Consider the following 144,179-nt stretch of genomic DNA (forward strand, 5'->3'; position numbering starts at 1 on the left):
TGTTGCTTCATCCATCCATTCCTAGTCCTTTCGAAATAAGTATTTTGTAAAAAATAGAAAGATATTTCACGTAAAGACTCTAGAATTGAAATTAAACTCCTTGGAAAAGAAATATTTTATATATTTATATGCACTTACCAGTTGCAAAAATTGAGAAATTAGTCGAAAGTAATTAAAGAGCAAAAAAGATTAATTTATCAAACTGTAAAACCAAAGTTGGTCGTGGCCGCCACATGCCATAGCCATGCAAATATCACGTGACCACGTGTTAGTTAAAACGTGTGAACCCCACATGCTCCCGAACTTAGTAGCTTGTCTGGCTCCGCGTCGCAAGGTCACACGTCCTCACCCGTTATGGTGAGCCAAACCCGACCGTCTTTACCGGGTCGTACTCGGACCCGCCGCATCCCATCTGCTGCTTGGTGGTTGGAAAGGCCGCGACTTTTTTTATTTGGGTTTTTATATATAAATTTGAAGACCCCAAAATATTGTATGAACCTCACCACATTTTTATTTTGTCCTCGTCCAATAATACAGATCAAAACGAATACGACTAGTTACTTATTATATTGTGTCATATTCAACAGTTTTCATTATTATTTTTATATTCAAAATAAGATAATCGACCAATTTGATTTTTTTTTTTCTGATATGTGATACTAATTTATGTGAAATATCTTTTTGTGTTTCCAACTGAAAATAACTTGATTGTATTGACCTTTATGAATATCATTTACACAAAATCTTTCAACGAATTGATCATTTTAAAATTATTATAAAATTAAAATCAACGTGCGCTGTTGGCCTAGTAGTAAATTTTTCAGGTAGAAGTGTTGGGTTCCAGATACGTTGAAAAAGATCTTTTGTTTTAAAAAGATAAATTTAATCTGTTATGGGTCTCGCCTTTTAGAAATGTAAAGCCTTTGGACCTGAACTTTTAAATATTAAAAAAAATAATTATAAAAATGGAGCTAATCGAATCGGAGTAAAAGGGGAAACAAATCATTATAGTCTTTAACCAAAAAAAAGAAAATAAACAAATCGTTATAGTTGCATTTCATGCTTGAACAAAATTTACATTTTTATGTATTTGGTACATTGATGATACATCCATTTGTACGAATATAATGGAACAAATTCTTAAATGGGTGGAAAATCATATGTTTATAGCGTTTAATTGAATTCAAGTACGGCACGATTAGATCCAACACAAAGATAATATAAATTGCACAAAGATGGACAGTGAACCACTCTTAATGATTTGACATTTAAGTGATGACAATTGGGAAGTATGATAGTAACATCGAACGAGTGTTTTTATATCCAAAGAACTAATTAAGATATATATATAGAGAGAAACACATGAAGTTTAAGATCTAATTATATTTTGCATTAGTAAATATCTTTTTATCAGCATAGATTGAGTCATAAGACAAATGTGTTGGGCAGCTGTAATGGCGCAAGAGACTTGTGGAGGTAGTTAAAGCTCAATTTGTTTTTCCTTTCATTTTCTATATATTCAATCCTTTTCAACAAATCTCTTGCTTTTTTTTTTCTTTTTTATTTTGTCAACTAATCTAAGGAATTATTTTTTCATTATCAAGGACAAGAAAGTTAAGTATGACGTAACATAGAATATGGACAACAAGCTTAAATTAGTGATGGGTTGCAGAAACAGAGAAACTCTTTGTTTTGCATCCTTCCATATATTTAGGGCTTCTACTTTACAAAATATATGCATTAAATTTCGCAGTAAACAAGTATTTCTAGTGATAAATTTTATAATGTGTTGTTGATACCGAAAACTCATAGAAGTAGTAATATGTTTGTTGGTGGGATTCTTTAATAATTAAAAGAAATTTGATTTGTAGTGTGAAAATAATTGCAACACGGTTCCAAAGACATTGGATCGGGCCAACACTATATATATATAGATATATAGTATATTTATTTCGAGCTGTAATAACTCTAGATACTTTTCATTATTGTAAGAACAGAACATTAATACTCCCTTCTATTCTTTTTTGTTTGGTTGTTTAGAAAAAACATAAATATTAAGAAAACATATTAAATGTTTCTTTTAAATATATTATTCTTTGTGATTTACAATTTTCAATAACTCTAAACCAATGATATTTAATAATTTATATTGAAGTGTACAATTTATCAATTATAACTAATAAGTATTACATTGAAAACCTAAAAAATCAATCATTTTGAAACAAATTTTTTCTTCTAAACAATCAAACAAAAAGAAACAGAGGAAATATAAAGCATTCACAATTAATTTTATATATTCATTCACGAACAAATAAAAGTTTATAGATATTCGAATAGTTAGTATTTGGTTGAGTTTCAAACCGACGAGAAATTCTTTTCTTTATTTTTAATCTCTCGTAATGAAAATGTCAAAACAGATATTTGACACAAATAATTTATGCACTTATGTAAACAATTTTCTACAATTTTAGTTCGTTTGAGTCATAAATAATATCTGATGATAAAAGAAAAATAGTTAGTATTTGAATTATATATTACCATATAAATGTAATAATACTATTTTTTTCAAATACTAACTACTTTTTCAAAATGTAATACTAACTATTTTAATATAGTAACCAAAATAAAACTAAGTTAGTAAGGTGGATTGATAAGAATTTATAGTTATTAAACATTTTAGATTCACGTTTTAACTAATTTCTATTTATCAAAAGTTTAAATGTATATTTGTTAAAACGTGAATCTAAAATGGTTAATAACTATAAATTCTTATCAATCATCCTTACTAACTTAGTTTTATTTTGGTTACTATATTCATAATAATAAATTCTAAAAACCAAAAACAAATTGAACTGAGAACGTGATTAATTACTATTAACAACCTTCAACAATAACTTAGTATTTTCTAATGTATTTAATACTTCAAAAAAATTAAAATATTTCATGATAGCATAGGATCCAAGACCTACTTATACATTAAAAATCGGCTTCTTTACTAAATTCTATTAAACAAAATTTAAGTGGAAGCAATGTAAAGATTCATCTATTTTCGTATTAGTAAATTATTTTTTTTCTTATATATATTGGTTTGACTTATCACTTTTGTCAAGAGGCTCAAGCCCATAGGCTCCTAATTAACTAATGTATTAGAAAATGCGTTATTAGATCCCCTGACGCATTATAATGATCATTTTGATTATCTTATGCCCTTTTAGTTGAAATTCGTTAAGTATATTTTTTGGTTCAAGATGCTTTGATGTACATTTTAACATTTATGCTATAGTTCTATTGTATTGCTTACAACTTGAAATTAAGAGAAAACGATGGGTTTTTTTTCTTCTAATACTCAAAAATAAAACTTTGATTATCTAATTCCAAAAATTATAATATTTCTTACAAGTTAATATAGTAAGGAATAAATTTTATATAAATAAACATCTAAAATTAAATCAACCTCTCTGAACATATATATATATATTTTTTTAATATATAGAACATATAGTTCTAACTCTTTCATCTACTTATCGTTTGAATATATTTTGTCTTTAGTATAAACTTAAAATTAGTCATTGAAAACTATTAAATTTAAACCACTTCAAATCGTATATAATTTTAAAACCATAGAAACAATATGCTCCAACATTAAAAAAAAAGATTATCCTCATAACTTATCAAATTATAATTTGTCCCCTTATGTAAAATGTTATATTTATTTTCTTGTTTCTATGAAAATAGGAGGAAGAAAAAGAAGAAGGCACAGCTACGTTGCTATTCAAATGTAGACTCCACTACTCTTCGTAAGATATTTTAAAGAAATGATTGGCTTCACAAAAAGTCATCATTTTTTACATTTTTATGTTTACATAGTTAAAGCTATATGATATTTTTATCGCATGAGAAAAGTCTGGAAATGACGCAACAAAGTTCACCTCAGAAGGTTGATAGATAAAGAAGAAAAAGAACTGATTTAGTATTACTTTTTGGGTCAAAAGAAAAGATATGAATCAACTCCTCTTTTGTTCTGTCTACAGTTATATTTACCTTTTCGTTAAGATACATTTATATGTTTTACTACAAGATTATTGTAAAGCTTCTTTATCTAATTGATATCATGACTTACGCTACCATATTTATTGTGTATAATCAAAATGAACTCTCTTGACACAAAAGATTTTTAAACTCTCAATATCTGATTATTGTAAATGTAATAACAAGCGCACACACACACACATATATATATATATATGATATTCTTTTAGGCTTTTATCACAAAAAGAAATTGATAATATATATATGATGAGAAGATTCTATGTGAGAAGCATGAGACAAATCCGTGGTAATTAATAAATTGAATTAGTATTATTTCAATTTTAGTTCATGTAGAAAAGTCAATATTATATGATGTGGTTCGAGTGACGCTTGGAACAAAACTAATATTATATGTTGTGGTTTCGGGTTTAGAGGGATTACAGGCTTCGATCCAAAACCTCCTGGTATTAAAAAAAAAAAAATCAATGTTTCTTACCATTAAAATGTCTACAATGATTTACCTGAAATGAAAACTCACATTTACGATTTGCTTATACTGAAATTGTTTTTTTTGTTCAACAAAATGCTTTAACTGATCAACTTTATTTTTAGTTAAACCGCAAAAAACTAGTCCATTACAATATCATTACCGCCCATTTCAATATCTGCTTATCCAAAGTTTATTGAGGCCCACCGTATAATCAAAAGCTTTCTATGAGTACCGGCCCAAATTTTGTATCGCTGTTTTAACTTTTGATAAAGCCCGTATTGGGTCTAAAGACCATTTCGTTGAAACTTTCGTTTTGTTAATTCTTAAGGAACTTTTATCCAAATAAATCCTTAACATTCCAAAGCTTTGAGCGGTGGTGATAAAAGAAGAAATTTAGGGTTAAATTGTATAACCACTTTACATTAGCTACGACATATGTTAGATCCATTTATTTTGAAGACTTTCCATATGAAAAAAAAAAATCAGAAAGAGAATGAGACATAGGATATTAAAAGAACGTGGAATATAATAAGAGCACTTGACCATTGTAGTAGCGTAACTAAGTTCATAACACACCTTTAACTAATTAACGAACACACAAACTAGAAAACTAAAAAGCGAACGAGAGAGAAGTAAGAGGAAAGCTATGTTTCCATTTCACCCTAGTTGGTGACACCACACCCAGGGAGATAATGAAAACACAATTTCTCTTCTACGAAACCCTAAAAACCTTAACGCAATGAAGCGTTTCGTGAACCACCACCAAGTGCGCCGACTCGGTAACCAAGTTTTGTGAGAGTATAAGCCGTGAAGCCGTTGCTCGGGGGCGAGAGAACCACCGGGAGATAATCGTCGGTGTGGCAAGTAAACCTTGAGTTCCTGAAATGTCGAGTCAGCTCTTCTTTCCCCTATCACAAAAGTCAAACACAAAATTGTACAATTTAACAGAAGTTACTTAACCAAGAATAAAAGAGCTTCAGATATAGGCTCAAACACAAAATTGCACTATTTAACTCTAAGTCATATCAAATGAAGAAAAAAGAGTTCGACTCTAAATAAGCAACATCCATTACAAAACCAAGAACTACAACAAAAAGACCCAAAATTTAATAAATCGCACAATTTCACTATTCAAATATAAGCAACAACAGTTACTAAACCAAGAATAAAAGAGTCTTTAACAAACAAAACAAGAATATAGAGACTCAAACACAAAATTGCACTACTCAACTCTAAATCATATAAAAAGAAGGACAAAACAATTACAAACCAAGAATATAAAGAGTCATTAATAAGCAAAACAAGAAGAAAGAGATTCTCAAACACAAAATTGCACAATTTAACAACTCTAAATAAGCAATAACAGTTACTTATACAAGATTTAAAGAGAGATTTCAACAAAATAAAATAAAAAGAGAGACGAAAACAGAAATTGAGAAATTATACAAAGAAGAAGGAAAAAAACAAGATATTGAGAGTTCAAAACAAGAAAGAAAGAGACTCAAACACCAAATTGCACAATACAACCCTAAATGAGCAACAACAGATGATGAACCAAAGATAAAAGAGAGTCTTGTAACAAAATAGACCAGAAACAAAGATTGCACTAATTAACTCTAAATATGTCAAAACCAAGACTTTAACCCTAAATCAAATCAAAACCAAAAGATTAACTCTAAATAACAACAACAATGGCTAACCAAAGAATCAAAAGAACACAAACCTGATACTTAGCCACTGTAATTTCGCAAATCTTCTTCCTGAACCCGATATTGTCCCAAGAGAAGTTTTCAAATTCTCTCCGGAATCTCTCCGCTGCGAGAGAGCTCGTGAAGTTAACGAAGGCGTAACCCAAATTGGCTCGTTTCCTGTTACACATTAAATGTCCATCATCACCGCTATTGCAAGAAGCATTTAATTTCATCCCAAAATAGAGAAAAATAAGCATTAACTCACCCAAAATCCATAGGCAGATAAAGAAAGTCGTAGGAAGATTTTTCATTGTGTTTCCGACAATGATTGTCCAAAATCCTCAAGAGATCCATTCGTCTGCAAATTCTTACAAACTCTTATTTTAATTCATCCATCCCCAAAAACAAAATTATAAAAAAGTTGAGAAGAGATAAAATCTGACCCGAGACAGTTAGGTATATTCTTAACCATGACCGAGGTTCTTCCGGCGAGCTTATTTTCCGGTAAAGGCTTCTTCAAAAGCCTTGGTGGGAGACATCTCCGGTGACAAAACCCATAACGGACGAAAGGGTTTTTTTCCGGCTTAACATGAGCGCCGGTAATAGCTTTAAAAGGCTTGTTGTAACAAGGAAATGGCTTGTTAAAGTTAAACAAAGGAGGAGAACGAGAAGGAGGAGTAAACGCCGGTGCGTATGGGTTTAAAGATTTAGTGGGTTTTTTCGTTTCCATGGAAGCTAAAGAAACTAGGAAGAGAAAGAGAGAGAGAGGGATAAAGGAAGCTTGTGTTAGTGAAACCCTAGAGATGAGAGAGTGTGAGTGAAGGGTTTTGAGAAGATAAGCTTTGTTGTGTCGTGTCTTGTTGTGGAGAGATTTGTCGTTTAAGGTGATTGAAAACGTGTCAGTAGAAAAGAGAAAAGAAGAATCAGAGTAGAAGCTTTTTTCAGACAAGTTTTTAGGTTTTTTTTCTTTCTTATTTTGTTTTTAATGTTTTTGCATTTAATGTCTCTTGTCCCAATACTAAGAAATGGTAGGCTTTTTATGGTCTATTGAATATTTTTGATCTGGCGGCATGATTGAGAGAGGGAGAAGCAGAGTTTATCCACTGGGCTATCAATCGTATTGTCGACGAGACATCTTCTGATTTGTACTATCTAATTGGTCAAATTGCAATCGTAGGACAAATGTTTAGACACTTTTTCTCTGTTGGAATCTCGTTTGAATTTTTTCAAATTTGTGTAGTTACTTTTTTTCTATCATTCCCTTTGTTATGCTATTATTTATGAAAATATTGATTAATTTGGTTTAGATTCTTTTATTTTTTAGCTATATTAATAAAATCCAAATCGAAATAGAATAAAATCAAAAGAATATTAGGATAGTTAAGATGAAATGGTATGCTTATGAACATGCAATTGTTCCATGTTCATTTCTTTCCATGCAAACTACTGATCATATTTACGTTACAATATCCAACCTTTTTTTAAAACTGTATCAAACTAAAGATTGTAATTTTATAGTGTTAAAGAGTTGGTGAATCTATACTATTTTAAAACACTAGTTGTTCAGGTGAAACAGTGGAAGTGAATGTGTCCGTTTGGTGGTCAATCTATTGTTATGCCATAAATGTGTAGTCAGGAATATGTATTATGGATTAAGTAGTTTTAAATAAAGCAAATTATATTTGCGTAAAGAAAATTATCAATAGCGTTTAAAAGAAATTTAGACTGTCTCTTATAATGATCTTCTGTTCATCAGTTCGTGTGACGAATGATGGGGGTACTCGAGTTGAGAGGAGTTTAGAGGAAACTACAAGTGTTCATAGAGTTCTTTTTGTTTAAATTAAATTATGTTTTTGTTTTATAAAATAAATAATTTCAGTCAATGTAACAAGAGTGACAGAGTGAAATATACCAGTAAATTAAATTATGTTTTTGTTTTATAAAATAAATAATTCGAAGGACAATTACCAAAAAAGAAAAAATGGAAGGACCAAGTGTATATAAATAAGTAAATAACAAAGAAAAAAAAAGCAAAAGGATAACATCCAAGGAAAAATAAGAGTAGCATTTTCTAGAAGAAGACAAGAAAACAAAAGCAATTTGTTTCTCAGACGCAGAGATGTAGTATGTACCTTCTGTCTTGTCTCTTTAGGTTCTGTTTTGTCTTATTTTATGATAACTTTCTTTGTTTCATTGAAACTTGTCTTTGTGAGTCGCTTTACTCATGTGAAAGGTAAAAGAAAATTCGGAGGCAGAGAGATAGAGAGGCAGAGTCCCAAGAAAAAATTGATCAGAAAAGCTTTGATTTTAAAGCTAATTTTTGCTTCTATTTTGCCACTGGGGTTTGAATTCTTTTTTTGGAAGTTCTTAGCTAAGGTCAATTTCACATATTTGACTTCTCTTTTAAGTTCTGATCACTCGTATTGACGTAACTAAACAGTAATTGAGTCTTTCTTTTTGTTTATTTGAGTATATATTCTTATACCAAAATCTGACTCCTGATTTGATTATAAAACATACAACGTAAGCAAAAAAGTTATACTATATATTTGGTAAAACATAGCAATTTATGATAAGTCTTCAAATGATTCTTAATTAACTGAGTTTTAAACAAGTGGCATGAAATGAATCCATCATGAAACATAAAACGTGTCACAAAATACGTTAGTCGATCTTCTAAAATACGTAAGTTGTAATTATTAATATGAGTATCATCATGAAACATAAAACGTGTACTCAAATAGATATTAGGTGAATAAGTAAAAATAAATAAAAATTGAGTAGGCAAAAAGAGGTGATGATAACCTATGAAGACAAACGTGAGAAGTCTGAGTACAAGTATGGGTTTGATAGATTTGATAGAAGATTAGTGACGTGAAAAGTCTTCCCTTGGTTTGGGCATCATTACCTTTACATGCAGCTATTGGAAACACAAAATAATCATACAATGTTATTATTAATTTTGGTATTAAACCAAACGACAATGTAAGGCTTCTTTGCTCTGTTTCACATTTTAGATAACTATAAGAAAAATTGCATGACACTGGAGAAGTATAAGTTGCACCGATTGAAAAAAATTTGAAAGTGATTTTCTGAATACACTTTACTGGCGGTTGAATGATGATTTTACAGTAATTTTCAGAAAATTATTAAACGAGGTTTTCAAGAAAACGAGTAAGGTAAATATACAGTTTTTGTCTTATTCCCGCAGTGAATTTCATGTTCCCCAGGAAAAAAACACTTGTTTGTTCCTCATTATTATTAGTTGTATCATAATTAAAAATAATATCACCATGTATTTGTAGTACGTGACGACTACCTACAGATTAGGTGATATAAAATTGTGAATATTACAAAAAAATAACTTTCTTGTCAGTTGTTTATAATAGCTTAGGTATGATGAATGTATAATATACGTACAATTTGCTTAAGTTTTGTCATATTAATAAGAAGAGAGTTTGAGAATATTTTCAATAAACAGTTTGGACCCAAATCATTATTTCTAATTACAGAACTAGATAATTAGATGATCAACGCTTCCAATTCCTCTTCAACGAACCCTCAAGGAACATTAATGAGTCAAAACATACACAAAAAAGTTGCAACAAAGGACAATATCCACAGTATATATAAAGGCAGTTTGTTTATCTTAGTGTTAATGGTGCTAATTGCTAAATAACATCTGCGTTCACCAAAAGATGCTTCAAGAGTCTCTGGTTCATAGTTTTCTTCGGACCAGCCCTTTGAAAAAATCAAAACTGTAGTTGAACAGATACACAACATATTAGCTTAAAATATGAACTGTAACATTATCCATTTTATCGATTAAACTATCGATAACACATGCTCAAAATATCACCTATTGCCATCAGGATGAAGCTCATACATTACATTGTCATCTCCAATAGCTAGCAAATATCCCGAAGAAGTCAAACCCCGGAAATTTAAAGGAGAATGCAATGAGGATCAAAGCACGAGTTGATTTTATAATAACCAATCCATAAGAATCATCATCCTACCTGGATAGTCACAACATTTTGAACAACTTGGTCCTCGTTTTTTTCTTCAGCAATCACTCTTTGTCCACTGCGCAGGTGTAAGTAAATACATGTTAAAGATTGTAATTGTATCCCCAAACCTCAATGTGAATGTATTAAGAAAAGTTGCTAATGCCACTAGACAATAAAAGCTACATGTTTAGCAGTGTGTAGATGGTAAGTAACATTGTCGTCTTCTTAACTTTAAAAGATCTTAGTTTCTTGCAAGCAAATACTACAGTGTACATTAAATCATATAAATGAGAATAAAATGGTCATTTTAGCCTAGCAATTATTTTAGTACATAGTTCCCAATTGATGAAGTTTTGCCATTTAGTTCAGCTAGTGACTAATAGGATAAGCATAAAATCAAAACCAGTTCAGATTTGTACAGAAACCCTTCAATGACAAGCACACAGAAATTGCAATCGAAGAGAAAACCATTACCTGTGAAGCCATGTCCTATAGTAAAGCTCCTCAAGAGATTTAAAACCTGAAAAGTGCAGAGTGATGATGTCAAAGGTTGTATAGTCTTAAAACTAGATAATTAGATGATCATTTCCCTTACTCTCATCTCATTTAAATAAATGATCAAATAATACCGTTTGGAATATACTTAAAAAGTGATAAAGATGAAGATTACATTACCTTGTTCCATGAATAGATCAAAGAAATTTTCAAACTTCTTAAAGAAGGCACCAAGAATTTCTTCTCTTTTAAGTAGGTTTGATGGAGGGCAAACGTCTTTTAGTACCGCATTTAAGCACGTGGTCGGTTGCTCGTTGTCCACATTCAATCCCACACCTGCAAGAAGGAACACCAGCTTCAATAAGACTAAGAGCAGTGCTACTTCTAAAAGATACTTATTACAAACTTCTAAAGAGTAATGCTTATTACCAACACTGACAAGGAACTTCCTTGATCTATATGTAGAGGTACACAAAATGCCTCCAATCTTAAGGCCATTCAAGTATAGATCATTTGGCCACTTTATTTTAACATCATTATACGACAAACCCTGAAAACAAATGAACTTCAAATTTCTGATACAAGGGATCAAAACACACAACAAAAAGGTTATTTTCAAGAACATACCTTCTTGTCACAAACATCTTTCACTGCCTCAGTAACAGCAAGAGACACCACATACTGTATCAAAGGCACTACTCGACCATCTTCCATTTCTAATGTAAACGAATACATAAGACAACCTTTTGGAGATTCCCAAACATTCTTTGTTCTGCCTGCAACAACACACACGGTGTCCGGTTTTCAATTTCCAATTCTACATCTTAACTCTTATCTAATCCATCATTGGTAAGAAAAAACACTTACCTCGACCTTTAAGTTGTATATCAGAGACACAAACTGAACCAACTGGAATCTCAGAGAAGTTACTGAAAGAAACTAAAAAAGCTGATTTCAATACATAAAAGATAAGCAAACCTTAAAGAGGAAACCAAACAGATAGATGCTTACTGAGAAACAACATCGTGAGTGGAAGACAAGTATGGAGACCAAATGAGAAACCGACCAAACCGATGAGTCGAAATCGAGTTCATGAACAACGAAAGATTGAAGGAAGAATCATCATCTCTGACAAGATTCTTGATCTCAGATTGTAAAAAGATTGAAACTTTGGAATTATCTGGGAGTTTAAGAACGTTATTGTTCTTCAAACGTGTTGCTGTATCAGTTTCTACAGAGGATTTACCATATAAAACCAAGCTACACGAAGCATCAATATCCATGGCTAAATCAAAACAAAACACGAAAAAGTTTCAAAATTTAATCAAGCAATAAAATTCCCAATCTTTAACAAGAAGGGTTTATTAGAAATGGGCAAAGATTATTTAAAAAGCTTACCTTTTTCTCACCGAATCTCTGACTTGCCTGAAAGTGAAACAACGGCGACAAGTGAAAAGAGAGCATGACCACGAAACTGTTCAATAACGAATTGGTAAACTAAGTTTTTGTATGAAATCATCTATCATTTTCTGTTAGGAGGTATACAAGATAAAGAAAAAACTGAAGTAGATTCACGTCTAATGACTAATGAGACTTGGTGCAATTTTTTTTACTTTAACAGGTTTTCCCAAGAATAACTAGAACTAAGTCCCTGAAAATTCCAATTCACAAATAATCACAACCAAACACATATATACAGTCCCAATTCAGAGAGCTTAAGATTTGAATCAAATAAAGCAAAGGAAGTTTCAAGCTCTATTTTCAGCAATTGATCAAGCTCTGTTTTCAATATATAAAAAATACCAATTGAGTACTAACATAGCTTTGATGAATGATGATAGTACCTTAGACAAAGCGATCGATTGAACCAAAGAGTTGATCTTGGCTATTGTGGAAGAACAAGAGAGGCAGAGAGCAACAATGAACCCTAGAGAATCAAAACAACAGAGGAATAAAAGTACTGCAAATACAAACTGAAACATATCATACATCTCAAGGTAACACGAACACAGAACAATTATTTGGATTTAAAGCAAGTTAACCTAAAACCGCAGAGAGAACAATTACTCACAACAAGACTTAACATATAGAGCAAATAGATTTTTCCTACAATCTTTCCAAAGAGTTGGAACTGCGAAAAAGAGAAGGATTTGGATCACTTAGAAAAAGTACTTGATACCCAATCAACACACAATGGCAGCTCCTATTAAAGATTTTCAATCACCTGCATGCATTTATCACATTCAAGATTACTGATAATAGGTTTTTAATCAATTATCCTAAAACACCACTCACGTCGTTGTAGTATTTTAGGTTATCAATCCAAATGGGTGTGATGCTAATAATCAAGATGTGATCAGAAGTCACTAAGTCAAGCCAAACAATAACAGGTTTTGGTGTGTTCTAGCAGTCCTAAGTGAACATGCAGAAAATAGAAATTCAAGCAATAAAATACTCGACCAACATAGCTCTTTGCAGAGCACTGGGTGAGGTCGAGTGACAGGTCGAGTTACAGACAGGAATTACAACACAGATACTCGACTGCACAATCTGTTGCCAGACAACTGGGTGGTCGAGTATGAGGTCGAGTAACAAGAAAGAATTGCAGAAATTAAACAACAGATGACAAGATGCAGTAATCAGATAAAGAATTCCCGAGAATGGGGTAATTGAGTAGCTTCGTTTCCTCAGTTTACAGGTAATTGACATGCTCAATAAATTAACCCTAGACAACAAGTTCATTAACCAAATCTAAGTGCCACCGCAACAGAGACTCTCAAGTTAACCTAGTCCCAGACTCAATCACCATTGACGAGAGCTAGCCTAACAGGCATTACGAATCAACAAGTTAAAGCCAAAACGCTCTCTGCAACCAATACCTTGGTATAGAGTCACGAATCTCTGGAATTAGTGGTTCAGACATTTCATCGAACACCTTTTGGGCGCGGAAATGTCTAGGCTCAAATTCCAGTTGATCAGAAAGCAATAGACATTAAGAACAACTAATCCAGAAGGGATCTATCAATCAATACTCAATCACCTAGCATACTGAGAATTCTACACTACTCTAACCCATCCTCAGAAACCTATTCACTACTCAGACATCATAACAGAAAGCATAAACGTTGAACAAATTAAAAACATGATAACAACAGTGTAACAGCAGGATGATAACAGAATGAACAACAGTAAAAGAAATCAAGAACGAATGCTGAATACTGAATAGATAAAGAGAAATCCAGATTACAAAGGTCTAGAACACAGTGTCTGCGGAATAAAACTAGATATAAAACTTGTTTGCGAAAATGTGAAGTACATGCTACTTATAGCCAAATATTCCGAAACCCTAATACTTAAAACGACGCAGTATTGGGACGAATTAAGAATAGCTGGAGTCTTCTTTTCTTCCTTGTGCTCGAGTGTCTGGTTGAGTGCGGAATGAAGAAGGCTCTGAAGCTTGTCATCGAGTATGCAGTCGAGTGGTGGTGATGGTGATACTCGACTTCCAGGTAGAGTGATGAGGTCGAGTAGTGGTCTGGCAATGAAGGTGAAGACACTCGACCTCGGGGTCGAGTGATGTGATCGAGTGATGGTCAGGTGATGGGATGAAGACACTCGACCTCGGGGTCGAGTGATGTGGTGAAGTAATGATGTCCTCTACTCGACCAGGGGGTCGAGTCATCTGTTGAGATCTTGAAGCTCCTACTCGACCTCGGGGTCGAGTGGTTTGACATGATCAGGCCCGCTTCTTCCAGATAGCTCGTTAACAGCTCCAAATCACCTGAAATCAACGCAAATATGCAACATGCATGCAAATCTATCCTAAACATGTAAAGTGATGACAAATGATGAGAAATGGTATTAAACAGTGATGATATGATGCTAAAGTGATGACAAATGGATGCTCAAAACATGCAAAATACACACTTATCAACTCCCCCAAACTTAGTCTTTGCTTGCCCTCAAGCAAACAATCAAGAACAAGCTGGAGGTGAGGTTTGAAAGCAGGGACTCAGAGCCAAAGCACCAGATAAACCAGATGAAATCAATGTCCAAGTTGAAAGTTCTAAGCTGCAAGATCGAATTCTACTTAAAAACGTTAGCCATGCCTCATCATCAATCAATCCGACTCATATGCTCGACCTACACAAGTTTTCAAATCTACCAATCCCTTTAACATTCATTACTTCTGGAACGTGAATCAAGCAATGCATCATCAATGAACTCATTTGGCTAAGGTAAAAGGTCGTGAGACAAAGATGGTCCCTTACAGAATAGGCTTCAGTAACAGGGGATCTCTCAAAAAATGATTAAGCTTTAGTAGAATGCTAAAGGTAAGTCCCAAGCTATGCATATAGAGATAAGATCCCATCTACCCAGAGTACATCAAATGAAGCTCTAATGGCAATCCCATCTCCAATCCCAATATAAGAACTTAACTCTACCCTTTGCATTCATGAATCTTTTAAGCCCTTTTTCTAATCATTCTTTTCTTTTCTCTTAACTCTAGGAGAAGCTTTCTCAACACTTTGATACATCTAGCGGATTTGGATTTCTTTAACAACTAAGGTTCCCGTTTTTAACATTTTAAAACCAAGGGCTTTTGCCCATCTTCAATAGCTAACAAGAACTCTTTCTTTTCTTTACAAATCCCAAAACCTTTACTAGACTTTTTCTGCTTCTTTAGCTTACTTCACCTAGAGTCCTTTACCTTTTCTTATCAATGAATCGACCCTTTTTTTTTTTTTCTTTTAAACAGATCCCAACCCAAAGTATAAGCGCCCACCTAGTCCTATCTAGTCCGAAAAATGCGAACTAGAACTACATGAGACACTATCTCTGTCGTTACGAACCTAACACTTTCTACCAAGCTTAATCGGAATACGACCTCACAAACACTCACAAGTGATATAGGGTTTGAAAGAAAGTCTAGGTTTGGGTTTGGGTTAACTGCTCTAATAAGGAAAGTCAGCTACTTGGATTAACAAGAGTGATCAAAATGAATAAGAAAATTCAAGTATTTTAGGGTATCCATGAGTTCAAATTTGATGCAGATATGATAATTAAAGATCAGATTCAGGTTCAAATTGATAGTGAATGGTATCAGATCATGACAGTGTGGTCGAGTAGAGCAATTTAGGCATGGTTCAGTTTTATTTCAAATTCATTGACTACGCAACAGACAACTAGCAACGAGGGAACTGAGTTTATCCAGTGAACCAAAATGCTTACAAGGCTATCTCATCATTATCCCCTATGCATATGCAACAATCCTAAATGAAACACTCTAGACTCGATCCTAAATGTAATGCAACTACATGAACACTCTTTTTTTGTGAAATCATTTTCTGAAATTTTTCAATTTTTTTTTGGTTTTTCTATGCCTTAGATGAATGCAGACTCAAGAATATATACAATGCAACACACACTTCCTGAGCCCTCCCCCAAACTTAAATCAGACAGTCCACTGTGCGAATAAACTTGGAAGAGAGTGCTCAGGACAAATCCAATCACAGAAACAAAATGAAGAAACAAATCACAACGGATGATATAATACAATGGTGAAGTGAGGCGCTTACCTCAGTCGAAGAATGAACGTAGTTGCTCGTCAATGGCTGCCTGTGATTGCTCCCAGGCCATAGACGAACCACCTTGTTCTGTATCAGCTCCAGCAGGTGGGTACTCGACCTCATCAGCTCTTTGGCGGCCAGCACCGCTATGAGGATACTCGACCTCTCTCCTTCTGTTGCGGCCAGCACCGCGGTCGAGTGATCTCCTCGAGTGAATGAGGCGTGATCTGCTGCTAGATCGAGTGAGTGTAGCCTTCCTTCTTCGCTTGTGCTCCCGGGACTCGAATGACGAATGCCTAGACGGGACATGTGAGACTCTCTGCTCGCTAAGCTCAGGCCTGTGCGCAAGCTCATCAAATCTCCTCGATGGCATCTCCAGAGGAGTCTGTCCCTGTGGAATAGCAGTGGTGGAGGAGGAACAACTCAGCTTATCTGTCAGAAGCTTGATAGTCTTGAAACACTTGGCGAGCAGCTTGTCCTGCTTCTTGCACCACTTCTGCAATTTACTGTTGTTCTTATGAGCTTCAGTCAAGCTCTTGCTCTCCCTCGCTAGAGGTACATGTTCACCAAAGTGATACACGCTAGTGTCGAACTCCACTGCTCTGTCTTCATCCATCCCATCTGAAGCAGCTTCTTCTAGAAGATCATCCTCATCCAATGGCGGAGCGTTCTCATAGTAGAGGCATCCAACCTCAGGCCGAAAATCAATGTTATCTCCCTCTATTATCCGTGTAACCTCAGGGCTAGGGAGAAGGATGCTAGCTCTCTTGTCTGTAGAGTGCTCAAACCTGAACCTGTGGAAGTCGTCAACCATTGCAAACTCCAGGAATTCGCAGTGACGTAGGTGCTCGATATCCATTGCTCGCGGCTCAAGTCCAGCAGAAATGATTAGGACTCAACAAGCTATCAGAATCGGTGTCACAACACCACCTATGCACAGAGCGCCTCGTGCTCTCTTGTGGTTATTGCTGACAGCCCAGCTCTTGTATCCACACAGATGGATCAGAAGAAGTACAGAGAGAGGTGTGTCATTGATTTCACCTTGGAGAGACATGCCATTCTTAGTTTGGCGAAGAGTTCCCTTGAGAGCCATTGCGATCATCTCCATATCAGAGTTAGTAACAGTCCCTGTGATCTCTTAGGAGTAGAGTACATTGGCTATAGAACGCTGGAAGTAACTGATGACAGGGCTGCGTATCTGATTGCTCTTTGACCTGGAAGAATTCAGCGGTACAGAGCTGCCAATGGTGATCCACAAGTCTTTCAACTCTTCTCTGTCATCCTTGGGCTTAGTTCCCGTTCCACTGGGGAAGCCAAACAATCCTTCCAAGCGCTTAATTTATAGCCTATACTCATGACCATACACAGAGAATCACAAGAATCTCAATCCTTCACAATCCAACTCATCAGAGGTCATACCTTGGTAGAGCTCCACTTGTAGCGTGGAGAGGAACTGAATTGTCTCATCTTCATATGCTACATACGGATAAGCCATCAGAGTGTCCAGATGACAACTCTGGTACAGGTGCTGAACATCGTCCAACAATCCGAGTTGTGCAAGTGTGGTCGAGCAAGGATACCTCGTGCTACAGAACTCATTCAGCTTGAAGAGCCTAATATATTCCTCAGCAGGCAATGCGTCGGGCTTGTGTAGAAGTTTGGTAGCTCTGTGAGTATGCTCAGGCATGTACTCGTCTTCCAGATCTTTGTCTATAAGCTCATACCTCTCTGTCATCGCTCTCTTCCCTCGGGCTATCTCAGCTTTTCTTCTGAAGCTTTCATATTCTCTCTGTTCTCTCTCAGGCCTTGAAGATGACGACTCTGTCTCATCCATGTTGTAGTCAGGATCAATAGAAGAACTGCCACTGTAATTGCTCATGATTCCCTTGTAGAAATTTAGAACTCAAAGCTCAAATGTCAATAGGTTAGTCTCAAAGATAGTAATGAAACCAAACCCTATTGATCGAGAACAATTCTGTACTCGAGTAGATTGAGTTGTTCCTGAGTTCCCTTTAGACGATTTGGATCGAGTATTGTCTCTGAATTCGAGTGGGTATGCTTCAGGAGGTCGAGTGAATCGTGGAGTTTAAGTTCAGCCGGTGAAGCCTAGAGGTCGAGTAGATGGTTGCAGGAGGTCGAGTGAATACTCGTGGTTGAGTTCTTTTATTGTAATCGAGTAGACCCTGAGACTTCGACGGTGAGCGAGGTGGAGTATTCGATTGCGGCGGCGCAGAGGTCGAGTGTTTCTCCTAGGTCGAGTGAGATGCGAGACTGGGAAAAGAAGTCGAGTAACTTCTTTTGGAAGAGACGACGGTTGAGGTGGATGAATTTGGTCGAGTATTGCAACGGAATACTGAGTAGATAACCAAAACAAATAAAAAATAACAAAAATAGCATCCGTTTGACATGATCAGGCCCGCTTCTTCCAAATAGCTCGTCAACAGCTCCAAATCACCTGAAATCAACGCAAATATGCAACATGCATGCAAATCTATCCTAAACATGTAAAGTGATGACAAATGATGAGAAATTGTATAAAACAGTGATGATATGATGCTAAAATGATGACAAATGGATGCTAAAAACATGCAAAATACACACTTATCAATTACAAAAAAGCTATGGATCAAGATTTATTATTATTAAAGATGACAGAGTTCACAAACACAAAAACAAAAAGCAAAAACATGAAAGACACAAAACTCAACACACTAGACACTGCTTTTACTCGATTGAACATGCAAATTATCAAGCCAATCTAATAATGTATGGATGTAACTAAACATGCCTGCATAAATAGAATAAAAGGAAGGAGCAAAAGTTTCTTGCTAAGCTTACTAAACTTAATTGCTCCGCTTCAAGTTTCCCATCAAGAAAAAAGTCCACTGAGAATGATCCTAACAAATTATTGATTCTACAGTTCACACCTCATTTCTGTTTCATCATCATACAAATCCAATAATCCGGTGAGATGGGGTTAGGTCAAACATTGGTAAGCTAAATCTATCTATATGTATTTGGTTTTGTTAAGATCTGAAAGCCCTTTCTTTGATATTAACAACCTCATATAAACTATTCGCCTGTTCAATCTATCAAGCTGGAAGCAAAAGTTTGTAATATTCACAACAGAAGATATCTCTTATCTGCAAAGAACTCAAACCACATTACCACAAGAGAAAAGAAAAGAGTAGACAATGACCACCAAAACGAATCTGGAACCAAGAGTCACTGAACTAGAAGGTTTGAAACATTGACACATGACATAAGAATCATTTTTCGAGAGCGCAAAGGTTTTCACAACCAAATAAACCCTGAAGAAGTTACTACACACAAAAAAAACATTGACACATGAAACTACATAGACTAATCTCGGAGAACATCAAAGTATTCAAGGCTTTTAGAGCAATTAAGATCTTCACAGTCTTCACTATAAGAACTCGTTAATTGCCAAACAGAAGCCAATGCCATGAATCTTTAGCTAATCGACTCAGGAAGTAAAAACTTGAAAACCCATGAAACTATAAGAATCCAATAATCAAACCCATGAAAAATTATAGCCTATAAGCATCAAATACTCAATACAAAACCCATGAATCTTACCTTAAACTCACGCACGAGGGAATGAAATATTTGGAGAAGAAACAAGTTAGCGAAGAAGACATCCGACAAGAGATAGAGATCCGGCGGAGAGAAACGGCCAACGAAGTGGCGCACGAGAGAATGGGTTGGTGAAGTGAGCTGTGTTGTCTATGTCTTGAGTTGTCGGCGAAGAAGAGATAAACTGTCAAAAGAATGAAAAGAGAAGAAGATTCAGTTTTAGGAATGTAATCTTTAAATTAAAACGGGGTATTTATGACATTTTCTATTTTGAACTGAATCAGCTGGTCCGATCAGATTCAGTCTGATTTCGATTATTTTTCAAATGATTTTATTAAAAATTATTCAACTGATCTTTATGACTGCTCTGTTATATTGCACTAAACGGATATCATTATTCATCTCCATTCAGATAATTTATGTGAATGGAGAAACGAACAACACTTTAATTAAAAATCTAACCGGACGGTTTGAATAGTTTAAGTTTGGTTTAACATAAATAACCAGATGAGAAAACCTGCGAGACGATTAAGATTTACTCTATTGATCTGAAATAATTATTTGACATTTATTTATAGCCCATGTTGTTATGGGTCCAAGCCCAACATCAGAGGATTGTATAAATATTAATTATAAAAAGCTGTAGCCCTCTCCATCTGATGATACATGGCTTAAGCCTTAAATTTTTATCTTTTAAGTTTTTAAACAAGTAAATTTTAATTTTAATTTTAAACAAAAACAAAAAAATAATTTTACAAGAGAAGGTTTTTTCCTTTTCGATAGAAACCGCAACCTTCCGAGGATCTCAAAATCAATCTCCACTTCTCAACAATGGAACAAAAAGCTTTCATATCTCTCCAAATCAATTCTTTTCTGATCACTTCTTACCCTTTTTCCATGATTTTTGAGATAAAAACCGGATTTTTTTTTTAAGGTTTCTTTTAAAGAATTCATCTTCACTGAAATCTCTATTGTTTCTATCTCTCTCCCTATCTCTATTGAGCGAATAAATGGCAGGAATGCCATTTTCTCCGAAATAATGATCAGTAATGCTACCCCTTCCCTATAATTTTATTTATCTTTTCTTTTTTTAATCAAAACTGGTGGAAATGTCCAAATAACCTTTCAAAAATATAGAAACTACAAATTCAACCAAAATAATCCGACCCAAGCCCAATAAAATAAATAACCTGGCCCAAAATATAAATAACACTATAATTTAATACGTAAAATAACAGTTTTATCTAAATTTAAAAGCTGTATTCTTAATAAATAAAAACAGAATTCAAACTTTAGAAGAAAAAAAATTAAAATTAAATAAATTCGAAATCTAAGTAATAGATTCCAAAAAGAATTAGGCTATTGATAAATTCGAAAGATATGTATTATTCGAAATATGTTTTGGTTGTTGATAAATTTTTTAACTATTTTTGAAATAAATATAGTTTATCTATCTTTTATATTAAAGTTTAACAATTTAATATCTAAATATATTTTGAAGTTTATCACTTAATAAAATTTATTTATATATATTTATATATATTATTTTGGACAAAATTTTGTTTAAAATATTTAAGATAAGAATTATCATTTAAATTATAGTTAAATCAAATATTAATTTATGGAATTTTTCTGTTTAAGGTTTTAGTTATATTAAATTATAATGAGGTTATTTTATTAATTTTATATATTAAAAATAATTTTTTTAGAAAATATAGGATAGATTATTTTTTAAATAAAAACTCATAAAGAAGGTATTTTTCAAATTTACTTAATAAAACTAATGTTTTGGTACCATACGCCGGAAAAATAGATTGGAACTCATTCAGTTGAACCATTTGAACTATATCAGTTAAACTCGTCCGATTAAACCAGATGAACTAGATCAGTTGAACTATTTGTACTAGATCAGTTGAACCATTTGAACTAGATCAATTGAACCAATTTCAGTTGTACCATTTATTCTGCAACTATGGATTGATTTGGGGAGCAACACGATTCAATTACTACATTGTACTGACTACCATTGCAAATATCTAAACAACTATTTTCGTTTCGTTCACTTACTTTCTTCAATCGAGACCTAAAGATAGAGTGTAACAAACAAGGCACTTGTAAAAAAAAGAAGACGCTGCGACGGAGGAAAAGGCGACCGGTGAAATATATGAGTAGACCGGAGATGGTATCTCTAAAAAAGGAACGTTTCCAGAGAGGACGAAGTAAATATCGAGATATCGATTTAGATTTTGATCCAACAATATCGACGGAGGAAGACGCATCACCGGAGAATCGATGTCTGCCGAAATGGATGACCCGGCCAGAGATGGTTTTTCCAGAGTCGACAGAGCCAATTGAATTTATACACCAAAAAATGGTAAAAAAAAGAAACATGGTTTCCATCAACCAGAAAAAAGCGTCGCCAGAGGAAGAATAAGGCTATGTCTGGGATATCACTTGTAGAATTTGTTGCACATGAAAAAAATAATTTGTGTGTTTTGAATATGTATTTCTTGGATTTGTATGAACAATTCAACTAGTTTAACTTGGTTCAACTTATTGGATTAGATTAAAAACATGTATGTATTTGTTTCCGTGGTAATTTTTAATTTAATTAGTTGAACTAGTTCAAATGTCTTTTTTTTTTGTTTTCGTAGTAACATTTAATATAATTAATTCAACTAGTTCAACTAAGTAACGCTAAAATGTTAAAAAAATTTAAATTGATAATTTATTATACATGTAAAATTATATACGAATATCCCAAGCTATAAATAAATAATTTTAGATAAATGCAATAAAATTTAATATTTTCTAAAAAACAATGTTATTTTCATATAAAACACCCCTTCTAATATAAGGAACATTTAGTATATGATCACCTTATATGAAGTAAAATAGGTGAAAACCAAGTTTTTACCGATGTAATATTATGAAAACTTTGGAAATGCAAAATAATAGAGAAAAAGTGTGTGTTCAACTTATAATTAATTATTTACCGTCTAGTTCAACTGTAAATTATGAAAACTGTGGAAAGTTCAACTATGAATACGATGGTACAATGGTACAACTATGAGTATCTTCTGCCGCAAAAAGACAAAATACTTTTTAGTGGGGTCCACATGTTGAGTAAATACGAGCCACGTTCTATTCTGCCACCATTTTGGAAAAACTATTTTGGCGTACCATCTTTTATTCTGAGTACCACTCGACCATGTGCAATTACATCTCTCTCCTTAATGAATAACTGAAGGAGAATTTCAAAATAAAGAATAAATCATTGAGTAAAAAAAAAGAAAAACGGCCGTTACCAAAATCGCGATTTTCTCCGACTTCCGACGTGATTTTCTCCGACTTCGCCGCCGGCGACTTGAGCTCCGATTTTGCCGGCGATTTGAACTCTAATTTCACCGACGAGTTAGCTTCCGAGATCGCCGTAGCTTCCAAGCCGATAATCTGCTCCCAAAGTGAGCTTCCTCTTCAACGACAAAAGTAAATCCGATTTCGTTTTGATTTGTAGATTAATGTGAATTTCTTGTTGGAGTTAGTTGTTAATAACATAAAATTGTTGTATTGTTCATTCTGGGCTGTTGTATCGTTTTGAATTAGAGAGTTTAGTGAGTGTTCAATCGAAATTTACGATTTGTGAAAGCCAGAATTGACGAACTGGGACAAATGGTAAAACTGAGATATAATAGTATAAGCGGTACAAGTGTTTTATTGAGATACAATAGGACAGGTGGTACAAATGGTATTAGTGAGTTATAATATAGGTACAATTATGTCTAAATCTGAATGATTACGTAATTGTGTTTTTATAATTTATTTGTAATTACAGGAGACGATGAAGAACAAGCACACATTCATACAATTTGACAATGGGTATTACTCAGAAGAGCATGAGTGGATTTCAAACAATTCTTTAAGCGGTGTATTGTTGAGGACGTCAAAGGTAACATACTCTATGTTAGTAGAAAAGATATGCAAGAAGATTGGAATAGATGAAACCTCAAGGAAGGTGAAATTGAGTTATATTCTATGCACATCTCAGAGAGAGACATCTATTGTAGATGATGATGACTTTTTAGGTTATCTAACGGTAGTGAATGCTAAGGGAATTAGACCAGCTTTGAACGTGGAGGTAGTAAATAAAGAATCTGAGTGGGTGGAACAAATTTCAAGGGTAGAGAGAAGAAGTTCAGTTGGTGTTAATTATGAGGAGTTGAATGCATTTGATGTGGAGAATGGTGGAGTAGTGACGATTTTTAGAGGAGAAACTGCAGGAGGTAATTGTGTGAATGATGAACCGATTATTGAAGAGGCTAATAGTGTAGAAGAGGCTATTGAGAATGCGGATAGCCGGGTTTTTGAAGAGGCTATGGAGAATGTAGTTATTGAAGATAGGGAGCATGTGGATAGCCGGATGGATGTTGCTGAAGATAATGGTGTTGATGGTAGAATTGAGTATTATGAGCTTCCATGTGTTGGTGAAAGAAGTCAGAGTAGTGAGAAAAGTCAGAGTGTTACGGAATGGGAAGATGGAACGGGGATTGAATTGCACCAAGAATTTGTTTCTAAGGAGGCCGTGCAAGATTTGGTTAACAGAGCTGCAAATAAGTATTGTTTTGCGACCGCAACTATAGCGTCAGATCCACAGCGACTCATGTTACGATGTCGGCAATCTAAAACAACAGGTTGTCGATGGTATTTACGATGTGCAAAAGTAAAGAGTTCAGATTGTTTTAGTGTTAGAGTTCACAAGAAGATGCACACATGCAAGCGGTCTAATAAGAACTCAGGCAATTGTAAACATACCGACACACCACGATTAATCGCGTCTATTTTGCATGAGGATTATCCAGGTGAGTTTCAAACTCCACCATCTAAAAGCATAATGAGTATTGTTCGGGAAAGAATGGGTTTGCATTGCTCGTATGCTACCGCATGGAGAGGGAAAAGACAACACGTTAGTGATGTGCGTGGTAGTCCTGAAAAAAGCTACACCGACTTGTACTCTTATCTGCACGTATTAAAGGAGGTGAATCCCGGGACAATATCATATGTGGAAGTGGATGCACAACAAAAGTTCAAGTACTTATTCGTTGCTTTGGGTGCTTGCATTGAAGGGTTTAAAGTTATGAGGAAAGTTGTTATTGTGGATGCCACTTTTCTTAAGACCGTATACGGCGGTAAGCTAGTTTTCGCAACAGCCCAAGATCCTAATCATCACAATTATATCATTGCGTCTGCTGTAATTGATAGGGAGAACGATGCTACTTGGTCGTGGTTCTTTAACAAGCTGAAAACAGTTATACAAGATGAACCAGGTTTGGTTTTTGTGAGTGATAGACATCAGAACATCATCAAATCAACTATGCAAGTGTTTCCAAACGCGAGACATGGCCATTGTGTTTGACATTAGTCTCAAAACGTTAAAGTACGAGTGAAAACTGAGAAGGAAGAAGCGGCGGCTAACTTCATTGCATGCACACATGTTTATACTCAGTTTGAGTTCACAAGAGAGTATGCTCGATTTAGGAGAAGATTTCCTAATGTCGGTACGTATTTGGATCGATGGGCTCCTGTGGAAAATTGGGCTAGGTGCTATTTTGAAGGGGATAGGTATAACATAGACACGAGCAATGCGTGTGAATCATTGAACAGTACGTTTGAGCGTGCAAGGAAATACTTCCTTTTACCTTTGTTTGATGCGATAATTGAGAAAATTTCAGAATGGTTTAACAAACATAGGAAGGAGTCTGTTAAATATTCTGAAACAAGGGGTCTTGTGCCGGTTGTGGAGAACGAAATACACTCCTTATGCCCAATTGCGAAAACGATGCCGGTGACCGAGCTTAACAGCTTCGAACGTCAATACAGCGTCATTGGCGAAGGTGGTATGTCTTATTCTGTTGACTTGCTAAGGAAAACTTGTTCTTGCCGACGTTTTGATGTTGATAAGTACCCGTGTGTACATGCGATTGCCGCTGCCCGACACTTTGTGGGGACCGAATAGATATTAGATGGTCTCGAAATGGAAGACCTAACTTCGCATTATTACCATATGAATACGTAGATATTGGCATACTACAGAACCATTTATCCAGTCCCGCATTCATCAGTTTGGATTATTCCTGATGAGATAAGACAATTGATAGTCTTACCGCCAGATACCACAACTAAACCGGGGAGAAATCAAGAAACCTGGTTTCCATCAACAGGGGAACATCGTAGAAAGAGGACTAACAACAAGTTTCAGCCTGGGATTAATATCAACGCGTAGTTGCAGCCCGAGGAGTCCGACGCATAATTAAATGTGTATTTTGTGTTGTGTTGTTATGTCTGTACCGTGTACTTGTGCTGTCTGTACTATTGCTTCATGTATTATGTCTTCATTTTTAAGTACTTTGGAATTTTCTTAAGTATTGTGTTGTTATGTCTGTATCGTGTAATTGTGTCGTCTGAACTATTGCTTCATTTTTAAGTACTTTGGAATTTTGTTAAGTGTTATTATGTATGTACCTTGTACTTGTACCGTTGTACTAGTTCTTTCATGTTTATCTCTTACAATAAAACCCCTCCTATATATATAAGAAAGAAATATAATTTTAGTATTGTTTTTTTTTACTTAAATTTGCTTCAATTTAATTTAATTTAAATATTTTTATTATATCAAAAATATGAGTTTTTGTATGAAAAACTTATGGTTTTTGTATGAAAAATACACCTCTCTCTACTTTTAATTAAAACTATAATTATTTCTAATATATTAAATGAAAATTTTTAAGAAGCTGTATTTTTTATATATATTTTTACTATTTATGAGACAAATACAGTTTATTTATTTTATCTACTAAAATATGATATTATTAAAAAGGAGGTAATTTTTTAATTTTTCTCATAATTATAAAGAAAAAGTTTCATACTTGGAAATTTTTTTTATACATTATTCTAGAACATTTATTAATCACTTATACTAATTATCATACAATCTAAAAAACAATTGAACATATTATACTCATCAATTCAAAAAACACTTCTTACATTATATGGTATGCATTGTATCATGTTGGACCATCTTGATATAAACATGGCAAAACGCATATATTTGGAAAATTATATAACTAAAACATGATATCTTATTATTAAACATATTATATCATCTGTCCAACTAAAAGTTAATTCCCTTAATGAAGTCCAACTCTAAATACTAAAACTTTCACAAAGTACAAATAAATTGAGTACGGGACAACTGAATAACTTATGACATAACTATGGCTAATGCGCAGTATTTTGTCTGGGCCCGCATTCCACTTTTATTATCATAATAACTATTGTGTGTTCACACTATGCGTTCACACTATGTGTTCACACTATGTATTTCAATTTCAATTCAAAAAATCTTTCTCATCTCATTAAATTACAAACTTTTCTCTCTCTTTCTTTATTTCTTTCTTCTCCTTTCTTCTCTCGAAAAGTTTTCTTCTCTCCTTCTCTCTTCTCTGACGACGAACCTCCGCCGACGAACAACACAACGAACCTCCGCCGACGAACAACACGACGAACCTCCGCCGACGCCGAATCTTTCGCATCAGCCGCCTTGTCCAAGTTCATTGGTAAGTTTTGGGTTGGATAGAAAATAAATTAGGGTTTTGATTTTCCCCCAATTCCATTGAATTATGGGTTGCAAAGGAATTAGAGTTGCCGTTTATGATAATTTGATATCTAGGGGTTGGATTTTGGATTTTCTTAAAGATCTAGGGTTTGGATGTTAGGGTTTATATTTTGGAATTTATCCCCTTTTGATTTTCATGTGTTTGGCTATGTAGCAAATAATGCGGCTTAGTTATTGTCACCTTCTTCATCAGAGGAACGATCCGATGATCCTTCCAAGTACGATGGTGATTTTGGTGTTCCCCAAATCTGTTTTTGTGGTAAACAGCTTGAGCTTGTAGAACGTCTTATTGGCGATCAAAAGAAGACATTTCTCAAATGTCCGATGAGTGGTCAAGATGATAATTATCACGTAGACAAGGGTTGGGATGTTGTAGTTCACGAGCAGTGCTTTTGCATCGACAAACGATTTGGCGAGCACAGGGAATTGATCCAAACGCATTCAAATTTGGAGGTGATAGTAATCGTCTGCTGGTTTCCTCCTCAGTAAAGGATATCTCGGGACAATCAGTTTGACCCGTTTTTGGTTTCTTTGCGATCGGAGTGACAGTTCTTCTCTCATGCTGCTTTATCGCGCTAATAGAATCACGAAAAAGTTTTGAACCTCCCATAATCACTTTGACCATTTTCTTCGGCCCTTTAGGAATTACAAGGGCTGGGTCACGTTTCTGTTTCTTGCTCGGAGGTGAAGCTTCCTCTGATTCTAATGTTTCGTTCGCGGTCTGAGCCAATTCGATCGGTGTGATGTCAAATTCGGAAATTTCTCCTGACGCGTACTTCGCCGCTAACAATCTGCCCAAAGCTTTGCAGTCCTTGGTTGCATGACCATTCATCTTATGAATATCACAGTACGCATTCAGATCTTGGACCCATTTGTTACTCGGAAAAGCGCCGTTTTTGCCCTTAGGAGAGAAAGGTGGTTTGGACGGTGAAGCTTTAGGAGAGGACTTCGATGATTCTTTCTCAACGGAAAAAGTTCCTGCTGTAGGTTTTCAGGGCTCGGCGGGTTTTTTGGTGGTTACGGGTTGAGGCGCCTTTGGTGCAACATTTGAAGCACTGAACTTTTTGGCTAGAAAAGCTCGTTCTTCTTCTGCGTTTATCCAGTTCGTTGCTCAATGAAGTGCATCTTGAATCGTCTCAGGCCGGTTTACTGTCAAAGACTCGCGGAAGCGTGACTCATGCCAAAGACCATTTTTTAGCGCGAATTGAGCAGTTGAGTCAGATAAGCTAGGTATTTGAACCATGATCTCTTTGAACACAATAATATACGTCCGAAGTGGGTCATCTGCGGATTGAGAAAGATTCCAAAGATGGGCTTCAGTGATGTCACTCTTAATGAAGTATCCGTACTGCTTAATGAACGCAGTAGAGAGTTGCTTGAAATTGTCAATCGAGCCTTCTTCCAGTTGGGTAAACCAGGTGAGAGCGGGTCCTGACAAATTTTCCGAGAACAACTTGCAAAGCCCAGCATCTTCTTCGTATGGCTCTAGGGGGACCCGTCGAACGATGACTTGGAAGGAAGTCAAATGCTCATTCGGATCTCCTTTTCCATTATAAACGGGAAGCTTGAAATCTCGGAACTCACGGATACGCAACTTAGAGATCCTTGGGGTAAAAGGTGTTCTCCTCGTTGCCTCAATAACCTTTTCCACTTCGGGAGCCGAAGTAGTGGCCTGATGGACTTTTGCGTTCATGGCCCAGATTTGATCTTGAAGGCTTTGAAGCTCCGAATTGACTGCGCTTGGCTCTTGTCGAGGATCGGAGATTGGTAGTCTGATGGCAGGATCAAGTGGAACTAGCGTCCGAGCTATTGTCTCATTTGAAACTGCGGCAAATCCTGCTGGTGAAGACGAGGTGGTTGGATTCTGAGTCGATGTCGTCCCGACTTCAACCGAGGGCGGCGGAGTCTGCTGGTCAGAGGCTTCCTTTGAATTTTGGACACTCGGGCTGATGGTGCCCTGAAAATTGAGTCGCGTTCGAGCTCCAGTAGTCCGCGTGGTTCCTGCAGAAAGTGAATTGACTCGCTCCGCGTACGCGTTGTTGGCTGATCTGATTTTAGAATGGTTCGCCGCCAACCCTGCGAGCTGGCCGTTGCATTGCTCTTGGAAGGACACGAACTTGTCGGAGAGGGACGTCACGGCAAGCTGTTGTTGGTCAGTCTTATCGTGGTACCTTGTACAAGTGTAAACCAAGACAAGACTAGAACAGGAGCTGCATACCGTAGTACGGAAGGCTACGTACGTGTCACTTGGGGACAAGAAAGGCGGAACCAAGCCTAACGTACCCAAAGAGTTCACGCCGAGAGCAAGGTAGCAGATGGTCTTCACAGAAGAAGTCTCTGACAAGATCCAAATCCAAAGGGTCTTCGTCGGCAAGGTCTGAAACTTGACGGAAGAAGAGAAAGCAACATTGACGACACTATGAGGAGCAAACAAAATGATGGATACGAAGGAGAAAGATCTCAGGGGTGAATCTCCGATGAGCACATAATACGAGACGAGCAAGATCATTAGATATGGGTGACAAAAACAAAACAAAAATCTAGATCTAGCAACGCCGGCAAGAGCTGACCCCGTCGGAACATGACTCCTCGAAGGTTGTGCTAGAGAGAGAAATAGCTAGGGCGAACTTTTTTAAAAAAAATTGCGACTTTCAAATAGCTTTTCAAACATTTTAGATTAGATTTCTTTCGAATGAATATTGATTTCTTCATGATTAGTTTTAATGAAATTTTCTGTTTGGGCTTCTACAAATTTCTTCTTCGCTATTGTTTGATTTGGATCACAAATATACTTTCAACTATTTTAGATTAGATGAATATATATTTAATCACGATTGAATACTAATATCATGTGAACCAAAAACATCACGCTTATCTTCTTCCACCATGAAATAGATTGAATGCAGAAGGATTAAAATCGATAATAAATTTACATATATACATGAATAAACAAACGAGTTTTCTTCCTAGACCATATAGCTACATTTTTAACGACTAAGAACAGAATGCGATTTAATAAACAATGTAGCTAATGTGTTACAACCCGTAGCAAATTAGCTACATATTGCGAGACAAATTTTTCTGTAACAAATTTGTTACCAAATGTGTTTAAAATTTTGTTGCAAAGTTCCACAAAACAAAATTCGTCGCCGATTTTGTAAAAATAGTTGAATAGAATATCAATTAACGTTTTACGACTATTATCAACTAGTCAATTTGTAGCTATTAGCGACGATTGATGACAATAAAGGATATCAACAAAGTTGATTAGTATCAAAATTGTTGTTGTAATTTTTCACAAAAATAGGTTTCGCCACAAGCTTTTGTGACAAAATAAGATTATTACTATTGTTTAAACTTTGTAACAATTGTGTCGGTCGCAACTAGAAACGAAGTGGAGACTCACAATTTCTTTCGTAGCAATTATGACAACTTGTGACTGACCCTATCTCTGACCAAAGGCCACTCTTTCTGCGGTAGCAAATTGGTCACCAAAACCACTACTGTTGTGACAGTGTAATTGTAGCAAGTTGATTACAAGGCCACATCTTTTGTGGCAGTCTTATTCTAGCAAATTGATAGGTGTCTTGTCGATCTTCCACCAAGTTGTTGCTTAATTTTTGGCTTCCTTCTTTGCCTTCCACCTAAGCTGCGCAGGAAAAGCCCAAAGCCAATCCCAAAGCCAATCCCAGGGACAGTGAAGCTTCAGAGGGTCTTTCTGTCCAGGTGCTGGTAGTCCGCATCTTCACAGACATGTCTATTTCACCGAGCCTCTCTCCGAGACAGTGCCCAGATCGTTACGCTGCCTCATTCTTTCTTTGTTATATATTCATTCGAATCTTTGGCTTCGTTTTCTCTCTTCTTCATATCTAGCAAAAAATAAAAAATTCTTTCATATTCATTCTAAAATTTTGCATTTGAGTAAACCATCTCTTTTTTTCCTTTAATTCTATTCTATTATCTTCTTCTTTGTAACAAAAAATGTCTTCAAGCAATAATATATAAATCGTAAGAAAGTGGATATATAATCGTATTAATCCACGCACTAGACGTGTATCCGACGAATATGAAGCCGGGTTAAGTCAATTCATGGAATTTGCAAACTATCGATTATATGATGGGGGTCGAATATGGTGTCCATGTCGAAAATGTACAAATAGAGAACTTATTTCTATAGCTACCGTATCTAAACATTCGTATAATAGAGGGTTTCAACCCAACTTTTATGTTTGGACAGCTCACAATGAGGAGTTTGAGCATTGACACTATGGGTTCTGAAATTCACACTAGAGATTTGTAATAGAGATTACGAGAAAGGAGCGCTAGTTCTTCACAGAAACCTTGAGAGTTATATTGCTAAGAACGAATGGACTTTTTGTATTGATAATGACAAAGATTTTACAATGTGAAAGGAGATTACAAGTGTAAGAGTATGTGTGTGAATATAAACAGAATTGAATGAATCTTCCAAGTCGTCCTTGTTCCCTTATATAGGTCTACGCACGTGGTACCTCCGTCCGGGATCTGCGGAGATCGTCCTGGATATTCGGCAGGTCAGTTCCGAGATATCAGGTCCGCTCCGTGAATATCTCCTCATCAGTTCCTAGGTTGTTATTCGCTTATCTCCCTTCATCAGGTGACTGGGCTTATCTGGCCCAAGTACCCATTCGCGTATGTGAGCTCATTAGCTGCGTAGGTCCTCTACTTGGTGGGCTTGGTGGGCTTTTGTGGGTTGGCTTGGTATTTTTGCAGGTGGATTCCTGGAGGGAAATCCAGCTCCAACATTTGCCCCCCAGCCCATTGAGTGAGTAGGCGAACTCGATGAGCGGACATATAGGTCAGGTAAGATTGCGAAAATATTCTTGATGAGATGATAGATGTGATAAGATCAGTCGGTTTTGAGGATAAACTCAACAAAACGATTTGATTTCAGATTCCTTAACCGAAAGATTTCGAGGAGATACGCGAGATAAGTCGTTGCTGATGTGAACGACTGAGATGGAGCGTCTCTTCAGCGCACCGCATTTGACGGTCTAGATCAGGCGCGGAGAAGAGATCTCTGCAATCTCGAAAATCATGGTGATGACGGCTTTAAATAACTTCCCATCTCTCCACTTGACGTCACAACAACTCACACGACTGTCAAGGTAACTTCTCTCCTCCTTTATTATTTACTGTGTTTCGTTTTGTAAAGATAGAAAAATCTCGTCTTTTTTCTTTTGCTATCTCCTTCGTTTCTCTACTAGTACTCCCCTCTTTCTCGATCTGCCCTCTTTTGCTCTTTTCTTTCATCTCTCTCGTCCTTTTCTGTCGAAACCCAACGATGAGCGACTTCGAAGATTCCCAGAATAAAAGCAACCACAGTACAAAGACGTGTCATAACCCTAGGCGAAATGGGTCCAATTCGTCCGCCATCAACCAGAGCCGATTAGCCGAAGAAGAAAAAGGCTGCCAAGCAAGGAGGAGGCACGCCGATGACGAACAGCGACCTGGTCGACCTCCGGAGGAGATGCCAGGTTCCGGGGGGGCTAACTATGATACTCCCAAGGCCGCCGCTGCATCCTGAGAACGTGTCGGTCGGGTGGTGCTGCGCTTATGCTAATTTCTTCGATAAATGTGGCCTATTTTTCCCGATTCCGGCGTGTATCTTCGAGATGCTCTACTGTCTCGGCCTCGCCTTTCCCCAGATGTGCCCGAACTTCGTCCGCCATGTACTGGCGTTATTCACCTGGGCTCGGGATAATTCAGCTGCCATGACCTTCTTCAGCTCTGCCAGGTCAAGACCAATGCTAGGAGCGACCAGGGGACGTACTACATCAGTGGTCGTCCCGGATTCCTGGTCCTAGGTAGTTTGAAGGCTTGTCGAGACACCAATTGGCGATCCAAGTACTTCTTCTTCAGAGTAGATCGTCATTCAATCGACAGCTTTGATCCTGCGAGAATAACGAGGACCTGGTCTACCAACCTGGGTCAGATGGAGACCTGAGCCTCTTGAGTTTTTTTGTTGTTGTTTGTGTCGAATCCTTGATTGCTTTTGCTGAAAGTTAGTACTGAAACTAATGTTTTTTTTAATGGTTTGCAGCAAGGACCAAGGAAGTTACTCTCTCTAAGACGGAACTCGAGCTGTTAACCCTTCTCCGACGTGATTAGACTAACTGGGCCACTTTTAGCAGAGATCGCATCGTAGCTGCTCTTGCCGTAGTTCCAGCAGCTCCCGTAGCTCTAGCAGTTCATGCAATCGTCCTTCCTGCAGCACAGCTAGATCCGATCAAAGAGGTCCCGCGGATTGAACCGAGCCCCGAGGCTAATCTGCCCATAGGTACGAGTTCTGTTATTTTTTTTAAAATGTACGAGTTATCGAGACAGCTGCGCAATTCGAGCTGCTAACTAACACATGTTGTGCTTTGTCTGTTCAATTCCTCCTGACTCCAGCTCCACTTCAGAACTCCCGCTCATTAGAAGAATGAGGCGTCCAAGTCTTCGTGTTCAACGAGCCAACGTCGGGGCTCCTGCTCGTACTGGTGATCTGTCAGCCATGGTGTCCGCGGCTGAAACACTCTAGCCGTCTCCAACGCATCTGCCTCAGTGTCTCATCCCTCGTTTCTTAAGATCAATACCGGGACCTCTACTGCAGCAGGTCAGTCAGATAACAATCAGGTCGCTCATGTGTCTGGGCCATCTGCAGTTGTTCATTTTGATGGTGCACCGTCCTCTCCGAAGAGAGCTCGGACCCAGCCGGAGGTGCATCTGGCGGCTGAGTTTGTCGTGAGCGACCAGGGGGTCGCCTCCCTCAGAGAGGAGAAGATGGAACCTGCGGCTGCTATTCCGGAGGCAGATTCATCGCTTGGAGCAGAGGAGGGAGGAGCTCTCCAAAAAGGTGATGGACCTGACTTCGACTGCACAAGGTGCGAAGAAGGCGGTTCACGATGCTAAGGTTGAGCTGGCTACTGCGTATTCGAAGCTGCTGGCTGGGATCAAGGAGAAGTGGGTCGCCAAAAAGGAGTACACGGTGCTGGAGGGGCAAGCGGCCGAGGTGGAGTCGAACCTGGCTTTGATCGACCAGATCACAAAGGCTGCTATCGATCTGACCGTGGAGAAACCTCGGCTGCAAGCAGAGCTGGATGACCTAGAGGCGCGGTACAAATCGAAGGAGGTATCAGACTTTACTCTAAGCAAGTTGGATCTCCCGCAGGTTTTAGAGATTTCGGTGGTACGTCCGATGGACGTCGACGAGCAAGGGACGCCAATTGGCTTGGATGAGTTCGGGAGCAACAAAGACGCTTTTCCGGGAGGTCTCGCGGAGGGTTCTGGTACTGTCTTCGCTACGTCAGCCGGAGAATCGAGGGAGTGATCACTTTCGCTCCTTGTTTGTTTTAGGATTTTGTGTTTTGTTTCAGAATTAATGCCTGGAAGGCTTTTATCCTTTCGTTTTTTGCTTTTTGAACTTGGTGCCTGGGAAGGCTTTTATCCTTTGTTCGTTTAAGTACTTGGATGCCAAGGCTTTTATCCTTTTTAGCAAGTATTTTTTGGTTTTCCATTCGAGTGTTGACACTTCGTTAATTTTGGTGTATGATCACCTTGCTTTGTCCATGTTCCAGATAATAATTGGACTTGTTTCGAGTCCAAGTTATTTCGGATGTGATATGATATGTTCTTCGAAGGTTAAAGCTTTGAGTAAGTTTGAGTTGTTTTGTCTCGGGAACCTGTTGAAGTGAGGTCACACAAGGGACCTGCCAGATTTTGGGAGCTGGGCTTTTGGTATCGCCAAGTCGCGAATGAAACCTTCGTTTCTTCCTTGTTTACTATGTTATGTGTTGATAGCGAAAGAGTTAGATATGGTTGTAGTAGGTGAGCTCCGATGAAGCCAAAGTGATGTGTTTTTATAAGTCTAGTTCACTATCGACGTTTTAGAAGCGAGATCACAAAATGGATCCGCCAACATTCGGGTGTTGGGCTTTGGGTATCGTAAGATTACGAATGAGTTTTAAATCATAGTGTAAATGATTGTTTTGCGAAACATGATAATGAGTATCAAAATTTTCTTTTATTCTTCTCTCGAAATTGTTAAGTACAAAAAGAGGTAAAGCAAGCGACGATCTGGCGTTTGATCATCGAGCAGGTCCCTGCTCGATACCGAAGGGTGATTGAACTGTCAGGTGAGCAGCTGATCTTCGTTGATGGAAGATGTGATGTATGTTTTTCTTATTGAAGTTTCGTCTTTCAAATGGAAAGGTTGAGATGGTAATTGCGTTTGCGGAGGGAACTGCCTGCATACCTGGTTAGGGGATTAAGCCCTTTTGTAATTCGATTGAAGTGATGGCTGCGCTCTTGGGGGAGCTGCCTACGTACCCTGCCAAGGGATCAAGCCTTATCGTAGTTTGATTGTTTTTGAGTACCTATCCATGGTATTTCTTGAGATGCATGGCATTCCAAGGCCGTAACTCAGGTACTCCGTTGAAAACTTTTACGAGCTTATAGATGCCGTCACGTACCACCTCGGTGATTCGATAGGGACCTTCCCAGTTAGTTCCCAGTTTTCCAGCGTTTAGCTCTCTCGTGTTGCTGAACACTTTTCGTAAAACGAGCTCTCCTACTTCGAATCTCCGAATTTTGATATTGGAGTTATAGTAGCGGACGGCAGGTTGTTGATAGTTTTGAACTTGGATCATTGCGTGATCTCTGCGTTCATCGATGAAGTCTCTGTTGTCCTCTAACATTTGCGTGTTCCGGTGTTAGCAGGACTGGCGTCCTTCTCACGCTTGGTACTATGGTTTCGACAAGGATTACTGCTTCTAAACCATAGGCGAGAGAGAACGGTGTTTCTTGCGTTGATTTGCAAGGTGTAGTTCGGTAGGCCCAGAGAACTCTGTGGAGCATGTCGGATGACATTGATTTTTTGGAATCAAGTCTTTTCTTGATGTTGCTAAGTATAGCTTTGTTGGCGGCTTCTGCCTGTCCGTTACCTTGTGGGTAACAGGGGGGGTGGATGTGGTAAGGCGGATCTTCCACTTGTCGCAAAATGCTTTGATTTTTCCCGAGGTGAGGTTAGTCCGTTATCGGTGACGATCTCATAAGGTATGCCATGTCGGTATACGATATTTTCCAATAGGAAGACCTCGACTTGTTTCTCGGTTACCTGTTGGAAGGCTTTACCCTCAATCCATTTGGTAGAGTAGTCGGTGAGGACCAGCAGGTTTTTTAGTCTCTTCTTCCCACCGGAGGCTTCCATGGGACGTACGACATCCATGGACCACTTCATAAATGGGTAAGGAGAAGATATCGAGGACATTTCCTCGGGAGGTTGATGAAGAGTAGGTGCATGTCGTTGGCATTTATCGCACCTGAGTGAATGAGCTATGCAATCGGCTAGCATTATGCAGCGGAGGGTACGTCCACTATAGTGGCTACCACATTGCCCCTCGTGCATGCTTTTCATGAGGTCCTTTGTTTGTTGCCCGTAGGTACACACCATATAGGGACCTGCGACGCTGCGTTTCATAAGTCTCCCTTCCATGATGCAGTACCTTGCGCTCTGGGCTTTGAGTTTTCTGGTCTCCCACTTGTCGGGAGGTGTGATCCCTCGTTCGATGTAATCGATGATTGGGATTCTCCAGTCGTTGTACGGTTCAGGTTCGTACGAGGCAAGTTGTTCAGGGGTTCTGAGCTTGGCCTCTTCCTCCGCTGCACCTGCCTCTGCGGCTGCTGCGAGGGCTCTAGCCGCGGCGGTGGTGCTTCGGGTTACTCGCGTAAAGTTGCAAGTTGCCGAGGTTTCCATCCCAGCGTGTTTGACTGTTAGGTCGATGCTCGGGTGTTCTATTCCTTCGACCGGGATAATTCTTTTGACGAAAGGATCTAACGTGGAGGCGAGAGCTGCCAAGGCGTCTGTAGAGGTGTTTTCTCCTCTGGGGATCCTGGTCAGTTCGAATGATTCGAACTGTTGGGTCAAGGTTTTGACTAGTTCGAGGTACGCTTCCATGCGCTCGTCTTTAGCTTCATATTCCCCGTGGAACTGGCTGGTGACGAGTTGGGAGTCGCTATGGGCGTGTATATCGCGGATCCGCATTCCTTGAGCTAGCTTAATGCCATCAATGAGGGCTTCATACTCAGACTCGTTGTTTGATGCGTTGAATCCGAGTCGGAACGATTGTTCGATGACTTCCCCAGTGGGGGAGGTGAGTTGTATTCCTTCTCCAGATCCCTGTCGGTTGGAGGAGCCATCGACGTGGAGGAGCCATTTCTTATTGGAGTTGGTTCCATCCAGGTCCGCTAACGGGAGCTCAATTACAAAGTCGGCTAGGACTTGTGCTTTAAAGCTAGTTCTGGTGCGATATTCTATATCGTACTCACTTAGTTCTATGGCCCATTTTGCTAGTCGACTTGATTGAGTTGTACTGTGCAGAATAGTTCTGATTGGTTGAGACGTCATCACTACGATGGGATGTGATTGAAGATATTGTCTCAGTTTTCGAGCTGACATGACTACGGCCAGTGCTAGTTTTTCCATTGCTCGATAATGGGTTTCAGCGTCTATCAACGTTTTACTAACGTAATAGATCGGTTTCTGTCCTTCGTGATCTTCTCTCACCAGGATACCGCTTATCGCGGTTCAGGAGACTGCCGTGTACAGGTACAACGGTTCTCCTTCTTCGGGTTTTGCGAGAATGGGTGGTTCAGACAGGTATGCTTTCAATTGTTTGAAGGCTTGCTCGCAGTCCTCATTCCAATCGAACTTTTTATCCTTTCGGAGGAGCTGATAGAAAAAGACGCATTTATCGGTAGACCTGGAGGTGCGCGATAAATAACCTGTTGAGGGCGGCGATACGGCCGGTCCCGTGCCATTTTTGGCGATGGCATGTCGATGAAGGCTGCAATCTGCTTAGGATTGGCCTCGATGCCTCTTTGGGTTACTAGGTATCCGAGGAATTCTCCTGAGGGAACTCCGAAAGAGCATTTCTCTGGGTTTAGCTTCATCTCGAATTTGTTTAGGATTTTGAAGCATTCTCTTAATTGCGGGAGGTGGTCTTTTTCGTGAGCTGACTTGACCAGCATGTCGTCGATATAGAGCTCCATCGTTTTACCTAGTTGGTCAGCGAACATTCTGTTCACCAATCTTTGGTAAGTAGCTCCAGTGTTTTTTAAACCAAAGGGCATTACTTTATAACAGTCAGTAATAAAAGCTGTTTTTTCTTGGTCATCTGGGCGCATAAGTATTTGGTTGTACCCGGAGAATGCATCCATGAAGGACAATAGTTCGTGTCCCGCGGTGGCTTTGACCAGTCGGTCAATATGTGGTAGTGGGAAACTGTCTTTAGGACATGCCTTATTCAGGTCCATAAAGTCGATGCATACTCTCCACTTCCCGTTTTTGTTTTTAACGACGACCGGGTTGGCGAGCCAGTCAGGGTATTTTACTTCTCTTATCGATCCGATCTTGAGCAAACGATCGACCTCATCCTGCACAGCTTTAGCCCTTTCGGGACCTAGCTTGCGACGTTTCTGCTTTATAGGTCGGTAGGTCGGATCGACGTTGAGTTCGTGTGAGGTTACCTCGAGGCTTATTCCTTGGAGGTTCGCACTTGACCAGGCGAAGCTGTCTTTGTTTTCTTTGAGAAAGGTTATGAAATCCTCTCGTATCGCTGGGTCGAGGTCTTGACCTACCCCAACACATTGTTTGGGATCTGATTCGTCTATGTAGACCTGCGTTATCGATGATTTTTGAGGTCCGCATTGAGAAGGATCAGAGGATCTGACTGTTTTCATTTCCGCGAGTTTGTCTTCTATCATTAGTACTACGAGTTCAGCTTTTTTGATAAGCTCGTAGCTGCCCATATAGCATCTTCGGGAGCTGCGTTGGCTGCCGTATATGACTGCTATCCCCTTTTCCGAGGGGAATTTAATGCATTGGTGGTAGGTTGATGGGACGGCTTTCATGGCGTGTAGCCATGGTCTTCCCAGTATTGCGTTGAAAGGAGCTTTCTTGTCGACTACAAGAAAACCCGGTAAGTGGCGTTTTTCTGCCTTGCAGCTCGGAATCGAGGTGCCCCATTTTTTTGAAGGCGTCGTAAAAGAGTACGTCAACTGAGCTGCCTGTGTCGATCATTATACGAGAGAGTTTGTAGTTGCCTACATCGATTCGAATAACAATAGCGTCATCGTGAGGTTTATCGAGGTCGGTGGTTTCGCTTTCCCATAATGTGATCTTGTGGTCAGGTCCCATCATCAGGCTCTTGCCTTTTGTGTAGGAATCTGCCTTCCTCTGATGAGTTTTGATCGAATTGATTGAGTCGTTGCAGAGCTGAGACCCTCCCATGATGAAATCGATGCGTTTCGGGGAGAGGTGCTCAGTTGCGCTTCTGCAGAATTTTGAGAGGCGTAATGGAAACCTCATGTTTTTCTTATGCGGGGCGGAGGGAGGTGTGGTGACTGACCTTCCTGTCTTGCCACCTAGATCGAGTTCCGTAAAGACTAGGTCTATGCGTTCTCTCCTAGCGGGTGGGGGAGAGTCACCTCCCTCCAGTGTTCGTTCCCGTTTCTTTTGTTTGGGAGTTTGCTCCTCCTCCTGTTCGTCGGGAGGAGGGGTTTCAACTTTAGGGTTTGAACCTTTTTTAGTTTTGCCCCCAGCTGCGATTAATTTTTTTACGGCGCGACACTCCTCGGTGGAATGTCCTCTTTTGTTGTGGTACTTGCAATATTTTCCGAGGTCAAGTTCTGGACTCTCGTCCTCAGCTGCCTCTTCTATTGCGAATAAGGTATGCTGCCCTTGCGTTTGGTTTTCCTTTTTGAAGGGGGTTTTAATTGCAAGAGGAGCATTTTGCGTTTTAGATTCTTTGAACTTTAAGGCCAGCACAGCGAGCTCCTCTTCGCCTTTGGCGAAGTGGAGAGCTTTGTGAAGGGCATCGTCTAAAGAGATTGGTTGCCTAACAGTGAGTTCCTCACGGAATCTAGAGGAAAACCACAGACCGTTACGAAGGGCTGCTATGGCTACCTCCTCGTTTAGGTTCGCAATCTTCGATTTAATTGCTTTGAATTTTTCAACGTAAGATCGATGGGATTCGTTTTGAAGTAGAGTGAGACTCCAGAGATCGGCTTCAGACGTCCTTTGTTCGATAAGTACAGAATCCTGTTTTAAGAAAGCGACCTGCCAGTTGTTAGGAGGTGTGACGTCTATCGAGGCGAAGTCTAGACGAGTCTTTGGAGTAGGATCGGTCGGGGAGACGGTACCTGTCAAATCTATGGGAACTGGGCAGGAATCCTAGTTTCGCGGGGTGGGAACTTCCTTACCCGCGGTATCGCGCTCTACCTCATGTCCCAAGCGAGTGGAGTCGCATCTTTGCTGACCCACAATTGCGGCGAGGTTGCGATGCGCAATTTCTTGGTTTTTGGTTAAGTTGATCAAGTTCATGATCATTGCGCGGAGCTCAGCCAATTCGCTGGCAGGTCGCGGAGGGACCTGATTAGACGGGTTGACCGGGTTATCTCCATTTGGAGGTTGTATCGTGACGTTTTGTTCTCCGCCCCTTGTTTGCGGAGGGGGAGTGATTTGGTCAGATCCAGAAGAATTCGAGTTTTGGGAGATGTCCTCCGCATCAGCGTTATGGACAGCATCAACCCTGGTTCGGAGAGGGAGATCCGTTGGGAGGTGCCCGTCCGTAACGTCATCGTTTGGGATCTGAACTGGTAAGCCAGATCCCGATGAATTGGATGAATTGGGATCCATGATCGTTGGTCACAATTGATGTGTTAGTTACGGTGTTGGAATGATCTATTTCTGTCCCCACAGACGGCGCCAAATGTGGGTTCTGAAATCCACACTAGAGATTTGTAATTGAGATTATGAGAAAGGAGGGCTAGATCTTCACAGAAACCTTGAGAGTTATATTGCTAAGAACGAATGGACTTTTTGTATTGATAATGTGAAAGGAGATTACAAGTGTAAAAGTATGTGTGTGAATATAAGCAGAATTGAATGTGTCTTCCAAGTTGTCCTTGCTCCCTTATATAGGTCTACGCACGTGGTAGCTCCGTCCGGGATCTGCGGAGATCGTCCTGGATATTCGGCAGGTCAGTTCCGAGATATCAGGTCCGCTCCGCGAATATCTCCTCATCAGTTCCTAGGTTGTTATTCGCTTATCTCCCTTCATCAGGTGATTGGGTTTATCTGGCCCAAGTACCCATTCGCGTATGTGGGCTCATTAGTTGCGTAGGTCCTCTACTTGGTGGGCTTGGTGGGCTTTTGTGGGCTGGCTTGCTATTTTCGCAGGTGGATTCCTGGAGGGAAATCCAGCTCCAACAGACACCAATACTAAGATCAAGCCAAAGATAATACATTTCAAGCAGTTGAACCGGAATGAAATTTTCAAACTAGTTATATTAGAGATATTGTCTCAACGGGAGATATGTCAATACCACAATCAAGGTAAATTATTTATATATATATAATAAAATTGAATTTAAAATAATTAATTAAAAAGTCTTTCTATCAAAAAAATAAATATATATTGATATATCCCTATTTTTACTGATTTTATCTATGATTTAGGATTAGGATTTTGAGTCTTTATGTTATTTCTCGAGTCTTTTTAGTGTTATTTCAGGTATTCTATGCAGTGAGACAACAATGGAGATAAGAAGAAATTTTGGAGCAAAAGCTAAGGGAAATGAAGCTAAGGACGATTTTCAGTTCCAGATTCAGAGGAGTGTCGATCGACACACTCCTGGTGTCGATCGACACCAGTTTTGACCCAGCAAAGTCCATGACGCTTCCAAGTTTACAGAAGAGGAAATTTGCCCCTGAAGACTTCCCCATTTTCATTATTAGTCCGTGGACGTTTTATAGGGGTATTATATTATTTTTAGACCTAAATTTTCTTTTATCAAGTTCTTTGCAAAACCCTTTTTTTTTAGAGACATAAGCTATTCATCCCTTGTTCTTCAGAGATTCATTCAGTTTTAAAGACAGTGAAGAGATCTCTTTTTTCCTTTATCTTATTTGCTGTGTTTATGCTTTCTATATCAAATATGTTGTTTGTTTCATTCAATATGTCTGGGTAGTTTACTTATTAGGAATAGGTTTCTCATTAGGGATTCATATGGTTTCGTAGATCGCCCCCCTGTTAGGTTATCTGTATAATTCTTCATCTTTGATTATTCTTAATGCTAGATCTAATTAACTAGATCTTGAATACAGAAAAATAGATATGCCCACCATAGGTATTTGTAGTTGGATCTATTATTTGATGAGCCTGGTTTATAGGTGTGTAATAAAAATTGGCCTATCTACTAAGGTGAACAACTGAACTCGTTTAGAATGCATGTTTAGGTTAAAGATCTCTCGGCTTCTCCAGTTATTCTTAGCTATAGGCATAGGGAGTTTCGCGGAACACCATCGGTTATTGCATAATTAGAGTTTGAGTTTAAGAATTGTTCGATAACAACCTAGCTTTCATTAGATCTACTAACCAATAGTTTCCTAAGAATACCCTGTTCCTATCTCTTTATTTCATCGTTTACAACCAATCAATCTGCTGTCTTTTTACTTTGTATTCTTTTACTTTCAATTTTATCCTGCTAGCTTAATCTCGACATTGAATTCATTGTGTGAACAAAAGAACTTTGTGGAAATCGATCCTTAAATACTACAATTGATCTCTTATTTGAGGGAGTAGTTCTTAGGATAATTTGAACCGTATTATATATATATATATAGCTCTTACAATTTGGTTAATAGAAATATTATAAAGAAAAACTATATGTTATATTATATATTTTATATTCTCATACATTATAAATTTTGTTTATCTTAATCCATACGTACAAAACATAAAAGTCCATATATAAATAATAATAATACTTATTATTAATTCAATTTCATCATATATTAATAATTTTTTGTCAGCTAATAGACCTCATATATATACATGTGTGTAATTGAGTCATGAAATAGAAAATTTTAATTTTATTTGTTAATATATAAAATATATTAGTTATATGAAGAATGGAGATTGCTTGTTGAAAATGTTATAAAATTTAGATCTTTAATTAGTATTATATTAAAAAGTTTATTACTTTAAATACCTATTTAAAAATTATATTAAAATTATATATATACTAGTGATATTTGGTTAGCAATGGCTGAAAGAGTCATCCGAGCTGATGCAGAACGAGTTTTGAGAGATGAGGATGGGCAAGCCTACAATGAGGCTGGTCAGAAATTGGATGATCATACACTCATCCTACCTGAGGACGCCAATGAGGATCTGGCGCGCCTCAATGCGCAATTAGCTGCTAGAGACGCAGCAGGGCTCGGTGTCGAGCGACACCAACTAGGTGTCGATCGACACCTTCAGGAGCAGAATGCAGACGTGATCGGTGTAGATCGACACAACAGAGGGGTCGATCAACACCAACCACAGATTTCTGCAGCTATTCCTCCAGCTGTGGAACCACGTCGTATTCTTGGGGGTTTCAACAGGCCTCACCTGTTATATGCTAATCGATCAGCGATCGTATCCCCACCCTTCGAGAGGAACAATTACGAGCTGAAGCCTGGCTACTTTACTTTAGTAAGCCAGCATCCTTTCCATGGCTTGTCTCATGAGCAGCCAATGGACCATATCGAGCATTTTGAAGACTTTGTTCTGAGCATCAAAGTTAATGGAGTCTCAGAGGACTACCTACTGTGCAAGCTCTTCCCTTATTCACTTGCTGGAGATTCTGCTTCGTGGCTGAAACAACTCAAAATAGGTTCCCTCAAGAGTTTGAGAAGCATCAAGATAGCCTTTTTGAACAATTTCTATGATGATGCTAAGTCTGAGAAGCTGAGAAACAAGTTGTCTACCTTCACACAAGGTCCAGTTGAGGACTTCAAAGCCGCATGGGTTAGATTCAAGGAGTATCAACGGGACTGCCCACATCATGGCTTCAATGAGGTACAACTTCTTGGTACCTTTTTCAATGGAGTTGATTAGAGATACCAAATGGCTCTAGATGCAGCGAGCAATGGTAACTTCAACACGAGATATCCAGTTGATGCTACTGCTCTGATAGAGAACCTAGCTTGTAGTAAGAGCACCAAGAATGCTGACTTTGAGAGGAAAAAGATTGTTGGAACTGTTTCAGGTAATCAAATGGCAGAGGTACATGCTAAGCTGTATTCGGTTCACAACCTGCTTACAGGGAAGAAGCATGTCCACCTTGCAGCTGAGGATGAGACCATTGAGCCTGAGACTGAGTTAGAAAAGGGAGTCTTCTACATAGATGCTCAGGGCTACAAGAAGTTTGGACAGCCATAGGGCAACTTGAGTGGCAACAGGTTTACAAGGAACTAGAGTTCCTCAAACTACACTCCAAAGCCTGCTTTCTAGAAGACATTTCCTTAGAGCAACTTCCAGAGAACCTATGGTAATTCAGTTTACCAAGCCCCCCATCCACCCTCATCAGAGACCAGAATAGAATCCATGCTTGAGCAGATTCTTGAGAGCCAAACAAAGCTCGTTACGGAGTTTAATGGCAAGTTTGATGTTGTCTACATAGATCTTAATGGGAAGATCAACAATTGGATCTCTCACTTGAAGAAGCTAGATGTACAGGTAGCTCAACTGCACAATCCATTACGAGACAAGAGGGCTTTCTTCCTGGTAATCCTGATGCTAACCCAAGGAAGAGCTGTAATGCCATCTTGATCAGAGAAGGAGATGATGTTTGGGAAGAATTGGACACTGAAGACAAGTTGGAGCTCGCTGCTGCAGAGTTGGTTTCGACCGACACCAACCAGTGTCGATCGACACCGTATCGAACATTATTTTCAAAAACACTTCCTCACGAGGGTGTCGATCGATACACCTCTAGTGTCGATCGACACTGGGTCCGGACTGCACCATATGAGGCGCGAATCTCGATGAAGCCCGAGTCTTCTTACACTCTTCTTGTCCCTTATCCGAGGACACGTCGTTTTAAGGAGGAGATTCATGCTGCTAAGTGCACAACTGACTAGAATCACTCTTCTCTTCGCGGATCGTTCCAAACGAATCCCTGAAGGAATTCTTGAGGATATTCATGTTAAGGTTGATAACTCCCTAATCCCTGCTAATTTTGTGGTCCTGGACTATAAGAAGGAACCCAAGGATCCTCTTATTCTTGGAAGAGCATTCATAGCTACAGCTGGTGGTAGGATTGATGTGAAGGGAGGTAGGATCTCTCTTAAAGTTTGTGATTTGGAGACAGAGTTTGGCATGGATGGTTCAGAGTTTACTTAGACTATTAGTAGTATTGCCTCTAGCATAGACACACATCCTCAGACCCCTTAGAATCCCCAGACAGAGCCACACATAACGCTCCCACCAGCTCAGCTCGCCAATGAGAGTTGCAGAGCAACGATGTCGATCCATACCATCCCTCATGTCGATCGACACCCTCGGGATTCACAAAACAAAGGATTCTGCACATTGCCTTTAGCCCACACCTCTTGCGGCCCTCTGTGATAAGTTCTCTTCTATCTCTTCTCCTGCTTTACCTTCGATAATTCCTTAGATTCTTCGAAGTCTGCTTCACATGTTAACAAGCCTAAAGTTTCTCGAAAGCTTGTTTCCCCTGTTGTTCTTGCAGAAAACGAGGAGAGTGTCGATCGACACCACAATGAGTGTCGATCGACACCTGCAGCTGCCCGACCAGATCAGTTTTCACACTGCCTTGGAAGGCGAGGAGGCAGCAGAAATATTCCACCATCCTACCCACATCTTGAACTCCGCAAAGTCAAGCTATTGACTCAAAACAAGCGCTTAGTGGGAGGCAATCCACTGGTTTGATTTTTTCTTTCCTTTTCTTTTATTTTCTTTTATTTTTATTTCTTTTTCCCACCTTCTTCAGATTTGAATGCCACTGGGGATAGTGTCGTTTAAGTCTGGGGAAGGTTTTTACTAATATTGCTTTTATTTTTGATTCTTATTAGTTTTAGTTTTTGAGTTTATTGAGTCATTTTCTCTTATTATTTCTAATTAAAAAAAAAATGTTTTTTTTTAGTTTAGTTAGGAATCATGATCTATATTTCTCTTGATTATTGCATGATTGATGAGTGCTGCAGGTTCAACTCAATCCGACTATTGGAATATCTAGATGGCAAACCAACAGACTTGAGGATATCCTAGTTTCCAATACAACTACTAAGGCTCGAGCCAATCTCACTGCTCTTCCGTTTACCTCTTCAAACGGTTAGTATTCATAGATCTTGACTCCTGGTTCATACCTGATATTGAGACCAATGTGATAAAGAAAAAGTGTTCATCTCCTCTTATAAAATAAAATAAAAAATAATGAGAGATTGAGAGGATTTTCAGATAGTGTATAGGGGTAGAAATATTTCCTATGACCCTATTATTATACATTATTTGGAATGATCAATTACAAATGTTGGAAAAATACCGAGGGTGTCGATCCAGTATGCGAGTTCTCCTTTGTTTACTCTCTAAAAAGAATACGTCTGGGAAAGAGAAAGAACACCAAAGAAAGAAAAAAAAATGGTCGATTTGTCATGGTATAGTAGATGAATGAGTCTAGAAGGATCTTGAGTGTTAGCTTGTTTGATGAGACCCAGCGATGAAATTCCAGTGGATATAATTGTGGAACTTAGGTATGGAATCTAGAATGTTGTGTAAGCTTGCAGAGAAGTACATGTTGCTTAGGATTTGATTAGACTTGTTAGGCATGTGGATTTAGTTTAGATGATCATGGCAATAGGCTAGAGAATGTTGGGAGTTCCTTTGTTTTCAAAACCTCTTCCACGGGTTTGGCTTTTGTGTTTTGCTTTTGTGTTTTGCTTGAGGGCAAGCAAAAGCTAAGTCTGGGGGAGTTGATATATCCCTATTTTTACTAATTTATCTATGATTTAGGGTTAGGTTTTTGAGTCGTTATGTTATTTCTCGAGTATTTTTAGTGTCTTTTCAGGTATTTTATGCAGTGGGACAACAATGGAGATAAAAAGACATTTTGGAGCAAAAACTAAGGAAAAGGAAGCTAAGGACGATTTTTCAGTTCCAGATTCAGAGCAAAAACTTAGTGAAAACCCACTTTATTTTCTGTTTTGATATTATAGATGTTGACACTAATTGAGCCAACAATTTGGTAGCTAGTTTTAAATCTCATAATAACATTTGGTTTCTCATATCTCGGTCAAACCACGAAATCTTCAGGCATAACTCAGCCGTGACGTATTGGTATTCCACCGCCAAACTGAAAATTTGAATATTTGAGGGTTTAGTTATTCGAATCAATTCGAACTCGTTTGAATTATTTTGAATATTAACTATTGGCGTGTTCGTGTGATTATGGATCCAGTCATTATTGGCGGTTCCCCATAAAAATAGTTTTTGTAATCTCGATAATGATATAATAAAGAATATTAATATGTCTATAACCCAGCCGCAAAGCTCTTATAACTCAGCCACTTCTAAATTTATTCACCAATACACGACGCCGTCGTTTGATTAGTGCTTTTTAGCATACACGACTATATAGATTTAGTGCTTTAGTGCCCTACTAATTGAAGACAAGATGATGGCACAGAGATCTCTTTTCCACGGCGACTCTAGTGTTGATGAGAAAACGGTTTCAGAAGGAAATGAGGTATTTATCTCGACCATCTGAAAAGTAAAAATCGTTAGCCATTTAACGTGGTGTATATTGTGTTTGTGTTAATGTAGGAGCTCGATCGTATGGAAATAAGGATGAGAATGAGGTACGGCGAAAACAGGAGGCGCGATAAAGGCGTTCTGATCGAGTTAGATTGCAATGCTAAGGTTGTCGTTGCCACTTCTCATGATCCTGTTACAAGCGAAAAACTTTATTTCAGTTGTCCGTATAAAATATCAGATGTAAGCATCTTTTGAGTTATGATTCTTTATTTTATTTCTTTTATTTTTGTATCCCTATTAATCAACCTCTTATTTTTAAGGGTTCCGGTCGAGGCAGCGGTTTCAAGAGATGGTGGACTGTTGCATTGTGTGACGAGTTTGATATGATAAAAGAGGAGATGATTGAGATGAAGAAGGATCTGGAAGCCGCCAATATTTGTGAACTTAGCTAAGGCGGAAAAGATTGATCTTATGGAAAAAAATTTGAAACGCTAGAGAAAAAGTATGAGAGCTTGAACAAGTATTTATGAGCTTAGCTAAATTTGGTGCTTTTACAACCATCTTCCTTGTACTGTCAATTTTAATTAAGTCAGCCAGTCTTCCGATTTGTGCGATAATAACTCAGCCATCACGTTCTAACAACTCAACAAGGCATCAAATTAATCTACGATAACTCAGCCGTAACGTTAGAATAACTCAGGCATCTCACACAAATAACTCAACCAAACATCAAGTTAATCTACGATAAGTCCGCCTTAACGTTAGAATAACTCAGCCATCACACACGTATAACTCAACCAAACATCAAGTTCATCTAAGATAAGTCTGCCATCACACACGCGTGAAAGAGAGACAGATTATGAATCACACACGCTAATAGAAAATAAAAAGTGAAGATATAACTTAAAGGGATTAAATAACATAGAAGTATTGCAATTCAATAACATGGAGATGTAATTTTGTTATGACCATACAATCACATCCATCTCCATCTTCATCTGATTCAAAACTTGAACTCTGGGTCGATCCATACCCCAGTTTATCCCAATCAATACTAATCACCTTGAATTCATTCTTCTCCTTATAAGCCTTGCTTACCTACTCCTCCACTTTCTGGAACTCCTCCTCCACGTTAAATCCGTCCTTCATCCTTTTCATTTTCCTTAGGAGATTAAGTTTCGCTTCTTTCTCATGCAGTTTGAGATCCAAGATGTGTGCTTCCTCCGTCTACCTTATGTTGCATCTGATGAAAGAGATGATGCCTTTGAAACGTTTCTCCGTTTCAAGCAGCTTTCTGCTGGAACAGCCATCCACACACGGCCTTTTGTTGGAAGCGTCATCCACACATGGCCTCTTGTTGGAACGTGATGCATCTATGATCTCTGAAGAGTTTTGTTGCTCATGGATTAGAGAAAAGACAAGAGAAAAGAGAAGAGTTTTAGTTGCTAAGAATCGACAAGAGAAAAGATGATAAGCAGGTTTTTCAGGTCTGCTTATGTGCTGAAGAGTGTGATTTCACTTCAATTCCCCTAAAACACAAACATGTCGATGCAGTTATAGAGGGTGTCAATCCAGTCCACTGTATTGCTAGCAATCAAGATGTGTACAGAAACAACTAAGTCAAGCCAGATTATAACGATGGTGGGTTTCTACTAATAATCCTAGGTCAGGATTCAAACAAGTAAAAATGAGAACTTTAGAGCCCTACTCAATCACTGGGTCGAGTAGAACCAACTAGTGACAAAATTAAGAAACTTAAATGCAATCAACAGGGGATAAAAATAGGGGATACAAATAACAGGTAAATAAAAGTGCAATCATCAGGGGATACAAATAAATCTAATAGAATTTCTAAGGATGGATCCATTGATAAGGGCAACTCTAGGGTTCATCAAATGGCTAATAGGCGAAAGATAGATACCCATGACGATAGATTCAAAAACCGGGTCAATCCACTGCCGTGATAGAGACCCCCATAACTCTACCACTTCCTAATCTCAACTCTCGTTGATAAAACATTGCAAAGCAGGGTTTAAGAAATAATCTACCAAAGCCAATAGGCAGACAAGCCAATCCCTTGGTCGAGTCTACAAATCTCTGGAATTCGTAGGTCAGACATCCATTTGAACGTCTTTTGGACGCTGGACGTTTATGATCGAATCTCCACATTAGCCGGCGAAAACCGCATAGGGGCCAAGCGAATCCAGAAGGGTATAAATCTAAACACTAACCACCTAACTAACCTAGAGATTACCCTAATCTAATCCATCCTCAAGAACCCTAATCACTACTCATGCAACATTCTCAAGAACACAAACCTATAAATTACTATAATCATACCAAAATGTAGATCTAAACAAGCTAAACAACTTTACTTAAACAATCAAATGCCAAAACAAAATAGATTAAGAGTAATTAAAGTTTCAAGATTCATAAATACAAAGAAAAACTGAAAGATAAACATAGATCTTTTGGACAAACCCCAAATGATCTATTTATACTAAAATGTTGGAAACCCTAGATTCCCTAGAAGACAAGAGACTTGAGGCGGTTTGGGCGAATACTCGATCTTGGGGATCGAGTAAAGAGGGTGCTGCAAAGTTTGCGCCTTTGTGTATATGCTCTGAGTGATCAATTGGTCGAGTAGATGGTTTATCCTCTCCTATCCGTATGCTCAGATGTCTGGTTGAGTGGGGAATGAGGAGGATTCGAAGACGCTTTGATAGCTCAACAAGTCTTGTAGAGATGGTCACCCTTGGTTGAGTAAATGGATCGAGTAGTGGATCGAGTAGGAGGGGCGAGTAGATTAGTCTGCTGCTTTCTTCTGAGGTTGCCTTGATCGAGTAAGAGGGTCAAGTAAACTGGAGCCTCCTTTGTAGCATCCTGGATCGAGTAAAGAGGTCGAGTAGAATGATGCCTCTTCTGTAGCTGCCCGGATTGAGTGAATGAATTGAGTAGAGTCCTTTTAAGCTCTTTTTGCACCTGAAAACATACCAAAACATGCAATGCGAATGCAAGATGATCCTAGATGCCTAAGTATGCAAAACAAGCTAAAATGGTGCAAAATGATATGATACAATGAGCAAATGCAAAGCTAAATCATGATAAACATACACCTAAAATGAGTAAAATACAGTGTTATCAACTCCCCCAAACTTATCTCTTGCTTGCCCTCAAGCAAACAAAAACACTTAAGTTGAAGGAGAGGTTTGAAGGTGGGGATTCAAAAACCGAAGAAATGCATATAGAATAGGTAAGCTCAATGTCCAGGTAGCTAATTCTAAGTTGCAAGATGATAGACCCTTACTTAAAAACGTTAGCCATACTCGTCACAATGCAACCTAACAACTTGCCTTAATCTATTCAAGCATTCACATCAACCAATTCCCTTTAACATTCATTAAGCACGAATAGTGAATCAAGCAATGCAATGGGTATGAACTCACTTGATTTCGGGCTTAAGCTAAGAGATAAAAATGGTCCCTCTAACGGTTTGGTCGAGTAACAGGGGACTCTCAGAGAAAAGATTGAGTTTCAGTAGAATGCTAAAGGTAAAAGCCAACGGACACGTACAAGAACAGACTCCCATCTACCCAATGATATAGTATGATAGCTCAGAAGATGATCCCAGTCCCATAGATGTCCTAACTCTACCCTTTTTGTCATTCTTTCTCTCTATTTGGTTCAAGTTCTAAGGGGTTCTCTTTGAAACGATTTAAGAGTCTAGCGGGTTTGGTTTTATACTTTGATAAACTTAAGGCTTTTCTTCTAATCTTAGCACATAGGGCGTTTTACCCTTTTCTTTGAATCACAAAGCCTAACTTCTTTACATTCCAAACCCTTTACTAGACTTAACACTTTTGTATCCCCCTTAGAACTCTAAACTCTTACTCTTTTTTTTTTTTCTTTTCTTTTCCTTCTCATTCTCACTCTCATTCCCATTCATTCCATACACATTCCCAATCCCAAATACAAGTCTCCACCCAAAAGGTGTGGGCTAGGTCTACATGAAAGACTACTCTTGTCGGCTCATCCTAACACGTTATACCAAGCTCAATCGAAAAAGACCTCACAATCACACACAAATGATCTTTGACTTGAAATAAGGCTAGACTAAGGGTATGGGAAACTGCTTTAAAAATGAGAGACAACTACTTGGATTAACAGAGGGTGATGAAGTGAATAAGATGATCCAAGTATGTATATGGTAGCCATGAGTTCATAAACAATGCATAAACATGATAATTTCAAATTCATTTCAGGTTCTAATAGATAGGGAATGGCATCAGATAAGCGAGTTTCGATCAAAGTAGTATAGTCAAGTTACAAATTCAAAGCAGGGTGCGGTCTTACTTCAGAGATACAATCGGTTATGCAATAGAGAACTAACAACCTTGGCATTGAACTTACTTCATTGAATCAAAACATGCTTATCGGTTTGAAATCATCATTATCCCCTATGCAAATGAGCAATCCTAAACGCAAACACTCTATATACAATCCTAAAATGAAATGCAATCTACATGACACTCTGATTTTGATGAAATCATTTTCTGAAAAATTTTCAAATTTGTATGGTTTTTCTATGCCTTAGATGATGCAAAATTTGAAATAAGAAAAGAGAACACAATGTTCAACATGTCTTGAACCCTCCACCAAACTTAAATTATACAGTCCCTTGTGTAATAAAAATCTGAAAGAGAATTCAAGACTAAAACAAACAACACACAAGAAAAAAAAAAAAAAAACTAATGGTATGTACAATGGCTGAGGTAGTGTTACCTCAGTTGTCAGGTGAAGTAAGAGGAGACGAAATCATCGATACTCTCCTTTAAGTAACTCCGAGGAACGGGTTTGTGCTGAACTTGGATTAGCTGGATGCTCGACCCTTTGCTCGGGTTGTTGATCGAGTGGCTCCTCAAGTGGTGCATTAGAGTGGCTTGCTCCAGCGTTTGATTTCTTTGTTCTTCTTCGCTTTTTCAACTTGCTCCTCTTTTCCTTTTCTCTAGGTTCGTAGGATGATTGCCTTGCTGGTGAAGGTGCAGCATGGTGTTCCCTTGGTTCATATGAAGACTGTCTTGGTGGTGAAGGCAGATCAAAATGCATAGGTTCGTGACGAGTGGATCCGCTTCTCCCAAAAGGCATTTTCTGTGGCATTGCTGTAGTTGAGGAAGAAAAGCTGATCTTGAGTTGGAGATTGTTAAACTTCTTGTTGAGTGCCGCGAGAGCCTTGTCGTGGAACTTACACCAACTTAGGAGGAAACCAAGGCGCTTGTGAATCTCCTTTGAGTCTTTAGTTTGCCTTGGTGCTGAGTACTCCTCAAAGTAAAACTGTTGTGTAGCGTAAGACTCGTCCATAGGTTCTGCCTCATTATCAGAATGATGGATTGGAGCCTCATCATCATTCACTCCTTCCATCGGTACAGCTTCATCACCTGAAGTATAGAGGTTCTCCATTGGTGGGCAGAACTCAATGTTGTCACCATCTCTGATCGAAGTGGAAGCGGGGTTTGGGAGGAGAAAAATAGATTGTCTTGCTGTAGGATGATCGAACCTATACTTATATAGGCCATTTTTCTGCTGTGACCAAAAACTCTTGGAATTGATAAGGTGTTGCATATCAATCCATCTCGGAGGAATCGACTTTGAATGTAGAGGTACATTGCGTGCTCTTAGAATTGGGGTCACAACTCCTCCCACAACCATTCTTCCTGGTTTCTTAAGTCCCTTAGTCCATCCTCTGTAACTCAGCAGGTGCTCGATTAGGAAGAATGAGACGGAAGTGTCTGTCTGATCTCCAGCTAGACCTGTACCGTCTGATGCTAAACCAAGCAGCTCTTGCAGCGCTGTCTCCATCAGCTCTAGTTCTCCATTGACGAAGGTTCCATTCCTTTCTCTTGCAAATAGCGCACTAGCCAAGGACCTATGAAAGTATCTAACCACCAGACTCCTTATCTTGTTGCTCTTGGTCCTAGAGAATGAAAATCCTTGCTTAGACCCTAGTGTGGCCCAGAATGACTGAAGCTTTCTCTTGTCAAAACGATGATTTGTGTCTTTTCCGCTTGGAAATCCATACATCAGCTCGAGGTGCTCTATTGGAAGCCGAAACTCTACGTCATACACACAGAACTCCAAGTATCCCAAACTTCCGTCTGGCCTGATTTCATCGTCCTTTGACTCTCCATATAAGAACAATTCCACGGATGAAAGAAACTGGATTGTCTCTTCCTCATACCCCTCCATTGGCCGAAACATATGAATATTCAGGCTGCACTGCTTAAATATATAGTTTACATCATCATAGATGCCGAGTCTCTCCATGGTCTCGGGATGAGGGTATCGAGTTCCTAAAAACTCATTGCGCTTCAGTAGTTTGTAGTACTCGTTTCGAGTTGCACACTTCTCTGATTCCAAATCATCATTGCCTCCTTTCTCTGTTTGATCATCTTCCTCTGGTGAAGCCATTTCTTCGTCGGAGTCTTCATCTACCAGTTCCAACCTCCTCCCCACGGGCTTCTTTCCTCGAGTGATGTCTGATTTGTTCCTCGAGAATTCCCTTGTAGAGTGCTTACTCGACCTTCGGGATCGAGTATTTCCAGCAGGAGAGCTGAAAGTCTCCTCTTCTTGCATCGCTTCCTCCTCTTGGCTCGATTCACTGTGATCGATCTCGAAACTTGCTTGTTCCCTCCTGCTCGACCCGAAGGGTGACGATTCAGAAGGTCCTCGAGCTGCTGCATGCGAAGAAGGTGTTGGGTACCTCTTCAATGGGGAGAGAGCTTTGTTCCGAATCCTTGACAAAAGCGAGCGCATGTTCATCATTGAGAACAAAAGTGGGGGAAACTCAAAACCAAAATTCAGTAGGTTAGGAGATTGAATGATGGAGGAAACAAATGGATTGCAAAAAGTTTTTGATAAGAAAGGGAAGTGAAGGAGATAAAGAGAGAGTTGTAAGGATTCGAGATGAGGATGCTTTGGTATGAGAGTTGGAGAGATGAGATGGTTGAGTTCGGGAATTGCAATGGGGGGACCAAAGTGATTATGGGGGGGGGGGGGGGTGGGGGGACCAGAAGACAAAGGGACATCAGCGTTTCAATGGAGGCGGGTCACAAGGCGTCGGTGTCTACAAAGAGGGTCTCTTTGGTTTCTTCACTTGATCGAACGGTGAGAAATGCTCCATCTTCAATCACTCGATCAAACGGACCAGAATGAATCGCAAGAAATCACTCGATCAAACGGCGGTGATGCTCCTCTCATTTGGTCATTCAAATCAATGGCTAAAAATACTCCTTCTCATTCTACTCTATCAACGGTTGAGATTTTTCTTGACTTGATTTGAATTTACTCGACCGTTGACTGCCTTAGGGTCTCTAAAACAAACCTGAAACACTTAAACAAAAATATCAAAAATAACAAGAAAAATAGAAAGTTATATACATGGATAGACATGGGACTTCCTCCCAAGTGAGCTTGTTTTAAGTCACTAAGCTTGACTCTTACAGTGCTTAGTCAGAAAAAAGGTTGAAGAGAGGAACAGAGAAGTCCTCATCTTCAGTGGTTGAATTTTCAGTTCCTGAAACATATTCTGCATCCTCTCTTGACATATGGTAGGATGAGTACTCATTTGATTTTTCTTCAAAGTAAGCTTCTTTCTAATCAGCAGAGTATTCTTCTTCTTCTGAACCAGGCGCCTTTGACCAATCCTCAAATTCAAAACTGAGGTAGCCTTTAACCATTTCTTGAAGTTCCAAGATCGCATGGTTCAGTCCTTCCATCTTGTAAGATAGCTCCCCAATGGTATCCTCTTGAGCTTTGTATTCTATCCTGTGTTCCAGAAGTTCTTCAGTAACAGAACCAAGTGTCAAGTGTTCTTCTTCAGTAGAGGGGTTAGTGGGCTGTTTAAGCACTCTTGGAGAATATGTCAGAGTAGGGGTTTCCTCCTCACTCAACAACTTGCTCTCTAGGCTTCTTTCCTCTAAGTGAACTCCTTTCTGATCTTCTGGTGCAAACCATTCTGTTGTGAAATTTTTGTCCCCCTTGATGGCTAGTGCAGTTTCCGTCTTCTCTGGGTCAATACCATTTGAAAACTTTTTAACTCTTTTTTCAAACATCCATAGTTGATTTTTCAGCTTCATCACTCTTGAAGATAATCCTTCTATGACTCTGCTTTGCCATTTAAATTTTTTCTCATCTCATACCAGTCATCTTCTGTAGGATCTTCAGTCTGGGCTAGCCTTTCTGTTGCTCTCTTCTTGTGGTCAAAAGTCCTCTTCAGCTTGCTAAGTTGAGAAGTATAGTTAACTCTTGGTGGGGTTCCAGCTTCTGTTTCTTCATCAACATCCATATCTTGAATTCCTAAACACTGACCTCCTGTTGTTGATTTCTTTGAAGCTTCTCTGATGTCAAACTTCATCTTGATGCCTTTTTCAAGGTTCAGATTAATTTTTCCATTCCTGACATCTATGACTGCTCCAGCTGAAGCTAAGAATGGTCTACCTAGGATCAGGGGATCCTTGCCTTCTTCATCTACGTCCAATACCACAAAATCTGTAGGTATCTCAACATTTCCAATCTTGATAGGCATATTTTCTATTAGACCATGAGGATGTGCAACAGAACCGTCAGCTAAGAGTAAGGCTAAGTTGCAGAACTTGAATTCCATGATCCCTAGCCTTTTAGCTGTAGAGAGAGGCATAAGGCTAACAGATGCTCCTAAATCACAAAGGCACCTATTGAATGTCAATGGTCCTAGAGAGCATGGCAGAGCGAATGAACCGGGAGCGTCAAGCTTTTCTTGGATGACTTTCTTCTTGTATGTTTCCTGAGTGGAGGCACTGCTAATCATCTCTAGATTCTGATCCTTCTTGAGTTTTTCAATTTTGGACATTTTTTCAGAATGTTGAGTGTTCAGCAAAGGTGTGTGCTTTATGGTCCAGATGAATTGCTGGGTGGGGTGGCAGGTGCAACAATTTGAGTTGAATCCCCCCCTTCTTGAATTATACTGTCCTCAGTATTGAGAGTTTGATTACTTGGTGGAGACTCATCTTCTTGGTGGATGGTGATAGCATTAGCAGTAGCATAGTCCTTAGGATTCTGGACTGCTTTTCCTGGTAGTTGCTGAGGATGCTTCAGAGCAGAGATTGATGCAAATTTTCTCTCCACATATTTGATTTTTGAATTCAGAGCTTCGAACTTGACATTTTGATCGTTGTAAGAACAATCGATCATGTTATGTGATTCATCTATCTTCTTTTCAAAAGCCATGGCTCCCGTAGCTTGTCCTTGGATGATCTGTTGAATGAGTTGCTTAATTTCAGGATCTGGAGCTGATGGGGCTTGTTGTTGTTGTTGAGTGAACCCTGGTGGATTCTGCTGTTGGAAACCTCCATTGAACTGTTGTTTAAGGACCTAATCTTGGTTGTACTGAACAAAAGGCTTGGACTGATTCTGTTGAGGTGGATACACTTGATGTTGGGGGTTAGCTACATTAGTGCTTCTGTAGGAGAGGTTCGGGTTGGGATTGTAGTTGTTGTAGCCCTAGTTGAACCCTCCTTGGTTCTGAATGTAGCATAGCTCTTCAGTTTGATCATTCCCCCCTTCTTGCATTTGGAAGTGCTCTTCATCAGTGATGTAGTGTATCTGCTTCTGCTGAGCCAGAAATAGCTTGTCTAACTTTTCATTCAGAGCCTTGATATCTTTGCTCTGTTTATCCTCACTTCCTCCAGTTCCTCTCATTGAGCAATCATAGTCTTCATTGTAGCACCCATCAGATTGTGCTAGATTTTTGACCAACTCCCAGCCTTCTTTTACATCCTTGTTCAGGAAGTTTCCATTGGAGGCGGTGTCAAATAGCATTCTGATCTTTGGTAAGGCTTCTCTGTATAGTATGCTCAATAATGAAGCCTTTTTAAAACCGTGATGGGGGCACTGAGTGGTGTAGCTTTTAAACCTCTCCCAAGCTTTACAGAAAGTTTCATTGTTTTTCTTGTTGAAACCTGAGATCTCGTTCCTCAATCTAGCGCTGCGAGCGTTAGACAAGAACTTGGCAAGAAAAGATTTCTTACAATCGTCCCATGAGGTGATGGAGTCTGGGGGCAGAGTCTTCTCCTAGTGGTGTGCCTTGTCTCCCAAAGAGAAGGGAAATAGCCAGAGCTTAAACATATCTTCAGTGACACCATTGATTTTGGTAAGGCCACAGAGCCTATCAAAGCTGTCAAGATGGTCCAGGGGGTCTTCCATAGGTAAGCCATGAAACTTGTTTCCTTGGATCATTGAGATGAGACCACTCTTGATCTCAAAGTTGTTGTTCTGAACTGGTGGTGGCACTATCCCTTGTCTTTGGTGATGATTCCTTGGAGCATCACCAGCACCAATGTTTCTTGGTTGATCAAAATTAGGTGGGTCTTGAACATCAACTGGTATGTTCTGTTGATTCATAGCAGCTTGTCTGTTCTGATCACAGGCTGCTTTTGCTTTGGTTTCTTGTAACTCACGAGCTATTTTGTCAATTCTATCTCTGAATGGTAATAGGTGCACAGAACCTTTGGATCGAGTTTGCATGCACAAAGATTAGTACCTGTACCACAAAAACGAGCAGACGAAAATATGAGTTAGTAACTTGATAAATGTAAAAGAACTTGATCTTAAAAGTTTATGATATCTTGAATGTAACAATGCAACAATGAATTGACAACGACGCCAAATTGATAAGCTGGTTTTTCAGGTCTACTTATGTGCTGAAGAGTGTGATTTCAGTTCAATTCCCCTAAAACACAAACATGTCGATGCAGTTATAGAAGGTGTCAATCCAGTCCACTGTATTGCTAGCAATCAAGATGTGTACAGAAACAACTAAGTCAAGCCAGATTATAATGATGATGGGTTTCTACTAATAATCCTAGGTCAGGATTCAAACAAGTAAAAATGAGAACTTTAGAGCCCTACTCGATCACTGGATCGAGTAGAACCAACAGGTGACAAAATTAAGAAACCTAAATGCAATCAACAGGGGATACAAATAGGGGATACAAATAACAGGTAAATAAAAGTGTAATCAACAGGGGATATAAATAAATCTAATAGAATTTCTAAGGATGGATCCATTGATAAGGGCAACTCTAGGGTTTATCAAATGGCTAATAGGCGAAAGATAGATACCCATGACGATAGATTCAAAAACTGGGTCAATCCACTGCCGTGACAGAGACCCCCATAACTCTACCACTTCCTAATCTCAGCTCTCGTTGATGAAACATAGCAGAGAAGGGTTTAAGAAACAATCTACCAAAGCCAATAGGCAGACAAGCCAATCCCTTGGTCGAGTCTACAAATCTCTGGAATTCGTAGGTAAGATATCCATTTGAACGTCTTTTGGACGCTGGACGTCTATGATCGAATCTCCACATTAGCCGGCGAAAACCGCATAGGGGCCAAGCGAATCCAGAAGGGTATAAATCTAAACACTAACCACCTAACTAACCTAGAGATTACCCTAATCTAATCCATCCTCAAGAACCCTAATCACTACTCATGCAACATTCTCAAGAACACAAACCAAGAAATTACTAAAATCATACCAAAATATAGATCTAAACAAGCTAAACAACTTTACTTAAACAATGAAATGCAAAAACGAAATAGATTAAGAGTAATTAAAGTTTCAAGATTCATAAACACAAAGAAAAACTGAAAGATAAAACATAGATCTTTTGGACAAACCCCAAAACGATCTATTTATACTAAAATGTTGGAAACCCTAGATTCACTAGAAGACAAGAGACTTGAGGCGCTTTGGGCGAATGCTCGATCTTGGGGATCGAGTAAAGAGGGTGCTGCAAAGTTTGCGCCTTTTTGTCTATGCTCCGAGTGATCAATTGGTCGAGTAGATGCTTTATCCTCTCCTATCCATATGCTCAGATGTCTGGTTGAGTGGGGAATGAGGAGGATCCGAAGACGCTTTGATAGCTCAACAAATCTTGTAGAGATGGTCACCCTTGGTCGAGTAAATGGATCGAGTAGTGGATCGAGTAGGAGGGGCGAGTAGATTAGTCTGCTGCTTTCTTCTGAGGTTGGTCGATCGAGTAAGAGGGTCAAGTAAACTGCAACATCCTTTGTAGCATCCTGGATCGAGTAAAGAGGTCGAGTAGAATGATGCCTCTTCTGTAGCTGCCCAGATTGAGTGAATGGATCGAGTAGAGTCCTTTTAAGCTCCTTTTGCACCTGAAAACATACCAAAACATGCAATGCGAATGCCAGATGATCCTAGATGCCTAAGTATGCAAAACAAGCTAAAATGGTGCAAAATTATATGATACAATGAGCAAATGCAAAGCTAAATCATGATAAACATACACCTAAAATGAGTAAAATACAGTGTTATCAAAAGACAAGAGAGAACCAGTGTATATATAGTCCTCTAACAACGTTTAGGTTCTTGACTATTTAGTTATATTTATAAGGAGGTCAACCGGTGTATTATAGTCCTCTAGTGACGTTTGGGTTCTTTGATTACAGCGAAGTTTGGGTATGACAAGTCAACCACCACGATAGCATAACTCAGCCGTAACATCGAATAATCTACTATATGTCAGTCGTTATGTTAAAATAATTCAGCCATCACACGATTTGTGCGATGACAAGTCAGCCACCACCTTAGAAATAACTCAGTTAAACATCGAATTAAACTACGATAACTCAGCCGTCACGATATCAGAACTCAGCCATAGCACGATTTGAGCGATGATAAGTCAGCCCTTACGTTAGCATAACTCAGCCGTAACACGAATTGAGCGATGATAAGTCAGCCATTACATCGATTTAACCAATAATTAACATAATAGATTCATACAGACATAATTCTGGTTATCAATCCTAAAGTGTCAATATTTACTATAATCACATGCTAAAAATCCCAAAAGACACAGACATATGTTCGAAAAAGCTAATCACGTCTCTAGAAACCGTGCAGGGATCCTTTCCGGTGCTTCATCAAAGATCTCTGCTGCAATCTTCACCCGTAGGGCCTGGATATTTGCATCAGTAATGCCATTAAAAGAAACACCAAGCAATAAACATTCAAGAATCTTTAACGCGTAAACGCCGCAGTCCCCTCTGAGTATTTTGCAGGACCTTTTTCTTGTCCCTCTGCCGGAATGAAAATTGGTCGTAATGCGGGATACGGACTTCAGAAGAAATCAGTTCGTTCATCATCTATGGGATCATCCTCGTGAACGGCCTACAAGCTTCCAGCATTTTTTAATCGCTTTCTTCTGTATGCTCTCCGACGATGCAATCATAGCAATCGAAGTGAGACGTAAGCAAGTTCACGTGAAGGGTCATCCAATGATTACCTCCGGTTTGGTGGATAATATACAAGTGATCCACATCTGTTATCCACTTCATCTGTGTCGGGACTTCTCCTCCCGTTGATAAGTGTGTATTTTGCATGTTTTGAGCATCCATTTGTCATCACTTTAGCATCATATCATCACTGTTTTATACCATTTCTCATCATTTGTCATCACTTTGCATGTTTAAGATAGTTTTGCATGCATGTTGCATATTTGTGTTGTTTTCATGTGATCCAGAGCTGTTGACGAGCTAATTGGAAGAAGCGGACCTGATCATGCAAAACCACTCGACCCCCAGGTCGAGTAGACGATTCACAACCTCAGCAGACCACTCGACCCCCTGGTCGAGTAGAAGACACCACCACTTCACCTCACCACTCGACCCCGAGGTCGAGTGTCTACATCCCCACCACCTGACCCCGAGGTCGAGTGTCGACTACATACTCGATGGCAAGCTTCAGAGCCTTCTTCATTCCGCACTCAACCAGACACTCGAGCACAAGGAAGAAAAGAAGACCCCAACTATTCACTCGACCTCCCACTCGACCACCTGGGTCGAGTACAGTTCTTAATCCGTCCCAATACTGCGTCGTTTTAAGTATTAGAGTTTCGGAATATTTGGCTATAAGTAGCATGTACTTCACATTTTCGCAAACAAGTTTTTATCTAGCTTTATTCCGCAGACACTGTGTTCTAGATCTTTGTAATCCGGATTTCTCTTTATCTATTCAGTATTCAGTATTCAGTATTTGTTCTTGATTTCGTTTACTGTTATTCATCCTGTTATCATCCTGCTGTTACACTGTTGTTATCATGTTTTCATCCTGTTCAACGTTTATGCTTTCTGCTATGATGTCTGAGTAGCGAATAGGTTTCTGAGGATGGGTTAGAGTAGTGTAGAATTGTCACTATGCTAGGTGGTTGAGTATTGATTGATAGATCCCTTCTGGATTAGTTGTTTTTAATGCCTATTGCTTTCTGATCAATTGGAATTTGAGCCCAGATATTTCCGCGCCCAAAAGGTGTTCGATGAAATGTCTGAACCACTAATTCTAGAGATTCGTGGCCCTGTACCAAGGAATCGGTTGCAGAGAGCGTTTTGGCTTTAACTTGTTGATTCGTAATGCCTGTTAGGTTAGCTCTCGTCAATGGTGATTGAGTCTGGGACTAGGTTAACTTGAGGGTCTCTGTTGCGGTGGCACTTAGATTTGGTTAATGAACTTGTTGTCTAGAGATAATTTATTAAGCATGTCAATCACCTATAAACTAAGGAAACAAAACTACTCAATTACCCCATCCTCGGGAATTCTTTATCTGATTGAATTCTTTGTTTAGTCTACTGTTGTTTACTGCATCTTATCATCTGATGCTTAATTTCTGCAATTCTTTCTTGTTACTCGACCTCATACTCAACCACCCAGTTGTCTGGCAACAAACTGTACAGTCGAGTATCTATGTTATACTTTGTGTTTGTTACTCGACCTGTCACTCGACCTCACTCAGTGCTCTGCAAAGAGCTATGTTGGTCGCGTGTTTTACTGTTTCTGTTTGAATTTCTGTTTTCTGCATGTTCACTTAGGACTGCTAGAACACACCAAAACCTGTTATTGCTTGGCTTGACTTAGTGACTTTTGATCACATCTTGATTGTTAGCATCACCCACATTTGGATTGACAACCTTTAGTACTACAACGACATGATAGTGTTTTAGGATTTATTGATCTTAAAAACCTATTATCAATTTGGCGCCGTTGCCGATTGGGTGTTTGTTTGTTACTTTTAAGATTTCAGACTTGCTTAGATCAAGTTCTTTTTCAATTTTCAATTTGGTTGCTAACTGTGTGTTTTTCTTGTTGTCTTCTTGATCCAGGTACACCTCTGCTGTATGCGAACTCGATCAACAGACAATCAGAACCTCCTTTTCAACGACAACATTGACCGCATAGCTCGTGAACTCATAGAAAGGAGAAACACAGTCAACCTTGTACCCCAGCAACCACTCGATATGGCTGACGAACAGAATCAATCAAATGGCCCTGCCAACATTGGTGCTGGAGATGCACCACGTGATCACCGTCAGAGGAAAGGAATTGCATCTCCTGCTATCCATAACAACAACTTCGAGATTAAGAGTGGTCTCATCTCGATGATTTAGGGAAACAAATTCCATGGTCTGCCAATGGAGGATCCACTCGACCACCTTGATGAATTCGATAACCTAACAAAGATCAATGGTGTCAGTGAAGACGGATTCAAGCTCCGTTTGTTTCCATTCTCCTTGGGCGACAAAACGCACATCTGGGAGAAGAATCTGCCCCATGATTCAATCACCACCTGGGATGATTGCAAGAAGGCTTTTCTAACAAAGTTCTTCTCCAACGCCATAACTGCAAGACTCAAAAATGAGATTTATGGTTTCTCACAGAAGACTGGTGAAAGCTTCTGTGAAGCATGGGAGCGTTTCAAGCCTCTCTGCTCATGCCCTCATCATGGCTTTACTAAAGCCTCTCTGCTCAACACTCTTTACAGAGGAGTCCTACCACGCATCAGAATGCTTCTGGATACCGCCAGCAATGGAAATTTCCAGAACAAAGATGTTGAAGAAGGCTGAGAATTGGTTGAGAACCTTGCTCAATCAGATGGTAATTACAAACGAGGACTGCGATAGGACCGTCAGAGGCACAACTGACTCTGTTGATAAACACAAGAAGGAGATCAAAGCACTGAATGACAAGCTAGACAGGATACTTCTTAGCCAGAAGAAGCATGTGCACTTCCTTGTTGATGACGAGCAGTTTCAAGTCCAAGATGGGGAGGGTAACCAGTTGGTAGAAGTCAGCTACATCAACAACAACCAGGGTGAGTACAAAGGATACAACAACTTCAAAACCAACAACCCCAACCTCTCCTACCGCAGCACCAACGATGCTAATCCTCATGATCAGGTGTATCCTCCACATCAACAACAAGGTCAGAACAAACCTTTTGTTCCCTATAACCAAGGTTTCGTTCCTAAGCAACAATTCCAGGAGAACTACCAGCCGCCACAACCACCTAGGTTCGCACCTCAGCAAAACCAAGGTCCTGCTGCTCCTGATGCTGACATGAAACAAATGCTACAACAGCTGCTTCACGGGCAAGCCTCTAGCTCCATGGAGATGGCAAAGAAGATATCTGAGTTACATAACAAGCTGGACTGTAGCTACAATGATCTCAATGTCAAGGTGGAAACACTGAATACCAAAGTACGATACTTAGAGGGACATTCTGCATCCTCTTCAGCTCCAAAACAGATAAGCCAACTACAAGGCAAAGCAGTTCAGAATGCAAAAGAATATGCTCACGCTATCACCCTGCGTAGTGGAAGAGCACTGCCAACTAGGGAGGAACCAAAGACAATCACTGAGGACAGTGAAGATCAAGATGGGGAGGATTTAAGTCTCGGTAAAGATCAAGCTGAAAAATCACTCGAGCATCCACTCGAGCAACCACTCGGGCTGCCACTCGACCACGTTACTCGACCAACAACTCGACCAATCTTCCCAGCGGCATCACCAACTGCTCCAAAACCAGTTGCTGTCAAGAACAAAGAAAAGGTCTTTGTTCCTCCTCCTTACAAACCACAACTTCCATTTCCTGGCCGTCACAAGAAAGCGTTGGCAGATAAGTTTAGGGCTATGTTTGCCAAGAATATTAAGGAGGTTGAGTTGCGGATACCTCTTGTTGACGCTCTAGCACCAATCCCAGACTCTCACAGGTTTCTGAAAGACTTGATCGTGGAGAGAATTCAAGAAGTGCAAGGGATGGTGGTATTGAGTCATGAATGCAGTGCTATCATAGAGAAGAAGATCATTCCTAAGAAGCTTAGTGATCCTGGTTCATTCACTCTACCATGCTCTTTAGGTCCATTGGCTTTCAACAGATGCCAATGTGATTTAGGAGCATCAGTCAGTCTCTTGCCGCTCTCTATCGCCAAAAGATTGGGGTTCACTCAATACAAATCCTGCAATATATCTCTCATCCTAGCTGACAGGTCAGTAAGGATCCCTCATGGTTTGCTCAAAAACCTACCAATCAGGATCGAAGCTGTGGAGATACCAACTGACTTTGTAGTCCTGGAGATGGATGAAGAACCCAAGGACCCTTTGATTCTAGGGAGACCTTTCTTAGCAACTGCAGGAGCTATGATTGATGTCAAGAAAGGGAAGATTGATCTAATCCTTGGCAAAGACTTTAGGATGACCTTTGATGTCAAAGACGCGATGAAGAAGCCTACCATAGAAGGGCAACTCTTTTGGATCGAAGAAATGGATCAGTTAGCTGATGAGTTACTGGAAGAGCTGGCAGAAGAAGATCATCTTAACAGTGCTTTAACCAAAAGTGGTGAAGATGGGTTTCTGCATTTGGAAACATAGGGATACCAGAAGCTGTTAGACTCCCATAAAGCGATGGAAGAATCAGAACCCTTTGAGGAATTTAATGGACCAGCAACGGAGGTAATGGTAATGAGCGAAGAAGGGTCAACACGAGTTCAACCTGCACACTCGAGCACATACTCGACCAGCTACTCGATCTTGTCTGCCAACGAATTTGGGGAGCCGATCATCCCAACTTCAGATGACTGGTCTGAACTGAAGGCACCGAAGGTTGATCTGAAACCACTTCCTAAAGGTCTAAGGTACGCATTCCTTGGTCCAAACTCTACTTACCCTATGATCATTAATGCTTAGTTAAATGATGATGAAGTGAACCTGCTATTATCTGAGCTTAGAAAGTATAGGAGAGCAATTGGTTATTCATTATCCAACATTAAAGGAATTTCACCTAGTTTATGCAACCATAGGATCCACCTTGAAAATGAATCCTATTTTAGCATTGAACCATAGAGGAGGTTAAATTCCAATTTGAAAGAAGTAGTGAAAAAAGAAATTTTGAAACTACTTGATGCTGGTGTCATCTACCCTATCTCTGATAGTACTTGGGTTTCTCCAGTGCATTGCATCCCTTGCATCCCTAAAAAGGGTGGAATGACTGTTGTCAAAAATGAAAAGGATGAATTGATCCCTATTAGAACTATAACTGGTCATAGAATGTGCATTGATTATAGGAAGTTAAATGCTACATATAGGAAAGATCATTTTCCTTTACCATTCATCGACCAAATGCTTGAACGTTTAGCTAATCATCCATACTATTGCTTTCTTGATGGATATAGTGGTTTCTTTCAAATACCAATTCACCCTAATGATCAAGAAAAAACCACTTTCACATGTCCATATGGAACTTTTGCTTATAAGAGAATACCATTTAGTTTATGCAATGCTCTTGCAACATTTCAGAGGTGTATGACCTCTATATTTTCAGATTTAATCGAGGAGATGGTGGAGGTTTTCATGGACGATTTTTCGGTCTATGGCCCCTCTTTCTCCTCATGTTTGTTGAATCTTTGCAGGGTATTGACCAGGTGCGAAGAGACAAATCTTGTTCTCAATTGGGAAAAGTGTCATGTCATGGTGAATGAAGGCATAGTGTTGGGTCACAAGATATCAGAGAAGGGTATAGAGGTTGACAAAGGAAAAATTGAAGTGATGATGCAGTTGCAGCCACCAAAAACGGTGAAGGACATCAGAAGTTTCCTTGGTCATGCAGGGTTCTACAGAAGATTTATTAAAGACTTCTCCAAGATAGCCAGGCCGTTAACCAGACTATTGTGCAAGGAAACCGAATTTGAATTCGATGAGGACTGCCTCAAATCCTTTCACACCATCAAGGGTGCTTTGGTATTTGCTCCTGTTGTTCAAGCGCCTAATCGGGACTATCCATTTGAGATCATGTGTGAAGCTTCAGATTACACAGTAGGAGCTGTTTTAGGCCAGAAAATAGAGAACAAGCTTCATGTCATATATTACGCCAGTTGAACGTTAGACGAGGCTCAAGGAAGATATGCAACAACTGAGAAGGAGCTTCTAGCTATTGTATTCGCATTTGAGAAGTTCAGAAGCTATTTGGTTGGATCAAAGGTCACTGTCTATACAGACCATGCAGCTCAAAGGCATCTGTATGCCAAGAAAGATACTAAACCAAGACTGTTGAGATGGATACTTTTATTGCAAGGGTTTGACATGGAGATAGTAGATTTATATGTCTATAATTTGCATGATTTAGGCATTCATTCTTCACCACTTTGTCATTGTTTCATCCACATTTCATCCCATTAGGAGTCGTTTTAGTGTGTTTTACATACTTAGGACGATTTTTCATTAGGATTGCATGTGCATGGCATATTTGGTTGTTTTCAGGTACTTTGGATGCTTTTGGAGTTCAAACAGAGGAAAAACAGAACATGAAGTCAGAATGCCCAATGACGCCTTCAGCAAAAGTACTCTCTCGCAGCCTCAGAGCCCTGCCAGGGCAAATCACTCTATCGCAACCCCGGAGAAGCAAGCAGCTCAGTTTCACTCAATCGCGAAGCTGGAGGAATCACCCCATCAGAACCACTCGATCACCACTCTATCACCAGGAAGCCTATCTGCTCATTCTGCACTCAACCAGACAAGCTTAGAACAAAGAAGAGAAGAGAAGCCGAAGAAACCACTGGATCACACCCTCATGACATCCACTCGATCGCACTCGATCACAAGGTCGCTGGACCATTAAATCTCGACTTCACTGCATTTCACTCGATCGCAAGACGGAGCCCCTGAAGCCCAGTTTGATCAATGACATATTCGGTCGCAGGATCATGACGTAAAGATTCGCTATATATTTAGTTTCCTTATTTGTTTTATTTCTCGCTTATATAAACTGCCTCTTAGGGTTTTCCCTAGGGCGTCGGCTATTATCCGCTATTATCCGTTTTTATCTCGTTTTTACATTTTCACAACTTTGATAGCCGCAGTGTTTCTCCTGCGACTTTGTAGTTTCGTTTTCAAGTATTTGATATTTAGTTTTCGTTTAAGTCTTTCGTCATTTCTGTTATCATGTTTTCAGTTGTTGCTTTGTTATTGTCTTTGATTATGTCTGAGTAGTGAACTGTATTTCTGAGGATGGGATAGAATAGTTGTGGTTTACTTGGTCGTTTTAGGTGGTTGAGTTTAGAATTCTAGAATCCCTTCTGGATTAGTTGCGCTTATTGCTTATTTCACTGGCTAATGTGGAGTATGAGTCTAGACGTCCAGCGCTCAGAAGGCGTTTAATGGGCGTTGGATCCTATTAATTCTAGAGATATCTGACTCTACCCCAAGGGATTCGCTGTAGAGAGGGTATTGACTTTAACATGTTGATTCGATAATGCCTGCTTAGTTAGAGATCGCTTAAGGGATTTAGGTCAGTGTCTAGCTTTGCTTGAGGATTTCTATCACGGGAGTGAATTAATCTGTTGTTGAACTTGTTGTCTAGGGATAGCTTCTGTGAAGTTTTGTCAACCGCCTGAATAGATTAAGGAGACCACACTATTCGATTACCCCATCCTTAGGAATAGTTTATCCATTCGATTGCCTGTTATCATTTCTGCTTTGTTATTCACCTCCCTGCTATTGTCATTTCTTCCTTTAGTTTCATTTCATTTCTGTCATTGCATACTAGGACTGTTAGAACCAACCAACTTTCTGCTTGGCTTGACTTAGAGCTTTCTGATCATATCTCATCTGTTTGCATCACACCGGATTGGATTGACATCCTAAAATACTACAACGACAAGATAGTGTTTTAGGGATTAATTGAGTAAAAATCCTACTATCAATTTGGCGCCGTTGCCAGTTTGGTGTTTGTTTGCTATATTTGAGATCATTAGAAACGTTAAGATCAAGTTCGTTTTTGTTACTCAAGTTACTAACATTGTGCCTTTTCTGTCTTTGTGTTTCAGGTACCTTGCAACCTTCTTTCCGGACGCATCTTTGATTCGTCTGTTATAGCCCCGCTGCTATCTGTTGCATGCATACATGGTCACAAGGAAATCATAACCTCCTATTCAACGATAACGTCGACCGTATTGCTCGCCAACTAAGAGAACAGACAGAAACCGACACAATGGGTGACGTTGTAGATGAGCAAGAGCAACCTACCAACATTGGTGCTGGTGACTTCCCTCACAACCACAACCAGCGTCATGGAATTGTTCCACCTCCAGTACAGAACAACAACTTTGAGATCAAAAGCGGTCTCATTGCAATGGTTCAGGGGAACAAGTTTCATGGCCTGCCAATGGAGGATCCGTTAGATCATCTTGACGAATTCGAAAGGCTCTGTGGCCTTACTAAAATCAATGGAGTTAGTGAAGATGGTTTTAAGCTTCGCTTGTTTCCATTTTCACTTGGAGATAAAGCCCATCTGTGGGAAAAGACGCTACCCCAGGGATCAATCACGACCTGGGATGACTGCAAAAAGGCTTTCTTGGCAAAATTCTTCTCCAACTCCAGAACTGCAAGACTCCGGAACGAGATATCCGGATTCACTCAGAAGCAAAATGAAAGCTTTTGTGAAGCTTGGGAGCGCTTTAAGGGTTATCAAACCAAATACCCTCATCACGGATTTAAGGAAGTTTCTCTTCTTAACACACTTTACAGAGGCGTCCTGCCTAAGATACGTATGCTCCTTTATACCGCTTCAAATGGGAATTTTCTGAAGAAGGATGTTGAAGAAGGATGGGAGCTAGTTGAAAACTTTGCTCAATCGGATGGCAATTACAATGAAGACTATGATAGAAGCATCTGCACGAGTTTTGACACTGATGACAAGCACCACAGAGAGATGAAAGCTCTCAATGACAAACTAGACAAAATCATCCAAATGCAACAGAAACATGTTCACTTCATCTCTGAAGATGAACCATTCCAAGTACAAGAGGGGGAGAACGATCAGTGTGCTGAAATCAGATATGTTCATAATCAAGGTGGCTACAACAAGGGGTACAATAACTACAGACCCAACCCAAAATTATCATACAGAAGCACCAATGTCGCCAACCCTCAGGACCAAGTCTACCCTCAGCAGCAGCAGCAACAGAACCAATCCAAACCGTTTGTTCCTTACAACCAAAGCCAAGGGTTCGTTCCAAAGCAGCAGATTCAAGGAGGATATCAACAACAGCAACCACCATCTGGTTTCACACCACATCAACAACAACCCAATCGAAGAGCCCATACTCACCAGTCAACCCACTCGACCACAAGCTCCCCCAGCTACTCCCTTTGTTGAAAAACCGGAAGCTGCAAAGACCAAAGACACAGTCTTCGTGCCACCGCCTTACAAACCTCTACTTCCATTCCCTGGTCGTTTCAAGAAAGTTCTGGTTGCAAAATACAGAGCCCTCCTGGAAAAACACATAAAAGATATCCCTTTAGTGGACTGTCTCGCGCTAATACCTGATGAGCACAAGTACGTGAAAAACCTGATTACAGAAAGGATCAAAGAAGTCCAAGGAATGGTGGTGTTAAGTCATGAGTGCAGAGCAATCACTCAGAAGAAGATTGTTCAACAAAAGTTGGAAGATCCAGGATCTTTTACTCTACCATGCTCCATTAGGCAATTGACTTTCAACAATTGTCTATGTGATCTAGGAGCCTCAGTCAGCTTAATGCCACTCTCTGTTGTAAAGAAGCTGGGATTCGTTCAATACAAGCCTTGTGATCTAACCTTGATTCTTGCTGATAGGACTTCAAAGAGACCTTTTGGCCTTTTAGAGGATGTGTCAGTAATAATTAATGGAGTAGAGGTGCCTACTGCTTTTGTTGTGCTTGAGATGAATGAAGAATCTAAGGATCCTCTGATCTTAGGAAGACCTTTCTTGGCTTCAGTTGGAGCAGTAATAGATGTTAAGGAAGGAAATATTAATCTTAATCTGGGAGAGGATGTCAAAATGAAGTTTGACATCAGGGACGCTACGAAGAAGCCAACAATAGAAGGACAAACCTTCTTAGTTGAGGAAATGGATCAGCTAGGTAATGAACTGCTAGAGGAGATTGTTCACAGAGATCACCTTCAAACTACTTTAACCAAAAGTAGTGAAGCTAGATTTCTCTCCAGTGAGACCTTGAGCAATGAGATGTCATTAGACTAACACAACGAAGTACCAGGATTAAAGATCTTTAAAGGTGTCATTGCGTCAGAAACAGAGGATGTTACATTGAACGAGGAAGGCTCAACTGATACTCGACTAGAATGCTCAACCAAACAGCTAAAGTCAAGCGTGAGGGCATCAAATGATTGGTTAGAACTCAAGGAGAGGCAAAATGGCACGACAGGGCTATAAGAGAGCTAACACACACTGTGAAAGAGCCGAAGGATCAAGTCAAAGAGCTCCATGGGAAAGCCAACCAAGCTCCACTCGACATCAAGGACGTCCCAAATGATGAAGTTAGTCCTATGGTTAGAAAAGAAGGATGTGAATTCACATCAAAACAGTCTAGAAAAGACGACTATCCAGATGATGAAAAAGGAGCTTACCAAGAAAGGGTCATTGAGTACTCAATTACAGACTTGTCACTGAATTTGATGTTGTATCTACTAAGGAAGGAGAGGAGACGTCAATTCTACTCTATCACCCTCCTTGAGCCTAATGAGTGTGAGGAGTCAAGCTAGAGACTTAAAACAAGCTCACTTGGAAGGAAGTCCCATGCCTATCCTTGTATATAGTTTTTATTTTTGTTACTTTTGATTTGTTTTGGTTTTGTTTTTGATTCTCAGGAAATGAATAACAGCTGGAGCAACAACAGGGATGCAACCAAGTGTTCAAATAAAAAATTTCAAATTTTTGATGAATCACTCTATCGCAAGACGAGAGTAAAAGCTCGAGTGTGCGATCTAGTGGTTTTGGGACAACATCTTTGTCAACGACAATGTCATACCACTCGATCGCAACATGGCAATGGTGTGATCAAGTGGTCTCCTAGTGGAATTGCCCAAACCACTCAATCTCAAAGAGAAGTGAAAACGCCCGACATGACTTCAATGACAACCCGCCTGAAGACATGTCATCCAGCCACCATGACATTGCTCCGCCAAGGCAATTCACCTATAAACATAGGGACAACACCGTTCTGCAAGTTCCCCGTCTCATGAGCCTATGGAAACAAGAGGAGGAAGAGTGTTAGAACTGTACATTCATCAAGCAAAGGCTGGATAATATCGGGCTAGAGAACACATGAACGTCGTGCTGCACAACCTGCTGGGGTTGCGATCGAGCACAATGACGAGGAGATGGCGGAGCCACATCAAGAACCGGTCATGCCTGCTGAGTACACTCAAGCAGATATGGATGACTACATCTCCAGGACATTCTACTGAGTAACACATCAAAACCCTTTGTAAATACCGCTTTTGTTTTTGTTTCTGTGTTTATCTTGAATTCTTTCACAAATTTTGATTACACAAGGGACTGTGTAATTTAAGTTTGGGGGAGGGTTCAAGACGTATTTGACTTGTTTTTTGTGAATATCATTTGAGTCTGCATATCATCTAAGTCATAGAAAAAAACAAAAAAAATTTGAAATTTTTTGAAAATGAATTCCTCAAAAACAGAATGATCATTTAGTTGCATTACATTTAGAATCGAGTCTAGAGTTTTTCATATAGGATTGTTGCCTATGCATAGGGGATAATGAGGAAATAGCCTTGTAAGCATGATGATTCACTAAAATGAGTTATTAGTTCTCTGAGGCATTTGAATGACTTTGAAGTAAAACCGCACCATGTTCTATAGAAACCACTCGATGCATGTCATGACACCTTTCCCTGTCAATTTGAACTTGAATCTGACTTATAATTATCATGTTTGCATCGTTTTTGAACTCGTGGATAGAATACATATTTGGATTTTCTTTCACTTATTCACCACTCTTGTTAATCCAAGTAGCTGCTTCTATTATTAGAGTAGTTCCCCCACCCTTAACCAACCCTTCTTTCAAGCCATGTTATTTTGTGAGAGCATGTGAGGCCTATTTTCAGGATTGAGCTTGGTAGAACGTGTTAGGTTTGAGTCGACAAGAGTAGTATCTCATGTAGTTCCAATCCGCATTTTCGGACTTGGTAGGACTAGGTGGGAACTTATTTGGGGATTGAGATTGAGTGTGAAAAGAAAAAGAAAGAAAAAAAATGGGTTAGAGTCTTTAGGAGAAGGAAGCTGAAAATCATATTGTGGTCTAGTGAATGTATGGGAAGCATAGAATTGTTAAGATATGCTCTAAAAAATAGATGGCAACAAAAACAGAAAAAGAAAAATAAATAAATGATAAGAGCCATAAGAGTTCAAGAAAAACCCAATTCACTAGACTAGACTCATAGAGTTTAAGAAAAGCTTCTCCTTAAGAACAAGAGCCAAAGAAAAGAAAAGGAAACATTGATCCAAGAAAAAATCGAAATATGCCTTTAGTGCAAAAGGGTAGACTTAGGATCATCATTGGGTTTAGAGATAGGACCATCTACTTGTTATTCACGGTTTATGTCATTGGGTAGATGGGGTGCTATTCTTGTATGCATAGGTTGGCACTTACCTTTAGCATTCTTCTAAAGCTCAGTCCTTTTTCATTGAGAGTCCCCTGCTACTAAAATCTGAACCACTAAAAAGGGACCATCTTTGTCTCATAACCTGTCATTAGCCAAATGAGTTCACTAGCGATGCATATCTTGATTCATGTTTTTGAACTTAATGAATGTTAAAGGGATTGGTTGATCTTGACGCATTGTGCATTTGAGTGTAGGTTTGGATCATAACAGAGCATGGCTAAAGTTTTTGAGTAGAAACCGATCACCTCGCATATTAGAACTGTTAGCTGGCACATTGATCTTAATTGTCATATCTCATGCTTTGGTTCTGAATCCCCAACTTCAAACCTCTCCTTCTGCTTATGTCTTCTTGTTTGCTTGAGGGCAAACAAAGACTAAGTTTGGGGGAGTTGATATGTCTATAATTTGCATGATTTAGGCATTCATTCTTCACCACTTTGTCATTGTTTCATCCACATTTCATCCCATTAGGAGTCGTTTTAGTGTGTTTTACATACTTAGGACGATTTTGCATTAGAGTACTCTATCGCAGCCTCGGAGTCCTGCCAGGGCAAATCACTCTATCGCAACCCCGGAGAAGCAAGCAGCTCAGTTTCACTCAATCGCGAAGCCGGAGGAATCACCCCATCAGAACCACTCGATCACCACTCTATCACCAGGAAGCCTATCTGCTCATTCTGCACTCAACCAGACAAGCTGAGAACAAAGAAGAGAAGAGAAGCCGAAGAAACCACTGGATCACACCCTCATGACATCCACTCGATCGCACTCGATCACAAGGTCGCTGGACCATTAAATCTCGACTTCACTGCATTTCACTCGATCGCAAGACGGAGCCCCTGAAGCCCAGTTTGATCAATGACATATTCGGTCGCAGGATCATGACGTAAAGATTCGCTATATATTTAGTTTCCTTATTTGTTTTATTTCTCGCTTATATAAACTGCCTCTTAGGGTTTTCCCTAGGGCGTCAGCTATTATCCGCTATTATCCGTTTTTATCTCGTTTTTACATTTTCGCAACTTTGATAGCCGCAGTGTTTCTCCTGCGACTTTGTAGTTTCGTTTTCAAGTATTTGATATTTAGTTTTCGTTTAAGTCTTTCGTCATTTCTGTTATCATGTTTTCAGTTGTTGCTTTGTTATTGTCTTTGATTATATCTGAGTAGTGAACTGTATTTCTGAGGATGGGATAGAATAGTTGTGGTTTACTTGGTCGTTTTAGGTGGTTGAGTTTAGAATTCTAGAATCCCTTCTGGATTAGTTGCGCTTATTGCTTATTTCACTGGCTAATGTGGAGTATGAGTCCAGACGTCCAGCGCTCAGAAAGCGTTTAATGGGCGTTGGATCCTATTAATTCTAGAGATATCTGACTCTACCCCAAGGGATTCGCTGTAGAGAGGGTATTGACTTTAACATGTTGATTCGATAATGCCTGCTTAGTTAGAAATCGCTAAAGGGATTTAGGTCAGTGTCTAGCTTTGCTTGAGGATTTCTATCACGGGAGTGAATTAATCTGTTGTTGAACTTGTTGTCTAGGGATAGCTTCTGTGAAGTTTTGTCAACCGCCTGAATAGATTAAGGAGACCACACTATTCGATTACCCCATCCTTAGGAATCGTTTATCCATTCGATTGCCTGTTATCATTTCTGCTTTGTTATTCACCTCCCTGCTATTGTCATTTCTGCTTTTAGTTTCATTTCATTTCTGTCATTGCATACTAGGACTGTTAGAACCAACCAACTTTCTGCTTGGCTTGACTTAGGGCTTTCTGATCATATCTCATCTGTTTGCATCACACCGGATTGGATTGACATCCTAAAATACTACAACGACAAGATAGTGTTTTAGGGATTAATTGAGTAAAAATCCTACTATCATAGATAAAAAAAGCATTGAAAATGGTGCAGCTGACCATCTGTCAAGGATGAGAATTGAAGAACCCCTTCGATAGACGATTCAATGCCAGTAGAGCAGCGCATGGTTGTAGATTTCTTCGGAAGGAGCTATAGTGGGAAAGAGTTCCACCAACTGAACGCTGCTGAAGAAGGGTCTCCATGGTATGCTGATCACGTCAATTACTTGGAAGTTGATTCATGCCAGAGAAAAGGCAACATCAGTAGAAGAAATGAGATGCCTCAGAATCCAATCTTGGAAGTTGATATCTTTGATGTATGGGGGATTGATTTTATGGGTCCATTCCCATCTTCATACGGTAACAAGTATATACTGGTCGCCGTAGACTACGTATCAAATAGAGTCGAAGCTATTGCTAGTCCTACTAACGATGCAAAAGTTATGCTGAAGCTGTTCAAAACCATAATCTTCCCGAGATTTGGAGTTCTCAGGGTAGTAATCAGTGATGGTGGGAAGCATTTCATCAACAAGGTTTTTGAGAACCTCTTGAAGAAGTATGGAGTAAAGCACAAGGTCACCACTCCCTATCATCCACAGACGAGCGAGCAGGTTGAAATCTCCAATAGGGAGATAAAAACAATTCTGGAAAAGACTGTTGGGACTACAAGGAAAGACTGGTCTGCAAAGCTAGATGATGCATTATGGGATAATAGGACAGCCTTCAAGACCCCCATTGGTACAACTCTTTTCAATCTTCTCTATGGAAAATCATGTCACCTACCTGTTGAGCTCGAGTACAAAGCAATGTGGGCGGTAAAACTTCTGAACTTTGACATAAAAACTACTGAGGAGAAGCGATTGATCCAACTCAGTGACCTCGATGAGATCCGTCTAGAAGCTTATGAGAGCTCTAAAATCTACAAGGAGAGAACCAAGCTTTTCCATGACAAGAAGATCATCACTAAGGATTTCCAGGTTGGTGATCAGGTGCTGCTGTTCAACTCTCTCTTGAAATTCTTTCCAGGAAAACTTAAATCCAGATGGTCTGGCCCCTTCTGTATCACTGAGGTCCGTCCTTATGGAGCAGTCACTCTAGCTGGTAAGAGTGGAGACTTCACAGTAAATGGTCAAAGGCTCAAGAAATACTTAGCAGATCAAATCCTTCCAGACGTGACATCGGTTCATCTCCAGGAACTTCTTGATGATTAAAGGAGTAAAAGAGTCGAGCTAATGACTTTAAACAAGCTCACTTGGGAGGAAACCCTAAGACTATCTCTGTAAATAAATTTTTCTTTTCTTGTTATTTTTGATTTGTCTTAGTTGTGTTTGTGGTTCTCAGAGACAAGGGAACAACGTGGAGATAGAATAAAAATTCAAAACTTTTACTCTACAGAAGACCTGGAGATCGAGTGTATAGCCTGGTGGAGTACAAAATTTTGAAAGTTTTATGTTGCATCTGGAGACCCGGAATTCAAGTACATCAGTCGAGTATACGTGATGTTTAAAATCCAAAATTTTTTAAAACATCACTGTACTCGACCAACAGGAGCTACAGAGACTTGCACGGATTTCCTGCAGTTTATAGTAGATTTTCTACAAGTTTTCTCAGTCAACAGAGTGTGGACCACGCGCTGAGGATAAGCTGGAGAGAGAATCTAAAACTCAACCTCAGCCACTCTTTTTGAAACTTCACTCGACTTCACAGAATCCACTCGACCTATCATCACTTCACCTCAACACCGACACTCCAATTTCTCTACACCACGAATCGCCGTCCAAAGATCTACTCGATCCAGACCACTTCACTCGATTCCGTCCCAATACTCGACCAATTCATCCACATCAACCGCCGTCTCTTATAAAAGAAGTTACTCGACTTAGATTCCCTGTCTCGTAGCTCACTCGACCTCCGAGAATCACTCGACCATCCCTGCGCTTGCCGCAATCGAGTACTCCTCCTCTTTCACCGTCGAAGTCTCAGAGTCTACTCGATTACGACAACGGAACTCGACCACAAGCACTCGTTCGACCTCGAGAATTCACTCGACCCCTGCAACAGTAACTCGACTTCTTGTTCTTGAATTCAACAAAGCCTATTGACATTTGAGCTTTGAGTTCTAAATTTCTACAGGGGAATCATGAGCAATTACAGTGGCAGTTCTTCTGTTGATCCCGACTACAACATGGATGAAACAGAGTCATCATCTTCAAGGCCAGAGAGAGAACAGAGAGAATATGATAGCTTCAGAAGAAAAGCTGAGATAGCCCGAGGGAAGAACAAACCCGATGTATTGCCTGGTGAGGAATATATTAGGCTCTGCAAGCTGAATGAGTTCTGTAGCACGAGGTATCCTTGCTCGACCACACTTGCACAACTCGGATTGTTGGAAGATGTTCAGCACCTGTACCAGAGTTGTCATCTGCACACTCTGATGGCTTATCCGTATGTAGCATATGAAGATGAGACAATTCAATTCCTCTCCACGCTGCTAGTGGAGCTCTACCAAGGTATGACCTCTGATGAGTTGGATTGTGAAGGATTGGGATTCTTGCGATTCTCTGTGTATGGTCATGAGTATAGGTTATCAATCAAGCGTTTAGAAGGATTGTTTGGCTTCCCCAGTGGAATGGGAACTAAGCCCAAGTATGACAGAGAAGAGTTGAAAGACTTGTGGATCACTATTGGCAGCTCTGTACCGCTGAATTCTTCCAGGTCAAAGAGCAATCAGATACGCAGCCCTATCATCAGGTACTTCCAGCGTGCTATAGCCAATGTACTCTACTCCCGAGAGATCACAGGGACTGTTACTAATTCTGATATGGAGATGATCGCAATGGCTCTCAAGGGAACTCTTCGCCAAACTAAGAATGGCATGTCTCTGCAAGGTGAAATCAATGACACACCTTTCTCTGTACTTCTTCTGATCCATCTGTGTGGATACAAGAGCTGGGCCGTCAGCAATAACCACAAGAGAGCACGAGGCGTTCTGTGCATAGGCGGTGTTCTGACACCGATTTTGATCGCTTGTGGAGTCTCAATCACTTTTAATGGACTCGAGCCGCGAGCAATGGATATCGAGCACCTACGTCACTGTGAATTCCTGGAGTTCGCAATGGTTAACGACTTGCACAGGTTCAGGTTTGAGCACTCTACAGATAAGAGAGCTAGCATCCTTCTCCCTAGCCCTGAGGTTATACGGCTAATAGAGGGAGATAACATTAATTTTCGGCCTGAGGTTGGACGCCTCTACTATGAGAACGCTCCTCCATTGGATGAAGATGATCTTCTAGAAGAGGTTGCTGAGGATGGGATGGATGAAGACAGAGCAGTGGAGTTCGACACTAGCATGTATCACTTTGGTGAACATGTGCCTCCAGCAAGAGAGAGCAAGAGCTTGAGTGAAGCTCATAGGAATAATAGTAAACTGCAAAAGTGGTGCAAGAATCAAGACAAGCTGCTTGCCAAGTGTTTTAAGACTATCAAGTTCCTGACAGATAAGCTGAGTTGTTCCTCCTCCACTACTGCTATTCCACAGGGACAACCTCCTATGGAGATGCCATCGAGGAGATTTGATGAGCCTTAGCACAGGCCTGAGCTTAGCGAGCAGAGAGTTTCACATGTCCGGGCTAGGCATTCGTCATTTGAGTCGCGAGAGCACAAGAGAAGAAGGAAGGCTATACTCACTCGATCTAGCAGCAGATCACGCCTCATTCACTCGAGGAGATCACTCGACCGCGGTGCTGTCCACAACAAAAGAAGGGAGGTCGAGATTCCCAGAGCGGTGCTGGCCGCCATAGAGCTGATGAGGTCGAGTAACCACCTGGTGGAGCTGATACGGAATAAGTCGGTTCGTCTATGGCCTGGGAGAAATCACAGGGAGCCATTGACGAGCAACTAAGTTCATTCTTCAACTGAGGTAAGTGCCTCACTTCACCATTGTATTATATCATCTGTTGTGATTTGTTTCTTCATTTTGTTTCTGTGATTGGATTTGTCCTGAGTACTCTCTTCCAAGTTTATTCACACAGTTGACTGTGTGATTTAAGTTTGGGGGTGGGCTCAGGAAGTGTGTGTTGCATTGTATATATTCTTGAGTCTGCATTCATCTAAGACATAAAAAAACCAAAAAAATTTGAAAAATTTCAGAAAATGATTTCACAAAAAAAAAAAAGAGTGTTCATGTAGTTGCATTACATTTAGGATCGAGTCTAGAGTGTTTCATTTAGGATTATTGCATATGCACAGGGGATAATGATGAGATAGCCTTGTAAGCACTTTGGTTCACCGGATAAACTCAGTGCCCTCGTTGCTAGTTGTCTGTTGCGTAGTCAATGAATTTGAAATAAAACTGAACCATGCCTAGATTGCTCTACTCGACCACACTGTCATGATCTTATACCATTCCCTATCAAATTGAACCTGAATCTGATCTTTAATTATCATGTCTGCATCAAATTTGAACTCATAGATACCCTAAAATACTTGGATTTTCTTATTCATTTTGATCACTCTTGTTAATCCAAGTAGCTGACTCTCCTTATTAGAGCAGTTAACCCAAACCCAAACCTAGACTTTCTTTTAAGCCCTATATCACTTGTGAGTGTTTGTGAGGTCTTATTCCGATTAAGCTTAGTAGAAAGTGTTATGTTCGTAACGACAGAGATAGTGTCTCATGTAGTTCTAGTTTGCATTTTTTGGACTAGATAGGATTAGGTGGGCGCTTATACTTTGGGTTGGGATGTGTTTAAAAGAAAAAAAAGGGGGTTGATTCATTGATGAGAAAAGGTAAAAGACTCTAGGTGAAGTAAGCTAAAGAAGCAGAAAAAGTCTAGTAAAGGTTTGGAATTTGTAAAGAAAAGAAAGAGTTCTTGTTAGCTATTGGAGATGGGCAAAAGCCCTTCGTTTTAAAATGTTAAAAACAGGAACCTTAGTTGTAAAGAAATCCAAATCCGCTAGATATATCAAAGTGTTGAGAAAGCTTCTCCTAGAGATAAGAGAAAAAAAAAATGATTAGAAAAAGGGCTTAAAAGATTCATGAATGCAAAGGGTAGAGTTAAGTTCTTATATTGGGATTGGAGATGGGATTACCATTAGAGCTTCATTTGATATACTCTGGGTAGATGGGATCTTATCTCTGTATGCATAGCTTGGGACTTACCTTTACCATTCTACAAAGCTTAATCATTTTTTTTGAGAGATCCCCTGTTACTGAAGCCTATTCTGTAAGGGACCATCTTTGTCTCTTGACCTTTTACCTTAGCCAAATGAGTTCATTGATGATGCATTGCTTGATTCACGCTCCAAAGCTAATGAATGTTAAAGGGATTGGTAGATTTGAAAACATGTGTAGGTCGAGCATATGAGTCGGATTGATTGATAACCAGGCATGGCTAACGTTTTTGAGTAGAATTCGATCATATCGCAGCTTAGAACTTTCAACTTGGACATTGATTTCATCTGGTTTATCTAGTGCTTTGGCTCTGAGTCCTCGCCTTCAAACCTCACCTCCGGCTTGTTCTTAATTGTTTGCTTGAGGGCAAGCAAATACTAAGTTTGGAAGAGTTGATAAGTGTGCACTTTGCCTGTTTTGAGCATCCATTTGTCATCACTTTAGCATCATATCATCACTGTTTCATACCATTTCTGATCATTTGTCATCACTTTAGCATGTTTAGGATAGTTTGGCATGCATGTTGCATATTTGTGTTGTTTTCAGGTGATTCAAAGTTGTTGACGAGCTAATTGGAAGAAGCGGACCTGATCATGCAAAACCACTCGACCTCCAGGTCGAGTAGACGATTCACAACCTCAGCAGACCACTCGACCCCCTGGTCGAGTAGAGGACACCACCACTTCACCTCACCACTCGACCCCGAGGTCGAGTGTCTTCATCCCCACCACCTGACCATCACTCGATCAGATCACTCGACCCCGAGGTCGAGTGTCTTCACCTCCATTACCTGATCATCACTCGACCACATCACTCTACCAGGAAGTCGAGTATCACCATCACCACCACTCGACTACATACTCGATGGCAAGCTTCAGAATCTTCTTCATTCCGCACTCAACCAGACACTCGAGCATAAGGAAGAAAAGAAGACCCCAACTATTCACTCGACCTCCCACTCGACCACCTGGGTCGAGTACAGTTTTTAATCCGTCCCAATACTGCGTCGTTTTAAGTATTAGGGTTTTGGAATATTTGGCTATAAGTAGCAAGTCTTCATATTTTCGCAAACAAGTTTTTATCTAGTTTTATTCCGGAGACACTGTGTTCTAGACCTTTGTAATCCGGATTTCTCTTTATCTATTCAGTATTCAGTATTTGTTCTTGATTTCGTTTACTGTTGTTCATCTATTATCATCCTGTTGTTACACTGTTGTTATCATGTTTTCATCATGTTCAACGTTTATGCTTTCTGCTATGATGTCTGAGTAGTGAATAGGTTTATGAGGATGGGTTAGAGTAGTGTAGAATTCTCAGTATGCTAGGTGGTTTTAGAGTAGTGTAGAATTCTCAGTATGCTAGATGGTTGAGTATTGATTGATAGATCCCTTCTTGATTAGTTGTTCTTAATGCCTATTGCTTTCTGATCAACTGGAATTTGAGCACAAATATTTCCGCGCCCAAAAGGTGTTCGATGAAATGTGTGAACCACTAATTCCACAGATTCGTGTCCCTGTACCAAGGTATTGGTTGCAGGGAGCGTTTTGGCTTTAACTTGTTGATTCGTAATGCCTGTTAGGTTAGCTCTCGTCAATAGTGATTGAGTCTGGGACTAGGTTAACATGAGGGTCTCTTTTGCGGTGGCACTTAGATTTGGTTAATGAACTTGTTGTCTAGGGATAATTTATTGTGCATGTCAATCACCTGTAAACTGAGGAAACGAAACTACTCAATTACCCCATCCTCGGGAATTCTTTATCTGATTGATTTTATTGTTTACTCTATTGTTGTTTATTGCGTCATGTCATCTATTGCTTAGTTTATGCAATTCTTTCTTGTCACTCGACCTGATACTCAACCACCAGTTGTCTGACAACAGACTGTGCAGTCGAGTATCTTTGTTTTATTTACTGTCTGTTACTCGACCTGTCATTCGACCTCACCTAGTGCTCTGCAAAGAGCTGTGTTGGTCGAGTGTTTTACTGTTTCTGTTTGATTTTCTGTTTTCTGCATGTTCACTTAGGACTGCTAGAACACACCAAAACCTGTTATTGCTTGGCTGGACTTAGTGACTTCTGATCACATCTTGATTGTTAGCATCACACCCATTTGGATTGACAACCTTCAGTACTACAACGACATGATAGTGCTTTAGGATTAATTGATCTTAAAAACCTATTATCACCCGTACCGTTAATCCATTGTTCATACGCAGTGTGTTTGAAAGGAAACCTCTTCGGTTTGATCTTGAACTGTTTGTAATCTATAACCCAATAAGTCGTGAACCACGGGTCTAGAATTATGACGCGTTTGTTGTGGTATGGGCATGGATCTCGCTGGTGCCTCAGGGTGAGGACTTTTATATAAAATAAAACCTACCCAGACAAAACACAACATTAATTCAGCCGTAACCAAGTAAAACTCAGCTTCAACACCTAAATAAATCAGCCATTATCTACTTTAACTCAGGCAGAACAATACCATAACTCAGACATAACCAACTACAACTCAGTCTGAACACCAGAATAAACCAGCTATAATTTATTTAACTCAGCCTGAACAACACGATAACTCAGCCATAAAGTAGACAAACTCAGACAGATTGTAACAATAACTTACTTCATCACCCAGCCATCCATAATCTGAATCTAGTCAGAACTTTCTTTCGGTCATGATAACTCCGTAGAAATCAACCTCGTCTAACCCAGTGTCCAACAATTTTTTGCTAACAAATAATAAAAGAAAGTTAAAATACACAAATAGTGTAAGCATGTCTTACTTAAGAACGTAGTGATGGAGATGCACCAAGGGACCATCGTCAGAGGAAAGGAATTGCACCTCCTGCTATCGAGAACAACAACTTCGAGATTAAGAGTGGTCTCATCTCGATGATTCAGGGGAACCAATTACATGGTCTACCAATCGAGGATCCACTCGACCACCTTGATGAATTCGATAGGCTTTGCAACCTAACAAAAATCAATGGTGTCAGTGAAGACAGATTCAAGCTCCGTTTGTTTCCATTCTCCTTGGGCGACAAACCACACATCTGGGAGAAGAATCTGCCCCATGACTCAATCACCACCTGGGATGATTGCAAGAAGGCTTTTTTATCAAAGTTCTTCTCCAACGCCAGAACTGCAAGACTCAGAAATGAGATCTCTGGCTTTTCATAGAAGACTGGTGAAAGCTTCTGTGAAGCATGAGAGCGTTTCAAGGGTTATACCAACCAATGCCTTCATCATGGCTTCACGAAAGCCTCTCTACTTAGCACTCTTTATAGAGGAGTTCTACCACGCATCAGAATGCTTCTGGATACCGCTGGCAATGGGAATTTCCAGAACAAAGATGTTGAAGAAGGCTGGGAATTGGTTGAGAACCTTGCTCAATCAGATGGTAATTACAACGAGGACTGCGATAGGACCGTCAGAAGCACAGCAGACTCTGATGACAAACACAGGAAGGAGATCAAAGCGCTGAATGACAAGCTGGACATGATTCTTCTTAGCCAGCAGAAGCATGTGCACTTCTTTGTTGATAACGAGCAGTATCAAGTCCAAGATGGGGAGGGTAACCTGTTGGAAGAAGTCAGCTACGTCAACAACAACCAGAGTGGCTACAAAGGATACAATAACTTCAAAACCAACAAACACAACCTCTCCTACCGTAGCACCAACGTTGCTAATCCTCAGGATCAGGTGTATCCTCCACAGCAACAACAAGGTCAGAACAAACCTTTTGTTCCCTACAACCAAGGTTTTGTTCCAAAGCAGCAATTTCAGGGGAATTACCAGCCGCAACCACCAACTGGGTTTGCACCTCAGCAAAACCAAGGTCCTGAAGCTCCTGATGCTGAAATGAAACAGATGGTACAACAGCTGCTACAGGGACAAGCATCTAGCTCCATGGAAATTGCTAAGAAGTTATCTGAATTGCACCATAAGCTGGACTGCAACTACAATGACCTGAATGCCAAAGTGGAGGCATTTAATATCAAAGTCAGATACTTGGAAAGACAATCAACATCTACCTCTGCACCTAAAGTTACAGGATTTTCTGGGAAGTCAATACAGAATCCAAAGGAGTATGCAACTGCTCACGCCATAACTATCTGCTAGGATCGAGAGTTGCCAACTCGACCTGTCTCTGATTTAATCACTGGGGACAGTAATGTTCAAGAGGGAAAAGCCTTCTACCCAGATTGAAGTCTCTGTTGCTGAATTCAACCATTCCGCTGGTTCTCGCCATCTCATTCAATCCACCTCGGAAGAGAAGGCCGCCATAATCGAGAGAATGGTAAAACGATTCAAACCTACTCAATTACCCTCACGTGCCCTTCCATGGACATTCAGGAAAGCATGAATGGAGAGATACAAGTCTGTTGCATCGAAACAGCCAGACGAGACTGAAGCAGTGATGCCACTAATGGAAGTTCTCAACCTTATTCCTGATCCTCACAAAGATGTGAGAAATCTGATACTGGAAAGGATCAAGATGTATCACGACTCAGATGATGAATGTGATGCTTCTCCATCTCGAACTGCTGATAAGAAGATTGTTCAAAAAATTTTAGAAGATCCTGGATCATTTACTCTACCATGTTCCATTGGGGAATTAGCTTTCAGCGATTGCCTGTGCGATCTCGGAGCATCTGTCAGCCTAATGCCACTCTCTCTGGCAAAAAGGTTAGAGTTTATTCAGTACAAACCTTGTGACTTGACTTTTATCCTTGCGGATAGATCTTCCAGAAAACTCTTCGGCATGCTGAAATATCTACTAGTCATGATTAATGGAGTAGAAGTGCTTACAGACTTCGTGGTGTTGGATATGGAAGTAGAGCATAAGGATCCCTTAATCCTGGGAAGACCCTTCTTAGCTTCAGTGGGAGCAGTGATAGATGTCAGGGAAGGGAAAATAAGTTTCAACCTTGGAAAGGACATCAAGTTGCAGTTTGGCATCAACAAAATTCCACAAGGGTCAACAGAAGATGAAAAAACCTCAGAAGACTATAGAGTGATCCCAGTAGAAGGGTATGAGACTGAGAAAGTAAAATAGCTTAAAAAGAGGTCTGATAAGCAAGAAGAAACTATAGAGAGGCTAGCTCACTCTGTTGAGGAACTTAGGAGTAAGCTGAATCAGATGTAGAAGGAAGCTCAACCTAAAGGCGGGATTATCACTATCCCGAGAAAAAAAATCACTTCAAGATGGTCTGAAGAGACAAATTACCCTCCAGAAGAGAAAGAAGCCTATTTTGAAGAAAGGGGAATTGAGTATTCCGATGCAGACCTCTCCGGGGAGGACGCTGAGTATGACGAGGATATCAGAGAGGACTATGCAGACCCTCTCTATCATTTATTTTCTTCTTGATAAGTGTGAGGAGTCAAGCTAGAGACTTTAAATAAGCTCACTTGGGAGGAAGTCCCATGATTATCCTTGTAAATAATTTTTACTTTCTTGTTAATTTTGATTTGTTTTAGTCGTGTTTGTGGTTCTCAGGAATAGAGGAATAACGTGAAGCTAGAGTAAAAATTCAAAACTTTTACTCTACAGATGGCCTAGAGATCGAGTACATTGGTGGAGTATGAGTGATGTTTAAAACCCAAATTTTTTTTTTTAAATCATCATTTTACTCGACAAACAGAAGCGACAAAGTCTTCCAGGGAGTTTTAGCAAGTTTACAGAAGATTGCAGGATTTCGTGGGTTTTTTCCAGTGAACAGAGAATACAGAGAAGAAACAAGGAGACACATGTGGGACCCACTGCTTACGCCTATGTTCCCCATGCAGCTGACCAGAAGACAAGAATCTATCCTCTTCTTCTCTACACCACTCGATCTCTCCTTATCTCTTCACTCGATCTCATCGCCTTCTCTCTTCAAAAACTCGACCTCACCATCTCTCTTCCTCACATACTCGACCAAACAAGAACTCGCCCCTCACTCTGTTTCACTCGACCTCACCATTTGCTACAACACAAGCTCTCTTCACCGCTGAACACTTATCACCTGCAAGCTCATCATCTCTTCATTCGAGACATCACTCGACCATAGCTCTCTTCGCCTCTCCATCATCACCGCTTGCTCCCTCTCTTCAAGGAAACAACTCGACCTCGCCATTTCACTCACTCGACCTCTGTCAGCAAGCCGCCTTCACCACTTCTAGCTCATAACCACTCGACCAAGGTGCCATCTCCCAAATCCATTCATCACTCGACCATCGCCTCTTCACTTGATCGCGTCTACACACCATCTACCATCACTGACCTCTTTCAAACCGCTTCACTATCTTTCGCCTCTCAAGGTCACTCGATCGCAAGCACACTCCATTCACACAACCAAGGAATCACTTGACCTCGAGTTCACCAAACTGGCAAAGAAAAAAATAAAAAAATAAAAGAAAAATATTTTTTGTACACTCGACCAGTTTTCTCTGTTGGTTTGTGTTTTTGGTTTTGTTGGGACTAACGTATTAACGTTTATCTTTAAGTTACATTTGTTTTCAGGTTTCATCATGAGTAACTATAGTGGAGAATCCTCAATGGATCCTGATTATAATGTAGATGAAGCTGAGTCTTGGTCCACTAGAGCAGAGAGAGAAAAACACGTTTACGAGAGTTTCAGAGATGAATTTGAACGCTTCGCAGCACGACGTAATCAGAGAAGAGCTGAAATCGCCAGAGGAAAGAGAGCGATGTGCGAGTAGATATGAGATGATCGATGAGGACATCGAAACTGAGTATGAGCCAGAGTCATGGCGCAAGGAGACAAAGCTGCTGAACAAACCCGACGAGGTTACAGTGGAGGAGTATATCCGATTCTTTGAGATGAATGACTTCTGGGGAACGAGGTATCCCTGCTATTAGACTTTAACCTAGTTGGGGTTACTGGAGGACGTGCAACATCTGTTCGAGAAGTGTCATCTGGAGACACTCATGTCTTACCCTTACGCTGCCTGTAAGGAGAAGACAATTGAATTTCTTTCCACACTGCAAGTGGAGATGTATGAGGATCTCACGGACTTTGAGCTGGATACCATGGGGTTAGGGTTCTTGACGTTCTCAGTGGCTGAACAGTGGTATCAGCTTTCGATTAAGAAATTGGAAGAACAGTTTGGTTTCCCTAGTGGAAAGGGAACCAAACCCAGGTTTGACAGGGAAGAGCTTAAGAATTTGTGGGCTACTATTGGGAACAATTTACCGCTAAACTCGGCGCGGTCCAAGAGCAACCAAATCCGGAGTCCTGGGATCCGCTACTTTCACCGCTCGGTTGCCAAAGTTTTTTACTCCAGGGAGTCTACAGGCACTGTGTCTAACACGGACATGGAGATGATAGATTCCGCGCTAACATGGATTCTCCGCTTACAAAGGGAAAGAATGTCTTGAGAGGCGATATCAACAACGCACCACCAGTAATGCCTCTGGTTATCCACTTGTGTGGATACAGGAAGTGGGCATTGACAAACGGCAAGAAGAAGGTGAGAGGAGCACTATGCGTGGGTGGCGTTGTGACGCCAATTCTGGAAGCTTGTGGAGTACCGCTCAAGGAGCCAGGTTTAGCACCGAGGATGATGGACTTGGATCATTGGCGCCGATGTGAGTTCTTAGAGTATGACATGGTTGGCGACTTCCAGCGCTACAGGTTCGAGCATTCATCGATTAGAATCGCCAATATTCTTCTCCCCTGCATTGACGCTACTAGGATTCTCGAGGGAAGGAACATTGACTTCAAGCCTGCGCTTGAAGATCTCTATTTCGAGGGCTGTCCACCAACTGAGGAGATTAGTCACACCGAAGGAGTTACAACAGAAGATGTTGATGAGACAGATAAAATTGATGAGGCAGAGATTGACACGAGCATGTATCATTTCAGTGAGAATATACCTCCAGCGAGGGAAAGCAAGAGTTTGAGCGAAGCTCACAGGAACAACAACAAGTTCCAGAAGTGGTGCAAGAAACAAGATAAGTTACTCGCCAAGTGCCTCAGGGCTATCAAGTTTCTGAAGGACTAGATCAGCTGCTCCTCTTCCACTACAGCTATTCCGCAGGGACATCTCCCTCAGGACATGCCCTCGAGGAGATATGACGCGCCTGAGCCAAGTCGGCGCAGGCCTGAGCCTAGAGAGGAGGAGATTCCGCATGTCCCTGCGAGGCATTCATCATTCGAGCCTCGTGAATGTGGGAGGAAGAGGAGGACCAGACTCACTCGATCTAGCAGCAGGAGCAGACGACTTCTGCAGCCTCGTAGTTTACGCGACCGCGGTGCTGGCCGCAGTAGAAGAAGAGAGGTCGAGTATCCTCAGAGCGGTACTGGCTGCCACAGAGCTGATGAAGTCAAGTACCCACTTGCTGGAGATGATACAGAACAGGGCGGCTCGTCTATGGCCTGAGAGCAATCACAGGCAGCCATTGACGACCAACTCCGTTAATTCTTCGACTAAGGTAAGCGCCTCACTTCACCACTGTATTATATCATCTCTTGTGATTTGTTCTTTATTTTGTTTCTATGATTGGATTTGTCCTCAATACTCTCTTCCAAGTTTATTCACACAATGGACTGTGTGATTTAAGTTTGGGGGAGGGCTCATGAAGTGTTTGTTGCATTGTATATATTCTTGAGTCTACATTCATCTAAGGCATAGTAAAAACAAAAAAATTTGAAAAATTTCAGAAAATGATTTCACAAAAACAGAGTGTTCATGTAGTTCATTACATTTAGGATCGAGTCTAGAGTGTTTCATTTAGGATTGTTGCATATGCATAGGGGATAATAATGAGATAGCCTTGTAAGCATTTTGGTTCACCGGATTAACTCAGTGCCCTCGTTGCTAGTTGTCTGTTGCGTAGTCAATGAAATTGAAGTAAAATTGAACCATGCCTAGATTGCTCTACTCGACCACACTGTCATGATCTGATACCATTCCCTATAAATTTGAACCTGAATCTGATCTTTAATTATCATGTCTGCATCAAATTTGAACTCATGGATACCATAAAATACTTGGATTTTCTTATTCATTTTGATCACTCTTGTTAATCCAAGTAGCTGACTCTCCTTATTAGAGCAGTTAACCCAAACCCAAACCTAGACTTTCTTTCAAGCCCTATATCACTTGTGAGTGTTTGTGCGGTCTTATTCCGATTAAGCTTGGTAGAAAGTGTTAGGTTCGTAACGACAGAAATAGTGTCTCATGTAGTTCTAGTTCGCATTTTTCAGACTAGATAGGACTAGGTGGGCGCTTATACTTTTGGTTGGGATGTGTTTAAAAAAAAAAAAAAAAGGGTTGATTCATTGATGAGAAAAGGTAAAAGACTCTAGGTGAAGTAAGCTAAAGAAGAAGAAAAAGTCTAGTAAAGGTTTTGAGATTTGTAAAGAAAAGAAAGAGTTCTTGTTAGCTATTGAAGATGGGCAAAAGCCCTCGGTTTTAAAATGTTAAAAACAGGATCAAAGAAATCCAAATCCGCTAGATGTAACAAAGTGTTGAGAAAGCTTCTCCCAGAATTAAGAGAAAAGAAAAGAATGATTAGAAAAAGGCTTAAAAGATTCATGAATGCAAAGGGTAGAGTTAAGTTCTTATATTGGGATTGGAGATGGGATTACCATTAGAGCTTCATTTGATATACTCTGGGTAGATGACATCTTATCTTTGTATGCATAGCTTGGGACTTACCTTTAGTAGAATGCTAAAGGTAAGTCCCAAGCTATGCATACAGAGATAAGATCCCATCTACCCAAAGTATATCAAATGAAGCTCTAATGGTAATCCCATCTCCAATCCCAATATGTGAACTTAACTCTACCCTTTGCATTCATGAATCTTTTAAGCCCTTTTCTAATCATTCTTTTCTTTTCTTTTAACTCTAGGAGAAGCTTTCTCAACACTTTGATACATCTAGCAGATTTGGATTTCTTTAACAACTAAGGTTCCTGTTTTTAACATTTTAAAACCGAGGGCTTTTGCCATCTTCAATAGCTAACAAGAACTCTTTCTTTTCTTCACAAATCCCAAATTTTTCTTCTTCTTTAGCTTACTTCACCTAGAGTCTTTTACCTTTTCTCATCAATGAATCAACCCTTTTTTTTTTTTTTTTAAACACATCCCAACCCAAAGTATAAGCGCCCACCTAGTCCTATATAGTCCGAAAAATACGAACTAGAACTACATGAGACACTATCTTTGTCGTTACGAACCTAACACTTTCTACCAAGCTAAATCGGAATAAGACCTCACAAACACTCACAAGTGATATAGGACTTGAAAGAAAGTCTAGGTTTGGGTTTGGGTTAACTGCTCTAATAAGGAGAGTCAGCTACTTGGATTAACAAGAGTGATCAAAATGAATAAGAAAATCCAAGTATTTTATGGTATCCATGAGTTCAAATTTGATGCAGACATGATAATTAAAGATCAGATTCAGGTTCAAATTTATAGGGAATGGTATCAGATCATGACCGTGTGGTCGAGTAGAGCAATCTAGGCATGGTTCAGTTTAATTTCAAATTCATTGTCTATGCAACACACAACTAGCAACGAGGGCACTGAGTTTATCCGGTGAACAAAAATGCTTACAGGGCTATCTCATCATTATCCCCTATGCATATGCAACAATCCTAAATGAAACACTCTAGACTCGATCCCAAATGTAATGCAACTACATGAACACTCTTTTTTTTTTTTTGTGAAATCATTTTCTGAAATTTTTCAAATTTTTTTGGTTTTTCTATGCCTTAGATGAATGCAGACTCAAGAATATATACAATGCAACACACACTTCGTGAGCCCTCCCCCAAACTTAAATCACATAGTCGACTGTGTGAATAAACTTGGAAGAGAGTACTCAGGACAAATCCAATCACAGAAATAAAATGAAGAAACAAATCACAACAGATGATATAATATAATGGTGAAGTGAGGCGCTTACCTTAGTAGAAGAATGAACGTAGTTGCTCGTCAATGGCTGCCTGTGATTGCTCCCAGGCCATAGAAGAACCGCCCTGTTCTGTATCAGCTCCAGCAGGTGGGTACTCGACCTCATCAGCTTTGTGGCGGCCAACACTGCTCTGAGGATACTCGACCTCTCTTCTTCTACTACGGCCAGCACCGCGGTCGAGTGATCTCTTGGCGTGGATAAGCTAAAACATGGTCGAGTATTTTTCATTGCTATGTGGTCGAGTATACAGCTGTACACTCATAGCCAAAATCCACTTCACTCAGCTCTTTATACTTATCTCCTGAAGACACTAATCAAATGCATCAAAAACAACAAGGAAATATAAAGATATGTACAAAGATAGACATGGGATTTCCTCCCAAGTGTGCTTGTTTTAAGTCTCTAAGCTTGACTTCTCATACTCATTAGGCTTAGGGTGCGTTGCAGAGAGAAAATGAGGTCTCCTCTCCTTCTTGAGTAGAGTGATCAACATACTCATTAGGGTTTCTTGACAGGTCTGCAATTGGATACTTAGTGATCATGTCCTCATAGTAAGCTTCTTTTTTATCAAGATAGTCTTCTCCTCTAGACCATTCCAATGTGAATTTACATCCTTCTTTGCTGACCAGAATAGTGGCTCCATCCTCAGGGGCGTCCTTGATGTTGAGTGGTATTTGGTTGGCTTTTCCATTGAGCTCCTTGATTTGATCCTTCAGCTCTTTTACAATATGTTTTAGCTCATGTATGGCTTTGTCCTGCCATTTAGATCTCTCCTTGAGTTCTAACCAATCAATTGACGTCTGAGTGCTTGCCTTGAGTTGTTTGGTCGAGCATGAGCTTTCAGGACAAGTTGGAGGCTTCTTCGAGTTGTTGGTGGAATCAGTTGGTCGAGCATGTGTTGAACTTACTTCATTAGCTTTCATAACCTTTGTGTCAGACCCCATCAAGCCCTTGTAAACCTCTGAGTCAACTGCTGCCTTCTGTGAGTCAAATGACTTCTTAGAACTCAAAGTTTCACTAGGGAGATACCCATCTTTACCATTCTTGGTCAAAACAGTTTTTGAATCATTTGCTTCTTCAAGTTCCACTAGCAGTGCACCAGCTAGCTGATCCACTTCCTTAATTAAGAAGGTATGTTCTTCTATTGTCGGCTTCTTCATAGCATCATTGATATCAAACTTCATTTCAAAATTCTTCCCCAGATTAAGATCAATCTTTCCTTGCTTAACATCTATGATTGCTCCAGCTGTAGCCAAAAAGGGCCTTCTTAATATCAAGGGATCTTTTGGTTCTTCATCCATGTTTAGCACTACGAAGTCTGTAGGCACCTCCACATTTCCAATCTAATAGGCAAATCTTCTAATAACTCATGAGGTAGTCTAACAGACCTATCAGCCAAGATCAAGGAGATATTGCAGTATTTTTAATACTTGTTAAAACCCAACCTCTTAGCTACTGAGAGTGGCATGAGATTTACTGACGCTCCTAGGTCACAAAGGCATTTATTGAAAGTCAATGAACCTAGGGAGTATGGTAGAGTGAATGAACCAGGGTCTCCTAGTTTTTCTGAGACATCGTTCTCATCTATGATGGCACTGCACTCATGGCTCATAACTGTTGTTTTCTAAACCTCTTGAATTCTCTCCATGATCAAGTCTTTGAGGAACTTTTGGGAATCCAGGATACGCGTTAGAGCATCAGCGAGACGTATCCTTAATTCCACTTCCTTGATGTTTTTGGCAAACATAGCTCTGTACTTATCTTCTAACTCTTTCTTGTGTCGACCAGGAAATGGAAGTGGGGGCTTGTAAGGAGGAGGAATGAAGACCTTTTCTTTGTTTTTGACAGCAACTAGTTTTGGAGCAGTTGGTGATGTTGCTCGGAAGGTCGGTCGAGTAAAGTGGTCGAGTGGCTGCTCGAGTGACTGGTCGAGTGACTGGTTGAGTGGCTGCTCGAGTGACTGGTCGAGTGCCTGCTCGAGTTGTTTGCCAGCTTGATCTTTATTGAGACTGAAATCCTCCCCATTTTAGTATGCACTGTCCTCAGTGACTGACTTGGGTCTCTCTCCAGTAGATAACTCTCTTCCACTTCTTATGGTGATAGCATGAACATTAGCATACTCCTTTGGAGTCTGTATTGACTTTCCAGGAAGTCCTGTAACTTTGGGCGCTGAGGTAGATGCTGATTGTCCTTCCAAGTATCTGACTTTGGTATTCAATGCCTCCAGTTTGGCGTTCAGGTCATTGTAGCTGCAGTCCAGCTTATGGTGCAATTCAAATAACTTCTTAGCAATTTCCATGGAGCTAGATGTTTGTCCCTGTAGCAGCTGTTGTACCATTTATTTCATTTCAGCATCATGAGCAGCAGGACCTTGGTTTTGCTGATGTGCACATCCAGGTGGTGGTTGTTGCTGGTAGTTCCCTTGAAATTGCTGCTTGGGAACAAAACCTTGATTGTAGGGAACAAAAGGTTTGTTCTGACCTTGTTGTTGCTGTGGAGGATACACTTGGTCTTGTGGATTAGCAACGTTGGTACTACGGTAGGAGAGGTTGGTGTTGTTGGTCTTGAAGTTGTTATACCCTTTGTAGCCACCCAGGTTGTTGTTGATGTAGTTAACTTCTTCTAACTGGTTACCCTCCCCATCCTGGACCTGATACTGCTCGTCATCAACAAGGAAGTACACATGCTTCTGCTGGCTAAGGAGTATTCTGTCCAGCTTGTCATTCCGCGCTTTGATCTCCTTCATGTGTTTGTCATCAGAGTCAGCTGTGCCTATGACGGTCCTATCGCAGTCCTCGTTGTAATTACCATCTGATTGAGCAAGGTTCTCAACCAATTCCCAGCCTTCTTCAACATCTTTGTTCTGGAAGTTCCCATTGCTGGCGGTATCCAGAAGCATTCTGATGCGTGGCAAAACGCCTCTATAAAGAGTGCTGAGCAGAGAGGCTTTAGTGAAGCCATGATGAGGGCATTGGTTGGTATAACCCTTGAAACGCTCCCATGCTTCATAGAAGCTTTCACCAGCCTTCTGTAAAAAAACCAGAGATCTCATTTCTGAGTCTTGCAGTTCTGGTGTTTTAGAAGAACTTTGATAGAAAAGGCTTCTTGCAATCATCCCAGGTGGTGATTGAGTCATGGGGCAGATTCTTCTCCCAGATGTGTGCTTTGTCACCCAAGGAGAATGAAAAAAATGGAGCTTGAATCCGTCTTCACTGACACCATTGATTTTTGTTAGGTTGTAGAGCCTATCAAATTCATCAAGGTGGTCGAGTGGATCCTCCATTGGCAGACCATGGAATTTGTTCCCCTGAATCATCGAGATGAGACCACTCTTAATCTCGAAGTTGTTGTTCTGGATAGCAGGAGGTGCAATTCCTTTCCGCTGACGCTGATCACGTGGTGCGTCTCCAGCACCAATGTTGGCAGGGCTATTTTGTTCATTCTGTTCGTCGGCCATTTCGAGTGATTGTTGTGGTATTAGGTTGACTGTGTTTCTCCTTTCTCTGAGTTCGTGAGCTATGCGGTCGATGTTGTCGTTGAAAAGGAGGTTCTGATTGCCTGTTGATCGAGTTTGCATACAGCAGAGGTGTACCTGGATCAAGAAGACAACAAGAAAAATACACAGTTAGCAACCAAATTGAAAATTGAAAAAGAACTTGATCTAAGCAAGTATGAAATCTCAAATGTAACAAACAAACACCCAATTGGCAACGACGCCAAATTGATAATAGGTTTTTAAGATCAATTAATCCTAAAACACTATCATGTCGTTGTAGTACTGAAGGTTGTCAATCCAAATGGGTGTGATGCTAACAATCAAGATGTGATCAGAAGTCACTAAGTCAAGCCAAGCAATAACAGGTTTTGGTGTGTTCTAGCAGTCCTAAGTGAACATGCAGAAAACAGAAAATCAAACAGATGCAGTAAAACACTCGACCAACACAGCTCTTTGCAGAGAAGTGGGTGAGGTCGAGTGACAGGTCGAGTAACAGACAGAAAATATATGGAATGAATGGGAATGAGAATGAGAATGAAAGAAAAAAAAAAAAAAAGAGTAAGAGTTTAGAGTTCTAAGGGGGATACAAAAGTGTTAAGTCTAGTAAAGGGTTTGGAATTCAAAGAAGTTAGGCATTGTGATTCAAAGAAAAGGGTAAATCGCCCTATGTGCTAAGATTAGAAGAAAAGCCTTAAGTTTGTCAAAGTATAAAACCGAACGCGCTAGACTCTTAAATCGTTTCAAAGAGAACCCCTTAGAACTTGAACGAAAAAGAGAGAAAGAATGAGAAAAAGGGTAGAGTTAGGACATCTATGGGACTGGGATCATCTTCTGAGCTATCATACTATATCATTGGGTAGATGGGAGTCTGTTCTTGTATGTGTCCATTGACTTTTACCTTTAGCATTCTACTGAAGCTCAATCTTTTCTCTGAGAGTCCCCTGTTACTCGACCAAACCATTAGAGGGACCATTTTTGTCTCTTAGCCTAAGCCCGAAATCAAGTGAGTTCATAACTGATAATAGGTTTTTAACATCAATTAATCCTAAAGCACTATTATGTCGTTGTAGTACTGAAGGTTGTCAATCCAAATGAGTGTGATGCTAACAATCAAGATGTGATCAGAAGTCACTAAGTCAAGCCAAGCAATAACAGGTTTTGGTGTGTTCTAGCAGTCCTAAGTGAACATGCAGAAAACAGAAAATCAAACATAAACAGTAAAACACTCGACCAATACTGCTCTTTGCAGAGCACTGGGTGAGGTCGAGTGACAGGTCGAGTAACAGACAGAAAGTATAACACAGATACTCGACTGCACAGTCTGTTGCTAGACAACTGGGTGGTCGAGTATGAGGTCGAGTAACAAAAAAGAATTGCAGAAATTAAGCAAAAGATGACAAGATGCAGTAAACAACAGTAGAGTAAACAAAGAATTCAATCAGATAAAGTATTCCCGAGGTTGGGGTAATTGAGTAGTTTCGTTTCCTCAGTTTACAGGTGATTGACATGCTCAATAAATTATCCCTAGACAACAAGTTCATTAACCAAATCTAAGTGCCACCGCAACAGAGACCCTCAAGTTAATCTAGTCCCAGACTCAATCACACTACAAGAAAACAGATAAAAAACGACAACGAAATGCGATAACTTGTGTAGTCGTTTTATTTTGCGACAACTAGGCGACGTTGTTACGACTAACGTATGACAACATGAAAATTAGTCGTGAAGTAGTCGTCCACTTACGACTAAATAAGTTAATCGGCGAATAGTCGTAAATGGACGACTATTTAACGATTACATTTCTGTAGAGAGAAATTTGTCGTCAAATATTCGGTAAATGACGACAAACTTTCCGACGACTTTAGTTAGTCGTATATTTGACGACAACCAGTCTGTTGTCGCAAAGTAGTTGCAAAGGTGTCGCATGAAGTTGGTGAAAAACATGTTTCGCATTGCTAAGTAGGTACACCTAATTTGTGAGCGACTACAACATGTAGTCGTAAATAAGTCATAAAAATTCGTCTATATATTAAAACTTCACGACACTCTTTTTTCACCAACAAATCAAAACAACAACAACATCAAAAGAAAAAAAACGATTTAAAAGAAGAAAATAATAGTTTATTTTATTGTATAATGGTGGAAAACTACAATTATGGCGGTAGTGGCGGTTTTCATCGAGATTGGATGTACAAAAGATTTGATGAAGTGACGGGGAATTTGTCAGCCGAATAGGTCGCAGGAGTTGAGCAATTCATGACTTTTGCTAATAGTCATCCTATAGTACAGAGTAGTCGAGGTAAATTTCATTGTCCTTGTAGTGTATGCAAGAATGAAAAACACATCATCTCGGGTAGAAGAGTTAGTAGTCATTTGTTTAGTCAAGGATTTATGCCTGATTATTATGTTTGGTATAAACATGGAGAAGAAATGAATATGGATATAAGAACGAGTACTTACACGGATAGGACGTATTTTAGTACGAATCATGAAGAAGTGGATAATGTTGTAGAAGATCCATATATGGATATGGTGAACGATGCATTTAATTTTAACGTCGGGTATGATGATAACTTTCATCATGATGATAGTTATCAGAATGTGGAAGAACCGGTCCGTAACCATTCAAATAAGTTCTACGACTTGTTAGAAGGTGCAAATAATCCATTGTACGATGGATGTCGTGAAGGGCAGTCGCAGTTATCCTTAGCATCTCGACTCATGCACAACAAGGCGGAGTATAATATGAGTGAAAAGTTGGTGAACTCCGTTTGCGAAATGTTTACAGATTTTTTACCAGAAGGAAACCAGGCTACCACTTCACATTACCAGACCGAGAAGTTGATGCGCAATTTAGGACTTCCATATCATACGATTGATATTTGTCAGAACAATTGTATGCTATTTTGGAAAGAAGACGAAAAAGAAGATCAATGTCGATTTTGTGGCGCACAAAGATGGAAGCCTAAGGACGACCGTCGAAGCCAGATTATAATGATGGTGGGTTTCTAGTAACAATCCTAGGTTAGGATTCAAACTAGTAAAAATGAGAACTTAAGAGCCCTACTCGATCATTGGGTCGAGTAGAACCAAAATGTGACAAATTTGAATTACTAAAATGCAATCAAAAGAGGATACAAATAACAGGTAAATAAAAGTGCAATCAACAGGGGATACAAATAAATCTAATGGAATTTCTAAGGATGGATTCATTGATAAGGGCAACTCTAATGTTCATCACATGGCTAATAGGCGAAAGGTAGATACCCTCGACGATAGATTCAAAAACCGGGTCAATCCACTGTCGTGACAAAGACCCCCATAATTCTACCACTTCCAAATATCAACTGTCGTTGATGAAACATAGCAGACCAGAGTTTAAGAAACAATCTACCGGAGCCAATAAGCAGACAAGCCAATGTCTTAGTCAAGTCTACAAATCTCTGGAATTCGTAGATCAGACATCCATTTGAACGTCTTTTGGACGCTGGACGTCTATGATCGAATCTCCACATTAGCCAGCGAAAACTGTATAGGGGCCAAGCGAATCCATAAGGGTTCTAACCTAATCTTAACCACCTAACTAACCTAGAGATTACCCTAATATAATCCATCCTCAAGAACCCTAATCACTACTCAAGCAACATTTTCAAGAACACAAACCCAGAAATTACTAAATCATATCAAAATGTAGATCTAAACAAGCTAAACAACTTTACTCAAAGAACTAAGGGCAAAAACGAAATAGATTAAGAGTAATTAAGGTTTTAAGATTCAAGAACACAAAGAAAAACTGAAAGATAAAAGCTAGATCCTTTGGATAAACCCCAAAGTGATCTATTTATTATAAAATGTTGAAACCCTATATTCACTAGAAGACAAGAGACTTGAGGCAGTTTGGGCGGATGCTCGATCTTGGGGATCGAGTAAAGAGGGTGCTGCAAAGTCTGCGCCTTTGCGTTTATGCTCAAAGTGATCAATTGGTCGAGTAGATGCTTCTTCCTCTCCTATCCGTATGCTCAGATGTCTGGTTGAGTGGGGAATGAGGAGGATCCGAAGACGCTTCGATAGCTCAACAAGTCTTGTAGAGTTGGTCACCCTTGGTCGAGTAAATGGGTCGAGTAGAGGATCGAGTAGGAGGGGCGAGTAGATCAATCAACTACTTCATTTGAGGGTGCCTTGATCGAGTAAGAGGGTCGAGTGAATTGTAGCATCCTCTTTAGCTGCCTAGATCGAGTAAAGAGGTCGAGTGAAATGATGCCTCTTCTGTAGCTGCCTGGATCGAGTGAATGGATCGAGTAAAGTTATTTTTAGCTCCTTCTGCACATGAAAACACACCAAAACGTGCAATGCGTATGCAAGATGATCGTAGATGGCTAAGTATGCAAAATAAGCTAAAATGGGCAAAATGATATGATATAATGAGCAAATGCACAACTAAATGATGATAAACATATACCTAAAATGAGTAAAATACAGTGTTATCAACTCCCCCAAACTTATCTCTTGCTTGCCCTCAAGCAAACAAAAAATCTTAAGTTGAAGGAGAGGTTTGAAGGTGGGAATTCAAAAACCGAAGCATGCATATAAAACGGGTAAGCTCAATGTCCAGGTAGCTAATTCTAGATTGCAAGATGATAGACCCTTACTTAAAAACGTTAGCCATACTCGTCACAATGCAACCTAACAACTTGTCTTAATCTATTCAAGCATTCACATCAACCAATTCCCTTTAACATTCATTAAGCGCGAACAGTGGATCAAGCAATGCAATGGTTATGAACTCACTTGGTTTCGGGCTTAGGCTAAGAGACAAAAATGGTCCCTCTAATAGTTTGGTCGAGTAATAGGGGACTCTCAGAGAAAAGATTGAGCTTCAGCAGAATGCTAAAGGTAAAAGCCTATGGACACATACAAGAACAGACTCCCATCTACCCAATGATATAGTATGATAGCTCAGAAGATGATCTCATTCTTATAGATGTCCTAACTCTACCCTTTTTCTCATGCTTTCTCTCTCTTTTTGGTTCAAGTTCTAAAGGGTTTCTTTGAAACGATTTAAGAGTCTAGCGGGTTTGGTTTTTTAAACTTTGACAAACTTAAGGCTTTTCTTCTAATCTTAGTGCATAGGGCGTTTTACCCTTTTCTTTGAATCACAATGCCTAACTTCTTTGAATTCCAAACCCTTTACTAGACTAACACTTTTTTTGTATCCCCCTTTAGAACTCTAAACTCTTACTCTCTTTTTTTTTTCTTTTCTTTTCATTCTCATTCTCATTCTCATTCATTCCATACAAAATCCCAATCCCAAATACAAGTCTCCACCTAGTCCTAGCTAACCCAAAAAGCGTAGGCTAGGTCTACATGAAAGATTGCTCTTGTCGGCTCATACCTAACACGTTATACCAAGCTCAATCGAAAAAGACCTCACAATCACACACAAATGATCTTTGGCTTGAAATAAGGCTAGGCTAAGGGTATGGGAAACTGCTCTAAAAATGAGAGACAGTTACTTGGATTAACAGATGGTGGTGAAGTGAATAAGATAATCCAAGTATGTATGTGGTAGCCATGAACAAATAATGCATAGACATTATAATTGCAAAGTTCAGGTTCTAATAGATAGCAAATGGCATCAGATAAGCAAGTTTCGAATCAAAGTAGTATAGTCAAGTTACAAATTCAAAGCAGGGTGCAGTCTTACTTCCGAGATACAATCGGTTATGCAACAGAGAACTAACAACCTGGACATTGAACTTACTTCATTGAATCAAAAGATGCTTATCGGTTTGAAATCATCATTATCCCCTATGCAAATGAGCATTCCTAAATGCAAGCACACTCTATACAATCCTAAAATGAAATGCAATCTACATGACACTCTGTTTTTGATGAAATCATTTTCTGAATTTTTTTCAAATTTTTATGGTTTTTCTATGCCTTAGATGATGTAATATTCGAAATAAGAAAATAGAACACAATGTTAAACATGTTTTAAACCCCCCCCCCCCACCACACACACACACACACACACACAACTTAAATTACACAGTCCCTTGTGTAATAAAAGTCTGAGAAAGAAATCAAGACCAAAACACAAAACAAACAAAAAATAATAAAAAGATGCTATGGTATATACAATGGTTGAGGTGGTGTTACCTCAGTGATCAGGTGAAGTAGGAGGAGACGAAATCGTCCATACTCTCCTTTGTGTAACTCTAAAGAACGGGTTATGCTGAACTTGGATTAGCTGGATGCTCGACCCTTTACTCGGGTTGTTGATAGAGTGGCTCCTCAAGTGATGCGGTAGAGTGGCTTGCTCCAGCATATGATTTCCTTGTTCTTCTTCGCTTTTTCAACTTGCTCCTATTTTCCTTCTCTCTAGGTTCGAAGGATGATTGCCTTGGTGGTGAAGGTGCGGCATGGTGTTCCCTCGGCAAGTTCTGTGGCATTGCCGTAGTTGAAGAAGAACAGCTGATCTTGAGTTAGAGATTGTTAAACTTCTTGTTGAGTGTCGCGAGAGCCTTGTCGTGGAACTTACACCAGCTTTGGAGGAAACCAAGGCGCTTGTGAATTTCCTTTGAGTCTTTACTTTGCCTCGGTGCGGAGTACTCCTCGAAGTAAAACTGTTGTGTTGCGTAAGACACGTCCATAGGTTCTGCCTCATTATCTGAATGATGGATTGGGGCCTCATCATCATTCACTCCTTCCATCGGCACAGCTTCATCACTTGAAGTATAGAGGTTCTCCACTGGTGGGCAAAACTCAATGTTGCCACCATCTCTGATCAAAGTGGAAGCGGGATTTGGGAGGAGAAAAATAGATTGTCTTTCTGTGGGGTGATCGATCCTATACTTGTATAGGCCATTCTTCTGCTGCGACCAAAAACTCTTGAAATTGATAAGGTGTTGCATATCAATCCATCTCGGAGGAATTGGCTTTGAATGTAGAGGTACATTGCATGCTCTCAAAATTGGGGTCACAACTCCTCCCACAACCATCCTTCCTGGTTTCTTAAGTCCCTTAGCCCATCCTCTATAACTTAGCAGGTGCTCGATTAGGTAGAATGAGACCCAAGCGTCTGTCTGATCTCCAGCTAGAACTGTACCGTCTGATGTTAAACCAAGCAGCTCTTGCAGCGCTGTCTCCATCAACTCTAGTTCTCCATTGACGAAGGTTCCATTCCTCTCTCTTGCAAATAGCGCACTAGCCAAGGACTTATGAAAGTACCTAACCACCGGACTCCTTATTTCGTTGCTCTTGGTCCTAGAGTAGAGGATAAAAATCCTTGTTTAGACCCAAGTGTGGCCCAGAATGACTGAAGCTCTCTCTTGTCAAAACGATGACTCGTATCTTTTCCACCTTGAAATCCATACATTAGCTCGAGATGCTCTATTGGAAGCCGATACTCCACGTCATATACACAGAATTCCAAGTATCCCAAACTTCTGTCTGGCCTGATTTCATCGTCCTCTGACTCTCCATATAAGAACAATTCCACGGATGAAAGAAACTGGATTGTCTCTTCCTCATTCCCCTCCATTGGCCAAAACATGTGAATATTCAGGCTGCACTGCTTAAACATATAGTCTACATCATCATAGATGCCGAGTCTCTCCATGGTCTCGGGATGAGGGTATCGAGTTCCTAAAAACTCATTGCGCTTCAGCACCTTGTAGTACTCGTTTCGAGTTGCACACTTCTCTGATTCCAAATCATCACCGCCTCCTTTCTCTGTTTGATCATCTTCCTCTAGTGAAACCATTTCTTCCTCAGAGTCTTCATCTACCAGGTCTAACCTTCTCCCCACGGGCTTCTTTCCTCGAGTGGTATCTGCCTTGTTCCTCGAGAATTCCTTTGCAGAGGACTCACTCGACCTTCGGGATTGAGTATTTCCAACGGGAGAGCTAAAAGTCTCTTCTTCTTGCATCACTTCATCCTCTTGGCTCGATTCACTGTGATCGATCTCGAAACTGTCTTGTTCTCTCCTGCTCGACCCCAAGGGTGATGGTTCAGAAGGTCCTCGAGCTGCTGCATGCGAAGAAGGTGTTGGGTACCTCTTCGATGGGGAGAGAGCTTTGTTCCGAATCCTTGAAAAAAGCGAGCGCCAGTTCGTCATCAAGAACAAAAGTGGGAGAAATTCAAAACCAAAATTCAGTAGGTTAGGAGATTGAATGATGGAGGAAACAAATGAATTTGTGAAAAGTTTTTGACAAGAAAGGGAAGTGAAGGAGATAAAGAGAGAATTGTAAGGATTCGAGAATGCTTTGGTATGGGAGAGATGCGGTTGTTGAGTTCGGGAATTGCAATGGGGGGACGAATGCTCCTCTCGTTTGGTCATCCGAATCAACGGCTCAAAACACTCCTCCTCATTCTACTCGATCAACGGCTGAGATCTTTCTTGACTTGGTTTGAGTTTACTCGACCATTGACTTTATAATGATCAATGAGACAAACCTGAAACACTTAAACAAAAACATCAAAAATAACAAGAAAAATATAAAGTTATATACCTGGATAGACATGGGACTTCCTCCCAAGTGAGCTTGTTTTAATTCACTAAGCTTGACTCTTACAGAGCTTAGTCAGAAAAAAGGTTTAAAAGAGGAACAGAAAAGTCCTCATCTTCAGTGGTTGAATTTTCAGTTCCTGAATCATATTTTGCATCCTCTCTTGACATACGGTAGGATGAGTACTCATTTGATTTTTCTTCAAAGTAAGCTTCTTTCTGATCAGCAGAGTAGTCTTCTTCTTCTGAACCAGGCTCCTTTGACCAATCCTCAAATTCAAAATTGGGGTAACCTCTAATCATTTCCTGAAGTTCCAAGATTGCATGGTTCAGTCCTTCCATCTTGTAAGTTAGCTCTCCAATGGTATCCTCTTGACCTTTGTATTCTATCCTGAGTTCCAGGAGTTCTTCAACAACAGAATCATGAATCAAGTTTTCTTCTTCAGCAGAGGGGTTGGTGGGTTGTTTAGGCACTCCTGGAGAAATAGTTGGAATAGGAGTTTCCTCCTCACTCAATAACTTGCTCTCTAGGCTTCTTTCCTCTAAGTGAACTCCTTTCTGGTCTTTTGGTGCAAACCATTCTGTTGTGAAACTTTTGTCCTCCTTGATAGCTAGTGCAGTTTCCATCTTCTCTGGATCAATACCATTTGAAAATTTCTTAACTCTTTTTCAAACATCCATAGTTGATCTTTGAGCTTCATCACCCATGACAATAATCCCTCTATGATTCTGCTTTGCCATTTAAATTTTTTCCTCATCTCATACCAGTCATCTTTTGTAGGATCTTCAGTCTGAGCTAGCCTTTCTGTTGCTCTCTTCTTGTGGTCAAAAGTCCTCTTGAGCTTGCTAAGTTGAGAAGTATAGTTAACTCTTGGTGGGGTTCCAGCTTCTGCTTCTTCATCAACATCCATGTTCTGAACTCCTGTTGTTGATTTCCCTGAAGCTTCTCTGATGTCAAACTTCATCTTGATGCTTTTTTCAAGGTTCAGATTAATTTTTTTATTCCTGACATCTATGACTGCTCGAGCTGAAGCTAAGAATGGTCTGTCTAGGATCAGGGGATCCTTGCCTTCTTCATCTACGTCCAATACCACAAAATCTGTAGGTATCTCAACATTTCCAATCTTGACAGACAGATTTACTATTAGACCATGAGGATGTGCAACAGAACCGTCAGCTAAGAGTAAAGCTAGGTTGCAGAACTTGTATTCCATGATCCCTAGCCTTTTAGCTGTAGAGAGAGGCAGAAGGCTAACAGATGCTCCCAAATGACAAAGACACCTATTGAATGTCAATGGTCCTAGAGAGCATGTAGAAGTGAATGAACCGGGATCATCAAGCTTTTCTTGGATGACCTTCTTCTTGTATGTTTCTTGGGTGGAGGCACTGCTAATCATCTCTTGATTATGGTCCTTCTTGAGTTTTTCAATTTTGAACTTTTTCCAGAATGTTGAGTATTCAGCAAAGGTGTGTGCTCTATATTCCAGATGAATTGCTGGGTGGCAGGTGCAGCAATTTGAGTTGAATCCCCCCCTTCTTGAATCATACTATCCTCAGTATTGGGAGTCTGATGACTTGGTGGAGACTCATCTTCTTGGTGGATGGTGATAGCATTTGCAGTAGCATAGTCCTTAGGATTCTGGACTGCTTTCCTTGGAATTTGCTGAGGATGCTTCAGAGCAGAGATTGATGCAAATTGACTCTCCACATACTTGATTTTTGAATGTTTGAGCTTCAAACATGACTTTTGGATCGTTGTAAGAACAATCGATCTTCTTGTGTAATTTAGCTATCTTCTTGTCAAAAGCCATAACTCTAGTAGCTTGTCCTTGAATGATCTTTTGAATGAGTTGCTTAATTTCAGGATCTTGAGTTGCTGGGGCTTGTTGTGGTTGTTGAGTGAACCCTGGTGGTGGATTCTGCTGTTGGTAGCCTCCATTAAACTGTTGTTTAGGGACATAACCTTGGTTGTACTGAACAAAAGGCTTAGACTAGTTCTGTTGTGGTGGATACACTTGATCTTGGGGGTTAGCTACATTAGTGCTTCTGTAGGAAAGGTTTGGGTTGGGCTTGTAGTTGTTATAGCCCTTGTTGAACCCTCCTTGGTTCTGGATGTAGCACAGCTCTTCAGTTTGATCATTCCCCCTTTCTTGCATTTGGAAGTGCTCTTCATCAGTGATGTAGTGTATCTGCTTCTGCTGAGCCAGCAACAGCTTGTCTAACTTTTCATTCAGAGCCTTGATATCCTTGCTCTGTTTATCCTCATGGCCTCCAGCTCCTCTCACTGAGCGTTCATAGTCTTCATTGTAGCACCCATCAGATTGTGCTAGATTTTTGACCAACTCCCATCCTTCTGCTACATCCTTGTTCAGGAAGTTTTCATTGGAGGCAGTGTCGAGAAGTATTCTGATCTTTGGTAAAGCTCCTCTATAGAGTGTGCTCAATAATGAAGCTTTCTTGAAACTGTGATGGGGGCACTGAGTGGTGTAGCTTTTAAACCTCTCGCAAGCTTCATAGAAAGTTTCATTGTTTTTCTGTGTGAAGCCTGAGATCTCGTTCCTCAATCTAGCGGTGCGAGCGTTAGAGAAGAACTTGGCAAGAAAAGCTTTCTTACAATCGTCCCATTAGTTGATGGAGTCTGGGGGCAGAGTCTTCTCCCAGTGTTGTGCCTTGTCTCCCAAAGAGAAGGGAAATAATCTGAGCTTAAACATATCTTTAGTGACACCATTGATCTTTGTACGGCCACAGAGCCTATCAAAGCTGTCAAGATGGTCCAGGGGATTTTCCATAGGTAGACCATAAAACTTGTTTCCTTGGATCATGGAGATGAGACCACTCTTGATCTCAAAGTTGTTGTTTTGAACTGGTGGTGGCACTATCCCTTGTCTTTGGTGATGATTTCTTGGGGCATCACCAGCACCAATGTTTCTTGGTTGATCAACATTAGGTGGGTCTTGAACATCAACTGGTTTGTTCTGTTGATCCATAGCAGCTGGTCTTGGCTGATCACAGGCTGCCTTTGCTTTGGTTTCTTGTAACTCACGAGTTATTCTGTCAATTGTGTCTCTGAATGGTAATTGGTGTGCAGAACCTTTGGATCGAGTTTGCATGCACAAAGGTTAGTACCTATACCACAAAAACAAGCAAACGGATAGATGAGTTAGTAACTTGATAAATGTAAAAGAACTTGATCTTAACTTTTTCTGATATCTTGATTGTAACAATGCAACAATGAATTGGCAACGACGCGTAATTGATAAGCAGGTTTTTTAGGCCTACTTATAATGCTGAAGGGTATGGTTCAGTTCAATTCCCCTACAAACACTAACATGTTGATGCAGCTATAGGGGGTGTCAATCCAGTCCACTGTTATTGCTAGCAATCAAGATGTGTACAGAAGCAACTAAGTCAAGCGAGATTATAATGATGGTGGGTTTCTAGTAACAATCGTAGGTCAGGATTCAAACAAGTAAAAATGAGAACTTAAGAGCCCTACTCGATCATCGGGTCGAGTAGAACCAACATGTGACAAATTTGAGTTACTAAAATGCAATCAACAGGGGATACAAATAACAGGGAAATAAAAGTGCAATCAAAAGGGGATACAAATAAATCTAATAGAAGTTCTAAGGATGGATTCATTGATAAGGGCAACTCTAGGGTTCTTCAGATGGCTAATAGGCGAAAGGTAGATACCCTCGACGATAGATTCAAAAACCGGGTCAATCTACTGTCGTGACAGAGACCCCCATAACTCTACCACTTACTAATCTCAACTGTCGTTGATGAAACATAGCAGAGCAGGGTTTAAGAAATAACTACCAAAGTCAATAAGCAGACAAGCTAATGTCTTGCTCGAGTCTAGAAATCTGTGGAATTCGTAGATCAGACATCCATTTGAACGTCTTTTGGACGTTGGACGTCTATGATCAAATCTCCACATTAGCCAGCAAAAACCGCATAGGGGCCAAGCGAATCCAGAATGGTTTTGGCCTAATCTTAACCACCTAACTAACCTAGAGATTACCTTAATCTAATCCATCCTCAAGAACCCTAATCACTACTCAAGCAACATTCTCAAGAACACAAACCCAGAAATTACTGAAATCATATCAAAATGTAGATCTAAACAAGCTAAACAACTTTACTCAAAGAACTAAGTGTAAAAACGAAATAGATTAAGAATAATTAAAGTATTAAGATTCAAGAACACAAATAAAAACTGAATGATAAAAGCTAGATCCTTTGGAAAAAAACCAAAGTGATCTATTTATAGTAAAATGTCGAAACCCTAGATTAACTAGAAAACAAGAGACTTGAGGCGGTTTGGGCTGATGCTCGATCTTGGAGATCGAATAAAGAGGGTGTTGCAAAGTGTGCGCGTTTGTGTCTATGCTCCGAGTGATCAATTGGTCGAGTAGATGTTTCTTCCTCTCCTATCTGTATGCTCAGATGTCTGGTTGAGTGGAGAATGAGGAGGATCCGAAGACGCTTTGATAGCTCAACAAGTCTTGTAGAGTTGGTCACCCTTGGTCGAGTAAATGGGTCGAGTAGAGGATCAAGTAGGAGGGGCGAGTAGATCAATCTGCTGCTTTATTTGAGCCTGCCTTGATCGAGTAAGAGGGTCTAGTGAATTGCAGCCTCCTCTGTAGCTGCCTGGATCGAGTGAATGGATCGAGTAGAATCCTTTTTAACTCCTTCTGCACCTGAAAACACACCAAAACATGCAATGCGTATGCAAGATGATCCTAGATGCCTAAGTATGCAAAATAAGCTAAAATGGTGCAAAATGATATGATACAATAAGCAAATGCACAGATAAATGATGCTAAACATATACCTAAAATGAGTAAAATACATTGTTATCAGCAGCTTTTACTCTTTGCGGCCTCATGGTTTCCTCCTCATCTTCATCAGATTTAGGCAGCATGCTGCCTCCTCATCTTTATCTTCAACTACCCACTGGTCAGTAATATCAAGAATAGAATCATCATCATCTACCCTCTCACCGTCAGCTTTTTCCCTGGCTTCCTCAGGTGATTTTGGCATTTTTATTGTCACCTTTGGAGGCACCTTTGGAGGCACCTTTGTAGGAGCCTTTGTAGTAGCCTTTCTTCCTCTTTTATTTTTGGCGGCTGGCTCTTTTACGATTAGCTCATTTAAGGTTTTCTCCTTGTAGCTTTCTTCTTTGGTGATGTCTTCGTTTTGGAAATTCTCCTCGCTGTCGTCGTAGAGCGTAAACGGCGGGAACCAGGAGACTTCTCAATGAAATCAATATCAGCATTGTTTACATCAGTGGTCTTAGCAAATTCTCCATCAAGATTCCTATTAACCCCAACCTCAGCAATATCACCATCCTTCTCTACCACCGAAACTAAAACTTCTTTCGACTACATAAACGTAAAAAAAACTCAGACGTTAAATAACGAAAACTCAGGCCTATGTATAAATATAACTCATCCGTAACTAAATAAAAGTTATAACTCAACCGTATAATATGAAGATAACTCAGCCATAACTAAATAAAAGTTATAACTCAGACGAAAGCCGTAACTAGATAATAAGTAATAACTCAACAATTAGCTTACCGGAGGAGGACTAGTAACAAATTGGTTATTTGTAGGTTTTTGTGGACCTTTTGGGGTTTAGGGAGGCCTTGATCCTCTTGGGTTTAATGCTAAGTCAGCTATGCCAGAGTTTAATGCTAAGTCAGTTATGCCAGTTTGGCCAGTTAGGCCCACCCCGTCTAGAACCTTCAAATGCTCTTTCATCTGTTTGACCTCATTCTCAATGGATCCAAACCTTCTTTCAAACTTTGCATCAATCCTCTCTTCTACTTGATCTCCAATCACCTCTAGACGGGAGGAGATTTCTCTGATGCTTTTATCAACGGTGTCAAACCTTGAGTTTAAGGGAGAGATTAAGTTGGACACCACATCCACGAATGAGACATCTCCACGAACATCCTGCTCGTCCTCGTCCTCATCAGATTTGACAGCTACTTCCTTATTCTTCTTCTTCTTTTGTGCATCTCCTCCACCAGCTTGAACACCCTCACTGTGAGATACTTTCTACTTCTTTGCGGGAGATTCAGACACATTCGCTGCTTTATCTTTAACCAGTTTCTTCTTCTTCTCATTCGTCTTCACATCCTAATAACCTTTAACAAGCTTAGCCTCGTGTATGTCTTCGATCAAGTGATCGAGTGCTGGGTCTTCTACTTTGTCTGGCCAAGTATGAAACAGTTCGCTTAACTCAGCTTTCATAACCATTTTACGCACACGCAGCTACAACACAAGTGATAATAAAACCCATCAGTATGTTTAACTCAACCATAATAGAACATAACACAATCATCACATAACATATTTGACAAAAATAGAACATAACTCAGCCGTCATATAACATAACTCAGCCGTCATATAACATAACTCAACCGTCACATAACATACTTGACAAAAAACAGAACATAACTTAGTCGTAACATAAATATTTGATAAAAACCAGAACATAACTCAGCCATAACAGAACATAACTAAGTCAATAACTATCATAACAGAGCCAAAACCTTACCTCACCACCATGCGCTTTGATATCTTCAGCGATGGTCGATTCTATTGTTGCACGGGTACGGTTGCCACCCCATCTAAGCAACGGAATCTCATCCTCTTTGACTACGTTCCCAAATTGCTCGGTATTGGTGATGATTGAATCATATGCCCAAGCCTGCAACACGAAAGTCATACCACTGATGGTGTACGTCTTGCCAATAGGTCTCAGCAACTTTATAGAAACAACAAGGGCTTCAAATGGTGTCCGACCCCATGGATAAGTCTTCATGGCTTCATCATCAAAGACTCTTTTGGCACTCTCAAATGGTATCCTAGAGTTAGGATGCAAGCCATAAAGTCCAATGGCTATAAGAGTCAATAACCCAAACCATCTACGCTTTTTAGGAGGCCATGCTCTGCACATTACTAAGCTTTGCCTAAGTTCTTCTAACTTAGGACCTTCACTGGTTGGCACACCCAATTCCCTGAAGAACGCTTTGTAGTCCGCTTCAGGCTCAATCTTTTCTGTACGTAGTGGATCTGTGTTTAAACCCGTGATATGGCAAAATTCGTTCAATCCAAACCGGATGGGTTGACCAGCCACGAGACACCAAAGCTCCTTCTTCAGTATTCTCAACTGTCTGCATAGTAGATAATGTACAGTCTTATCAGACCATACAAAATGACTATCAACAAGCTTAGCAATTAATCCAAGCGGTGTCTCTTTCAGTTCATCCCATAGATCTTGTCCTATTGATTCTTTAATTCCAGGGAAATCTCCGAGCTTTATGTTGTGATTAATAGCTTTAACCTCCAGATTAGAATCCCCCTCTGGGTAAAGTCTTGGAGGGTAATCCCTTGCTTGGTCTTCACACATCTGATAAACCATAAATCAGCCGTAAGCATACAAACCTAACTCAGCCATAGATAACATAACTCAGTCATAACATAAATCTATCTCAGCCACATATAACATAACTCAGCCATAACATAAATCTAACTCAGCCATCTTAACAGAAACTCAGCCAAAACATAAACAAAACGCATCCATAACATAACAACAACTCAGTCAAAACATAAACCAAACTCAGCCATAACATAGCAGCAACTCAGCTATAACATAAACAAACTCAGCCGTCATATAACACAAACTCATCCACGGATGTAAGGTTAAACTATAACTCAATCACAACATATAACAAACTCAGACCCAAATGACTTGATAAATCATAAATAAGTCGTCAAACAAACAGTAACTCAGCCATCAAATCAAATAGATCTAACAAATCGGCCACGATATGTCAATCAAAGACGACGTTAAAAACCATCTTTAAGCATCGTTTAAAACCATCGTTAAGCATCAGGAAATGATTTCATTGACGGGAATCACTTGCGATTGAACTTAGCTGTCGGATTCTTGTCGGAAAATTCGAAATAAAGTTTGGAAACATACTTACCGGAACTTAGAGAAGTTCAGTTCAAATGCGACTGCGACAGGGATGTGACTTTACGATACCAGAAATGCGACTCCGGCGGAAGAATTTCGGCTGGAACAGACGAGAAAAGAGAAAACGGCGAAGGAATTAGGGTAAAGAGTTTGTTACGTCGAGAGAGAAAGAAAGTGACCGTTTTTTTTCCGCTGATGAACAGTAAAATGCCAAAAGAAATGAAACCGAAACGTTATACGGTTTCAGATGAGTAATGATGTGGATTACGTTAATGACATGTATAATCAGTTTTTTTTTATTTAATTTTTAGTTAAAAACGAATGAAAAATAATATTTAATTAAAACTAATCAAGGGTGTTAACTGTAATTACACAAGTACTGAAAACATGTGAGTCATAAAAAAAATATGTATGTTATTTTAGGAATAAACATACAATTGTGTTCTATCTGAGTAATTCTTTCTAAGAAGATAATCTATTGATCTTTCCAATAACTGTAACTTCTTAATTTTTCGAAAATAATTATTACAGAAATGTGTTTTCAAATTTTCGCCAATGAATGATTACTTTTTTTAATTTAGACAGCTTCTTTTGATGTTTTCAAGATCCATTGCATTAGTTTATTTTTCAAAATTCAGATTTAACAATTATATTTTTGATATAACACATCTTACTTTTCCAAATTTATTCAATATCCCATTCAAGAATTTTGTTTTTTTTAAATTTCAAAGATCTTTTGATGTTTTCATTTGTTTTCCTTAATTTCAAAGCCGATTATTTGCTATTCAATAAGAAAATAGAGTTAGGATGAAAAGTATAAATATATAGTAGAACAAAGATAGTGAAAACCAAATATAAAATCTCTCAAACAAATAGCAAGACATGTAAATGTATTTTGTTTTTGAAATTGAAAATGTCTTAATGCTTATTGAAAAAGATAAATGAAGTCAGAAAAATCAGACTTTTATTAAACCCAAAACAAAAAAAAACTGTGATGCTTAACTAATTTTATTCCTTGTATCTTTATGTCTTCACTTTGGTTGATCATTTAGCTTTACAGGTCTGTGACTCAATCTCTTTAACAACTCCTTCTATCAGTAGACATCCAACATCATCTGAAATAACTTTAACCTTATCAGCATTTTTTAGTATCACATTGGTTCCAATCTCATCATCTCCATTTTCTGAGTTAACCCTAGAGCATAACTTCTTAGTGGTAATCGATTGATCAGCCATATCAGACAACTCAGCTGAACCACACTTAGATGAAGGAGTAGACAATTCAGTGTTTGTAGCATCAGAACAATTCTCGCTGCTATTAGTCTACATCAATTGACCCTATACAATAAAAATTGAGAAGTATAGTTTTTTTTATCAATACAAACACTTAATAAGCAGTTTGAATTGTTTTAAGGAGAATATGATCATACATGATCCTCAAACCCAATTGATGATGGATCATAATGAGTGTTTTCAAGCAAACCTGATTCTTCTTTGGCTATGTCTGTTCTCAAATGCACCTTTATAACTTTGTAAATATCTTTACCACCATAAATATTGGCTTTCTCAACATTGACCAGAAAATGGAATGTCTTTCCACACAAATTTGTGATGACATCAGGTATGTTCGTAGGATCCTCAATCTATAGACATGTCTCACATTAGTACTCTTCATCCTACCATAGACATATAGCTAATAATTGAATGACAATAAATATTTAAAACCTCTTCATATTATCCATCCACTAACTCTTCAGAAGATTTTCCAATAAGCTTGGTTGCATTATTTTCAAACCCCATGAGTTTAATTTCAGCTGTCTGGTCCATTACACGAACATGAAGCTTGTACCTGGAGTAAAATGTATTGTACATATCTAATTAATATAAACTTATAAACCTTTATCTTTTTTGTATACCAATAGAAACAATTTTTTTATCTTGTAGAAAATAAAAGATTTAGAGAAAACATTCTTACCTTGCCTCCACATTAGTGATGCTCTCCTAACATTTATCACACCAGAACTTAGGTTTCATAGGTGTTTTAACCATCTTACCAGTGCTGGTTGATTCTTTAACCAGCTCAGTTTTTCTGTTATATTTAGGACATCCAAAATATAACCAACCCCAATCTGTATCAATGGCAAAAATGGAACCAAGTATTCTCCATTGCCCTACCTGATTCCAAAAACAATCACAATTATAGGTTCTTAAACTAAACACAATAATTTAGAAATTAGTGGAAATATACTTACCTCTTTCCCAGCAAGTAAATCAACAATTGTTTTGGCAGGATAATCAAACAAATTATCTGATTTCACCTTAATTATGTCACGGTTCACATAATTATCTTGAATAGTGAGAGCAAGACCATCACTTGGGAGTCTACAAATCCACATCTGTCTGTTTAACATGTATGTGAACTTAAACAGAACAAAGAAGGTCATAATATATTTTGCACTTACGATTTCACAAACAGTTCAACCTCAGGAACATGAACTGGATTTATTATGACATCTGAAACATCAAAAGCACTTGTAATACTAATCTCACCTTTATAACAGAATTAGACAATATATGTTAACTAAGACATGTACATATACATCCAATATTGATTACTTTAGACATAGTTAAGGGAAGAGTGAATACCTTTAAAATTATTGATTTTAGCATAGCGTATCAGAACCACTGTCTTCTCGTCATGCTTTACATTTTTTAAACCACTAAATACTTTCTCAGCAATCACACCCCACAAAGTACAAGACAAACGCTCATTGCTTCATTATAGTAACAAACAATTTCAATACTACTTGTTTAAAGATATAGTTATTATGAATCAAAAATTATATGAAAACAATATTCTACTTGCCTAGCATCTCTTATTTGAAACTCTAGTTTTTTGTTTGGTTTGTTTTGAGCCATAATGTCATCCACTTTTCTCACATTCACCACTTGACCTAATATGTCTGCCATTGTAAAGAATACTTTGTTAATATTAAAATCCATAACACTCCCTGGTTTGAGTTAAACTAATGATAGAAAATTTAGAAAATACGTACCAATTAGAACATTCTCATCATAACTTTCGGTCTTAATGATAAATAGGTTTTTTAGGCCTACTTATTTTTCTGGAGTGAGGTTCAGTTCAATTCTCCTTAAACACTAACAAGTTGATGCAGCTATAGGGGGTGTCAATCCAGTCCACTGTTAGTGCTAGCAATCAAGATGTGTACAGAAGCAACTAAGTCAAGGCAGATTATAGAGATGGTTGGTTTCTAGTAACAATCCTAGGTCAGGATTCAAACAACAAAAATAAGAACTTAAAAGCCCTACTCGATCATTGGGTCGAGTAGAACCAATAGGCAGAACTAAATGCAATCAACAGGTGACACAAATAACAGGTAAATAAAGTGCAATCAGGGGGTGAATACAAATAAATCTAAGAAGAATAGAAGTCCTAAGGATGTATTCATTGATAAGGGCAACTCTAGGGTTCATCAGGTGGCTAACAGGTAAAAGGCAGAAACCCTAGACGATAGATTCAAAAACTGGGTCAATCCACTCTCGTGACAGAGACTCCCATAACTCTACCACTTCCTAATCTCAACTCTCGTTAATGAAACATAGCAGAGCAAGGTTTAAGCAACAATCTACCAAAGCCAATAAGCAGACTAGCCAATATCTTGGTCTATAGCCTACAAATCTCTGGAATTCGTAGATCAGGCATCCATTTGAACGTCTTTTGAACGCTGGATACCTATGGTCAAATTTCCACAGTAGCCAGCGAAAACCGCATAGGGGCCAACGAATTCAGAAGGGATCTAACCTAATCTTAACCACCTGACTAACCTAGAGATTACCCTAATCTAATCCATCCTCAAGAACCCTAATCACTACTCAAGCAACATAACTAATAACACAAACCCAGAAATTACTGAAATCATACCAAAATGTAGATCTAAACAAGCTAAACAACTTTATTTAAAGAACTAAATGCAAAAATGAAATATATTAAGAGTAATTAAGTTTTGAAGATTCAAGAACACAAAGAAAAACTAATTGATAAAAGCTAGATCCTTTGGACAAATCCCAAAGTGATATATTTATAGTAAAATGTTGGAAACCCTAGATTCACTAGAAGACAAGAGACTTGAGGCGGTTTGGGCGAGTGTTCGACCTTGGGGATCGAGTAAAGAGGGTGCTGCAAAGTCTGAGCCTTTGTGTTTATGCTCCGAGTGATCAATTGGTCGAGTAGATGCATTTTCCTCTCCTATCTGTATGCTCAGATGTCTGGTTGAGTGGGGAATGAGGAGGATCTGAAGACGCTTTGATAGATCAACAAGTCTTGTAGAGTTGGTCGCCCGTGATCGAGTAGAGGATCGAGTAGGAGGGACGAGTAGATCGATCTGCTACTTCCTCTGAGGCTGCCTTGATCGAGTAAGTGGGTCGAGTGAATTGTTGCTTCCTCTATGGCTGCCTTGATCGAGTGAACTGGTCGAGTAGAATGCTCTGCTGCTTCCCTCTTGGTTGGATAGAGTAGAGGGTCGAGTAGAATCCTTGTAAACTCCTTATGCACCTGAAAATACACCAAAACATGCAATATGTATGCAAGATGATCCTAAGTGTGCAAAATAAGCTAAATGTGATGCAAACTGATATGAAACAATGAGTGATCACTAAGCTAAATGATGATAAATACATGTCTAAAATGAGTAAAATACAGTGTTATCACTTAACCCATTCAAAATCTGCTAGATCCAGAAAAACACTATCCGATACATGATCACATTTAATCACATATGTGTTGTGGTTAAAACCCATTCGATAGCTCAAACTCGATATCTTGTACTTGTCAAACGAAGGACTCAAAGTGAAGGTATCAATGATCTTCCAATCACCGATCTTTAGTGACCAGTAAAACTTGCCAATATAATGCTTTCTAATGGAACAATGCATCTTAGATCCCTATATCAAAACCAAGTAAACAAAAACACATAAGAACTTGTTATATATTTCAAACCGAAATATATATAGATTCATATATTTAATCAATAGCATTCTGTTTAATCAAGGATTCACACAAAGATTTGTTTAAAGGAGGAAAACAAATCTAGTAATTTCTCTTCATTAGGTATTCCATCCAAGACTCTATTACAAAAGAGGTTCTAATCTCTTATAAAATACATTAGGGTTTTGCTCAAGAACAGAGAAAGAATTAGGGTTTTAGAAGGTATAGTTGCATACGTGATGGATTGCCTACGTACCCTGTGAAGGGATCAAGCCATTTGTAGTTCTCTTTGGGTATAAAATTGTGTCTTTCTGAGTATTTAATTGTCTCCTTTGAGAAGTCCTTGAGGCGCTTTATATAGGATCCTTAAACCGCATCTCTAGCGATATTCTTGGAAGACTTCCATTTATCTTTAAGTTAGTTCTAGAGGATAATCGTCCTAAGGATATTTTCCTTATTCTTCAGAGGCTTTGGGAAGATTTCCTGATTCGACATTATCTTCAAAGATTCTCCTTTATCATTTCCGAAAGTCCCATAAAAGATCCTATTTTACCGGAAATTATCCTTTGAGAATGAATGGTTTTTACAAGTCTTTGCCTCGGGTATTTTCACGGCTCGGTGGTCGTTTAAGAGGTACCAGTGTAAAGTTAGAACTAGGTTTTGGCTTCCGAGGTAATCGGCTCGATACCAGTAAGGACTGGGTTTTGTAGGAGAGAATGTATTGGAGCATTTTCGGGCGAAGCTTTGTCTTTCATGCCCGAGGTGGTTAGCTTGGTACCAGTGTGTTTAGAGTTATTGGACTTTTATAGACTTGAATACCCACGGTTGCGACCCGGTCTGATTCAGTCTTTTACCAGGGTTCAGAAGATAGAATTCATAGCCTGCTCAGAAAAACATCCGAGCAGATTCTTATCTTGAATATTTATATAGCGCACTGTAACCGAAGCGGTGTAAATGAAACTTTGAAAATAATAGGCCGTCGCCCGTTAAAATATTTCAAAGTAAAAAAATTTAGAAATCGAATTCCAAAAAAAATCGAAGTAGAAAAATGAAGTTCAAATTTAACCCGAAGCGAGAGTTTAAAATTGAAGTGGGAGTATGGATATACGGACCCCACTCCTCCCCTCTTTTTTTTTTTAATTTTGTGTGGGCTAGCTGAACTCGTCTGGATACAAGCTGCTTACGTACCCTTTTCAGGGATCAAACCAACCCGTAGTTCAAGTTATGATCAAGAGGCCGGAGCACTTTTTTTACTCGATGGAAGAGTTTCTTTTTTTTTTTTTTTTGCTCGGTAGAGGAGACTTTTTGCTCGGTAGACGAGTCTTTTTACTCGATAGACGAGTCTTTTTGCAAGTTTATGCAAAAAATATAACAGAGAATGCATATATATGATTGAGTTGTGCTTGTTAGATTACAATCGATAACACTTATCTTAGCTGTGTGGAGATAGAGATGATGACATCTATGACATGAACGATCTAAATCTTCGAGATTGTAAATGTCGTTGTATGGAAATCTACATTTGAGATGTTGCGAGTTAGAGGAGGCCTCTACTTTGCGTTAGAAAGAGAGAAACAAAGATAAAAGCTTTCGATATAAGCGAGTATGTCAATCAAGCTTAATTAATATGTAAGAAAGTAGTTGAACTTATCTTTTATGAGGCGGAGACGGAATTGGAGATCGCTTCATTGATAAATGATTGGAATCCTTGAGCGATTGGTAGTGATGTTCCATTGCCACTTATTGGTGTAATGTACCTCTTTTGATGATTCGTATAAGAACTGATAACTATCGTTTCAACCGTTAAGTTTTCGATCCCACCATTGAGTATCTAGCTGCTAATTCCGTGAAGGTTTTCTCCAAATTTTAGTCAGATCGGATATTGTATAAAGCTTCCACGTTTTCATGAAGTTGTTGTGACAAGGTGATTTTTTCTTCTTTTGGCTGATTCGGAGATGCATTGATAACTTTATTATGCATCCTTGATTTCTTGATCCCACCGGTAAATCATTATCTAGAAGCGTCAACAATCACTCTATAAAGTTCTAGCTAGATCGGACGTCGTATGTATCTTCCATTATCCTCTGAAGTTGCTCCGACAGAGTCATTGTTTCCTGATTTCTTAACTCTTTCTGATGCGTCGGGAAAATGTCTCGCAAAAGCTGTAGCTGCACACCGAATCCTGTTTCAGACTTTGCATGGATTAAAGACTGTTTCAGTTGGTTCTTGGACAGGAAGCAAGATGAATAACTTCTTGATCTTAAGTGCATTTGACGACCCGTCTAGTGTGGTGAACTCTTGAGTTGATAGTGTTGAACTCTGAGCTGGTGATCTAAAGTGAGAATAACAATGACGCGATCGAAGCATGGTAGCAATGATGATGTAATAGGTTTCCCAACCTAAAAGGAGTTCAACAATAGAGACGAGATTGGTCTCTATAGAAATATAAGCCTTGGGGTTTCAGGATGATGTGAAGGTTGATTCTCATATCTTTCCAGATCGACAAGAAATCCATCTCAAAAGCGGCTGATCTGATAACAGTGGAACTCCGCTCTATGGTTTCGGCCAGGATGCGCTCGTCGCGGAAAAACAGTGAGAATTCTTACTAGACTGCAACAAAAGAGGCAAAGTCGGGTTCTTTAGAAAGATAAGCCTTGTAGCTTCATAATGATAAGCCGGGAAATCGATCTGAAAGCTGGCGGATATGTGGTCTGATAAATACACATGCTTGAGAGAAACGCCTATAACTCCCGGAAAACAGCATAGAATTAGGCAAAGTACATCTTTATGGCAAGATAAGTCTCTTAGCTTCAGAACGATATGTAGATGGGCTCTTGATGTGTTTTTAATCGCTGGGAATCTATCTTCTACCCCAATTGTTCTCGCAGTTCGAGTCTGCGATTTTTAGAGATGTCATATGTTGCGTGGAAACAGTGCTAACGCTTAGTACACAGCTCCGATATTGGTGAGGTTGATTGTGTTGGAAGGACAAGCCTCTTATCTTCAGATTGATAGGTAAAACACCTCGTTATGCTTTCTAGATCACCAGGAATTTCGTTTTAAAGTTGGTTGTTCTGACAGCGGCGATTTTGACAAAAAGATTGCATCCGAGGAAGAGAAGCGATGATAACTCCTAGTAGACAGGTCGGATCGAGACGAGGTAGGCTTCTTTGGAAATCTGAATCTTGGAGAAATCTGTAGATAAGTATATCGTAGCTTATTTCATCAGGAGTTTCCAGGAAAACGATCCTGAAGCTGACTGGTTTTATAGAGTTGGGTCTTGTGACAGACTGCACTTGCTTGAGATAAACGTTTATATCTCTCAGCCTATATCTTAGATTAAGGCAAGGTCGACTTTTCCAAAAATATGACTCTGTGGGCGATCCGTTGATATATTACGCCTCATGAGATTTTCTGTGATATGTCGGGAAATCGGCCCCGAGGCGAGCTGGACTATACAGACGGATTGTAGTTTAACAGACTACATCTGACACAGAAACCGGAGATAACTCTCATAAGAGGTCTCTGATTGAGACGTGGTTCGATTCTATGGAAAGCTAATATCTGGGGCAATCCGTGAACATATTACTAGTTGCGAGATTCATTGTGACTGGTTGGGAAATCGGTCCCGAGGCAGACTGGTCTATTCCGACGGATCTGTAAAGAAACAGACAACATCGACTTCAGAAAAAAGGCGATAACTCTGAGAGAAGATATCCGATTGAGCTACCGTTAGACTCCCTAGAAAGCTGATATCCGGGGCAATCCGTGAACAGGTTATAAGTCACCTGGTTCATAGTACGTTTGACGGGAAATCGGTCCCGAGGCAGACTGGTCTATTCATACAGATCTGTGAAGAAACAGACAGCATCGACTTCAGAAAAACGGCGATAACTCTGAGCAGAGATATCCGATCGAGCTACAGTTAGATTCCCTGGAACTCTGATCTCCGGGGCAATCCGTGGACAGGTTATACGTCACCTGGTTCATTGAACCTTGACAGGTGGCCTCCCCACAAGTAGACGGATCTGATTGTCGGGGCTTGATGAGCGTACATCGAATACTTGGATGAATGATATGCGAAGAGAGTTCTTTTTCGTCCCCACAGACGGCGCCAATTGTTGAATCAAGGATTCACACAATATATTTGTTTAAGGAGGAAAACAAATCTAGTAATTTCTCTTCATTAGATATTCCATCCAAGACTCTATTACAAAAGAGGTTCTAGTCTCTTATGAAATACATTAGGGTTTTGCTCAAGAACAAAGAAAGAATTAGGGTATTAGAAGGTATAGTTGCATCCGTGATGGATTGCCTACGTACCCTGTGAAGGGATCAAGCCATTCGTAGGTTTCTTTGGGTATAAAATTGTGTCTTTTTGAGTATTTAATTGTCTCCTTTGAGAAGTCCTTGAGGCGCTTTATATAGGATCCTTAAACCGCATCTCTATCGATATTCTTGGAAGATTTCCATTTATCTTTAAGTCGGTTCTAGAGGATAATCGTCCTAAAGATATTTTCCTTATTCTTCAGAGGCTTTGGGAAGATTTCCTGATTCGACATTATCTTCAAAGATTCTACTTTATCATTTCCGAAAGTCCCATAAAAGATCCTATTTTACCGGAAATGATCCATTGAGAATGAATGGTTTTTACAAGTCTTTGCCTCGGCTCTTTTCACGGCTCGGTGGTCGTTTGAGAGGTGGCTTCAGGCAAACGGTATGTACCGGTTCGGGGCGCGCTTGATGACTGTCCATTAAGCTCAGTTGGCTGTCTCCCGAGGCGATATAGTTGTTTTCCGCAGCGTTCTCACGATTGGCTCGGACTGTGTTTATAGGATTAACACCCGAGCCATTTTACGAACTCTCTCCGAGACGGTTGATTGAATAAAGTCCCGAGGTGCTTTCTTCTAGGCTAGAGGCCAATCATATGTTTAACCATGAGGTGATTGTTACTCTTAGACTGTTTGGCTCGGTCTTGCTTGTGGGGGAATTCGACCACAACACATTCTCTCATACATTTTCATCACATATAATGATATCTAACGTTTCTCCTGATGCATCCATGGTTTGCCTCCACAGATGAAGAATCTTGACTCGGACACGCCTATTCGTTTTGAAAGGCTTGACATCACTAAGATACGTTAAACCTAACGGTAATGTCATTGATTATGTGTATAGATGAGAAAGAAAAGTGATGCTTTAGAATTGATGATATTGCTTGAGTATTTATACGGTTAGGATTTGGTTCTTAAACCCTAGAGCAACACCGGATTTTTTTATACATGAAATCATAACTAAATATACTATCTCAATAGAATATAGGAATCTTCCTTAATTGGTTGTGATTTGCAGATATCTTCAAGAAACAGTGAATATCTTGGAAAGGAGGCAAAATATTGAGCAAGAAATGTTAAGAAAGAGTGGTTACTGACGTGCAAATGGGCCAACTGTGATCAAAACGCCAAATAAGAAATAGAATCGAGCCCCATTAGATAGAAACAGGATCTCCGCGTCTGTTTAACAGGTCAGTTACGGGCGCGACTCAAGTCGGCTGCGAAGAGCACAGATAATGACGGTTTTATCCTTTATTTTTTTTTCCTATTTCTTGTAACATGTTTTTATTAAACGGCTTGTAATTTTATTGTCTCTCATTCTCTCTTAATAGTATAGATTATATTATCGGATCCAAGCCCAATATAGTTGAAGACTTGAAGCTACTGGACAAATAAACCAAACTAAATGTACCGAATCGAATCAAAGTGAAAATTGAAAAATAATCGAATGGATACTAGATTCTATAATCAAAAGAACCAAAACTGAATCGGTATTGAATCGACATATTTTGAGTAACCGAAAATATCCTAAATATAAATATATTTTCAAAGTATTAGTTATTTCTAGATTAAATAATTAAAAATACTTGATATATATATATATATATAAAATAGTAAAAATACTGGAACACAAAAAAATATCTGAAAATATCCAAAGAAGACCGAAAAATATCTAAAATATCCAAAATAACTGAAATATCCAAAAATATTCAAAGCAAAATAATCGAATAGATACTAAATTTTAAAACAAAAAAAATCCGGAACTGAACCGAACTTTCAAAATAATCGAATGGATACTAAACTTTAGAACCAAAAAATCGATAACCGAATGGATACTAAACTTTAAAACCAAAAAATCGATATCCGAATGGATACAAACCAAAATCGAATGGATAACCGAACGCCCAGAACTTAGCATTGATTTATTTTCAAAATATGTTTGAATTCAAAAATAAATACTACAAAATTGTAACTACAGATTCATTGTGTTGTTGACTTTTTTTTTTAATGTCGGCTAATAAATCATTGATACTTGGAATAAAAATTCATCCAAACTTGCTAACAGTTTAAATATGACCAATTCAATAATTTAATATACATAAATTCATGTAATTTTCAGATTTTTTTCAGCCTCATAAAAATTAGAGAAACTATTATGTCAACTACCAAACTACTTTTCTAATTTATTCAGCACATTATCTAGGCAATGAATTCTCAAAGACAACAAAGCTAAGAATTAGGCTTTGAATGGCACTCGGATATGGGTGTGACTCCGATTTGAATGTGGGAACGATACAACTTGAAAGTGATATAAATAGTTAAATCAATGAAAGACTATGATTTACAAACCAACATTACATACAAACTCCATCAAATCCTATTTCATAAAATGTTTTTACTTGAGAAAACCATATGCTAGATAGATTTTCAACTTTTTAAAGTACGTACTATAATTACCAAAGTAAAGAATGATGAAGAACCAAGATACGGCAAGTAAAATCATAGGTTTCACAAACTAAAGTTCTTTTACCTTATTCTTTGTTAGTAGCCGTTAGGTGTAGAAAATTGCATCGATTCACATGTGACTTCGAAAGACGAAAGAAAACATATTTGCGTAGGCCTGGTCAAATAAACCAAACCAAATACACCAAACCATAATTGAAGTAAAACAAATTGAATAGAATTAAACCAAACCGAAAATTTAAAAATAGTTAAATGGATACTAAATTCTATAACCAAAAAAAACAAAAACGAATCGATACTGATCCGAAATATTTTGAGTACTTGAAAATATCCGAAATACAATTATATATTTTAAAATATTACCTATTTATAGACCAAATAATCCAAAATACTTGAATATATATATAAAATACTAAAACTACTCGAAAATAACAGAAAATATCCAAAAATATCTGAAAATACTCAAAAATAACCGAAATATCCAAAAATACCCGAAGCATAATACCCGAATGGATACTAATTTTAAAACCGAAAGACCGGAACCGGACCAAACCGAACCGAAATGGATATAAAAATCTAAACCCAAAATAACCAAAATCGAATAGAACCGATAACCGATTGGTTAACCGAACCCCCAGGACTACATTTGCAGAAGGGAGATCGATTGAATGTAAAAACTACTGGAACCGAAGGTAGGGAATATTACAATGAATTTTTTTCAAAAAAAATCCCACCAGAACGATGTAAAATTTCTATACACTTGAACAATTTGAGTGACAACGTAAGTAATGCACAAAAAAGATAACAACATAAGTACAGAAAATCACACCCCTGTTTTTGTGACTGTCCTAACTCCTAACCAGAAGTAGCAAGCAACACAGCTTTCAATCCTAGAGAGTTCTTACACTTATGTGAACTCAATCTCCTCGTAAGAATATCTGATTCCTCGCTTCCGTCAAGAGCAAAAAAACATTCAGGACTTGGCTCAGAGCTTCAGTGTAAGGGTCAAAATGACTCAGGGACTATAGTCTTGCAGAACTTATGAGGTTGGAAGATGGATGAAGAGCTCCAAGGCTCAAAATGTTTCCGGTGTTTGAAAAATTGGAAGACAAATGGAAGATGCATTCGCATTCGGGTAACGGGTATGTGTAAATCGAAGTTTTCCGGTTGATCTTCCTGACTCTCGGTACCATCACTCCCTTTCTATCGCTTTCCCCTAGCATCAGTTTCATCTCCTTTTTGAAAACTTCCCACCTAATTCAAGATTCAAAGGAAATATTTGTACAAACTCTTAGTCATAAAAAGTGTTAAAACTGCTCAATATATGTCTCTCTTGTGTGCATGGGAGCTTTAGTTCTTTCATGTCAACTATATCAAGTCGAGACGAGGAAATGAAGATGTATAGTACCTCATTTCCATGTCCTGAAGAAGGAGAACGAGTTTGGGTTTGTCGGGTATGACAGTTTTTGCATGTCCACCGAAGAGGAATCTTCGATGGCCCATCAAAAAATGAGGAAAGTTTCCACCTTGAGTTGTCACAAAGACTTCACTTAGCAAACTCACTGTGTAGTCCAAAGCAGCCATTCTGGAGGAATATCCCTAAATAATCAGAGCAACAAGAAAATATAAGACTTTGACACCAAACAGATTTGCTTAGACTAATGAAGTCAAAGTAAAAACCTGAAATGGGGCAAGCTCCTCTGGAGTTGCAAGAGACTCTTTTGTGTAGAGACGAGGAAACATTTCTTGAAGAGGAGCCAAATGTTTCTCAGGTTGGTAGATTCTTCCCGAGGCCAAATATATCGAAGTGTTGTTATCAAATCCCATACCACGGAGCATCATACCGACCTATGGTAACGTGAGAACATCAATTAGAAAACAAAGCTCAATAACATACTGAAATGTGAATTAGATCAATGAATTTACCTCTAATGGGGTAAGGGGACATTTTCCGTTAACTCGGTTAAGGTCGGGCCTAATGACACGATCTCTTCGTTTGAACTTTCCTTTCCAACTTTTCTGTCTAATCACATCCATTTCAGATTTCTCAGCTCTTCCACCTTCGTAGAGACAACATGAGAATGCCACCATGTCCTAAAAAACCAAGGCTTTTTATTTATCTTGTCTCTCTAAAGCATACTAATACTAAACTATCACTAAAGCAAAGTGATTCTGTAAATCAAAGACAAAAACTTACCTCCTCAAATCGAAGGTGGACCGAGACATACTTTCCTCCGGTCGCCGAGCTTTTCTCAACCATCCGATCGACTAACTTCTCAGCTAGTGTTGATATAGGTGAAGAAAACTTCAATGCTTTGTAATTAGCTATGCACCTCAAAAGTTGTATATACGGTGGAACACTCATCGCCAATCTATTTGCGAAAGGAGTTATCCGAATAACCCTGAATCGAATAAAACAATAACACTGCCTTGAGAGATATAAGAGCTAAGCCAAGTAAAGAAGCTTAAAGATTAAAGTCTACCTACCCATGTTCCTTTAAAACCGGATAAACTTCCCCGTTATAGTAGTTCACAGTAGCCCAAGCTTGAACACGAATAGTAGGAATACTTGAAACATTGTAACTAAAACGAGTCATTATCTCATCAGGAACATCTCTCACTATTTTCACATAACCTTCAAGGCTTGATATGAAGTGATCTTCGTCATAGATATCACCAAAGTTGCTGCCACAAATATGCATTTTCTTAGTCCAATATCTTAACAAGACTTGAAAAGGTAATGAAAATTTTAATGGCTTCTTACCTTGAATCCTTCCAAATAGCGTGAAACTCAAACCGCGGTATGACTAAAACTGCGTTAAGAAGCCCGGCTACAGCCACAGCATTGCAAATCTGAAGCAATACAAAAAAACTTTAGGATATGTTTTGACTTATATTGCTTTAAGCAAATAAATCAATAAGGGAACAAGATGATGATACCGCAGAACGCTGCTGATTAAGACCGCCATTTGCTTCCACGATTAAGTAACCACTACTAGGAGCAAGAGCAGATGATTCTGAAAATATTTCATCAAACACATTAATACCTAAAATCATATGAACAATCCAAGAAACTGGGAAGCCATAGAATTCAAATAGTTCAGTATCAGACACAATCTTACCTCTGTTCAGACCAAAATGTGATGAAACTGTTGAATTAGGACAAGGTTTTGGCATCTTTGGTCTTCTTTTGAATTTCCAGACAGAAGACAACTGAAACCAAACATCAAGAAGCTTTCAAAGACAACAAAGCTAAGAATTAGGCTTTGAATGGCACTCGGATATGGGTGTGACTCCGATTTGAATGTGGGAACGATACAACTTGAAAGTGATATAAATAGTTAAATCAATGAAAGACTATGATTTACAAACCAACATTACATACAAACTCCATCAAATCCTATTTCATAAAATGTTTTTACTTGAGAAAACCATATGCTAGATAGATTTTCAACTTTTTAAAGTACGTACTATAATTACCAAAGTAAAGAATGATGAAGAACCAAGATACGGCAAGTAAAATCATAGGTTTCACAAACTAAAGTTCTTTTACCTTATTCTTTGTTAGTAGCCGTTAGGTGTAGAAAATTGCATCGATTCACATGTGACTTCGAAAGACGAAAGAAAACATATTTGCGTAGGCCTGGTCAAATAAACCAAACCAAATACACCAAACCATAATTGAAGTAAAACAAATTGAATAGAATTAAACCAAACCGAAAATTTAAAAATAGTTAAATGGATACTAAATTCTATAACCAAAAAAAACAAAAACGAATCGATACTGATCCGAAATATTTTGAGTACTTGAAAATATCCGAAATACAATTATATATTTTAAAATATTACCTATTTATAGACCAAATAATCCAAAATACTTGAATATATATATAAAATACTAAAACTACTCGAAAATAACAGAAAATATCCAAAAATATCTGAAAATACTCAAAAATAACCGAAATATCCAAAAATACCCGAAGCATAATACCCGAATGGATACTAATTTTAAAACCGAAAGACCGGAACCGGACCAAACCGAACCGAAATGGATATAAAAATCTAAACCCAAAATAACCAAAATCGAATAGAACCGATAACCGATTGGTTAACCGAACCCCCAGGACTACATTTGCAGAAGGGAGATCGATTGAATGTAAAAACTACTGGAACCGAAGGTAGGGAATATTACAATGAATTTTTTTCAAAAAAAATCCCACCAGAACGATGTAAAATTTCTATACACTTGAACAATTTGAGTGACAACGTAAGTAATGCACAAAAAAGATAACAACATAAGTACAGAAAATCACACCCCTGTTTTTGTGACTGTCCTAACTCCTAACCAGAAGTAGCAAGCAACACAGCTTTCAATCCTAGAGAGTTCTTACACTTATGTGAACTCAATCTCCTCGTAAGAATATCTGATTCCTCGCTTCCGTCAAGAGCAAAAAAACATTCAGGACTTGGCTCAGAGCTTCAGTGTAAGGGTCAAAATGACTCAGGGACTATAGTCTTGCAGAACTTATGAGGTTGGAAGATGGATGAAGAGCTCCAAGGCTCAAAATGTTTCCGGTGTTTGAAAAATTGGAAGACAAATGGAAGATGCATTCGCATTCGGGTAACGGGTATGTGTAAATCGAAGTTTTCCGGTTGATCTTCCTGACTCTCGGTACCATCACTCCCTTTCTATCGCTTTCCCCTAGCATCAGTTTCATCTCCTTTTTGAAAACTTCCCACCTAATTCAAGATTCAAAGGAAATATTTGTACAAACTCTTAGTCATAAAAAGTGTTAAAACTGCTCAATATATGTCTCTCTTGTGTGCATGGGAGCTTTAGTTCTTTCATGTCAACTATATCAAGTCGAGACGAGGAAATGAAGATGTATAGTACCTCATTTCCATGTCCTGAAGAAGGAGAACGAGTTTGGGTTTGTCGGGTATGACAGTTTTTGCATGTCCACCGAAGAGGAATCTTCGATGGCCCATCAAAAAATGAGGAAAGTTTCCACCTTGAGTTGTCACAAAGACTTCACTTAGCAAACTCACTGTGTAGTCCAAAGCAGCCATTCTGGAGGAATATCCCTAAATAATCAGAGCAACAAGAAAATATAAGACTTTGACACCAAACAGATTTGCTTAGACTAATGAAGTCAAAGTAAAAACCTGAAATGGGGCAAGCTCCTCTGGAGTTGCAAGAGACTCTTTTGTGTAGAGACGAGGAAACATTTCTTGAAGAGGAGCCAAATGTTTCTCAGGTTGGTAGATTCTTCCCGAGGCCAAATATATCGAAGTGTTGTTATCAAATCCCATACCACGGAGCATCATACCGACCTATGGTAACGTGAGAACATCAATTAGAAAACAAAGCTCAATAACATACTGAAATGTGAATTAGATCAATGAATTTACCTCTAATGGGGTAAGGGGACATTTTCCGTTAACTCGGTTAAGGTCGGGCCTAATGACACGATCTCTTCGTTTGAACTTTCCTTTCCAACTTTTCTGTCTAATCACATCCATTTCAGATTTCTCAGCTCTTCCACCTTCGTAGAGACAACATGAGAATGCCACCATGTCCTAAAAAACCAAGGCTTTTTATTTATCTTGTCTCTCTAAAGCATACTAATACTAAACTATCACTAAAGCAAAGTGATTCTGTAAATCAAAGACAAAAACTTACCTCCTCAAATCGAAGGTGGACCGAGACATACTTTCCTCCGGTCGCCGAGCTTTTCTCAACCATCCGATCGACTAACTTCTCAGCTAGTGTTGATATAGGTGAAGAAAACTTCAATGCTTTGTAATTAGCTATGCACCTCAAAAGTTGTATATACGGTGGAACACTCATCGCCAATCTATTTGCGAAAGGAGTTATCCGAATAACCCTGAATCGAATAAAACAATAACACTGCCTTGAGAGATATAAGAGCTAAGCCAAGTAAAGAAGCTTAAAGATTAAAGTCTACCTACCCATGTTCCTTTAAAACCGGATAAACTTCCCCGTTATAGTAGTTCACAGTAGCCCAAGCTTGAACACGAATAGTAGGAATACTTGAAACATTGTAACTAAAACGAGTCATTATCTCATCAGGAACATCTCTCACTATTTTCACATAACCTTCAAGGCTTGATATGAAGTGATCTTCGTCATAGATATCACCAAAGTTGCTGCCACAAATATGCATTTTCTTAGTCCAATATCTTAACAAGACTTGAAAAGGTAATGAAAATTTTAATGGCTTCTTACCTTGAATCCTTCCAAATAGCGTGAAACTCAAACCGCGGTATGACTAAAACTGCGTTAAGAAGCCCGGCTACAGCCACAGCATTGCAAATCTGAAGCAATACAAAAAAACTTTAGGATATGTTTTGACTTATATTGCTTTAAGCAAATAAATCAATAAGGGAACAAGATGATGATACCGCAGAACGCTGCTGATTAAGACCGCCATTTGCTTCCACGATTAAGTAACCACTACTAGGAGCAAGAGCAGATGATTCTGAAAATATTTCATCAAACACATTAATACCTAAAATCATATGAACAATCCAAGAAACTGGGAAGCCATAGAATTCAAATAGTTCAGTATCAGACACAATCTTACCTCTGTTCAGACCAAAATGTGATGAAACTGTTGAATTAGGACAAGGTTTTGGCATCTTTGGTCTTCTTTTGAATTTCCAGACAGAAGACAACTGAAACCAAACATCAAGAAGCTTAAACAATTGACATAACAATGGAAACTTTACTACAAAACTGAGGAAGAAGAGAAGGCAACGAACCTCAAGGGCGGTTGAATTGTCGGAGAAAATGTCATCTTTAAGTTTCCGGTAAATCTCGGGGCTCCGATAAACAGAACCGGGAACATAAACCCATCCGACAAGACCAGAGAAAGGACCAACACACATGAGAAGCCCAGAAGCGTAAATCATAGGAAGGAGAAGCAAGTAACGAAGATTTCTCCGGAGAGAGAAAGAAGAAGCTCTGAGTAAAGTTTGCCGCCGTTGACGACGGAGGACACGGCGGTTTGGAGATAAAGGTGGGCTTGGAGACTCACTTCGGCAGCCATTATCGTTACTTGAAACAACACCATTGTTGCTACCATTGGGCTGGTGGTGGATTTTGCTCTTCATCAAGCAAAAATAAAGTTTCGATTTTTTTTTGTGGTGAAGAGAGAGAAAGATCTGGGTTTTTGTGTTATTGAGAGTCTGAGTTTGAGAAAGAGAAGTAATGTTATTCACAGAGATCTCATGGAGACGATGGATCTGTGAAAACTTTCAGTAACATTGACGAAGTTCTTTTCTGGTCTGACGCATAAGACAGTGAGATTCTTAAAGGGACGAAACATGATTACACTAAGAATAAATTAGTCTTTTAAAGATTTTTTCTGTTGTTGGTCATTTCAATTTTTTTTTTAAATCATAGTTTTCTCAAGGTCTCATTCCAACAAAATGGAATTAGATTAGGGAAAAAGTTACTTACAATTGAATTGATTTTTTATTTTTAAATGTTCTGGTATAAGTTTGTATGTTAATTTAAAACAAAACTAGATCATAACCCGTGCTATACAGCACGGACATTAATATTTTGTATAAATTAAATTATATACTTTGTTTGAATTACATAAGAAACTAGATAAGACCCGCCTATTTAGGCGGGTGTAAGATACAAAAATAAATTTTTATAGATAATATTTGAATTTTGTATGGTAATCAATATATTTTTCTTTATATTTAATTTAATAATTATTGTTTTAAATAAAATTTCAGTCTTATGTATTCTATTTCAATTATACATACTCAATCTTATCAGTGATATTTGAATTTTAAATAGTAACCGACCTTTATTCTATATTTAATTAAGTATCTAAAAAAGGAAAAAAAAAACAATTTCTTAACTTACACATTCAATTTTGTAATTCAGTTCAACTATCTATGTCATCATAATAAACTCATCTAAATTCTACACACTTCATTTTAAGTGATAACATTTTCATATCAAAATAATATTTATGGCATATCAAATCTATATCCTAGTTAGTATTAAAAATAATTAACAATTAACAAAACATAATTAACTAAAAAAACAGAAATCCACAAAAATATTTAGAAACCAAACATTGTTGAAAATATTATTTTTTATATGCCGTAATCTCGTAAGTTAATTTTACATCATGGAAATTAATTTTAAATGAGTTAAAATTAATAAATGAAAATATTCTCATTAAAAGTAATTGAAAAGTTAAATCGTATAAGCAATTTTTCTCAAAATATTCTATTTTCACTTATGATTACATGAGTTAAAATTGTTAGAATAAAACATAGGTATAGTAACACATCAAAGGATGCAAGACGCTCCATCGTACGATGCGTTAAAATTCATAGGTTAAAACATAAGTATTCAAAAATTTATTCTTATAAGTTCATTAATATTTTGTGTTTTGATTTAACGAATGAAAACATTATATTACATTGACAAATATAATTTTATCCAACTAAACTAATGTTAAATAAATTATATTACTATTTTAAACTTCAATGGTCTTTTTAATTAGTATTATTATCCATACTAAATTATTAAAAAATAAATTAATATGTGCTACATTTAAATGACCAATAACACATGTAAAAACAAATTTGTTAATTTTCCTTTTGTTGAATAAAAGTAAAATTTATATATATAGAGAGAGACATGTAAATTAGAATATGTAAATTTGTTTACTTTTTTAGATTTTCTATTTTTTTTAAGAGAACAAAAAGTTAAATTTTTAATGACACATGTAAACATCTGATCTTTTGACTTGACACGTGGCACGATCCTATGAATTAGTAACTTTGAAAACCATATTTTATATAATAAGATAGTATAGTATAAAAGTGATGCTATAATATTTTTCAATGTTTTTACTATTTGCATATAAGGCTGCATTGGATTGACTTTGTTTAAAAATGTTATTTTTATAATAAATATAACATATATAGTTTTAAGTAAATGTGTAAAATTTGTATAGAAGTTGTTTTGGTAAGAAACATGTTTCCTTTGTATTAGAGGATCTAATTTTTGGCTTAACTTAGAATTAATTTTTGTATAGTATTTTGGTTATATTTGTGGACTTAATTGGGACATATATTAGATTATCTTTGATAGGGCTAACAAAAAACGGACACGATAACCAACCCAATACCCGAACCAAAAAACCGGGTTAGGGCGGGTTAAAATTTTAGGAAATTTCCTTATTGGGTAGAGTTTTAGTAAACCTGTGGATATCCGATTGGTCCAGAAATTACCCGTTACCCAAAAAGAGTATTCAAAAACCCAAACATTAATTTAATATCCAAAATATTAATTATATTTAATCGTAATATTATCTAATTATCTAAGATTATAATTATAAATCTAAATATGTTAATTAATTTTGGACCTAAATATCCAAAACAACTAAACTATTCAAAAATTATTTGTTATGTTTGTAAAAATTTAGTAAAATATATTCAAATATAATTAAATTTATTAAAACTTAATAAATTTGAAAGTTTTTTTTGTTTGGAGACCCGCTATCTACGTACAAATTTCCCGTTTTCTTTTTTTTGGGTATTTTTAAGGTCTGAAACTTTTTATCCAAACTGACCCAAACCCAATTGGATCCGACCCGAACCAGAACCAAATATTTAGAATTATTCTATTGGGTAGTAAATCATATACCCATTAATCCCAAACCTGAACGGGTTCTACCCGAACTCGAATGGGTTACTCATATGCCCAACCCTATTCTCTGATTTAATTATCTAAAAACTCCCAAAAAAACATATGTTTTGCTGACTACTTTTTATTCAAAAAAATTTACATCATCTTCTGCCAAAATCATTTCATTAGACATCCCAAAACCCTTGGAATAATGATTCCATGAATGAAGAATCCTAATTTGAATATACCAAGAGGTTTTAAAAGGTTTTAAGTTTTTTATAGGTGTGTATGTGAGAAGGTACATACATGAATGAAGAATCCTAATTTGAATATACCAAGAGGTTTTAAAAGGTTTTAAGTTTTTTATAGGTGTGTATGTGAGAAGGTACATACATCGTGATGGTAATCTGTTTATTTATAATTTTAACTTGCAGTATACCGCAGGTAAGCTTATATTTTAGTTAAATTAAAAACTTTATTGTAAAGATGATTATAAATATATGATATTATTTTATTTGATTTAAATGTATAGTAAACTGCCAGTTGTATATGTTTTGTTGATATTATTTATATTGTTTAGTGTTTAAAATTATATACTTGTATTTTGATTGTTAATTTTAGAGTTTCACTTATAGTATACCATCTTGTATTAATATCGATTTAAACCCGTCAATTCTAGGATTTTCCAGCTTGTATTAGAAATTGAATCACATCATACACATAAAAAAATCTAATATGTTATTAATTATTGTAGTATATAAGATTATAAATGTTTAAAATAATATGTATGAAATTGATTATAAATATTCAAATTATGACCTAGTACTCAGTAGAAAATTTTCTTAAATCTATTTTTGATCCGTTATAATATTTTTTCATGTAATGAACAGTTTATATTCGTTTTTAAAAATTCAAATTATAGCATATGCGAAAAAACTCTAATTATTTTTTTATAACGATGATATTATTTTTCACAAAAATAGAATCATATAAAGATGAGAGGTGAACTATAATAATTAATAAAAAAATTAATATGATAATTTAGATATTAAATCTACTTTGTTGATTTTAATTGGTTACTTTTTTGGAAATTAATAATGTATTTCGTTTTTTAATTAAATTTAATTAATTAAATTAGTATTTGACTTTTTAATTTTTAAAGAGATGATTTAATTTACTCTTTAAATTTTATTTCTAATGGCATACCTATGTAATTACTTACAAAAATAAGGTTACATTTAAAATGTACTTCCCAAATAATATAGTAGGATTTTTTGTTTATTTACTCATGGGCAAGCTTTTATATTCTGGTTATTTTTAATCATATTAAAACTTACTGCGTTTTTTGTAACAATGAATTATTTAAACTTATAAATGAGATTGATGATTTTTTTTTATAAGGTGTATTGAAATTATGTTATAAATATTTTTATTGATAGGATTAATATATTAATTATCATGAGTTTATAAAAATAGTCACAACAGTTTTTTATTTATTTTTTAATGTTCAAATTAGGAACAAGGTGCTCTAACTCATCCAAAAGCCAAAGAAGCCAAATTAGAAAAAGAAATTTGGATTTTGGAAAATGATATGTGCCATAATGTGTACTTATGTGAGTCAATAATATTTTGTTTTATTTATATATAAAGATGTTTCAAGTGATATTAATGATTTTCTTAGAAATAACTAAAAAGTATTTGGGAGACATACTCTTGAGATGACTAGATCCAGACCAAAGAATCTGTCATTGACAAGGGATGAACGGAAGAAGAACATAATTTAAACGTATAGTCGAAGCATTATACTATAAGAAAGCATGTAATTAGTGACTTCATTCGGCGACTGATAAATAAGTTGCTACCTTTTTGCCGTTGACTTGCGACGTTTCAGCGACAGAATAGTGTCCATAATACATTAGTCGATAATCCGTCTCCAATTTGAGACTGATTTAAATAGTCGTAGTATAGTCGCCACATTAGATGACTAGTTAGCTACTATGTTATTTCGTTTGGGGCTTTTATTTGAGCTTTTGTATAATCGAGCAAACTCAACAGCCCACATATAAAAGAGACAATCTATGTCTTTCTCGACAAACCCTAATCTGCCTCTCTCGACAAACCCTAATTGATTTTCTCGATTCTCTCTTTCATTTCTCTTAATATAAACTCTTAATCGACAAACCCTAATTATTATTCTTGATTCTCTCTTTCATTTCTCTTGATTCTCTTCATTTCTCTCAATCGACAAACCCTAATTTGTCTTTGGATTGATGGCTCCTCTAGTGGAAAATCTAAGAGAGGAAGAGGAAAGGGTTCGAGGATTGCCCCAAATCGACCCACTACTTCCTCATTATCGAATGGAAGACCCAATAGTCTTCCTAGACAGTACGCTGACGTCGGTAACCCTATGATAGTCCCAGTTCTAGAGTCTGCGCAAAATTCTGTTGGCAAGCCTCCAACATGTCCTAGTCTCAGAGACTATCCACTTCCGACGATGCTTTTCCAGTCTAGCAAAGGTTCTCCTCGAGGCTCTGAATCTACTCTGTCTCGAGCCTCTGGATCAACTCTAGTTACAGGCTCTACATGATCTATTTAACCTCACGACTCTACATGATCTATTCAACGTCGAGGCTCTGAAGGATGTGTTCATCGTCTAGCTGATGGATTGAATCAAACTCCAACGCCGGTTCAATCTTTACGGTCGATTCAGCTTCCAGTCGTGAATCAACAACGACCATCTCCTCAACCTCGAATCTATGTATCATAACACAGTTCTCAAGCTCAAAACTTACACGAGGAAGATGTGGTAAGGGAGTCAACTCTCTCGGAAGATCTGCTCTCTTTTTTACAGGAGCTGCTTATGACGCCAGCCGTGAGCTGTATACAACCGTCATCTCTCCCACTTTGGAGCCTAAAACCTTTTGGTAAGAACTCATGTTTAGTTTGCTGATATATGATTAGGTTTAGTATATAGATTAGGTTTGGTTTATTCTTGAATTGTATGAATTTTCCTCCAATAGCATATAGATTAGGTTTGCTCGTGAATGTCGTCCGAGTAAATTTGCTAATAGATTAGGTTTATTTTTGATTACTCTTATTATCTATTTTAATGACTTTTATTATCTGTTTTATGATTGTGTGTTTACGGGTTTGGTAAGGACAAGGGTATTTTACTAGGTAGATCACAAAAGTTTTTACAAACAAGTTTGATGAGCCATATTACAGTTGGAGATGTGTGCCTACTGCAAGAAGAGAAAGATACTTCTTCGAATTCGGGTGAAACTTCTATCTCCTCTCAATTTTCTACTTTTGTTTTGGTTATTTCATCACTAACATCAAACTCTCTTCTTGTTTTGCAAAAAACACATACAATTGGGATCCCTCACTTACTAGTGTGATTGAAGCCAAATACTATAAGATTTGTCAACTGCGTATGAAAGACATGGTTTGTAAGTGAGGGAGGTTACGAGAGCAACCTCTTTGGATTGAGAACACATTGTGGGAAGAAATGTGTAACTATTGGGACACAGAAGAAGCCAAAGCAAAGATTTTAACTACATCATCTACTCGAATGTCTGACCGTAATGGTCTTGGTCCTCACAAGCATGTATCGGGCATGAAGTTGTTCTTACAAATCAAACAAGAGGTGGTAAGTTCAAACACTGTGAACATTTGTTTTGTTTACTTATATAATATCCATCCTAAGAAGTTGATTTGTTTTGTTTACAACATTTCAGGAAGTTGACCTACTATTGGTGAAGTTTTCCTTAGAACTCATACCAAAAAAGATGGGACTTTTGTCGATAGGAAGGTGGAGGAAGTTCATGAGTCATAAAAGAAGAACAAGGCAACTAAGTTGGTTGCCCTTGAAAATGATGAAGGGTATGAAGGTACTTCAGGTAATTGGTTAATTCTATTTTCTTTTGATATTATCGCTTTGATTAACTGATAAGGACTAATCTTTTTTTGTTTTGTTTATGAAATCAACTGTCACAAACGATAGAGGAGAATACTATGGAGTTGGAAGCTTAGAGAGCTACATCAGCAGGAAGCGGAAGTACCCAGGAAGGAGTTCTTCTCTCACAACCATGCAATCACAGCTTGAGAAAGTCAACCGCAAGATAGAGGAACAAGCAACTCTACAAGTACAGTGTGAGGCAGCGGGTTTACGAGTTACATTTGAGCAAGAAGAGATCAAGCTAGTTGCAAATGAGAAACAAGCAGAGATCAAGCACTTGAAGATGGTGAAGAGTACTTGAGTGAAACTGACCCAAAGTTTCTCGCCTTCTTCGAGTCTGCTACTGCTTCAGAATATCAAGCAGAGTAGTTCCAGTCTACTACTGCTTCAGAAAATCAAGCAGAGGAGTTCCCTTAGCCTTCTTTCTTATTTGAAAAAAACTTGAACTTATTTGTTGGTTTGGTGTTTTATTGTGAACATATGTTGGTTTGAATTAGGATTGTGAACATGTTTAAATCTTTTTTATGTTTTGTGTTTTAATACAAGGTTCTTAAGTTTCCAATACAAGGTTTTTTATAAATAAATTCGTAATTAGAAAAAAATTAGGATTCCATAAAATAGCAAGTTAAATCGATAATTAAACTTGTATTCAGTCGCAAAGTAATACCGATCAAGTCACCAAAACTTTAACAAAAGAGTCGCTAAGTAGTGGTAAAACAGTCGTTATATCAATCACCAAATTTTTGCAAGCTATGGGAATTGTTGTGAATTGATTGAAAACTTCGGAAGATGAAATTTCCAAAAATTGAGTATATTTGAATTATTTATATATACTTTATTATTAGGCTGACCAGTAATGCGATTTAAAAAAATATGGATCAAGACTTACTAGGTATGGGCAAAATATTCGTTAGATCTACTTTGACTCGTATTCGATTTGATTTGATTCAAAATATCTGAATATCCGTAAAATTTTGGAGCAAAGCAAATAGAAAAATATAGTATTCGTAAAAACCAAAGCAAATAACAAATATTGATGTTTTAAGTCGGATATTCGCTCAATCCGTGTTTTTATATTTTGGGCTTGTATTTGTAACTTCAGTTTATCCTCTCAATACCTTGTGTTTTTATGTTAAGAAGTTAGTTTAATCATTTTTATTTTATTTTAGTGGCATTTTAAACGATAAGGTTTTAGTTGTTGGAATTAGTTTAATGAAATCGGATATCTGCAAATATTACTCAAAAATTTTACATATTCAAATTTTTAAATTTTTGAAAATTTTCGAATTAAAACAAATCACAAAATAAATTATTTGATTAAAATGAATCAAATAACAAATATTACTAATTTTTATAATATCAGCTTCCTGGTAGCCGTAAGACATAGGTTAACATGAACAAAAATATTACATATTAGTTGTGTTTTCATTTATGATTAAATACTAATAACAATATAACATATAAAACTGTCGTTAATGGAATGATATATATGTATAGTAAATGAAATTATTTTAGTATAGTTAAATATACAACTACGCTAATTCTATTATATCATCAGTATCAATAATTACTTTCAATTTTTATATAATCCACTTTATTAAAAAGCCCCTAATATAGAATATGAGCAGTACTAGAAAATTGAAAAATAAGATGATTTAGGTCCGTCAAGAAAAGTGGTCACATAGTGCATAGATCAGTGGAGGAAAAAAAGCCACTGTATTATTTTGTAATATTTTTTCCCAACATCATAATATTTATTGGTCCTTTTTTTTGCTATTATTAGACATATTTTATTTACACGTAGCTACTAGATTTTAAGAAATAAAAATATACCTACTTGATTTTAGTAGATGTCAGAATAAAATATTGATAAAAATATCAATTAGAGCATCTGAAAACTATCTGAACCAACACATCACGGTAAACAAGCAAATAATTACTATTTAGTACCCATATGGTTAAGTGTCAAGTATGTAGTCATTATATATATATATATATATATATAGTTGATATGCTTATTAATATCATCGTTATTGTAATACTTTGACATATAAAAACTACCTACGGAAACTAAGTAGAAAAAGAATGAAACTAAATTGGATTCTTAAATTGCGAAAACCTTTTAATCGAAGTGGTTGACCAAAGTTTTTGTATTAAATAAATATATATTATAGTAGATTAATCATTAATGGAACAAACTTATAGATTATTTCTATTGTGATGCAACAATCTCATATTAACCATAAAACTCATTCATCATGGACATGATAAAATTGGATGTTTTAAAGTTTTTGTTACTTTGTGTCAGTATAATGTAAATTGCATGAAAATTTTCTCCCAAGTATATTTTCTGTTTTCGAAACTTTTTAAAACAATAACTTTTTGGAAAAACTTAGAAATGCTACTGAGTTGCAATTTTTAAATTATCTATCTGGACACGGTATAAAAACTCATAATAACTTTTTAATTTGAAAACTTAATAAATAACTAATTTATAAATACTAGGATTTATGTAACATATGATATTTATGTTTGTACTTCAAAAAATAAACACTAATTGAAAATATATGTAAGGTCATATGATATCTTTCAGGATTGGCTCTTTTGAGTTTACATTAATTTCGTTTGACATTTTATTTTATTTTCTTCATTTAGTTTTTAGTTAGTTAAACTATTAAATATTTAAATTTTGGATTTGTGTTGTTTCAAACAATCTTTTTATTATGGTTTTGATGTTTGGTGTTTTATGTATTTTCAATTTCAAAATGTATCCATTTTCCTATTTCTGAAAAATATTGTTTTCTGTTTTTAAAATGTTTTGCCTTGCGTATTGTTTTGGTTTCCATAAAACATAAAGTATAATAAAGAGAAATATTATATATATATATATATATTTATTTATATATAATACTCTAGTGATAATAATAGCATGATGACAAAAGAATGTATATGCCAAACTTAAATGAAGGGTGTAGCTGAAAATTCGACGATTAAAATCCACATGGGACCGTGATTTATGAGTGGTCACTAACTGTTTTCCTCTTGTAGTCAAAGCTTAGCCGTTTGATTTGAGCAAACGTGGGATCCCCAATAAAGCGGAGAAAGTGAGCAAAGCTCATGTTTCTTCTTCTTCCTCTTCTCATTCATGTTTTTAAAAAGTTTTAGATTACCTAAACTATCCTTTAATCTCATCAAGAAAAGTGCACATTTATAAGGGTACATAAGTCCATCAAACCTTAAAAATAGCTGGATAGTGACGAGATGCACGCTAATTGATTTCTCTTAATTCGTGAAAACACTTTTCTAAAACCCCACTTGCAACAAATTCTTATTATTTTAACTAATAGTATCGTAACTTCTTAGCTTTTGAATAATTATCCAGCTTGTGAATGTGTGAACAAACATAAACATCCATGCATGCATGTTGGTGTCTCATGCTGACGGATATATGTGTCTATGTGTGTACGCATGTGTTTCTATTTTAATTTGTGTTATATATGATTTTGACTTAAGCATGCGTGATCGTCGGGATTATTATGTGTATATCACGTGATAGTGTGCCTTAATATAGTAATTAAGAAAACTTGTCAAATTAATTTTTATTTAAAGAAATAAATTACAATAAATGAGAATTTTTTGCATTGTGTCGTGAAGTGATGTGGATAAATCTTTAAGCTTAAAACAATTGGGTCTACACAACCTTGATACGTAGCATTTAGAAATTTAAAAAAATCTCAGAAATATTTTTTTGCATCCGGTAAAATTAAAGGTAGTCTCCTGCATTACTCTTGTGCGGGAACCCAACACATTGTCTAGAATGACAAATACTAACTAGAAGATCAAAGAGTTTGTGGGAGGACAAACCTATTTTGGTCTTCTCGGAAGTTACTTTAACTGTGTCATTGTGTATGCATGTCTCATTTGTATTTTTTTTTTAGTGGAGGACTCATTTATCCTACGCTCCATCAATTTTTTTTTTCTGTAGCTAAGACGTTCCTCTGAAAACAAATTAATCTGTGAGAAGGTTTTTGAAAATTAGACCCAAATATAAACATACATATATATACAATTTTTTTTTTCGATCAAACAAAAATATATACAAGAACGTATGTTTAAATAGAGAATAATTTTAAGGCTAATAAAATATCTGCATGCAATGATCAAGTATTTAATATACTACTTGTTTCAAGGTCAACCCCATATGAACACGGCACATTAAACCCATCTTAACGAAAACTTGCCAGCCGATCACAAAGTCACCCTGTTAATCACGTTTCATTATTATTTTTATAAGTTCAATCTTAAAACTATGGAAGTCAACCACACATGCAAACCCAACAAACAAAAGAAAAAAAAAAAAAAAAGAAAGAAGAAGAAGAAACACTTCTTGCAAGTTATCCTTTAAACTCCAAAGTTGCACAACCATTCAAATAGAAGTCAACTGTGCAAAAATATATTTTTGTAATGACCCAAATATACCAAAATTAATACAATGACATCGTCGATGTCCGCAACGGGCTTGCCCGCTTGAATCCGCAGTCCACAATGGGCCTGCCCGCGAGGCCCGCTAATTTACGGACAAATAAATCAACGTCCAAGTTCGCTCCACCATGGGCTACTTGGACAAAGCCCGGGGGCTAGCGGCCTGCTTGACAACTCTAAACATCGACTTAGACGTTTATTAAGTTTCTTAACAAAGATATCGGCTAGAAATTTGCCGGAGGCGGCAGTACAACAAAACTTTTCCAACAGTTGAATAGCCACAATAATTGTTAGTCATCAAAGTTAGTATTTGGAATATAAGTCGTATTACATGTCATAAACCTTACCTAGCCATATGATCATTAACATTATCATTGAGTCGATTTAAATAGAATATTTACAAAAGATGTGAAATATATAGATATTCTTGCCTTGCGTGTTTGGTATCAAGGGATTAGTTCTTTAATTTCAAAGAGAGGAGATGTAGTTGGGATAATATGCTTGAAGCATGTGATTCGAAGTTTACTTTTAGTGGGGGGTGGCAGTGGCACAAAAAGTGAAATTTTGAGTGAGGCTTGCCTTAAAGTTTGTAGGCCATATATGTATATATGCCCTAAATGCACCTGTCCACTTCTTTAATTCCTCTTTAGTTTTCACCAACCAAACCTTGGATCATTTGTCTTTGCCATTCTATTTCGTGTATCAAACATCTATATATATACAGCTGGAATTTAATTAACTTGCATCGACAATCATCGATCTCTTTGTACAACATCATGTGTGTCAACCAACACTATACTTAAGAGAACGTCGGCGCAACGAAGATTTTTAATAAGTATAAGAATATTTATTGGAAATTAATAACAAATAGTAACTATATCAAATTTTGTTTTTCGTTTTTATTTTGGACCACAACAAACCGATTCAACATTTCAATTAACTCTATTGCATTGAAAGGGATTCGGACCCAAGTATAATGGTGCTGGTTCTTGGTAGACATGTAAAATGTCATTAGACCACGGTCATTTCTTCCAATACAGTATCAATAATTTGTTATCTTTTTTTCATCAATCCGCTGTTAAATAAAAATGTTAGAAGTCACACACCGAATTTTAGTTTCTCTTGACCAACTTTACATATCATGCGTTTTTTTTGTCCACTATTCTTCTTGAGTGGGTTGTGCATTCGTTTACTGATAGGCCGGGCACCATATTTGGTGCATACCACTATTGCCTATTTGCCATATGCATGCATCATTATCAGCAACCACTAACGATCATGAATATTAATAATAGTTTTTAAATAAAATTTTCACATATTCATTGCTAGCTCTACCAAGTGTATAATATGGATTTAATAGGTTTTTGCTGTAAGCCTGTAACCAAGAAATAGTGGGGTTTGGGCCCATACTATATAGTATATTTTGGGTCTGGGCTGAAACATTTAAACTAATTCTATATTTTTCTGTGTGTGTGTTAAATTATTAATTCTTTCTTCATAGTAAGTGCTTGAATTTTTCTAATATTTACAGATTTAGTTTCATATGAAAAATCTGATTTTAGTTTGAAAAATCGCAGTTATATTTCACATTTGAAAAATATTTTTCTTAGTATTTTTAAACGGATAAATTCAACATTACTTACATGTACATGTTTTAAGAATTTCATACCATACATGAATCTGAAAAGGTATATTTAAATTTACACCATCACAATCAAGATATTAATTTTGATGGAAACTTTACTATCCTTAACTAGATTTTAACCCGCGGTATACCGCGGGACGATTTATTTTTTAAAAGTAATATATATTAAAACTTGCAAATTTTATTTTTATAATATATTATATTTTACAGTTTATAGTTGTTATTAAGTAACGTTATACCACAAATCCATGAGACAATTGTAAAAAAACTGAAGTTTTAACCCCTATTAAAACAGCATATTAATAATATTTTAAAATTTTATAAATACTGATTCAAATACATCCACCATATAACTCAATTCTAAAATAAAACCCGTTCTGTAATTTCTTTACCCGTTCCGTGATTTATTTTAAAGTAGTAATTTTTAAAATTTAAGAATAATTTATTATATATAAAAGTTTTGCAAATTATATTATTCTCTAATATATTTATATATTTATATTTTATAGTTTAATTTTATATATAGTAACATTATATATACCACATAACATTTTTGGTTTTATATAATCTTTTCTAAATTAGGATGATTTGATATGTTTAATATTAGTGGTCTTAAAAAATAA

The 144,179-nt window shown here is 38.5% G+C and overlaps 4 protein-coding genes, 3 long non-coding RNA genes and 19 pseudogenes across 36 annotated transcripts; 12 read left to right on the forward strand and 14 right to left on the reverse strand.

The window, feature by feature from the left end:
- Positions 1-5,250: 5,250 nt before the first annotated feature.
- MCT1 (MEI2 C-terminal RRM only like 1) lies at positions 5,251-7,006 on the reverse strand (the record flags this gene model as incomplete). Of its 2 annotated transcripts, NM_103365.1 has the most annotated exons (4): positions 5,251-5,427; positions 6,243-6,387; positions 6,476-6,568; positions 6,654-6,940. In NM_103365.1, 4 exons carry the CDS (start codon positions 6,938-6,940, stop codon positions 5,251-5,253), a joined length of 702 nt encoding a protein of 233 aa, NP_174902.1. The 2 variants fall into 2 exon arrangements, with proteins under 2 accessions (NP_174902.1, NP_001077670.1); NM_001084201.2 differs by lacking the exon at positions 6,476-6,568 and having other exon boundaries at positions 6,654-7,006.
- Positions 7,007-9,697: 2,691 nt separating this feature from the next.
- On the reverse strand, positions 9,698-12,934 carry HCS2 (holocarboxylase synthetase 2). Of its 9 annotated transcripts, NM_103366.3 has the most exons (13): positions 12,787-12,892; positions 12,560-12,642; positions 12,114-12,189; positions 11,962-12,000; positions 11,727-11,764; positions 11,583-11,644; positions 11,343-11,491; positions 11,145-11,265; positions 10,896-11,051; positions 10,695-10,740; positions 10,230-10,296; positions 10,070-10,146; positions 9,881-9,968 (listed from the first exon to the last, which is right to left on the reverse strand). In NM_103366.3, exons 3-13 carry the CDS (start codon positions 12,177-12,179, stop codon positions 9,929-9,931), a joined length of 861 nt encoding a protein of 286 aa, NP_174903.3. In that variant the 5' UTR covers positions 12,180-12,189; positions 12,560-12,642; positions 12,787-12,892; the 3' UTR covers positions 9,881-9,928. The 9 variants fall into 9 exon arrangements, with proteins under 9 accessions (NP_850958.1, NP_001320615.1, NP_001320614.1 ...); NM_001333189.1 differs by lacking the exon at positions 12,787-12,892 and adding an exon at positions 12,895-12,934 and having other exon boundaries at positions 9,738-9,968; positions 10,070-10,118; positions 11,727-12,000; NM_001333190.1 differs by lacking the exon at positions 12,787-12,892 and having other exon boundaries at positions 9,742-9,968; positions 10,070-10,118; positions 11,727-12,000; positions 12,114-12,140; positions 12,560-12,693.
- Positions 12,935-16,295: 3,361 nt separating this feature from the next.
- AT1G37160 lies at positions 16,296-18,164 on the reverse strand (annotated as a pseudogene; the record flags this gene model as incomplete). Its single annotated transcript has 3 exons — positions 16,296-17,079; positions 17,224-17,422; positions 17,705-18,164.
- Positions 18,165-23,723: 5,559 nt separating this feature from the next.
- AT1G37170 lies at positions 23,724-25,895 on the forward strand (annotated as a pseudogene; the record flags this gene model as incomplete). Its single annotated transcript has 1 exon — positions 23,724-25,895.
- Positions 25,896-28,484: 2,589 nt separating this feature from the next.
- AT1G37180 lies at positions 28,485-29,719 on the reverse strand (annotated as a pseudogene; the record flags this gene model as incomplete). The annotated part of the gene is made up of 1 exon: positions 28,485-29,719.
- A 1,201-nt stretch (positions 29,720-30,920) lies between these two features.
- AT1G07017 lies at positions 30,921-31,585 on the forward strand. Its single transcript, NR_139185.1, has 2 exons — positions 30,921-31,031; positions 31,284-31,585. It is a non-coding gene; the product is annotated as an other RNA (long non-coding RNA).
- Positions 31,586-32,537: 952 nt separating this feature from the next.
- On the forward strand, positions 32,538-35,037 carry AT1G37190 (annotated as a pseudogene; the record flags this gene model as incomplete). Its single annotated transcript has 1 exon — positions 32,538-35,037.
- Positions 35,038-35,953: 916 nt separating this feature from the next.
- Positions 35,954-41,271, reverse strand: AT1G37200 (annotated as a pseudogene; the record flags this gene model as incomplete). The annotated part of the gene is made up of 1 exon: positions 35,954-41,271.
- Positions 41,272-43,681: 2,410 nt separating this feature from the next.
- AT1G37210 lies at positions 43,682-46,387 on the forward strand (annotated as a pseudogene; the record flags this gene model as incomplete). Its single annotated transcript has 1 exon — positions 43,682-46,387.
- A 1,711-nt stretch (positions 46,388-48,098) lies between these two features.
- On the forward strand, positions 48,099-48,630 carry AT1G37275 (annotated as a pseudogene; the record flags this gene model as incomplete). The annotated part of the gene is made up of 3 exons: positions 48,099-48,170; positions 48,248-48,418; positions 48,499-48,630.
- A 4,366-nt stretch (positions 48,631-52,996) lies between these two features.
- On the reverse strand, positions 52,997-58,612 carry AT1G37340 (annotated as a pseudogene; the record flags this gene model as incomplete). The annotated part of the gene is made up of 1 exon: positions 52,997-58,612.
- Positions 58,613-61,703: 3,091 nt separating this feature from the next.
- AT1G37405 lies at positions 61,704-67,664 on the forward strand (annotated as a pseudogene; the record flags this gene model as incomplete). Its single annotated transcript has 1 exon — positions 61,704-67,664.
- A 1,792-nt stretch (positions 67,665-69,456) lies between these two features.
- Positions 69,457-72,069, forward strand: AT1G37471 (annotated as a pseudogene; the record flags this gene model as incomplete). The annotated part of the gene is made up of 1 exon: positions 69,457-72,069.
- A 3,917-nt stretch (positions 72,070-75,986) lies between these two features.
- AT1G37537 lies at positions 75,987-77,090 on the forward strand (annotated as a pseudogene; the record flags this gene model as incomplete). The annotated part of the gene is made up of 1 exon: positions 75,987-77,090.
- Positions 77,091-78,064: 974 nt separating this feature from the next.
- Positions 78,065-79,915, forward strand: AT1G37603 (annotated as a pseudogene; the record flags this gene model as incomplete). Its single annotated transcript has 1 exon — positions 78,065-79,915.
- A 3,932-nt stretch (positions 79,916-83,847) lies between these two features.
- On the forward strand, positions 83,848-86,412 carry AT1G37669 (annotated as a pseudogene; the record flags this gene model as incomplete). The annotated part of the gene is made up of 1 exon: positions 83,848-86,412.
- Positions 86,413-91,970: 5,558 nt separating this feature from the next.
- AT1G37735 lies at positions 91,971-95,555 on the reverse strand (annotated as a pseudogene; the record flags this gene model as incomplete). Its single annotated transcript has 1 exon — positions 91,971-95,555.
- A 2,175-nt stretch (positions 95,556-97,730) lies between these two features.
- Positions 97,731-98,486, forward strand: AT1G37801 (annotated as a pseudogene; the record flags this gene model as incomplete). The annotated part of the gene is made up of 1 exon: positions 97,731-98,486.
- A 3,144-nt stretch (positions 98,487-101,630) lies between these two features.
- Positions 101,631-107,093, reverse strand: AT1G37867 (annotated as a pseudogene; the record flags this gene model as incomplete). The annotated part of the gene is made up of 1 exon: positions 101,631-107,093.
- Positions 107,094-108,264: 1,171 nt separating this feature from the next.
- On the reverse strand, positions 108,265-111,411 carry AT1G37933 (annotated as a pseudogene; the record flags this gene model as incomplete). The annotated part of the gene is made up of 1 exon: positions 108,265-111,411.
- Positions 111,412-113,010: 1,599 nt separating this feature from the next.
- On the reverse strand, positions 113,011-116,934 carry AT1G37999 (annotated as a pseudogene; the record flags this gene model as incomplete). The annotated part of the gene is made up of 1 exon: positions 113,011-116,934.
- A 1,336-nt stretch (positions 116,935-118,270) lies between these two features.
- On the reverse strand, positions 118,271-118,651 carry AT1G07023. The gene has a single exon (NR_139186.1). It is a non-coding gene; the product is annotated as an other RNA (long non-coding RNA).
- Positions 118,652-120,791: 2,140 nt separating this feature from the next.
- On the reverse strand, positions 120,792-121,103 carry AT1G07027. Its single transcript, NR_139187.1, has one exon. It is a non-coding gene; the product is annotated as an other RNA (long non-coding RNA).
- A 3,329-nt stretch (positions 121,104-124,432) lies between these two features.
- AT1G38065 (O-fucosyltransferase family protein) lies at positions 124,433-126,998 on the reverse strand (the record flags this gene model as incomplete). 2 transcript variants are annotated; one of them, NM_001333192.1, is made up of 9 exons in its annotated part: positions 124,433-125,037; positions 125,192-125,382; positions 125,464-125,631; positions 125,710-125,877; positions 125,981-126,185; positions 126,271-126,468; positions 126,548-126,636; positions 126,724-126,800; positions 126,906-126,998. In NM_001333192.1, the coding sequence occupies 9 exons, from the start codon at positions 126,958-126,960 to the stop codon at positions 124,806-124,808; spliced, it is 1,383 nt and encodes a 460-aa protein (NP_001320798.1). In that variant the 3' UTR covers positions 124,433-124,805. The 2 variants fall into 2 exon arrangements, with proteins under 2 accessions (NP_001320798.1, NP_849755.1); NM_179424.2 differs by having other exon boundaries at positions 124,478-125,037; positions 126,724-126,830; positions 126,906-126,960.
- An 897-nt stretch (positions 126,999-127,895) lies between these two features.
- On the reverse strand, positions 127,896-131,153 carry AT1G38131 (O-fucosyltransferase family protein). Its single transcript, NM_148521.3, has 10 exons — positions 130,570-131,153; positions 130,392-130,482; positions 130,210-130,286; positions 130,034-130,122; positions 129,757-129,954; positions 129,467-129,671; positions 129,196-129,363; positions 128,950-129,117; positions 128,678-128,868; positions 127,896-128,523 (listed from the first exon to the last, which is right to left on the reverse strand). The coding sequence occupies exons 1-10, from the start codon at positions 130,918-130,920 to the stop codon at positions 128,292-128,294; spliced, it is 1,770 nt and encodes a 589-aa protein (NP_683362.1). The 5' UTR covers positions 130,921-131,153; the 3' UTR covers positions 127,896-128,291.
- A 4,588-nt stretch (positions 131,154-135,741) lies between these two features.
- Positions 135,742-137,829, forward strand: AT1G38140 (annotated as a pseudogene; the record flags this gene model as incomplete). Its single annotated transcript has 1 exon — positions 135,742-137,829.
- Positions 137,830-144,179: the final 6,350 nt, after the last annotated feature.

The sequence above is a fragment of the Arabidopsis thaliana genome (genome assembly GCF_000001735.4).
Source record: "Arabidopsis thaliana chromosome 1 sequence".
Classification (NCBI taxonomy): domain Eukaryota; kingdom Viridiplantae; phylum Streptophyta; class Magnoliopsida; order Brassicales; family Brassicaceae; genus Arabidopsis; species Arabidopsis thaliana.

Bases quoted from the DNA above. Each gene is read 5' to 3' on its own strand.
- HCS2 (NM_001333191.1), bottom strand. From the start codon at position 11,998: ATGGATATTGATGCTTCGTGTAGCTTGGTTTTATATGGTAAATCCTCT. The intron at 11,266-11,342 runs GTATGTTCTTGA...ATTTGTTTTCAG, and splicing joins AAGATGTTTGTGACAAGAAG to GGTTTGTCGTATAATGATGT. The intron at 10,297-10,694 runs GTAATGGTTTTC...ACACCTGCGCAG, and splicing joins TATAGGACATGGCTTCACAG to TGGACAAAGAGTGATTGCTG.
- AT1G38131 (NM_148521.3), bottom strand. From the start codon at position 130,920: ATGAAGAGCAAAATCCACCACCAGCCCAATGGTAGCAACAATGGTGTT. The intron at 129,955-130,033 runs GTAAGAAGCCAT...TATTTGTGGCAG, and splicing joins GCTATTTGGAAGGATTCAAG to CAACTTTGGTGATATCTATG. The intron at 128,524-128,677 runs GTACTATACATC...ATCTTGAATTAG, and splicing joins CTTCAGGACATGGAAATGAG to GTGGGAAGTTTTCAAAAAGG.